A 126892-nucleotide genomic window follows, 5' to 3' on the forward strand; every position below is an offset into this window, starting at 1 on the left:
CTTTAGCAACTTGAGATGCAATCCATCTGGTCCTGGCGACTTATCCACTTTCAGGGATGTCAGACCCTCAAGCACGTCCTCTCTCATTATGCTTATCGTATCTAATATTTCACACTCCTCCTCTTTAACTACAATGTCTGCATCAACCCTCTCCTTTGTGAAGAGAGAGACAAAGTACTTATTAAGAACCCTGCCCACATCTTCTGCATCCACGCATAAGTTCCCCTGTACATCTGTGATGGGCCCCACCCTTTCCTTAGTTATCCTTTTGCTCTTAATGTACTGATAAAACATCTTCGGGTTTTCCTTGATCTTACCTGCCAATAATTTTTCATGTCTTCTCTTTGCTTTTCTAATTTCCTTTTTTACTTCACCCCTGCACTTTCTATACTCCTCTAGGCTTTCTAAAGTATTAAGATATTTGTGACAGTCATAAGCTTTCTTTTTTTGCTTTAACGTACCCTATAAGCTTTTAGATAACCAGGGGGCTGTAGATTTGGCAGTACCACCCTTTATCTTTGTGTGGACATGCCTACACTGTGCCTGTAGTATCTCCCTCTTGAAGGCCTCTCACTGGTTTGCCACTGAATTTCCTTCCAGTAGCTGTATCCAGTCCACTTTTACCAGGTCACCTCTCAGTTTCGTAAAATTTGCCTTCCCCCAATTTAGAACCTTTGCTTCTGTTTTATCTTTGTCCTTTTCCATGATTATGCTAAAACTAACTGTATTATGGTCACTATCTCCAGAATGGTCACCCACTGTTACTTCATCCATTTGCCCAGCTTCATTACCGAAGACTAAATCTAGAATTGCGCCCCCTCTCATTGGGCTTATTACGTGCTGGCTAAAAAAGTTCTCTTGAACGCAGTTCAAGAATTTTGTCCCCTCTGTGCCCTTCATACTGTTTGTATCCCAGTTGATATTGGGGTAGTTGAAACCCCCAACTATTATTAGAGTCATAGAGAGATACAACACCGAAACAGGCCTTTCAGCCCACTGAGTCCACGCCGACCATCAACCACCCATTTATACTAATCCTACTAATCCAAAGCCTTTGACCTCGTCAGCAGACGTGGTCTCTTCAGACTACTAGAAAAGATCGGATGTCCACCAAAGCTACTAAGTATCATCACCTCATTCCATGACAATATGAAAGGCACAATTCAACATGGTGGCTCCTCATCAGAGCCCTTTCCTATCCTGAGTGGTGTGAAACAGGGCTGTGTTCTCGCACCCACACTTTTTGGGATTTTCTTCTCCCTGCTGCTTTCACATGCGTTCAAATCCTCTGAAGAAGGAATTTTCCTCCACACAAGATCAGGGGGCAGGTTGTTCAACCTTGCCCGTCTAAGAGCGAAGTCCAAAGTACGGAAAGTCCTCATCAGAGAACTCCTCTTTGCTGACGATGCTGCTTTAACATCTCACACTGAAGAATGCCTGCAGAGTCTCATCGACAGGTTTGCGTCTGCCTGCAATGAATTTGGCCTAACCATCAGCCTCAAGAAAACGAACATCATGGGGCAGGATGTCAGAAATGCTCCATCCATCAATATTGGCGACCACGCTCTGGAAGTGGTTCAAGAGTTCACCTACCTAGGCTCAACTATCACCAGTAACCTGTCTCTAGATGCAGAAATCAACAAGCGCATGGGTAAGGCTTCCACTGCTATGTTCAGACTGGCCAAGAGAGTGTGGGAAAATGGCGCACTGACACGGAACACAAAAGTCCGAGTGTATCAGGCCTGTGTCCTCAGTACCTTGCTCTACGGCAGCGAGGCCTGGACAACGTATGCCAGCCAAGAGCGACGTCTCAATTCATTCCATCTTCGCTGCCTTCGGAGAATACTTGGCATCAGGTGGCAGGACTATATCTCCAACACAGAAGTCCTTGAAGCGGCCAACATCCCCAGCTTATACACACTACTGAGTCAGCGGCGCTTGAGATGGCTTGGCCATGTGAGCCGCATGGAAGATGGCAGGATCCCCAAAGACACATTGTACAGCGAGCTCGCCACTGGTATCAGACCCACCGGCCGTCCATGTCTCCGTTATAAAGACGTCTGCAAACGCGACATGAAATCGTGTGACATTGATCACAAGTCGTGGGAGTCAGTTGCCAGCATTCGCCAGAGCTGGCGGGCAGCCATAAAGACAGGGCTAAATTGTGGCGAGTCGAAGAGACTTAGTAGTTGGCAGGAAAAAAGACAGAGGCGCAAGGGGAGAGCCAACTGTGCAACAGCCCCGACAAACAAATTTCTCTGCAGCACCTGTGGAAGAGCCTGTCACTCCAGAATTGGCCTTTATAGCCACTCCAGGCGCTGCTTCACAAACCACTGACCACCTCCAGGCGCGTATCCATTGTCTCTCGAGATAAGGAGGCCCAAAAGACATTAATCCCATTTTTTCCCCTCTCACATCCCCACCTTCCCTCAATTCTCCTACCACCTACCTACACTAGGGGCAATTTTTTTACAATGGCCAATTTACCTATCAACCCGCAAGTCTTTGGCATGTGGGAGGAAACCGGAGCACCCAGAGGAAACCCACATGGTCACAGGGAGAACTTGCAAACTCCGCACAGGTAGTACCCATAACCGAACCTGGGTCGCTGGAGCTGTGATGCTAACCACTGCGCCACCCACTATTGCCCTATAGATTTTGAACTCAGAAATGTGCCTACATATTTGTTTTTCAATCTCCATCTCACTATTTGGGGGTCTATAGTACACTCCCAGAAACGTAGCTGCCTCCTTTTTATTTCTGAGCTCTACCCATATGGCCTCGTTGATGATTCATTTAGCATATCATCCCTCCTCAAAGCTGTTATTGATTCCTTAACAAATAATGTTAGCTATATCCAGGGATGTTGAGCTGCCATTCTTGCCCTTCTTTAAGCCAAGTTTCCGTTATAGCAATGATATCATGTTACCATTTTTGGCCGATTGTGGATGCTGGCTCTTTAGTAGAGCTATCCAATTAGTCCCTATATCTTTCCCTATACCCTGCAAATTTCACCCCTTCGAGTATTTATGTAATTCCCTTTTGAAAGTTGGTATTGAATCTGCTTCCACCACCCTTTCAGGCATGCATTCCCGATCATTACAGCTGTGTAAAAATGTTTTCCTCATGTCATCTCTGGTTCTTTTGCTAATTAATTTAAATGTTATATTCTTTAAGGAGAACAGCCCCAGCCTCTCCACATAACTGAAGTCTCTCATTCCTGGTACCATTCTAGTAAATCTTTTCTGCACCTTCTATAAGGCTTTGGCATCCTTCCTGAAGTATGGTGCCCAGAATCGGATGTAATACTCCAGCTGGGGCATAACCAGTGTTTTATAAATGTTCAGTATTTGGCACCACCTGTTTTGTGCACAAGCCATTATTTCATTGCTCTTCTCTAAGGCTGCAGTTATATTATTCTGGTAGCTGCACAGTGCAAAGGGTAGCCATCAACTTCCAAATTGTATTGGGAGATATGAACTGCATGATCTCTGACAGCAAAGAGCTCTGCATCTTTGTTTGCATTTATACAATTCTGCTCGCTGACTGGTTTTGATTTTTTGGTTTTGCACTAAATCTGTACGAGTGTCAAAGTAGTCCTCAATACATTTCAGGTTGAGTTTCACAGTTCCCTGCAGTTATACTCCACACAATGCTAAGCCGAGCAATGAGATGACTTTCTTGGGAAAGATTTGCACTGCATTGTCGTGCATTCCAGAATCTGATCAAGATCTGACTGATATTATACTGGCACATTTGTTTTGATGTACACCCAAAATTGCTTTGTATTAGAAAATTTGATAGTATAACTGCTCCCTTAACATCTTTATTGTGGTGTCTATCCAACACATCTGTTATAAATATTATCTCTCTTCCATTGCACAGATCCAGGAATTTTGAAATTAAATGTTTTGTAATTCAAATGGGACACAGTATATCTACCTGAGATACAGTTAACATGATAGCTTATCATTTATCACATTATACAATGCTTAAAAATAAATATCACAAACAAGCAAATTCACAAAACATCACTATGGATGGGAGGATAAATGAGGGAAAAATCTAGGACTATATTCATTGGAGCAGACAAAGGTGAGAGGAGACATAACTGTGTTTTGAAATTGTGCAGAGGTAAATACAGTATAGAATACATTTAATGCAGGTAGCCATTGAAGCTGAATAAGAGGGCATTAAATGTCGAAGAAAAATAGTTGAGTAATGTAGTAAAACAGAACCAGAGTGGACAGCTCCTATGCAGAGGTAGGAGTGGCATCATAATAGAAATAGCCTCCTAACTCCAAGAACTTCCCTCCTTGCTACCATTGCTTTCCCAAATAGCAAGCTTCATCCTGCCAGGCATCTGCATGCCCTGGAAAGGGAGAGAATCATGAGGATACACTAAAAGGACAACAATTCAGGTTATGTACAGAGCAAAGACTTGTTCTGGGACGACCTTAAGAGCTGTAAGTGAAGCTCACCAGAGGAAGAAATGTCGAGTCATACATGACCAGTTAGTTGTGGGTGGAGCCCAATAGAGTGAGACATGTATAGATGTGAAAGTGCAGTAACTGTATATATATTCTAGTTAAATTATAATAAAGCCCACATTTTCTTTGGCTATTGCTTGTAGTCCTGTGAATCTTACAATAGTTCACATATCAAAGGGACAAATAATATTACATGGTGGCAACGTTTGGGATACATTTTTTCGGAAGACCACGAAATATTACATTGTGGCAATGTTTAATTTTTTTCTGAATAACACAACATGAGCGAATAAAGAACATCCTACCTGGAATGGCTGAAGATCAGGCAGGAGACCCTACAACACTGCAGCGAGCAAGGCTACAGACGGGACCTCAGGAGGTGTTAAACTCTGTGAGTACGGCAGGCAATCTGCCAGGAGATTGGAGCTTTCAACTAATCTGGCAGAGGGTTGAAAAATTTGAAAAGCAGTAGCCGAAGCCATTACTGTTTTAGTTTTTTTTGTGTTTTTTCACTTTGTGGGTGGGGCTCAGGACAAAATGAGTGGGAAGAACTCGACAGTGCCACTGGAGGTCCAGCACATAATAAAAGGCTGGTTGTGGCAGCTACCGGTACTGCAAGCTGCAGCTCTCTTTAAAAAAACAAAGTGATTATTGACAAGGCAGCCGGCAGCTGACGTCATCAGACTGCACCAATCTGCGCAGGCTCCTACTCTCTGCGAATGCGCTGCGTTCCACATTGCCAGGACTGGTTGGCGCATGTGCAGATTACGTCATCGGGTAACGCGTGCAGAGAGCAGGGGTGAGGAAAGCGGGGAGAGAGCGGCCGAAGACCTTGGTGGTGGCGGCGGGTGCGCTCTCCTCCTTCACCCTCCCCCCCCCCCGCCCGCTCACCCTCACCACCCCCCCGCTCTCTCCCCCCCGGCCTGCCCGCTCCCCCCATCACAGCCCCCTCCGGCCCACTCCCCTCCGGCCCGCCTGCTGGCTTGCTCTCTCCCTCCTGCCATTGTGTGCTGCCATGTGTTTAGGTTGCCTTCATGTGATTATTTGAGCAGCGCCATCTTTAGTCCTGGCAGCTGCTGACGTCGCAGACTGTGACGTTTTAGTGGCACAGGCTGCATTTGCACATGTGCCACTGCAACGCCACCTAGTGGTACTGTTGTCAGCAAACGCTGCCTTAAAAAAAAGCTCAATTTTAAAAAAAAGCTCACTAAGTTTAAAACAAATCAAAAAGTTGTGTAAACAAACAGCTGATCACTTGGTTTAAAAAAAATTGTGTAAACAACAAAACCTGTAGCCTCTCACTCTTAAAAGGGGCAGGCCTGAAAAAACAAGAAAGGAAAGGAAACAAAAAGAAGTGTGCCTGTGAAAAGAAAACCTGTAAAATTCCTTATTTATATTTTAAAAAGCAGGATCATTAAGACAATGGCTTTCAGATATCCATTTATAGATTGGAAGACTTCAAGCATAGTATCTGAATTTAAACTGTTTCGATAGCAAATGGAACTGTGTTTCCTGGATCAACAAGTGAGCGAACCAGAGATACGTGATCAAAATTAAGATAGCACTGGGCAACAAGGGCCTACAATGGATCAATATGTCAGGATTATCAGCTGAGGATCAAGCTATGGACATTCCTGGAGCAGCAACTGAAGATGAAGGTAAATTTCCGAGTACATAGGCTTGAGCTTATGATCTACTGGCAAAGGCAAGATGAGTCCATTGACCAGTTTGTTGCAAGGTGCCGAGACAAAGCTCAAGAACGCAACTTCGCAGATATCAAATTGTTGAAACAGGTTATAGAGCTAGTAATCGCATCTACCCCACTAAAGGCCTTTCAAATAGACCTAGAAAATAAGAAAGGGCACACCATAGATGCACTACTCAATGATGGAAGAAAATTTGAAACCATCATGGCTGGACGGCTACAACAATTGGTATGGCTTGACTCACCCAATTCGCAGTTGTCCAGCGTACCAGGACCACTGCAAAGCTTGTGGCATGCGAGGTTGTTCGGCAAGGCAGCACAGAAGCCCGAGCTCAGATACTGCACACAGGAATGGTGACAGATCACATGCAGAGAGAATGTCCACAAGACAGGATGACAAACACAACAAAAACCCAAGCAGGTATATCAGGTTAGCAGAGAAACAGATTGCCAGGAGTACATGGATGAAGAGTGCACTCGTGTGAACAGCGAGCAAGCATTTCACATAGTTAATTTGGATCAGTGTGTCAATGATTTGTTTTTATTCGTTCGTGGGATGTGAGTGTCGCTGGCTAACACGCAGTCTGAGGCATTCGCTATGATCAAGATTTCCACAGAAGAGTGGCAAGTAAAGGCCTACTACCCGACCCAAATCCGACGGGACCCGATGATATGTGTCAGGTTTGGGTCGGCTCGGGTCGCTCTTCCGGGTCCGGCTTTCGGACTTGGATTGGGCCAGGTCCGGGTCTGGTTGGGTCTGGGTCAGACAAACATAGTACTCCACAGTACTCCACAGACTCTGAGTCCGCTCAGTGAGCGAGTGAGCATCTCTGTGACATCATCACGCTTATGCTGCAGCAGTGCAGCTTCCTTCCATTCCATCCATCCATCCAAAAGTGGTAAGTACAGTGAGTGCACTATGGTCGGGTCGGGGCCGGGCTGGGTCAGGCGCGGGAGAAAATGGAAGGACTCAGGCCGGGTCGGGCTCGGGTCGATGTGGTTCTGTCAGGTGCGGGTTGGGTTTTTTTTTTACGGACCCGAGCAGGCCTTTAGTGGCAAGCATAAGATCACACTGAAGCAGGTGCAAATATTCTGTCCATCCATATACTGAAGGACATTTATCTAAAGAAATGGGAATCTATGATGCAACCTAGCACAGCTAGGCTGACTGACTAGAATGGTTCTCCAAACAAATGCATTGGAACGATAACCTTGCAGTGCAGTTATGAGAGCTCCAAATGGGTTTCACAAATGTTTTGTATTGTAGACATAACTGGACCAGCTGTCACAGGACTTCCAGTATGCTGAAATATACAAGTTGTCACAATACATGAATTCAGTAACGCACCGAAGATGGCAGGAAATACCCAGGTCAAGCATAAAGGCAACACAAAGGCTGGGAGTCTTGACATGAAGAAGCGATATGACCAGGACTCTCTTCTTGTGCTTCAATTTGTTGCAGCAAGTACCCAGAGGCCAGGGGGATTGCCGGTGATTGATGATGTTGCCGGTTATCATCTCTCGAAGTTTTCCACAGTAAAGGATATACTTCAGTCTAAACAAGAGAAGATGAAGGCGTCATATGACGTGCAAGCAGGATCAGAAATAGCTCAATTGTCAGAAGGTCAGAAGGTCAGAGTTCTTAATCATACATCGGGAACTTGGTATCCTGCAGAGGTTGCTAGGATATGTGACCAGCCCAGATCATATGAGATCCAGTCACCCAATGGTGCGATTCTCAGACGGAACCAAAGTCAACTCAGAGAGCTGTACAACAGCACCGTATGGGGCAACCGTGTGGCATTGCGGACACGTTCAAAGACAAAGTCTAAAGATGAATGTACAGATGATTTCAGATTTCCAGCATCCGCAGTATTTTGCTTTTATTTGAATATACAGAGGCTAGGAGCACTGAGGAAGAACATGCCAACCAGAGTACTGAGTCACCAAAGTCTCAGACGAGTCGTCAAGATGAGCTCAGCTCTGGGAACAGGTTTACTATAATAAGATAGGGTCGAATAACCAAACCTCCTCTATATTTTAGAGAGTGTTCAACTTACTCACTTATAAATAACGTTTTGTTTTAATCATGTATAGTTAGTCCAAACCATGACATCATTGTATATTGTGTCAAGAAAACATGCTATGGCAAATGGAGATTTTTAAGTCATCGGTTGGAAATTTGAAATAGACTTAAAAAAAGGACTTTTACAAAGACTTGGCCACAGCCAAAAAAAAGCCACCACCATTTGCATTTGGACACCTTGCACATTCCAAGGCATCAAAGTGGGGACACATGTCTGATGAGCCTGTACCCAAAACAATGGCTTGCTCTATTAATTGAACTACTGGAGATTGCTTTCATCAGCAAGACATTCAAAGCCATCCTGAGACGTTAACATTGAAAGGGCGAACCCCTCCAGGTGTAAACATTGACATCCTGAGGCCTGAGAGACTGAAATTCCTAATTTTGAATCTCATTAGAAGTACCAGAGAATACACTGAGACAGTCATGTGACTGTCTGTCCATCTCTGTGAAATCTGGGAGTTTCCCTTGGAAAATGCAGACAAGCCAGACTCAAACTGTGCCGAAGCCAGAAGGGCTGTCTGTCAGTCTCTGTCTCTCTCTCCAGAAGGCCTGGTGGGATGTGCGAAGCCTAGTTGCCGGTTGCTAGATCCAAATCAAAGACACCGAGAAGGAAGCCAAGACCCTGAGCCAGGTAGGCCAGCCACAAAGTGCACTTCTACCAACCAAAGGCTTTAGGAACACAACTTCAGCCGGAAGACAACAGAATCATCCAACCCTACAGACTGTATTGATTTTTATTTGTTCTGGACTCTACTCCAACCACAAATCTACTCCTCATCACTCTGTAATCTATTTGTGTGTGTGTGATTCTCGTGTGAATGTGTAGCGTAATTTTATTATTTTTATTTACATTGGGTTTAGATTCTTAAGTATACTAAACTCACCTCTTTCGTGTTTAAACTTAAGAAAACCTGTCCAATTGGTTCTTTTATGATCACAATGAAGGAAAAAGATAAAACACTCACTGAAGTAGTAAGCACTCCACTGTTTAAAAGGAATAAACCCTGTTGCAGTCAAATAAGAGGAAGGACAAGAGGGAAGCCTTGTGACCCCTCCTCACCTGGCAATAACAATTGTACATTATCTTTGGAAAAAGGGGGATGTTATGGGGCGACCTTAAATGCAGACCATCTTACGAGGTGTAAGTGAAGGCCAGCAAAGGAAGTGATATTGAGTCACACATGACCAGTTAGTTGTGGGTGGAACCCAACAGAGTGAGACATGTGTAGGTGTGCTTGTGCAGTAATACACACACATATATATATATATTATTATAAAACCCTTATTTTCTTTGGATAATTCTTGTAGTCCTGTGAATCTTACAATAGTTCAAATACCAAGGGGGCAAGTAATATTGCAAGACCTAATTTTCAGCTGAGAGGAATGGGATTAGATAAGTTTCTTGTACTTAATTTCAAAACAATTTTGCAGTGTGAACAGTTTCAAGAGTGTCCCAAAAACTGCGTGTCATTCTTAATTCATGCACTAAAAGATTATTCATATTTTTTAGAAGTGATCATATGTCATTTGTAAGAGCTTTATAAGCACAAGGAGAGTTTTTCTTAGCATTTTCACAAAAAACAGGAAGAATTTTGGAATTTGCTCAGCAAACGTTCTGAATAATCTAGGAAAGCTGTATCATAAAAATGGAATTTGACGTTTTTAGTTAACAAAATGAATGGAAATGCAGATGGTGACAACCTAAAACATTGCTAAAAAAAATCCTGGAATTCTATCTTAAACCCCAAAAAAATTCAATGATCCTAAATCAATAACAACAACAACTTCCTTTGATATATAGCGCCTTTAACTTCATAAAACATCCCAAGGTGCTTCACAGGAACATTATCAATCAAAATTTGACACAGAGGCACATAACATTACAACAATTTGTGTATGTGTGTATATATATAGCACCTTGGCTTGGCCATGTGAGCCGCATGGAAGATGGCAGGATCCCCGAGGACGCATTGCACAGTGAGCTCATCACTGGTATCGGACCCACCGGCCGTCCATGTCTTCGCTTTAAAGACGTCTGCAAACGCGAAATGACGTCCTGTGACATTGACCACAAGTTGTGGGAGTCAGTTGCCAGTGATTGCCATAGCTGTTGGACAGCCATAGAGGCGGGGCTAAAGAGTGGCGAGTCGAAGAGACTTAGCAGTTGGCAGGAAAAAGACAAGTGCAAGGAGAGAGCCAACTGTGTAACAGCCCCGACAACCAATTTTACCTGCAGCGCCTGTGGAAGAGTCTGTCACTCTAGAATTGGTTTTATAGCCACTCCAGGCGCTGCTTCACAAACCACTGACCACCTCTAGGCGCTTACCCATTGTCTCTCGAGACAAGGAGGCCAAAGAATATAGCACCTTTAACATAATAAAATGTCGCAAACTGCTTCACAGGAATGTTATCAAACAAAATTTGACACCAAGTCACAGGACAGACCAAAAGCTTGGTCAGAGTTAAGTTTTAAACAGCATCTTAAAGGAGAAGAGAGATACGGAGCAGCTTAGGGAGGAAATTCGACAGTTTAGGCTCTAGGCAACTGAAGGCGCGGCCACCAATGGGGGTGTGATTAAAATCAAGGATGTGCAGGAAACCAGAATTTAAGAAGCTCAGATAGCTTGGAGGGTTATAGGGCCGGAGGAGATTATGGAGATAGAGGGTGGGGCCGGGGATTGAGAAACAATGGAAGAATCTGAAAATAAAAGTGAATTTTAAAACTGAGGCATTGCTGGGACAGAAGCCATTGTATGTCAGCAAGCACGAGTGCGATGGGTGCATGGGACTTGATGCGAGTTAGGATACGGGCAGCAGAGTTTAGTTGGTATCAATTATTTGCCAACTTTGGGCATATCATTTATCTCCGAGGTTGGAAATCACAGCTCACATGTGAAACCTTTGCCATGTCCAGTGGTGTATACTAAAGCAACAATTATATTTTGGGTAGTGGGGGCAGTATCTTATTACCAATGTGCAACTGAACTGCAAGCTTCCTTGTTGCTGCACATCTGCAGCTGTGGCCCCGCCCCTGATCTGTCAATCAGACGCTGTTCCCTGGAGGGGTGACGCAGGAGGAAGGAGACGCCATTAGACAAGAGGGCGGCTTGTTTACTGTAGCTGGCTGACTTATTTCCCACTTCATCAGCTCTCTGCCGTCGCTTCCCGCGGTCTCATGCGATTGTGTCTGAGGTTTGCTGGGCTGAATTTCTCTGCTGATAATGGCGAGTGCCGGCGCTGGAGGCGGTAAAACCTATTCGTTTAAAGTTGTTCTGCTTGGGGAAGGCTGTGTGGGAAAGACATCTCTGGTGCTGAGATACTGTGAGAACAAATTCAACGATAAGCATATCACCACGCTCCAGGTTCGTCATATAGTATTTTTCCTCTACTTAGTTTCCATCACCCCCCTCCCCCCGATTTGGATCATTTCCTTGTTAAAGGGGAACTGACGATTAATCCTCCTGGTAAAGAGAAGGCCTGCTGCCAAATGTCGACTTGTGAAAATCATCTTTCATTTCCTATTACACAAATATATTTTAATGCCGACCGATTTGGCTGTAAATTGTGTGCCTTTAGAGACTTAGATATTTGTCTTCCCTTTGCCAGTGTATTTTTGCAGGAGAACGGTCGTTGAAAATGATCAGTGATTTTGGGGAGCTGGAAGGAGAGAAACATTTTAGTCCCTCGTGGTTACGCTGTAAGAAAGGGGCCCTTTATAGTTCTTTCAACAACAACGCACATCTCAAATGATCTGTTATCACACTAAAATCTGGGGCACACTATATAATTAGTAATTTCGGTCATTGAAGGTTGCCAAGTTTTGCTTCAGAGCTGTTCTCAATCTCAGAATATCCCAATTGTCTTGGAGTTTGTGGATCATTGTAACTTTTTGTGTACAAGACAATCTTTTAAAGGTGTATTACATTAAGAGAATCATTCAAACCAGAAATTCCACATCTAATTCTTTTTTGGGGGCGTGGGGGGGTGGGTGAAGAGTTGCTGTTAATTTCACTAAAAAAATGAAATTAGTATGGTGGCACTAAGCTCTGAGAAGTTACGCAGGTTTCCTTGCATCATTTTTGGTAATGAAGTAATATTTCACATGACGGTAGGATTTGGTCAGGGGATTTTGTAATCATTCAGTTTTTCTTGTACGTTACAGTTGCAACTTCAAAGGACTTAAAATGTTTGAGTATTCAAGGAATAAAGTGAAAATACTGTGCTGTACAAATGATACGGCTGTATTTCTGAAATAATGATTATTGTTTTAAATAAATAGTCTGTTCACTGTTCACACCGTCATTAAGCAACAAATTTAACTCTGAAAATGGTTGTTTCAGAATTAATGCGGTCTGGAAAGACAGCTAGTGGCATGCAAAATGAAAGGCCAAAGTTGGTAACTACATAATTTCTGTAGTATTCTTGAATCTATTAGCATAAATCTTAATTTTAGATACTTTGAATGTTGCTGTTAACTTTGCTATATTTTATATTGGAAGACACAAACTGTTAGAGCAATCTCTTCTGTGCATTCAAATTTGATACCAAAAATAAAAAATCCTGTTTTCTATTGGTAATGAATTATAATCTACTTTGGCCAATGCCTTTGTCATTTATGCAGTTAAAGATTAAAACCCTGAATTTAAATTGATGTATTTAATAGTTTTGTGCAGAAGAAATAAATGTACAGAAGTTCCTGCACTTATTGGTTGATCTCATCACACTGATTTGAAATTTGCACGTTTAGTGAAACTAAGCTAATGGTTGTCAATTCATGTTTTCTTGCAATTAGAGAAATTGAAGTTTAGTTTAATTGCCATTATACCATTTTCACACTGATGCAAAGGAGTTTTGAATATGTAATGACTTAAGTCCAAAGTTATATCAGCAACCCACTCCCAAAGTGCTCTGAAACCAAAGGTTTGAGGCCACCTCCAGGTTGCATGCATATAGCTCAGTTTTCATGAGCCAGGGTACAATCAACAACTAAAATAAAAGCAAAATACTGCAGATGCTGGAAATCTGAAATAACAATTAGAACTTGTGTTTATATCGTGTTTTTGACATAGTAAAACATCCCAAGGTGCTTTATAGGAACACTGAACAGACTTAATACTGAGCCGCATAAGGAATATTAGGACAGGTGACCAAAAGTTTGGTCAAAGATGTAGGTTTTAAGAAGTGTCTTAGAGGAGGGGAGTGAGAAGCAGAAAGTTTAGGGAGGGAATTCCAGAGTTTGGGGCCTAGACAACTGAAGGCAAGGCCATCAGTGGTGGAGCGATGAAAATCAGGAATGCGCAAAAGGTCAGAATTGAAGGAATGCAGAAATCTCTGAAGATTGATAGGCTGGTTGAAGTTGGAAGGGTGAGGCCACGGAGGGATTTGAAAACAAGAATGAGAATTTTAAAGTTGAGGCTCTGCTGGATCAAGAGCCAATGTAGATCAACAAGCACAGCTAATAATATAACTGATCTGTCTGTTGCACATCATATACTGTAGGTCAGAGACCAGAACTTAGTTTACAGGATCACAATATTAGAATTAGCCAGATTGTAGTACCTATTGGCCATGACCAGAAGATGCTAAATCCAATGCTACAGTCCACGTATAGCAAATTTAGCAGTTGCTAACTCTTTGGGACTAGACAGCTGCTGCACTCTGTACTTGACCAAACAGTTCTGCGGTTGGCGTTCTAACTTGCATTTTATGAGTGATGCTCTTTGGTTGATTCTTGGGGACATCCTTGAAAAGAGCCTGTCAACATCTTTTTCTGAGCTGTTTTGCTGTCAGTAAATTCGGAAGCTTTCAATTCAGCTCAGTTCATTGTTAAAGATTGCACATCCTGGAACATCAAATGTGCCCCACTTTGTTTTAGTTAAACATTGTTCTGTTGTTTGTTCTTTCAGTTTTGTTTTTTGGCTCCCTTTGTGTAATAATTTGTGGTGCAAAGATCTTCAATTTATAGTTTCACGAGCTGTCTTTGTTCATTTTTAGGCATCATTCTTAACCAAAAAACTGAATATTGGAGGCAGAAGAGTAAATATTGCAATTTGGGTAAGTACTGAAATTTGTTAGAAATTGTTTGTGACCAAGTCAAATAAGGTACATTGACACTACAGATTTAGTGTTGGTGTGAAATAATTTCTGCTTTGTACCAATGCTAAGATTGTATAATGTATAATAGGTGCGATCAATGAATTAATCCCAGTTAAGAGGAGTGAGACATCCTCCTCTAGGAAATCTCACTGCACCTCACTGTGGTGTCATATTGGGTTTTTGCTCAAGATTCATATTGAATTTATACTATAACTGCAGAAGTGCTTCTCTAGTGATGCTACAGTTATAGCACAAATGAAAGGAAAGAAACATTTATTTAAGTAAATTTATATTTTCTAAGAGTTGAACGTTGTGTAAGTTAATTTCCACTGCCTTCATCTAAAACTTTTTTTTGATGTCAGCATCTGATGGTTTTGTTTTAGTTGTGATTGCCATACCACGTTTTCCCTTTTTGTTGCAAGTTATTTGAAAGGAATTAGTTCATATTTATTTCTAGAATATAGATCTAATTGAGTCCTTAATATGCTTCCATTCCTACTTATTGGCGCACAGCCAGTATATCTCCAGCAATGTCTTCTGTCTCTTTTTCCAAGGATCACGTTCAGGGTCCCCAAGGGATCTGTCTTCAGCATCCTCTTCCTTATGTATAGGCTGTCCCTTGGCAATATTATCTGTAAGCACCAGAGCAGCTTTAACACATAAGCTGATGCTGCGCAGCTGCTGCACTCCATCGCTTCTCTCGAACCCCTATGGCTGCCACTACGCGATTGAGGCCTAGTGTGTCTCCGCTTCTGCCAACTCAACGTCACGAAGACGAAAGCCATCATCTTTAGCTTTCCTTTTCTAGTGAGTCTGCCCTCACCTCACCCAGGCTACTCTCTAGTTGACCAGACAGTCTAGAATCTTGGTAATTTGGAACTGTAAATTTCAACAACATTGCGTGCCTTTCCTCTACCTCAGCTCAAATGCTTATACATGTCGTTGTCATCTCCGGCCTTAACAACTATAATGTTTTCCCTGCTGACCTCCCATCTTCCACCATCCATAAAGTCCAACCAGTCTAAAATTCTGCTCTAATTGCCCTTTCTTGTACTGAGCTACACTGGCTCCCATACTCCCAAAATATTTCAGGTTCCACCCATCCTGCTATCATCAGCCCATCATTGGTGGCAGTGCCTTCAGTTGTCTTTGTCCTACTAATTGGAATTCTGTGCCTCTGCATCTCTCTCCACCTGTAAGCTTCCTCAAAACTCACTACTTTGACCTAGCCTGCTGTTACTACTCCTGACTTCTTAACTCAGCATGCATTTTATTTGCCGTTCTGTGAAGCATTGGAACTTTTTATGTTAATGACGTCATATAAATAGAAATTGTTGCAAGTTATACTGATTTGGAACTAAAACTGATTGAGAACAAACCTATGTTCTAAACCAGGATACAGCAGGTCAAGAGAGGTTCCATGCTTTGGGTCCGATTTATTACAGAGATTCCAATGGAGCCATATTAGTGTACGATATCACAGATGAAGACTCGTTTCAGAAGGTGAGAATTTGAAGAATTCATACACAAAGATACATTTGATCTTTAAGCTACATGTCCTCAATTTTCCATAATGTTACAAATATAATTATCACCAAATCAAGAGTATTGTGAAAGAGAAATGTAATGTTTTCCTTTGTATTTATTAAGTTTTATGAAATTCTGCAGTCCTTGTTAGTTTGGACTTGAAGTACACAAATCAGTTCATGTCTTGGCAGACAGAGTGAAAAACAATGACGCCAGCCCCAAACATTTGGCCCATATAACACTTTGCTTGCACAATTCTTTGGCATCCCTTCATATTTGCTACCAAAAGATGGCTGATGTGTCACGACTCGCTGATTTATATAGGGCTGAGTTTTTCCTGTGAGCTTCAAAAAAAAAAGTGTGGCGCAAGCGCGAGATGTGCGCCGTGGAGCCACCATGATACTTTGCACGACTGTACGTTTACATGGAGGGGCCAGACCGCCCGCCCCCGATGACGTAGAGGGGGCGGGTGCTTCATCCCAGCAATGCGTCCGCGCCACCATGCAGGTGCCGACGCCATTTTTAAAGGGCTTCAATGAGATTTAACTTTTTAAAGGTCCCACTGTCCAAAAAATAAAATTAAACTTTTAATTGCACCTTGAATCCTCTTTCTCCCCCCCCCCCTCCCCCCGTGAGTAATCCGTGTGTAAATTGCCCTCGCGCCTCAAAAAATACTTTTTCTCAGATCTCCAACTCCACCAACCCCCCTCCCGCCCCGACTGAACTTTTCTGACTTTGACCCTCAACCCCTTCCCATCATCCCCGCAAGCAATAGCAGTTTTTCCCACTCCCCGCACTTCACCCCCACCCCCACCCCACCAACCGCCCTGAGAACTTCACTCCTCTTTCTCTCCCCCCCGCCACCCCTGCCAACCAGTGTTCCATCTCAGATTTCCGAACAAAGGTGCGGAAGCTCTGGCAACCAGTCAGAATATCAGCATGGGATGGCTGTCTCAACAAGGTAAGACATTAATCATTAATTAACAATTATTTTATTATTTAAATTACGTCTCCGTCATGTGGCGGGGGGGCCACCACAAGGCCTTGCGACCACTGGTAAAATGGAGCGGGGCCTTCTCGGTGTCGAGGCCTGTGGCGGGCCTCTCCTGGAGGTATTTTCCAGGGCCCCCTGCCACGATCCCGATGTCAGGGGGCTGGTAAAATCCAGCCCATAGTGTCTGTTAAGTGGTCACAACTATGTCTATAGAAACAATTGTTTGAACAACATGTGGCATAACCAAATTACCAATAAAATGGAACAAATAGCTGGGTAAATGCTATTACAGAAGCTATGCGAAATAGGTTTGATTTTAAAAGCTACAGTGAATCTGCTAATCTTTAATCGCTGGAGCTTGGAACGGTTTTCGTAACCTTTTTCCCATGGTTGTATTCATTCTGAAAGTAGACACAAAATATACAGAAATTGTTTGACTGAATTTTTCTATATCGCATTTTGAAGATCTGGAATTGTTAAGTTCTCTTTCCCCAGCCGCTCCCCATCCCCTTGCCAGGATCTGCAAAGGTTTTTGTGATAGACTTGATGGGGTGATTGCTTTGCATACTAATTAAAAGCTCAGCAAAGGGAACTACAAACTTCAAAACTGAAAGTCTCTTAATCATACTAAGATTGTCCTGAAACTACCTATAATTTTCTGTAAGAAAGCATGGAAAAGAAAACCGGCCCTGCATTTATATAGTGCCTTTCACAACCACCGGATGTCCCAAAGTGCTTTTCTTTTGAAGTGTAGTCACTGTTGTAATGTAAGAAACTTGTCAGCCAATTTGCAGAGCAAGCATCCACAAACAGCAAAATGATAATGAGAGAAATTTTTTTTGTGACATTGATTGAGGGATAACTATTGACCAGGACACTGGGGATAATCCCCCTGCTCTTCTTCAAAATAGTGCCGTGGGATCTTTTGTGTCCACCGAAGAGTGCAGTTGGGGCTTCGGTTTAATGCCTCATCCAAAAGACGACCCCTTTAACGGTGCAGCACTCGCTTAGTACTGCACTGAGTTTCAGCCTGGATTTTTGCGCTCAAGTTCTGGAGTGGGACTTGAACCCACAACCTTCTGATTTGGAGGAGTGAGTGCCATGGCTGGCACTTGGATGAACATGTCTTTTTTTAAAAATGCATGCTGAAAGCGTGAATGAATACCAAAACTGTATACTTATATTTACAAAATATGATGCTCTGTTCTTAGGTGAAAAATTGGGTGAAAGAATTACGGAAAATGTTAGGAAATGATATTTCTTTATGTATAGTAGGTAAGTGTCCATTTTCTTTGTCAGCAAATAAATTACATTTATTGTTTCTAGATAATTTGTTGTTGGGCTGAATAATGTTGTTGCAGAGTTTGATACCACTCTGAAATAATAGCCGGGATTTTAGCTTGGAGGCATGCTCCATGCAGTGGTGGATGGTGTACACTGTTCAAGGTCGGGAAACCTTGAAGTATGAGTTTCCCGGGTCTCGGAATCTTTTCCTACAGGTTTCCTATCCACAGGCTGGCAGTCTGTTGGGTGGGAAAACCTGCATCAGAGGGCTGCAGCTGAGCTGCTTTGAGAGCTGATTGGTCTTGTGGGGTGGGGGTGTGTGTGGGAGTGATCACTTGATGGGGGCGGGGTGGGGTGGGGAGGTGTATAGGGAGAGAAAGATTGCTGAAGGGGCAGGGGGTGAAAAATCCCTGGGGTTGGAGGGAGGGGGTGGAAATGTGGGGGTTTACTGGGTATCTTGTAGGGCCTGGAGGAAACAGTGCTGTAAAGGCACTTAGCTTATGGATTCAGCCCTTATCATCTCCTTTCCCTGGCCGAGCTTCCTGAGGTCTGGGGAAACCCAGCCACCTGTGATTAAAAATAAATAGAATTGCTGTTAAAATGAAGGCACATGGTTTCATTAAAATATTTAAATGACCAGCTAGTCTATTTTGTGTATTTTTAACTTGAAAATGTTTCACTTTTTAAAACCATACTGGTCATACTGTTAATGGAGTAATGAGATCACTAGATGCCCCCAAAAATGATATATCTCATTTTCCAAACTTGGAAATGATGTGAAGTTGCTGACACTAATTAGAAGGCTGATCATTGAGCTATATGCTTTGTTTTTTAGGAATAAATGAGGATGAGATTATCCTGGGGTATTTAAGCTAAGAAAAGGGTTCTAAAAAATTCTATCAGTTTTATTTTAAAGAGATATGTTTTCCTGAATGTGGGAAGTCGTGGACATGCCATGTGACCTTGGTGAACATGTCTGCACAAAGTGTCTCCGGTTGCAGAAGCTTGAGCTTCGGGTTTCGGAGCTCGAGCGACAGCTGGAGTCACTGTGGCGCATCTGCGAGGTGGAGGACTACGTGATGGCACGTTTCAGGAGACAGTCAAGCCGGTGTCTAGGCGAGCACAGTCAGGGAGAGACTGGGTGGCTGCCCGACGGACAAAGAAGTCAGGGCAGATAGTGCAGGAGTCCCCAGAGGACATCCCATTTTCCAACCGATATTCAGTTCTGAGTACCGATGAGAGAGAGGGTTCTTCTGGAGAATGCACCGAGAGTCATGACCGGAATGGCATGACTGACTGACTCAGCTGTGCTGGGATGGAGAACAAGGGTCATGAGGGCAATAGTGGTAGGTGATTCTGTGGTTAGAGAAACAGATAGGCGTTTCTGTGGTCGCAGACGTGATTCCAGGATGGTATGTTGCCTCCCTGGTGCAAGGGTCTTGGATATCACTGAGCGGCTACAAAGTATTCTGGAGGTTGAGGGTGCACAGCCAGAGGTCCTGGTCCATGTTGATACCAATGACATAGGTAGAAAGAGGGATGAGGTCCTGCAAAAAGAATTTAGGGAGCTAGGTAGCAGATTAAAAAGTAGGACCTCAAGGTTGTAATCTCTGGGTTTCTTCCGGTGCCATGAGCTAGTGAGTATATGATTAGGAGGTTAGAGCAGATGAATGCATGGTTGAGGAGATGGTGCAGGAGGGAGGGCTTTAGTTTCCTGGATCACTGGGCCTGTTTCTGGCGAAGGTGGGATCTGTATAAGATGGACAGGTTGCACCTGAACCGGATTAGGACAGCATCCTTGCTGGGAGGTTTGCTAGTGCTGTTGGGGGGGCGGGTTTAAACTAATTTGGCAGGGGGATAGGATACAGAGTGGAAGCACAGTAGGGGGTGTTGTACAATCAAATATAAATGAGAAGTTAAGTCAGTCTGGAGGGCAGAGTAAATGTAGACGAGTTAAGGCTCAAGCAAATAATGCAAGGCTGGATTGAATCTATTTTAATGCAAAGAGCCTTGCTAGTAAAGCAGATGAATTGAGGGCGTTGATTAACACATGGGAATATGATATTATTGCTATCACTGAGACATGGTTGAGGGAATGGCAGGACGGGCAGCTTAATATCCCAGGATATAGAATCTTCAGACATGATGGGGGAGGGGGTAAAAGAGGAGGTGGCATTGTGCTGTTGATTAAAGAGTCAATTACTGCATTAAGGAGGGATGATATCTTAGAAGGTACCTCTAATGAGGCCATGTGGGTAGAATTTAAAAACAAAAAGGGGGCTATTACTTGGCTGAGAGTGTACTACAGGCCTTCAGTCAGGCAGTGATAGAGGAGCAGATATGTAGGAAAATCTCAGAGAGGTGCAAAAATAATAGAGTAATAATAGTAGGGGATTTCAACTTCCCCAATATTAGAGGGGATTGTATTAGTGCAAAAAGCTTAAAGGGGGCGGAATTCTTCAAGTGCATTCAGCAGAGCTTTCTGAGCCAGTACGTAGAGAATCCTACAAGAGGAGGAGCAGTAATGGACTTAATCCTAGTGAATGAAGCCGGACAAGTGGTAGAAGTGGCAGTGGGGGAGCATTTCGGGGATAGTGACCATAACGCTGTAAGATTTAAGGTAGTTATGGAAAAGGACATAGAGTGATCGGAAATAAAAGTACTGAATTGGGGGAAGGCAGATTTCAATATGATAAAACAGGATCTGGCCAAAGTGAACTGGGAGCAGCTTCTTATAGGAAAGTCTACATCAGACCAGTGGGAGTCATTTAGAAATGAAATTGCGAGGGTTCAGGTCCAGCATGTTCCCGTAAAGGTGAAGAGTAGGACCAATAAGTCCAGGGAACCCTGGATGTTGAGGGATTTAGAGGATTGGGTAAGGGAAAAAAAAAGGCGTATGGCAGATTGAGTGCTGAAAACAGAGGAGGCCCGAGAGGAGTATAGAAAGTGTAGGGAAGTACCTAAAGTAGGGGAGGTGGTGGCATACAGGTATTGTCACTGGACTAGTAACCCAGAAACCCTGGTATTGCTCTGGGGACATGGGTTCAAATCCCACCACAGCAGAAGGTGGAATTTGAATTCAATTAATAAATCTGGAATTTAAAGCTAGTCTAATGATGGCTATGAAACCATTGTCGATTGTTGTAAAAACCCATCTGGTTCACTAATGTCCTTTAGGGAAGGAAATCTGCTGTCCTTACCTGGTCTGGCCGACATGTGACTCCAGATCCACAGCAATGTGGTTGGCTCTTACATGCCCTCGAAATGGCCTAGAAAGCCACTCAGTTCAAGGGCAATTAGGGATGGGCAATAAATGCTGGCCTAGCCTGCGACGCCCACATCCCATGAATGAATAAAAAAAAAATGAGAGCAAAGAGGGGGCATGAAAACAAAAACTGGCAGACAAGATGAAGGAAAATCCCAAGGCGTTCTATAAGTACGTTATGGGCAAGAGGATAACCAGGGAAAAAGTGGGGCCCATTAGGGATCTAAGAGGCATTGTGTGTGTGGAGCCGGAGGACTTGGATGAGGTTTTGAACGATTACTTTTCATCTGTGTTCACTATGGAGAGGGATGATGTAGGTGTAGTGATCAGGGAAGGGGATTGTGATATACTTGATCAAATTAGCATTGAAAAGGAGGAAGTATTAGCTGTATTAGCAGGCTTAAAGGTGGATAAATCCCAGGCCCAGATGAGATGTATCCCAGGCTGCTATGTGAGGCAAGGGAGGAGATAGCGGGGGCTCTGACACAAATTTTTAGATTCCCTCTGGCCACAGGAGAGGTGCCAGAGGACTGGAGGACAGCGAATGTGGTACCATTATTCAAGAAGGGTAACGGGTAAACCAGGTAATTATAGGCCTGTGTGTCTAACGTCAGTGGTAGGGAAATTATTGGAAAAAATTCTGAGAGACAGGATTAATCTCCACTTGGAGAGGCAGGGATTGATCAAGGATAGTCAGCATGCCTTTGTTAGGGGGTGATCATGTCTAACAAATTTGATTGAATTTTTCAAGGAGGTGACTAGATGTGTAGATGAGGGTAAAGCAGTTGATGTCATCTACATGGACTTTAGTAAGGCTTTTAATAAGGTCCCACATGGGAGATTGGTTAAGAAAGTAAGAACCCACGGGATCCAGGGTAATTTGGCAAATTGGATTCAAAATTGACTTTGTGGCAGGAGGCAGAGGGTGATGGTAGAGGGTTGTTTTTGTGAATCGACGCTTGTGACCAGTGGGATACAGCAGGAATTGGTGCTGGGACCCTTACTGTTTGTAGTGTACATTAATGATTTAGACGTGAATATAGGAGGTATGATCAGTAAGTTCGCAGACGACACGAAAATTGGTGGTGTAAATAGTGAGGAGGAATGTCTTAGATTGAAGGACGATATAGATGGGCTGGTAAAATGGGCGGAGCTGTGGCAAATGGAGTTTAATCCTGAGAAGTGTGAGGTGATGCACTTTGGGAGGACTAATAAGGCAAGAGAATATACAACGGATGGTAGGACCCTAGGGAATACAGAGGGTCAGAGGGACCTTGGGGTGCTTGTCCATAGATCACTGAAGGCAGCAGCACAGGTAGATAAGGTGGTTAGGTAGGCATATGGGATACTTGCCTTTATTAATCGAGGCATAGAATGTAAGAGCAGGGAGGTTATGATAAAACGCTAGTTAGGCAGCTGCTGGAATACTATGTACATTTTTGGTCACCACACTATAGGAAGGATGTGATTGTAATGGAGAGGATGCAGAGGAGATTCACCAGGATGTTGCCTGGGATGGAGCATTTCAGCTATGTAGAGAGACTGGCTAGGCTAGGGTTGTTTTCCTTGGAGCGGAGACGGCTGAGGGGGGGACCTGATTGAGCTATACAAAATTATGAGGGGCATTGATAGGATAGATAGGAAGAAACTTTTTCCCTTAGTGGAGAGGTCAATAACTAGGGGGCACAGATTTAAGGTAAGGGGCAGAAGGTATAGAGGGGAGTTGAGGAAAAACGTTTTCACCCAGAAGGTGGTTGGAATCTGGAACACACTGCCTGAAGGGGTGCTAGAGGCAGGAACCGCCACGACATTTAAGAAGTATTTAGATGAGCACTTGAAACGCCATAACATATAAGGCTACGGGCCAAGTGCGGGAAGTGGGATTAGTTTTGGACAGGTGCTTGATGGATGCCACAGGCGCATTGGGCCGAAGGGCCTGTTTCTGTGCTGTAAAACTCTATGGCTCTAAGGCGTTAACTTTGAAAAACATCTTGTATTTTAAAATACTACAGAAGATTTCCTTTGTGTGCTATTGTAGTGAAATTGAAAATACACTTTCATGCATGCGTTTATGATCTTGCCACAGTACTGAACAGAAGAAATCTTTCCCCTCTATCACATCCCTTTTTCACTTTATTAACACATCAAAAGTTTGAGAAAAACATATATCCACACAACAGTGCAATCTTGTACACCATACACCTAGCGTGATAGAAGTTTCAAATTGCTTATGAGTCATAAAGGTAAAAGTTTTTAAAGGACGATCTTCATTAGTTTAATCATCTTTTCAAAAAAAAACACCCAAAGGAGTCAGAAAAATGAACCAACTTTGATATCATGCCACACAAGATTGAAAATATTTGCCAATGTAGCATTTCCAGCACTACTAGTATTTCACACAAAATACTATCAAGTGGAACAAAACACCTCTTTCAACTGAAAACTATTATTCTTTATTATTGATATGCCTGAAACTTGGTTGGATAATGGTGATGAATCTGAAATGGAGTTCAAAGGTTAAAAGGAATTTGATATCATGGTTGGGTCATTTTTCTGTGACCAAAGTGATTCCTGACAACGCAGCCGGTCACTGAGGTCATTGGGCTGCGCACATGCGCAGACGGGCTCCTGCTCTCTGTGCGTGCGCTGCGTTCTGACTTGCCAGGACTGGTTAGCGCAGGCGCCGATGACATCATCACTTGACGTGCATCTTCGGGCAACACGCCTAGTTGGCCTCTGTGCATGCGCTTTCTGGCCGCTCCGCTCCCCTCCTCGCCGCTCTCTCCAGCCGCTCCGCTCCCCTCCTCGCTGCTCTCTGCGGCCGCTCCGCTCTGCTCCCCACCCCCCCCCCCCCCCCAGTCACCTGCCCGCTCGCTCAATCGATCTCTCTCCGGCCATTGTATGCTGCCGTTTGTTTAGGTTAGGTTGCCTTCATGTGATTATTTGAGCAGCGCCATCTTTAGTCCTGGCAGCTGCCTGAAGTCGCAGACTGTGACGTTTTAGTGGCACACGCTGCATTTGTACATGTGCCACTGCAGCGCCACCTAGTGGTAGCATTGTCAGCAAACGCAGCCTTTTGCGACTCCTTTTGCTTGTTTTTGAAAAAGGTGATTAAACTAATGAAGCTGCTCTTTTCAACTTTCTAACTTAAAATGTTAATCTCGAGGATTAACATATTGAGTTGCAATTTCCATTGTTATGCATGTAAAAGTAAGTCTAATTTGAAGAAGGCTGCTTTTGCTGACAACGCAGCCACTAGATGGCGCAGTACTGGCGCGTGCGCAAATGCAGCCTCATCCACTGAAATGTCACGAGCTGCGACAACTCAGGCAGCTGCCAGTAATAAAGATGGCACTGTTCAATTTGTCACAAAAAGCAAATGTAGCCTTAAATCCAAATCCCCACAGTGGCAATTTGCTGTCTCCACCGCAACAGTAGCCTGGTCTCTCCTGCCATCGGGCTTGTCTTCGCCACTCGCTCCCGTGCCCGTCTGCTCACTGTTTCGTCCCACTTGGTCACTCGCTCCCCACCTTGCCGCTGCCTTCCCTCAGCGACTCGCTCGTCCTCCCTGCTTCCCCACCTCGACTGCTCACTCCCCGCTTCTCTTTCCCCTCTCCCCCCCCCCCCCCCCCCCCCCCCCCGGGCCCACCATGGCCATTCGTTCCAGGCCTCACCACATCCCTGTTCTTGGCCACTAGCTCCCATGTCACCCTGTCATCCCTTGGCTGCTCGTTTCCCTTTGGTGGCTGATTCCTCGCTGCTTCTTCGGGTAGCGTGGAGGGGAGTGAGCGGCCATTGGGGGAAGCGACAAGGCCAGGATCGAGAAGCTGAAATGGGGGGGGGGGGGGGGTGGGGAAGGGCCAGGACCGGAGCAAATGGCTGAGGGGGAAGCGACAAGGCTTGTGTGGGGTGGGAGGAAGTGGCAAGGGCGAGTGGTTGAGGGAAGATAGCAGTGAGGAAAGAGGTGGCGAGGGTGGGAGTGGGTGGCTGAAGGAAGGTAGTGGCGGGATGGGGAGCAAGCAGCCAAGTGGGGAAGCAGTGAAAGCGAGTGGCTGAGGGAAGGCAGTGGCGAGGCGGGATGGAGTGGGAAATTGAAACGGAGGTGGCGAGAAGGAGTGGGATACTGTTCGGGGGAATGGAGCCGGCAGCCGCAGCTATTGAGGGGAGAGGAGGTCAGTGTGGTGACGTCATCGTGCACATTGATACTGGTGAGTTGGCAAATGTTCACGCACGGATGTCATCCGCAATCGCTCTGCGCTGTCAGGAGTCACTTTGTTTGAAGAATGGCAAGGTTAGAATCCAGTTTTTTTTTTTAACTTTAGATTGGAGATGTGGGTTACTTTTTAATGCTATAGTAATTCATTTTTCTATTTTATTGAAGTGAAACATTTCTGGCCTTATTTTTCCAGTAATTTGTCACAGTTATTCTAATTTAGAACTCTAAAACAGTGATAACTGTCATGAGTTCAAAGTTAGTCTTATGCGTTGATAATGTTCAAATGCTGGAATTCTCACATGATCATGGGATTTGGATTTTGAAAAGTACAGAAACAAAGTTCAATTTAAGACTTCATCTAAATCACAAGGTTGTGATCAGTCCTCCAACAATATGTCCTCAGTGAGTCTGTTTTGTGCAAGCAAATTCAGTTAAAACTTGTTTGAAACTGTAGTATACTATGGAATGATTTAAGGTAATTGTATCAGACATTAAGCATAATAAAATAATATTCTGTGCCTTAAAGACAGCCGTAAATGGACTACAGTGGTTCCACTTGTGTTCTTGTAGAGTTCACTCAAACCTGAGCCCAAATATCAAATAATTATTTACATTTCCAGTTGGTTTATAAATTATACGGTAAACATATCCAATTTGGAAACTGATACTGTGGAATAACTGCCATAGTCCAATGAGTCTAGCATTTCTACGCAATTTAAAATGAAAGTAGCAGGCCAGTGCACTGGCACAGCTTGCTGGGTGTGCCACGGAGCAGTAATCTAGGGACATGCTGCCATGCAACCCAAGTTTATAGTTTTTCCTGTAACGGAGAGTGCATTGGACAGGAAGTTTCCCCTACTCCTCTTGTGTATTTGATCTTGGTGAGATCAACAATACTAAATAGATGTTGCTAAGAGAAAATTTAATATTTTAAAAATTGAGTTTTGATGCAATGAGTAGGGAAAGAGTATTTCCTCTGGTTGGGAGGTGATGAGGGGTTATCTGTTTAAAATTGTCACAAAAAGAGTAAGGAGAGAGGTTATCAGAAATCTCTTCACACAGAGGATTGTTAGAACTTCAAATGCCTTGCCACAGGTAATGGTTGAAGCAATAGTACACCTAAGGAAAAATATTGAGCTCTGGGGTAGGGAGCAAGGCAGTGGGATTAGTTTTGAGCTTTTAGAATTAGAATTAGAACATTACAGCGCAGTACAGGCCCTTCGGCCCTCGATGTTGCGCCGACCTGTGAAACCATCTGACCTACACTATTCCATTTTCATCCATATGTCTATCCAATGACCACTTAAATGCCCTTAAAGTTGGTGAGTCTACTACTGTTGCAGGCAGGGCGTTCCACGCCCTTACTACTCTCTGAGTAAAGAAACTACCTCTCACATCTGTCCTATATCTATCACCCCTCAACTTGAAGCTATGTCCCCTCGTGTTTGCCATCACCATCCGAGGAAGAAGACGCTCACTATCCACCCTATCTAACCCTCTGATTATCTTTATATGTCTCTATTAAGTCACCTCTCCTCCTCCTTCTCTCCACCAAAAACAACCTCAAGTCCCTCAGCCTTTCCTCGTAAGACCTTCCCTCCATACCAGGCAACATCCTAGTAAATCTCCTCTGCACCCTTTCCATAGCTTCCACATCCTTCCTATAATGTGGTGACCAGAACTGCACACAATACTCCAGGTGCGGTCTCACCAGAGTTTTGTACAGCTGCAGCATGACCTCGTGGCTCCGAAACTCGATCCCCCTACTAATAAAAGCTAACACACCATATGCCTTCTTAACAGCCCTATTAACCTGGGTAGCAACCTTCAGGGATTTAAGCATCTGGACACCAAGATCTCTCTGTTCATCTACACTACCAAGAATCTTCCCATTAGTCCAGTACTCTGCATTCCTGTTACTCCTTCCAAAGTGAATCACCTTGCACTTATCCGCATTAAACTCCATTTGCCATCTCTCAGCCCAGCTCTGCAGCCTATCTATGTCCCTCTGTACCCTACAACATCCTTCGGCACTATCCACAACTCCACCGACCTTAGTGTCATCTGCAAATTTACTAACCCACCCTTCTACACCCTCTTGCAGGTCATTTATAAAAATGACAAACAGCAGTGGCCCCAAAACAGATCCTTGCGGTACACCACTAGTAACTAAACTCCAGGATGAACATTTGCCATCAACCACCACCCTCTGTCTTCTTTCAGCTAGCCAATTTCTGATCCAAAGCTCTAAATCACCTTCAACCCCATACTTCCGTACTTTCTGCAATAGCCTACCGTGGGGAACCTTATCAAACGCCTTACTGAAATCCATATACACCACATCCACTGCTTTACCCTCATCCACCTGTTTGGTCACCTTCTCGAAAAACTCAATAAGGTTTGTGAGGCACGACCTACCCGTCACAAAACCGTGCTGACTATCTCTAATGAACATATTCTTTTCAAGATGATTATAAATCCTGTCTCTTATAACCTTTTCCAACATTTTACCCACAACCGAAGTAAGGCTCACAGGTCTATAATTACCAGGGCTGTCTCTACTCCCCTTCTTGAACAAGGGGACAACATTTGCTATCCTCCAGTCTTCCGGCACTATTCCTGTCGACAATGACGACATAAAGATCAAGGACAAAGGCTCTGCAATCTCCTCCCTAGCTTCCCAGAGAATCCTAGGATAAATCCCATCTGGCCCAGGGGACTTATCTATTTTCACACTTTCCAAAATTGATAACACCTCCTCCTTGTGAACCTCAATCCCATCTAGCCTAGTAGCCTGAATCTCAGTATTCTCCTCGACAACATTTTCTTTCTCTACTGTAAATACTGACACAAAATATTCATTTAACACTTCCCCTATCTCCTCTGATTCCACACACAACTTCCCACTACTATCCTTGATTGGCCCTAATCTAACTCTAGTCATTCTTTTATTCCTGATATAGCTATAGAAAGCCTTAGGGTTTTCCCTGATCCTATCCGCCAATGACTTCTCGTGTCCTCTCCTTGCTCTTCTTAGCTCTCCCTTTAGATCCTTCCTGGCTAGCTTGTAGCTCTCAAGCGCCCTAACTGAGCCTTCACGTCTCATCCTAACATAAGCCTTCTTCTTCCTCTTGACAAGCGCTTCAACTTCTTTAGTAAACCACGGCTCCCTCGCTCGACAACTTCCTCCCTGCCTCACAGGTACATACTTATCAAGGACACGCAGTAGCTTCTCCTTGAATAAGCTCCACATTTCGATTGTTCCCATCCCCTGCAGTTTCCTTCCCCATCCTACGCATCCTAAATCTTGCCTAATCGCATCATAATTTCCTTTCCCCCAGCTATAATTTTTGCCCTGGTATATACCTGTCCCTGCCCATCGCTAAGGTAAACCTAACCGAATTGTGATCTCTATCACCAAAGTGCTCACCTACATATAAATCTAACACCTGGCCGGGTTCATTTCCCAGTACCAAATCCAATGTGGCATCGCCCCTGGTTGGCCTGTCTACATACTGTGTCAGAAAACCATCCTGCACACACTGGACAAAAACTGACCCATCTAAAGTACTCGAACTATAGTATTTCCAGTCAATATTTGGAAAGTTAAAGTCCCCCATAACAACTACCCTGTTACTCTTGCCCCTGTCGAGAGATGGCACAGACTTGATGGGCCAAATGTAAACATCTGTTGTCTCCTCTGGGAACGAAACGTAAGAAATAGGAGCTGGTTTAGGCCATTCTGCCCTTCCTGGCTGCTCTGCCATTCAGTACGATCGTGGCTGATCTACCTCAACTTCACCTTCCTGCACCATCTCTTAATACCCAAAAATCTGTCAATCTCTGTCTTGAATATACTTGATGAATGAGCATCCACAGCTCTCTGGGGTCAAGAATTCCAAAGGTTCACAATCCTTTGAGTGATAATTTCTCATCTCAGTCCTAAATGACCGACCCAAATTCTGAGACTGTCATCCCCTAGTTCTAGAGCGGCACAGTGGCGCAGTGGTTAGCACCGCAGCCTCACAGCTCCAGGGACCCGGGTTCGATTCCGGGTACTGCCTGTGTGGAGTTTGCAAGTTCTCCCTGTGTCTGCGTGGGTTTTCTCCGGGAGCTCCGGTTTCCTCCCACAAGCCAAAAGACTTGCAGGTTGATAGGTAAATTGGCCATTATAAATTGTCACTAGTATAGGTAGGTGGGAGGGAAATATAGGGACAGGTGGGGATGTTTGTTGGGAATATAGGATTAGTATAAAATGGGTGGTTGATGTTCGGCACAGACTCGGTGGGCCGAAGGGCCTGTTTCAGTGCTGTATCTCTAATCTAATCTAATCTAGACTCCCCCCACCAGTAGAAACATCCTCCTAGCATTTACCCTGTCGTGCCCCTTAAAATCTATGTTTCAGTTAAATGCTGTAAAAGATTGGTATTTATATAACACCTTTCACAACCACCAGATGTCCAAAAGTGCTTTACAGCCAGTGAAGTACTTTTGAAGTGTGGTCATTGTAATGTAGGAAACATGGCAGCCAACTTGCGCACAGCAAGCTTCCACATGCAGCAATGGGATAATGACCAGAAAATCTGTTTTTTGTGATATTGATTAAGGGATATTGGTACAAATAACCTTGTCTGCCATATTGCATCTGTTAATCATTGTTTTCAGTGATGAAAGTTTGAATTCCCGTGCAACTAGTTTTAAGCGCAAACCAAAATTGTTGGAAATTTCAAATAGATTTATGATTGTTGAAGTTCCTAAACACCTATATTGTCTCAATTATTTTTCTAGAACCTACATTTGTAAGAATGTGGAACTTGTATAATTTGCATGGGTACTGTACTACAGACATTTGATGAATAAGTAAGGTTTTTGGTTTTCAGTAAAAAAAAACTGTTGGAATCCTGGAATAGTAAAAATTCCAGAACCCTGCATTAGACAGAATTCGATCTTGATTTAAAAATCATTGGCCATGATTATGGAGAATAGTGGGCATTTTTGTACTATAGCCAATTAGAAAGTAATGCATCTATGATACCACTATTCCTTTCTGATTTATTTTTAAACAGGTAATAAATTAGACCTCGAAAAGGATCGGCATGTATCAGTTGAAGAAGCAGAGGTGTAAGTGCACAATAAATTCTACACTGGTCATACACAATCACCCTTTAATATTGTAAATATTTTGACCTTAACTGACTTATTTTGTACAGGTATGCTGAATCAGTAGGAGCAAAACACTTTCATACATCAGCCAAGCTGAACAAGGGAATTGAAGAACTATTTCTTGATCTTTGTAAAAGTGGGTGAAATTTTGCTTCTTATTTACTTGATGTAGTGGATGATAAAAGTTTGGTTAAAAATATTAAAATTCTATTAAACTATTGAGTAATAAAAGACTGTTCAACATTTCACATGTTATCGCCAATAATTCAAATATCTGTTACAAAGTGGAAACACTTTTCTTGGTAGAAATGTAATTGTTGTTTGATGCAGAAGTGTTACCAGAGTCCTTTTTTTTTAAAAGAGAGATGTAGCTTTAATTTCAGATGATCTTTAACTTTTTTTTTAGCCATGTAGAAATTTTGAATGGTTGCAATCCTTTTCAAACATAGCAACAAATTTCTGACATATCCCCTTAGCCATTTTGGCGGGTTGTTTCCATTAAATGTTTTCAGTCTGTGATCTTCATTATTCAATCTACTTAGCCCCTTCCCTTGTCCTTTGAGATTTTTCTTTCATGTATTTGTCCACTTCCCTTTTAATATGAATTCTGCCTCCACCACTATTTCTGTTAGGGCTTTCCATATCATAACTGTGCAAAAAAAAAATCTCCTAACCCCTCTCCATTCTTTTGGGGGTGATAAATTTATGCCCCCTAGTTATAGAAGCATTGTTCTCCTAATTTGTCTGAGCCAAATCTCCAATCATTTTGAATACCTGTATGTGATATTCTCTTGTACTATTGAAAAAGCCCCATTTCCTCTAGTTTCTCCTCATAAGTAAAGTCTTGTATGCTTCATATCATCTTGGTGAATCTCTTCTGCATCTTCTCCATAGCTTTCACATGTTTTCTAAAGGTGCTAAAACTGTATACCAGACCAGTGTTTTTTTTTTAAATATAGGTTTGATATTGCCTTTTCACTTTTGTACTGAATGAGTTTTATTTTTGTTCCATTTTTAGGAATGATAGAAACAGCTCAAGCAGAAGAAAGGGCAAAAGGCAATGGCAACGGCCAATCTGCAAACACACGGCGAGGTGTACAGATAGTTGATGATGAACCCCAACAACAGAGTAGTGGTGGATGTTGTTAAATGACCAAAACTGTTGAGCTTTGTTTTTGAAATGAAGACTGCCATGCATCATATCACATTTCTTATCAGCAGAATGTTGTGTTTTAAAGTAAAACTCACCTTTAAAGGACTTAAAAGTGCTAAACAAAGTGGAATGTGTGACCGGAAGGTTCTGTTTTGCCTCTTTTACACTTGTCTGGACAGAAATGATCAATGGCCTTTGTCATGAATCTTAATAGAATTGTCTTTTTTAATTGAAAAGCTGTATAATTTGCATGAAGCATCTTAGTATGTAGAAACTCCAGTTGTATTGTCCTTTTAAAATCAGATCTCTATTATTTAATAACTTATGGACATGTGTTGAATAGTACACATTTGACTATTTTTGAACATAACTACTAAATGTGCAAATTCAGTCAGATTATTTTATAGTTTGAGCAGGGTTTTGCACAAGGCTCTCCCTATTATTTCCCTATTCTATTCTGTTCCTTAATATGGTGAAAATATGCATAGAAATTTCATATTAAATATTTTATCTACTTTCAGTATTTCCAAGAGCCTGTGTGAATGGGGATTGAAAGCATTTACATAATGGCCCAGCATTTGCTGTAGCAAGGGATCTAATGGCATCTGCCATCAGATAGACTTGCACACTTAGGTTTTTAAATGTTTTTGTGTGACAAGTTGTTGAAAGTGTGAGCTGGGAAACATGGCATCTGGGGCCTGAGTGAACAGGGCAAGCAACTGTGTATCTCCTTTGCCAAACGGGTTGAAGGATTGAGAAAGAAATAGAGGAATGATGGAGAAGTGTAAATTAGTGGGATAATTCAGTGTCAAATCAGAGAGCAGGAGAAAGAGACCAAGGAAAAGTACATTTTTGAAAAAAGATAAACTTTGCATTTTCAAAATCTTCCAACAATTAACACCTGAAGGAAAGCGATTCCACACTTTTAAAAGTTAATTTTTGATGCCGGAGAGCTTGGATGGCAATAACTGACAGTTATTACATTATTAGAAATGTACTTGCATTTGTAATGACAAGAATTAACTTTATGATAAGTTTAGTTTGCATCTACTAGGCAAATACATGCCGTTCATTGCATTTTAATGATGAGGCAGAAATTCCATTTTCATGAAGCTAAAGGCAGAGTGCTGCAATTTGGACAGCAACTTTAGGATATTGGCATTAACTACGCATCTCCTCGCCTGAAGTTGCTGTAACACTTTTATGCTTAAATAATAACACAAACCTTTTACTGACTGTTACATTGACAGTAAAATCTGGGCCATTGTTTCTGTACACTCATCTTAAGTAAATTTGAAATAAAGGGGGAGAATTTGATCTTTGGCAGTGTGCAAACAAGTGATAACAAATTGGCAGCCTGTTTTGCACATCACCCGAAGACCAATTTCATCCCCCAAACGTTTTTAGAGGTGAGGTTAGGCTTTGAGAATTTACCCACAAAGGTTTGAAGAAATGTACAAATTGTTAAATGTTCATGTGCTGTGTCCGTGGGGAGAAACTTAATGTTTTATTTGATTATGGTTCAAAAGTGCAATGCAAAATTTCTTACTTGTAAATCTAAATCAATGTAATAAATGCACTAAAGAGTCATCTGTGTTATAAACACTGCTGGGTGTTTCTTTAACTGGGTTTTTTGCATAGTGTATCATGTTAAAGGAATTGTAATGTATCTTAACCCATTTTGAGCAAGTGGATGTTGAATGTAACATGATAACTGCAATGGTTATAAGGTAGGGTTTGATTGGTCTGAACTGATCTTAAATCAATTATAGTGAAATTAAGCATTTTACTATCAAATGATCTCTGTAGTGAACATGTTTTTATCCTAGTGCATTAAATCTTTGGGCAGATATGTCTAAGAACTGTGAAACCATCTATTTGTCTCAAGCTGACCATAGAATGATCCAGTTTAATAAGAAGTGGGACTCCTTTTAAACCCAAGATCATGAGCAAGGTTTATAAACTTTAAAGGGCTAAATTCAAAGAGATGAGGGGAGATTTAAAATAAATGGATTGGAGAGGGATATTTTAACGACAATTTATTTTGGAAAGCAAATGGAACATTTTTGAGAGAGAGATAGTGCTGGACATGTAAGACCAGAACATGCTTAAGATTAGCAAGCTCGGACAAACTTGATCCTAAATACATTATCAAACAAATTAAAAGGAAAATAAAGAAGAAAAAATACATCTACAAATTCGCTACCAAGGAGAAAGGTTCACTGAAATGAATAAAATATCATGCAAAAACAAGTTAAAAGGGTGATCAGAGGGGCCAAAAGAAACTTAGAAAAAAGCTTGTCTGTATCAACAAATCAAAGCAGTAAAATATTTCAACGTAATAGGGGTGGAAGAGAATACTGTTTTTTTTATTTGTTCATGGGATGTGGGTGTCGCTGGCTAGGCCAGTATTTATTGCCCATTCCTAATTGCCCTGAACTGAGTGGCTTGCTAGGCCATTTTAGAGGGCATTAAGAGTCAACCACATTGCTGTAGGTCGGGAGTCACATGTAGGCCAGACCAGGTAAGGACAGCAGATTTCCTTCCCTAAAGTGAACCAGATGGGTTTTTACAACAATCGACAATGGTTTCATGGTCACTATTAGACTAGTTTTTTAAATTCCAGATTTATTAATTGAATTCAAATTTCACCATCTGCCATGGTGGGATTCGAATCCATGTGCCCAGAGCACTACCCTGGGCCTCTGCATTGCTAGTCTCATTATTTTACCACTACGCCACCACCTCCCATGTAGACATTAAAAGCTGCACTGGGCTTGAAACTCAGGATGGGCACGTAATAGTAAATATTGCATCATCGAAGAGAAGATATGAGAAATATTTTTTTTAATTCATTCATGGGATGTGGGCGTCGCTGGCCAGGCTAGCATTTATTGCCCATCCCTAATTGCCCTTGAGAAGGTAGTGGTGAGCTGCCTTCTTGAACCACTGCAGTCCATTTGGGGTAGGTAGACCAACAGTGCTGTTCAGAAGGGAGTTCCAGGATTTTGACCCAGCGACAGTGAAGGAACGGCGATGTAGTTCCAAGTCAGGATGATGTGCAACTTGGAGGGAACTTGCAGATGGTGGTGGTCCCATGCATTTGCTGCCCTTGTCCTTCTTGGTGGTAGAGGTTGCGAGTTTGGAAGGTACTGTCCAAGGAGCCTTGGTGCATTGCTGCAGTGCATCTTGCAGATGGTACACACTGCTGCCACTGTGCGTCAGTGGTGGAGGGAGTGAATGTTTGTAGATAGGGTGCCAATCAAGCGGGCTGCTTTGTCCTGGATGGTGTCGAGCTTCTTGAGTGTTGTTGGAGCTGCACCCATCCAGGCAAGTGGAGTGTATTCCATCACACTCCTGACTTGTGCCTTGTAGATGGTGGACAGGCTTTGGGGAGTCAGGTGGTGAGTTACTCGCCTCAGGATTCCTATCCTCTGACCTGCTCTTGTAGCCACACTATTTATATGGCTACTCCAGTTCAGTTTCTGGTCAATGGTAACCCCTAGGATGTTGATAGTGGGGGATTCAGCGATGGTAATGCCGTTGAATGTCAAGGGGAGATGGTTAGATTCTCTCTTGATGGTCATTGCCTGGCACTTGTGTGGCGCAAATGTTTCTTGCCACTTATCAGCCCAAGCCTGGATATTGTCCAGGTCTTGCTGCATTTCTACACAGACTGCTTCAGTATCTGAGGAGTCACGAATGGTGCTGAACGTTGTGCAATCATCAGTGAACATCCCCACTTCTGACCTTATGATTGAAGGAAGGTCATTGATGAAGCAGCTGAAGATGGTTGGGCCTAGGACAGTACCCTGAGGAACTCCTGCAGTGATGTCCTGGAGCTCAGATGATTGACCTCCAACAACCACAACCATCTTCCTTTGCGCTAGGTATGACTCCAGCCAGCGGAGGGTTTTCCCCGATTCCCATTGATCTCAGTTTTGCTAGGGATCCTTGATGCCATACTTGGTCAAATGCTGCCTTGATGTCAAGGGCAGTTGCTCTCCCCTCACCTCCTGAGTTCAGCTCTTTTGTTCATGTTTGAACCAAGGCTGTAATGAGGTCAGGAGCAGAGTGGTCCTGGCGGAACCCAAACTGAGCGTCACTGAGCAGGTTGTTGCTAAGCAAGTGCCACTTGATGGCACTATTGATGACACCTTCCATCACTTTACTGATGATTGAGAGTAGACTGATGGGGCGGTAATTGGCCGGGTTGGACTTGTCCTGCTTTTTGTGTACAGGACATACCTGGGCAATTTTCCACATTGCAGGGTAGATGCCAGTGTTGTAGCTGTACTGGAACAGCTTGGCTAGGGGTGCGGCAAGTTCTGGAGCACAGGTCTTCGGTACTATTGCCGGGATATTGTCAGGGCCCATAGCTTTTGCAGTATCTAGTGCCTTCAGTCGTTACTTTTTTCTTGGAGACATATTAATATCAAGTATCGACAAAATTCAGAACTTTGATATAAATGAGATGGAAGACCTAGACAAGCAGAAAGGTGTTGAAACAAATAACTCCTATAGGAAGGTGGCTCACCACCACCTTCTCGGGAAATTAGGAATGGGCAACAAATACTGGTCTTGCCATTGATGTTCACATCTCATGAAAGAATTTTAAAAATCCCTGAGCATTGAGGCTTGCAAGGGACGAACGATAATTGAGAAATCAAAGCTGGAGATTCCACTTGAGTGCAAAATGGCTAATGTATGGGTACCCACATTCAGAAAAGGTGACTTAAACATAATGTCAACTACAAATCTGTTGGTCTTACTCCAGTTCAGTGTAACAATGATATTGATTATCAGTCCAATAACAACCTAGTAAACAGCAATACTGCTATAACAACAATAACTTCTATAATGGCTCCCCAAGGCCTTCCGCAGGAGAATGTTAAAATATGACATTGAGCCACATAAGTAGATATTAGGGCAAATGACCAAAAGCTTGGTCAAAGAGATAGGTTTTAATGCGTATCTTAAACGAGTAAAGCGAGGTGGAAGGTGTGGGAAGGGAATTCCAGAGTTTAGGTCCTCGGCAACTGAAGGCTTGGCCAGTGATGGTGGAGCGATTAAATCAGGGATGCTCAAGATTCAATGAATGCGGATATCTCGGAGGGTGGTGGGATTGGCTGAGATTCTATAGATAGGGAGGGGCAAGACCATGGAGGAATTTGAAAACAAGGATGACAATTTTAAAATCAAGATATTGCTTGACTAGGAGACAATGTAACTCAGCAAGTACATGGGTGATAGGTGAACAGGACTTGGTGTGAGTTGAGACACAGGCAGCAGAGTTTTGGATGACCTAATGTTTACAGAGGGTAGAATGTGGGAGACCAGCCAGGTGTGTGTTGGAATAGTCAAGTCTAGAGGTAACAAAGGCATGAATGAAGGTTTCAGCAATAGATGAGCCGGGACAGACAAAGGCAATGTTACGGAGATGGAAGTAGGCGGTCTTAGTGATGGCACACGTATGTCTCAGAACCTCATCTTGGGTCAAATATACCAAGATTGTGAACAGACTGGTTTAGTCTCAGACTTTGTAAAGTTCTTGCACACATAGATTGACCATCATTCAGCATCCTGAAGAGGAGTTGGCCCAAGGAGGGTGCTTCATTATCAAAGTCCTTCAAAGATGGAGCAGCTAGTGAAGATTTGGCCTAGTCAAATCTAGCTTGGACTTAAATGTCTAGAATATCAATGTGGCCAGTAAGGAAAAATGTGCTTTTTGTAGGTTACAGTCATAGAGTCATAGAATTATACAGCACAGAAACAGGCCCTTCAGCCCATCGTGTCTGTGCCGACCATCAAGCACCTATCTAATCTAATCCCATTTTCCTGCACTTGGCCTGTAGCCTTGTATGCTATGGTGTTTCAAGTGCTCAACTAAATACTACTTAAATGTTGTGAGGGTTCCTGCCTCTACCACCCCTTCAGGCAGTGTGTTCCAGATTCCAACCACCCTCTGGGTGAATTTTTTTCCCCCTCAAATCCCCTCTAAACCTGCTGCCCCTTATCTTAAATCTATGCCCCCTGGTTACTGACCCCTCCACTAAAGGAAAAAGTTTATTCCTATCTATCCTATCAATGCCCCTCATAATTTTGTATAACTCAATCAGGTCCCCCCTCAGCCTTCTCTGCTCCAAGGAAAACAACCCTAGCCTATCCAGTCTCTCTTCATAGCTGAAATGCTCCAGCCCAGGCAACATCCTAGTGAATCGCCTCTGCACCCTCTCCAGTGCAATCACATCCTTCCTATAAAGTGGTGACCAGAACTGTACACAGTATTCCAGCTGTGGCCTAACTAGCATTTTATACAGCTCCATCATAATCTCCCTGCTCTTATATTCTATGCCTCGGCTAATAAACGCAAGTATCCCATAGGCCTTCCTAACCACCTTATCTACCTGTGCTGCTGCCTTCAGTGATCTATGGACAAGTACACCAAAGTCCTTCTGAGCTTCTATACTTCCTAGGGGCCTACCATCCATTGTATATTCCCTTGCCTTTTAGTCCTCCCAAAATGCTTCACCTCACACTTCTCAGAATTAAATTCCATTTGCCACTGCTCCGCCCATCTTACCAGCCCAACTATATCACCCTGTAATCTAAGGCTTTCCTCCTCACTATTTACAACACCACCAATTTTCATGTTGTCTGCAAACTTACTGATCATACCTCCTATATTCACGTCTAAATCATTAATGTACACTACAAACAGTAGGGGTCCCAGCGCCGATCCCTGCTGTACACCACTGGTCACAGGCTTCCACTCGCAAAAACAACCCTCGACCATCACCCTCTGCCTCCTTCCACTGAGCCAATTTTGAATCCAATTTGCCAAATTGCCCTGGATCCCAATGGTCCCTTACCTTCTGAACCAATCTCCCTTGCGGGACCTTATCAAAAGCCTTACTGAAGTCCATGTAGAATAGATCAACTGCTTTACCCTCATCTACACATCTAGTCACCTCGAAAAATTCAAACAAGTTAGTTAGCACGATCTCCCCCTGACAAAGCCATGCTGACTATCTCTGATTAATCCCTGCCTCTCCAAGTGGAGATTAATCCTGTCTCTCAGAATTTTTTCCACTAGTTTCCCTACCACTGATGTTAGACTCACAGGCCTACCTGGTTTATCCCTGCTACGCTTCTTGAATAATGGTACCACATTCACTGTTCTCCAGTCCTCTGGTACCTCTTCTGTGGCCAGAGAGAATTTGAAAATTTGTGTTAGAGCCCCTGCTATCTCCTCCCTTGCCTCACATAGCAGCCTGGGATACATCTCATCTGGGCCTGGGGATTTATCCACCTTTCAGCTAACATTTCTTCTCTTTCAATGCTAATTTGTTCAAGTATATCACAATTCCCCTCCCTGATCTCTAAACCTACATCAGCCTTCTCCAAAGTGAACACAGATGAAAAGTAATCATTTAAAACCTCACCTATGTCCTTAATAGGGTCTACTCTTCCCTTGGTTATCCTCTTGCCCTTAATACACTTACAAAATGCCTTGGGATTTTCCTTTATCTTGTCTGCCAGTTTTTATTTTCATGCCCCCTCTTCGCTCTCCTAATTACTTTTTTAAGTACGCCCCTACACTTCCTATACTCCTCTAGGGCCTCCGCTGTTTTCAGCGCTGAGTCTGCCATAAGCCTCCTTTTGTTTCCTTATTCAATCCTCTATATCCCTTGACATCCAGGGTTCCTTGGACTTGTTGGTCCTACTCTTCACCTTTATGGGAACACGTTGGACTTGAACTCTCATTATTTCCTTTCTGAATAACTCCCACTGGTTTGATGTAGACTTTCCTACAAGAAACTGCTCCCAGTCCACTTTGGCCAGCTCCTGTTTTATCATATTGAAATCTGCCTTCCCCCAATTCAGTACTTATATTTCCGGTCCCTCTTTGTCCTTTTCCACAACTACCACTTGACCGGCTTCATTCCCTAGGATTAGGTCCAGTACCACCCCTCCTCTTGTAGGACTTTCTACGTGCTGGCTCAAAAAGCTCTCCTGAATGCACTTTAAGAATTTCGACCCCTTTAAGCCTTTTGCACTAATACTATCCCCTCTAATATTGGGGAAGTTGAAATCCCCTACTATTATTACCCTATTATTTTTACACCTGTCTGAGATTTGCCTCCATATCTGCTCTTCTATCTCTCCCTGACTGTTTGGAAGCTTGTAGTACACTCCCAGCCAAGTGATTGCCCCCTTTTTGTTTTTAAGTTCGACCCAAATGGCCTCATTTGAGGAACCTTCTAAGATAGCATCCCTTCTTACTGCAGTAATTGACTCCTTGATCAACAGTGCAGTGCCACCTCCTTTTACCCCCTCCCCTATCACGCCTGAAGATTCTATACCCTGGGATATTAAGCTGCCTGTCCTGCCCTTCCCTCAACCATGTCTCTAGAAATAATATCATATTCCCATGTGTTAATTAATGCCCTCAATTCATCTGCCTTACTAGTAAAACGCCTTGCATTAAAATAAATACAGTCCAGCCTTGCATTATTCACTTGTGCCTTAACAGGTCTATATTTGCTCTGCCCTCCAGACTGACTTAGTTTCTCTTCGAGATTTGATTGTGCATCACCCCATACTGTACCTCCATTCTGTATCCCATCCCCCTGCCAAATTATTTTAAACCCCCACCCCCCCCCCCAACAGCTCTAGCAAACCTCCCAGCAAGGATGTTGGTCCCGTTCCGGTTCAGGTGCAACCTGTCCAACTTGTATAGATCCCACCTTCGCCAGAAACAGACCCAGTGATCCAAGAAACTAAAGCCCTCCCTCCTGCACCATCTCTTCAGCCACGCATTCATCTGCTCTATCCTCCTAATCCTATACTCACTAGCACGTGGCACTGGGAGTAATCCAGAGATTACAGCCTTTGAGGTCCTGCTTTTTAATCTGCTACCTAGCTCCATAAATCTCTTTTTGCAGGACCTCATCCCTCTTTCTACCTATGTCATTGGTACCAATGTGGACCACGACCTCCGGCTGTGCATCCTCACCCTCCAGAATACTTTGTAGCCGCTCGGTGATATCCATGACCCTTGCACCAGGGAGGCAACTTACCATCCTGGAATCATCTCTGCGACCACAAAAACGCCTATCTGTTCTTCTAACCATAGAATCCCCTACCACTATTGCTCTCTTGTTCCCTTGTCTCCATCCCAGCACAGCAGATTCACCCATGATGTTCTGGTCATGACTCTCGGTGCACTCGCCAGAAAAACCCTCTTTCCCATCGGTACTCAGAACTGAATACCGGTTAGAAAGTGGGATGTCCTCTGGAAACTCCTGGACTGCCTTCCCTGACCTCTTTGTCCGCCTGACAGCCACCCAGTCCCCTCCGCCCCTGACTGTGCTCGCCCAAGCACCCGGTTGACCACCTCCTGAAACGTGCCATCCATGTAGTCCTCCACCTCGCAGATGCGCCACAGTGACTCCAGCCGCCACTCGAGCTCCGCACCCCGAAGCTCAAGCTTCTGCAGCCGGAGACACTTTCTGCAGACATGTTCGCCAAGATCACATGGCATGTCCACGACTTCCCACATTGCACAGGAGGCACATCCCACCTGGCCGAGCTGCCCTGCCATTACTTAACTTTACAATGAAATTTTGCTAGTATAATAACTTACCAGCTATTTAAATCAGCTTTATCCCCTGTACCTTTGAGGCTGAGAAGGCAGAAAAGAAAAAGAGCAAAGGGCACCTTCCACTGCACTCCCTCCCCCCACTGCTGCCAACCAGCGAAAAAACCCACACTCAACTTACAGTCTGACTCTGTGCAAACAGCACTGGTACAGCTAGTAATCACTAATAAATTACAGGTAGCTATCCTGGGGCTTTATTTTAAAAGGAACCTTTTTTTTCACTCTGGTCTATCTCAGTAATCCATGGGCAATGCTGCCCACCGACCAATCAGCCCACAAAATTTCAGTGATGTCGCTATTAGTTTTTTATCCGCTTATCAAAACCGAGCACGAGCTGACAGTCAGAGAGCCTGCCGCTGCCCTGGACGCAGGTAAGTGAAAGGCCTCGAGCCCCACTCTTTTATCTAACAACACCACTCCAGTCACGGTTCCTTCCAGATCCGCCGCTGCCCCGGACGTCTGTTAAGTGAAGGGCCTCGAGCCCCGCTCTTTTATTTAACAGCACCGCTCCAGTCCCGATTCCTTCCAGGTCCTTCCATGATGCTAAATCAAATAGTTGATGAACAGACTCTGAGACTTGGATGATGGTTTCCAGACAGTACCACTTAACCTAAGATGAGACTTTCATATCCAGAGTGTGGTGCCATCACAATTGGGTAACAGAAAGATATGCAGCTACTGATGAAGCTTTGCATCTCTAACTGGTGAAATCAGCAATCAATAAAGTATGGTGTGCACCAATGCAATAATGAGAAAGATGCACTTACACATATTATATTGAGTTGTCCTGCTCACTATAATGTTATATCTCCTGTATGATTCTTAATTGTCTAAAGATGAACCAATGACTATCATCTGGGTGTGATAGTTTGTGTAGATAAGTAAGGCCTCTTTGAGATTGGGATGGCTCCGAGAGGATGTATCACAATGGATGATCAGCACCAAGTTAATGTACTATGGCAGACTTGGTAATTCAATTCTTGAAGCAGGCAAGGCCACAGTACTCCATGATAATATTGATGATTTAACAGGCTGCCGACACTGATAGACATGTCACCGGAGCCTGACATTCTTCCTAAAAGCCTGCAAGCCAATGTGCTAACTGGTAGGCTCTTAACTTAACAAACATACTAGCTGTAGAGTTAAATTTCAATAGTATCCCTGTGCACATTTCGGGGGCTCTTAAACAACTTGTATCTAAGTTTCCTGGACTTCCCCCTACAAGCAAAGAATGTGCAAATTGTACTGGGAAACCAGAATTTGCACTTTGAAATATCTTAGGCGCTTAGTTTAGATACTCTGGAACATGACTGTGGGTTTCATCACATATCAGACACTGGGATGACGAGACAATTAAAAACACAAAAGAAATTGGATAGATGAGGAGAAACATCAGTTGCCATCAGACACCATGTTCTGAGGTTCTTCCAATTATACAGCTATTGGGGGATGGTAGCATACAGGTAATGTTACTGGGACAGTAATTCAGAAGCCTGGACTAGTCCTCTGGAGATGAGTTCAAAACCCACTATGACAGCCGGAGGAATTTAAATTCAATTAATTAATAAAGCTGAAATGAAATGCTTGTCTTTTGAATACTGATCATGAAATTACCAGATTGTTATAAAAACCCATCTGCTTCACTAATATCCTTCAGGAGAAGAAATCTGCCATCATTAACTGATCAGGCCTACAAGTGACTCCAGATACACAACAATGTGGCTGAGTCCTAACTGCCTCTGAAATGGCCTAGCAAAGCACTGAGTTGAGGGTGGCTCACCAGCACCTGCTAATGGGCAATAAATGCTGACCTTGCCAGTGACACTCGCTGATAAATGACCTGCTGCATAGTTTCTGCACTTTCTGTTTTTCTTTCAGATTTCCAGCATCCGCACTTTGTACTTCCATAAAAAAAGTTCATGGCCGTGGAAATGGTGGCGCTGTGGCTGGTGCTCCCCGGTGCTACAGAACTGGAGCTCCCATCTTGTCTACCTCCTGTGGTTTGACAGTCTTTGGTTAAACCGATAAAGAAGGCGATGCGCGCGCAGCTCCACTGTTTTCCTTCCTGAAGCACGTGAATGGTCTACGTCATCACAAGTAGCATCATGGCGGCGGCGAAGGTAGAGTATTATTGTTTCCGATCTTTCCATAGAGCTTCGATCCTTACTATTAAATGGCTTGTTTTCTTAGTAACTGAAGGTTCTCCGTTACTATCCTTTTTTTTTGGGGGGGGGGGGGGAGTATCTGCGCTGTTTTGATTAGTGAGTCAGGAGCTTATTTTAATATTTTAACTTAAAACCCCTGAAGGAGACTGCTGTGGGAAGCTGGGCTGAGTTGACAACTTGTCATTGGGGATATGCCACGAGTGCAGCAGCACCTGCTGGCGCTGTCGCCGGTTCCAGCTTCAGGCTGGCACGAAGTTGTGCCAGTCATTTACGTCCCTAGTTCTCAGTGCTTCCCCTGTAAGCAGATTGTGTGCTGTTTGCCAGACTGCTGGAGGATTTCCTTCCAGTGAACTTTTCATCTCAGGGGAACTTACAACTGTAAACACTTTTTCTCTCGTCACCATTCATTAATTTAGATTCACTTTGTAGAATGCTTTATTGCCAACTCTGGTCGCATAGTATCAAGGATGTAATGTTCATTTGTGAGGGAGAAAGGATCTGTTGATAGGGTGAACTGAAGTAGGGTGGGAGGAGGTTCATATGGAGCATAAACATTGGCATCGACCATTTGGGCCGAATGATCTGTCTTTCTGCTGTAACAGCTATGTAATATATTATTGTTAATTTATGTACGTAACATTCAACATCATTTTGTGAGAAGAACATTTTAATTAGTGTTAACTAAAAATAAGTCTGCATATTAGATCATGGAATGGTAGGAAATTAATGTCAGGACTTTTTTCCCATTTTCAATGTGAGTGGCCTCAATTTTAAAATTCTCATGCTTGACTCCAAATCCTGGCATGACCTCAACCCTCTTCCAGCCTTACAATCCTTTTGAGATCTTTGTGTCCCTCCAATTCTGGGCTCTTGCGCATCATTACACTGCCACAGATGACCATGCCTTTAGCTATCTTGGTCTTAAGCTCTCGAATTTCATCCCCAAATCTCTCTGCCTCTCATTCTTTTTTTTCCCTTTATTCAAATTGCTTCTTAAAATCTACCTCTGACCAAATTTTGACCATCTGACCTAATATCTCCTTATGTGCGTTATTTGCTAACACTCCTGTGAAGCGCCTTAGGACATTTTACATGTTGAAGAGTCAACATTACCGTAGGCCTTGTAGAAATTTAGGTATACAATAAGCTGTTTCCATTTGTTAATATTAAAAAAATTCCTGCATTCACTGTATATGTACTTTAGAAATGTAGAATTGAAAGGAACTAAAGCACATGAGATTGTTTAGTCCAAAACTCTGAGCTGGAATAGAGCTTTGTTTTATTAATATATGCATTGCAGTTTGACTGAAAGTTGTATGACCTTTAGATGAAATGTCAACTACTATTGGAAACTAATAACATAATAAATGTATAGATAATGTACAACCTGAAAATCTGAATACAGGAGACAATTCTGGGATTGGATGAGGCAATGTGGAATTATTAGATGGATTATAACCTGACCAAAAAAAATCTATATTCTGAATAACTTGCAATGAATGAGATCGAACTAGAAAGTTCTAGACAGGGAAAAACAGGCCTATTTTACCATGAATAGTTTTAAACCAAAGGACAAAAGATTTAAATAGCAAACATTTCAGAAAGGATAAGTTAGTAAAATAAGGGTTTGAAAATCCCAAGGCTTTTTATACGTATATAAAGAGCAAGAGGGTAACTAGAGAAAGGGTTCGCCCACTCAAGGACAGAGAAGGGAATCTATGTGTGGAGGCAGAGGAAATGGGTGAGGTACTAAGTGAGTACTTTGCATCAGTATTCACCAAAGAGAAGGACTTGGTAGATGATGAGCCTAGGGAAGGGAGTGTAGATAGTCTCAGTCATCTCATTATCAAAAAGGAGGAGGTGTTGGGTGTCTTGCAAAGCATTAAGGTAGATAAGTCCCCAGGGCCTGATGGGATCTACCCCAGAATACTGAGGGAGGCAAGGGAAGAAATTGCTGGGGCCTTGACAGAAATCTTTGCATCCTCATTGGCTACAGGTGAGGTCCCAGAGGACTGGAGAATAGCCAATGTTGTTCCTTTGTTTAAGAAGGGTAGCAAGGATAATCCAGGAAATTATAGGCCGGCGAGCCTTACATCAGTGGTAGGGAAATTATTAGAGAGGATTCTTCGGGACAGGATTTACTCCCATTTGAAAACAAACGAACTTATTAGCGAGAGGCAGCATGGTTTTGTGAAGGGGAGGTTGTGTCTCACTAACTTGATTGAGTTTTTGGAGGAAGTGACAAAGATGATTGATGAAGGAAGGGCAGTGGATGTTATCTTTCTGGACTTCAGTAAAGCCTTTGACAAGGTCCCTCATGGCAGACTGGTACAAAAGGTGAAGTCACACGGGATCAGAGGTGCGCTGGCAAGATGGATACAGAACTGGCTCTGTCATAGAAGACAGAGGGTAGCAGTGGAAGGGTGCTTTTCTGAATGGAGGGATGTGACTAGTGGTGTTCCGCAGGGATCAGTGCTGGGACCTTTGCTCTTTGTAGTATATATAAATGATTTGGAGGAAAATGTAGCTGGTCTGATTGGTAAGTTTGCGGACGACACAAAGGTTGGTGGAGTTGCGGATAGTGATGAGGATTGTCAGAGGATACAGCAGGATATAGATCGGTTGGAAACTTGGGCGGAGAAATGGCAGATGGAGTTTAATCCAGACAAATGTGAGGTAATGTATTTTGGAAGGTCTAATGCAGATGGGAGGTATACAGTGAATGGCAGAACCCTTAGGAGTATTGACAGGCAGAGAGATCTGGGCGTACAGGTCCACAGGTCACTGAAAGTGGCAACTCAGGATGATAAGGTAGTCAAGAAGGCATACGGCATGCTTGCCTTCATCGGTTGGGGCATAGAATATAAAAATTGGCAAGTCATGCTGCAGCTGTACAGAACTTTAGTTAGGCCACACTTAGAATATTGCATGCAATTCTGGTCGCCTCACTACCAGAAGGACATGGAGGCTTTGGAGAGGGTACAGAAGAGGTTTCCCAGGATGTTGCCTGGTCTGGAGGGCATTAGCTATGCGGAGAGGTTGGATCAAGTCGGATTGTTTTCACTGGAACGACGGAGGTGGAGGGGCGACATGATAGAGGTTTACAAAGTTATGAGTGGCATGGACAGAGTGGATAGTCAGAAGCTTTTTCCCAGGGTGGAGGAGTCGGTTACTAGGGGACATAGGTTTAAGGTGAGAGGGGCAAAGTTTAGAGGGGATGTGCGAGGCAAGTTCTTTACACAGAAGGGTGGTGAGTGCCTGGAGCTTGCTGCTGGGGGAGGTGGTGGAAGCAGGTACGTTTAAGAGGCATCTTGACAAATACATGAATAGGATGGAAATAGAGGGATACGGTCCCTGGAAGTGCAGAAGGTGTTAGTTTAGGCAGGCATCAAGATTGGCGCAGGCTTGGAGGGCCAAATGGCCTGTTCCTGTGCTGTACTGTTCTTTGTTTGAAAATCGTTAAAACCTCTTACGAGATCACAATCAGGAAGGGAGAATTACTACAAATGATTTTATGGTTACGGGAAATTGTTCAGAAAATTTTGAGAAGTGTGTAGATTTGTATATGATTACATAAGCAAATGTGAGAGTGACTTGAACATTGTGAAACAGGAAACAGTGTTTTCTTTTTCATAAAGTTCCCTGAATCATGGAACTATACCAGACTGTTTTTAATACCATCTAAATTATACAGTTAGATCTGAAGGGTACAAACTCTGACTCATAGCCCGCAAGCAGCCCTGGGCTCTAACAATCTAGTCTATGAAAACCACTTTAATTTGCACTTACTGAGCTCGATTTTTCTACTCATTGACAATGGATGGATGAAATATTTTGTGTATCTTTGACGTTAGCTAGTTTGTAATGTCAACATTTTGTGGACCTGGAGGTTTATAAGTGACTGCTTTTGTACTGTTACCTAATTGGTGGATAAATCCTAAGTGAAAACACTAAAATATGTTAACAAGATATATGCATATTATTGGGAGTTCTATGTGTGCTGTTCTATGTCAATGGTATGCACCTCTGCAAGCTGAAAAGAGAACAGGCTTGATCTCCTTTGAGTTCAGCTGCCTCTGCTGCTTCCCCTAGCTCACCAGGCCAGACTTCCTCTAAGGTTCCCCCCATCGTAGCCTTGAACTTGCATTGTTCTCAAGTTTCTCTCCTATCTCCCTTTGTGCCCTCTCCGAGCTGACTTAACAAACCTCCAGGTATACAGAATGTTGACATTACAAACTAGCTAACGTCAAAGCTACACAAAATTTTCCATCCATCCATAATCTTATCCATGAGACCAATGTTCCCTTTAAAATTTAGTTATTCACAGACAGTTTTGTCATTGCACTGTCCCTTTAAATTTTTTTGCGCAACCCGGTACGCATGGTACTTATCATGGAATAAGGCCTGCCTGGTAACTGCTAGGCTGCTGCGCGGCCAAGCACCTGCACAGCTTAGTTGGAACGTTGCATGAGATCCAGCTCTTGTTGCCCGATCCTATTCCCACTAATCTGCTGACCACCCAACTTCCCGTCCTAGCTCCTGTCGAACCTGATATTGTTACTGGTTCTCTCTCTTCAGGTACTGCTTCCTGTCTTTCATCCCTCTCACCCAACATCACCCCTCTCAAAAATCAATCTTTTCCCCCTCTGTCTTTGCAAATTACAGCCCCATCTCCAACCTCCCTTTTCTCTCCAAAGTTTTCAACATGTTGTTGCCTCCCAAATCCATGCCCAACTTACCTGGAGCTACACATTTGAATCCCTGCAATCAGGTTTCTGCCGCTGTCACAGTACTATGGCAGCCTTTATCCAAGTCACAAATGACACCCTGTGTGACTGTGACAAAGGTAAACTTTCCCTCCTTATCCTTCTAAATCTGTCTGCAGCCTTTGATATGGTTGACTACGCCATCCTCCTCCAATGTCTCTCCACTGCCATCTTACTGGGTGGGACTGCATTTGCCTTATTCCATTCATATATCTAATCATTGCCAGAGAATCACTTACAATGGCTTCTCTTCCTGCTCCTGCACATATACCTCTGGTGCCACCCAAAGATTTATCCTCAATTTCATCCTATTCATCCTCTGATTTTAGCAAGGCTTTTGGCAAGGTCCCACATGGCAGAATGGTTAAAAAAATAAAATCCCATGGGATCCAGGGAAATGCAGCAAGGTGGGGACAAAAGTGGCTCCGTGGCCGGAAACAAAGGGTAATTGTTGACGGGTGTTTTAGCGACTGGCCGGCTGTTTTCCGTGGCGTTCCACAGGGCTCAGTACTGGATCCCCTGCTTTTTATGGTATATTTTAACGATTTGGACATAAATGCAGGGGGCATGATCAAGAAGTTTGCAGATGACACAAAGATTGGCTGTGTGGTAGATAGCGAGGAGGATAGCTGTCGGCTGCAGCAAGATATTGATGATCTGGTCAGATGGGCAGAAAAGTGGCAAATGGAATTCAACCTGGAGAACCGTGAGGTGAAGCATTTAGGGAGGTCACACAAGGCAATGGAATACATGATTAATGGGAGAATACTGAGAAGTGTAGAGAAAATGAGGGAGTGAATATCCACAGATTCCTGAAGGTAGCAGGACAGGTCAATAAGGTGGTTAAGAATGCATAGGGAATCCTTTCCTTTATTAGCTGAATAAAGCAAATATATAATAGAATATAAGAGTAGGGAGGTTATGCTGGAACTGTATAACTCATTCATTCGACCACAACTTGAGTACTGTGTGCAGTTCTGGTCACCTCATTATAGAAAGGATGTAATTGCACTAGAGAGGGTACAGAGGAGATTTACGAGGATGTTGCCAGGACTGGAAAAATGCAGCTATGAGGAAAGATTGGATAGGCTGGGGTTGTTCTCCTTGGAACAGAGAAGACTGAGGGGAGATCTGATTGAAATGTACAAAATTTTGAGGGGCCTGAATAGGGTGGAGATGAAGGGCCTATTCACCTTAGCAGAGAGGTCAGTGACTAGGGGGCATAGATTTAAAGTGATTGGTTGAAACATTAGAGGGGAGATGAGGAAAAACCTTTTCACCCAGACTGTGGTGGGGATCTGGATCTCACTGCATGAAAGGGTAGTTGAGGCAGAAACCCTCAACTCATTCAAAAGGAGTCTGGATATGCAACTCAAGAGCTGTAATCTGCAGGGCTACGGACCAAATGCTGGAAGGTGGCATTAGAAAATGTATCGTTTTTCGGCCAGCACAGACACAATGGGCCAAGTGGCCTCTTTGCCTTAAAATTTCTATGATTCTACAGTGTCAGGTTCTACATAAACGCTGACAACACTTAGCTCTATCTCACCATCGCCCCTCTCAACTCCTCCGCTGTCTCTGAATTGTCAGACTGCTTATTTGACATCCAGTATTGAACGCGCAGAAATTTTCTCCAATTAAATTTTGGAAGACCAAAGCCATTGTCTTCGGTCCCCAACACAAGCTCAGTTCCCTCAACACCAACTCCTTCGCTCTCCCTGGCAACTGTCTGGGGCTCAACTAGACTGTTTGTAGCTTTGGTGTCATATTTGACTCTGAGATGTGCTTCCAACTACATATCAATGCCATCGCAAATATGAACTAGTTCCATCTTTGTATCATCATCCGACTCTGCCCCTTCCTCAGTTCTTCTGCTGAAACCCTCATTCATGCCTTTGTTACCTCTAGACTTGACTATTGCAATGCACTCCTGTCATAAATTTCAGGTCATCCAAAACCCTTCTGTTCATGCCCTAACTTTTACCAAGTCCTGTTCACGCTCCAGGTTAAGCAACACCTGCATTTTAAAATTCTCATGCTTGTTTTCAAAACCCACCATGGCATCACACCTCCCTATGTCTATAATCTCCACCAGCCCCATAGATATCTGCGCGCCTCTAATTCTGGCTTCTTGAGCATCCCGATTTTAATTGCTCCACCATTGGTGGATGTTGTCATGCCCACACAAGCCAAACTTACGAACTATAAAATGAACTTTTGAAGTAAACCTGAAATGGACACTTTTCTTGTAAACAAAATGGAGTAAGAGGTCAGGTGACCCTTGCCTGCCAATACGCACAAAACAACAAGAACCCTGAGCTAATTTACATGTCTGAACAAGTCTTGGAGATGTTATTAAAATACAAATGACTTTTCTGGATACATCTCTGAGAAATCATTAAAATGCAAATGACCTTTTCTGTGGAAATGGCTGCTTCTCTCCAACTGATTGGTTTAACGATACTGAAGCAGACTTCTTGACTTCAAACTCAAAATCCAAAGAATGGGTGTGTAAAGCCCTACTTTAACAAGGTGAGATGAGGATAAATGACACCCAGACTCTATTATCTAACAATAGCCTCACCATCAGAAATCATTTATGGGAACAATGGAAGCAGAAACTAGGTCACATGACAGAAACTAGGTTTCTGATAAGGAACTTTAATAAAGGTATATTCTGGGCAGACATAGGCAATCCATGCATGCCTAAGATTACCAGCTTTGAAATAAATATAGGCAGTGACTAAAGTTTGGCCTTCTACTCCCTACCTGAGAAATCATACTGGGACTTCACCTTTGGGCTGGAATATAACAAAAACAGTCTGCAGCAGCACATCCATATTTCAAAACCTCCTAAATCTTCATTGAACAAAGGAAAAGAATACAGCCCTGCATGTTTCAAGTCTTCACCCTGGAGAAAAGCAAGTTTAACAGAGGGCACTTTAAAATCATCAGACCTAATGCATTTATCTTTAGAATCTGTATTTTTTTCTTGTATGTGTGTGTATCTATATGAGTGAGAGAATGGGTGTTGTGGCTTATATTTCGGGTGTTGTATAATATTTATCTTTCTTTTAAACTTATGAGTAAACCTGTCATTTGTCTGTTCTTGACAATTAAAGCACTGGGGTCAAAAAAAAACTTTTTTTTAAAACGTTGTCTTCGGTCAGTCGAGAAATGAAAAAGGGGGCACCAGTCCTGTCATCTTTCACCTGTCCATAACAACGTGCCTTCAACTGCCAAGTTCTAAGCTCTGGAATTCCCCCCCTAAACCTCTCCACCCCTCCACGTCTCTTTTCTGCCTTAAGACACCCCTTAAAACCTGCCTCTTTGACCTCATCTGGACTAATATCTCCTTAGGTAGCTGGGTGTCAAATTTTACTATAGCTCTCCTGTGAAATGCAGTGGGAAAGTTTATTGTGTTAAAGGTGCTATATAAATATAAGGTGTTGTTGAATTACACTAATCTTTGTGGTTTTTTTTAGTGGAGAAAGGCATTTTTTTACTGACTTTTGCTAGAAATTGGAAATCTCTTTTTGGTGATTCAGTTTGTGATGAAAAGGAACATTTTTTGCTGGGTTTCTTACAATTTAAAAATGTAGTACTGTTTGAACAGAGAAGGAGCAAACATTTAGGCGCTGGAGAACTGTTACTATATACGCAGGATGTCAGGGGAAAACATAATGCAGATTTCAACTTTGCTTACAGGAATTATGAGTGGAGGTGTAACATAATTGAAGTAATATTTTGAAATTCTTGTGAAATTGGTATGTTTGCTATTTCGCAAGTGAACTGAATAGCAGTGTGCCAAATGTACATTGGATTAACTTTTCTTAGTTACTGATAGTGCTGTGTTGGAAAGATTCAATATTTTGTTTTCAATACTATTTTGATCCAGTTGTATAATTATGTTACATTAGTCAAACAATTTATTGATGTAATATTGTGGTTACAGTTTGTGTGAAAAACATGCTAGTTATTTGTAATGTGGAGCTATCAACATGCGGAGTAAGTTTCACATGAAAGAAATAAGTCAGTATTCACAGCTTCCATATATGTAATATCTGACCTGTCCTTGGATGTACTAACATACTTCAAAGCCAATTAATTACTTTGATGTGTACTTGTTATGTAGGCAAACTCAGTAGACAGTTTGCACATAGCAACAGCCAACAAGTAGCAATGAGAACAATAACCAGTTCATTTGTTATACTGGTGTTGGTTGAGGGATAAATGTTGGCCAGGTTGTCTTGTGCCCCTCTTTGGATAGTGCCATGGGATCTTTTATGTCCCTCTGAACAGGCAGACACAGCATTGGTTTGATGTCTCCTCTGGTAAGCCAGTGATCCCTTCAAACCCAGTTGACAGTGCTACCATTGAGCCAAGCAGCCACTCAATATGGTTTAACTCAATTTTGCTATTGAAAATTTGGCTTATTTCTGGGCATTTGTGAAGTTGCTGAGTTGAAGGGCAACCTTTCATTTATATGCTGTGCTTTCAACCAAATGCAATCTTAAAAAAAAAAAAGTTGTGTTCCACCTTTGTTTTTCCAGGTTGTATATGAACAAGATGGAGTATTCATTCATTCATGCTCTGAAAGAACTGGTGAACAAGATACACTTCCGGGAATACTGAGGTTGATTGATAAGGTACTTCAGTCGATGAATTTGTTTTTCTAGTTACATCTTTACAACAAAAAAGAATTATACTAAATGGACTGGATTGTGCAACTTTATAAAGTGCTGTCTAAATGTGAATAGTAATGGGTAAAGACATCCAAATTTAAGATTCTATTTAATTCTGGGAATAGAGCACAGGAGTTTTTGATTTGTATTTTAGAGTAGCTAAAGTAGCTGTCTCTCTGACAGGTTCTGTTTTCTTGGAACATTGTGAAATAAAACTTGATATCCCTGCAGTGTGACTCACATAAAGTCAGTGCCACATATAAAGGCCATTGTTGCTTAGGATGAAAGCATGAAGTTTCTTTGTTTTCATCAATAGCAAATCCAATAGTGCTGGTCATAACAATTTCAAGATTTTGCATTCCATCTTTTTCTTTTTTCCAACTTTAACTTTGTCATTGAAGACTGCATGAAAACTGAACCATCAAAAACTAGGTCAGCATTTTTGCTGTATAAGATGCACACTGATAAGAAAACTGCTGCAATCTGAGCTCATGTTGGGTGTCATTATATCTCAACATATCTTGTTGCCATCCTGCTACCCTAAGACTGCCGCTAACCGTTAATCCTCTTGAGTATCCATGTCATTGGAAGTGATTGTGGTTCCTGTGTGTCCAGATTAGTTGACATCAGTCCATCTATTTAACCAGTGTTGCCTATACCAACTTGGACATGAGTGTTCATAGTTGGAAGGTCACATGCTGATGGACCAAATGGCCTCTTTCTGTGCTGTTATGACTCTATGACATGCATTTAAAGCTTTCCCTGGAACTAAATCACATTTCCCATGCAATCATTTGTTTAGTGTATTTTCTGGAAGGGAATGCAGCCTTTGTCTGAACATGTTGTGATCACTTTGAAAGCTTACAATGCTATATGGACACATTAACCTGTGTTCATGTTTCATCAGTTGGAGACACTATGCACCTCAATATTTAATGCATCTTTGTGACAATATCCAAGCAATCCAAGGATAATATTCAGTGAAGGTTGAGTATCAAACTCAATTTGTTTCCCTTCGCCATCCTTGTCAAGCAACAGCTGTTAATTGTACCTAAGTGGTAGGCAGACTTGAAAACTGGGCAAAGTATTTTTCCTGAAATGAAGCTGAGAAGCTCCCTTGCTTTGCAGTAGGAATGGCTATTACTGTCTTGAGCCTTGGTGCTGTGGAAATGTGCGTACCTGGGATTGAACATAGGAACAAGAGTAGGCAATTTATCCCCTCAAGCCTGTTCCGCATTTCAATAAGATCATGGCTACTTTGTGACTTAACTCCATATACTTGTCTTTGCTCCACATTCCTTGATACCTTTGGTTAACAGAAATCTATCATCAGCTCCTCTAGCACCTTGTTGGTATTACACTAAAGTTTCAAATCTTCAGGGCTGTTTCTCACTTTCCGCCTTAACAAATTCTATTTTGTATTTAAAAACAGGATGCTCTGTACTTATTACCAATGTGTACTACAGGCTCCAATCCAATGCCATCTGTCAGTATGTGCTGTCAGTATGTTGCCAGTGTTCCTTTGAATAGAATATGCAACTAAATCACTGGAAGCAATCTCAGGGGTGGGTCTTCAGTGGGTAGAAGGCACAGTGCATGATGTGGTGGGGGAGGGCAGGATGGGAATCGGGGGAGTGGTCTGTGGGGGCATAGTAGCTTTGTCAGAGGGAGTGGTAGTGGGAAATTTCAAACAAAGATATCCTGAAGTGTGACTTCAGGAAATCTGTGTCGTTAAAAGATACAGCTGAGTATTTAAATATGGTATAAGTTACCCCAGATCACTGCTGGGTGAACCCTTTTAAGGAAAGTCAGTTCAGGATTGTAATGGGTGTGAGATAGCAATAGTTTAATTTCAGTGGTGGGGAAACTTGCAGAAAAAATAATTTGGGACAAAATCAATAGCCACATGGACAAATGTGAGTTAATTAAGGAAAGCCAGCATGGCTTTCTTAAGGGAAAATCATGTTTAACTAACTTGCTGGAGTGTTTTGAGGAGGTAACAGAGAGGCTTAATGAGGGCAATGCTGTTGATGCGGTCAGTGCTGTTGATGTAGTGTACATTGACTTTCAAAAGGCATTTGATACAGTGGCACAAAACAGACTTGTGAGCAAACTTGTAGCTCATGGAATAAAAGGGACGGTAGCAACATGGATATGAAATTGGCTGAGTGACCGGCAACAAAGGGTAGTGGTTAATGGATGTTTTCTGGACAAAAGGTTTGGAGTTTGCCAGGGATCAGTGTTGGGAGCCTTGCTTTTTCTGATGTATATTAATGATCTAGAACTTGGTGTACAGGGCACAATTTCAAAGTTTGCAGATGATACCAAACTTGGAAGCATTGTGAACTGTGAGGAGAGTAGTTGGTGGAATGGGCAGACAAGTGGCAGATGAAGTTCAATGCAGAGAAATGTGAAGTGATTCATTTTGGTAGGAAGAACATGAAGAGACAATATAAAATAAAGGGTACAATTTTAAAGGGGGTGCAGGAGCAGAGGGACCTAGGTGTATATGTGCATAATTCATTGAAGGTGGCAGGACAGGTTGAGAGAGTGGTTAATAAAGCATACAGTATCCTGGGCTTTATTAATAGGGGAATAGAGTACAAGAGCAAGGAAGTTATGTTGAACTTGTATAAGATACTAGTTCGGCCTCAGCTGGAGTATTGTGTCCAGTTCTGAGGAAAGACATGAGGGCATTGGAGAGAGTACAGAAAAGATTAAAAGATTCACAAGAATGGTTCCAGGGATGAGGAATTTCAGTTATGTAGATAGTTTGGAGAAGTAAGGACTGTTTTTCTTGGACAAGAGAAGGCTAAGGGTTTTTTGATAGATGTATTCAAAATCATGAGTCTGGACAGAGCAGATTGAGAGAAACTGTGCCCACTCGTGAAAGGATTGAGAACGAGAGGGCATTGATTTAAAGTATTTGGTAAGAGAAGCAAAAGTGACATGAGGAAAAACTTTTTCACGCAGCGAGTGGTTAAGGTCTGGAATGCACTGCCTGCGAATGTGGTGGAGGCACGTTCAATTGAAGCATTCAAAAGGGAATTGGACAGGTATATGAAAAGGAGGAATGTGCAGGGTTATGGGGAGAAGGCAGGGGAATGGAACTGAGGGAGTTGCTCTTTCAGAGAGCCGGTGATGGGCCGAATGGCTGCCTTCTGCGCAGTAACGATTTGATTTTAGTACCTTTGGAAAATAGCCACCAATTTGAAAACCCAACTAAGAAGTCTCCTGAGGTAAGTAAGTCACATTTTATCCTCGAGAATTCAATTGGGAAGTAAATAAAAGGAATAGGTAAATTTAATGGTGACAGAAATGAGGCATAAGAGAAACTTATAGAACTGAAGTGGTGTACAAGAGTAAGTACATGCAGGCGTTTAATATTTGCACTATTTACATTTCAACATTTAAAATGGAAACTTCATGTGTAGTCATTATAATATTTTGTATTTAAACAATTACATAAGCCATTTTATGGTGGAAAACAGTGTAAACATTTCAATGTCACAATCAGTTAATGAACCAAAGGTATTTTGTCTGCCAATTTTTACAGTGACTGAAATTTCGAATACTTAAGGTTCGAAACAAAATTATGTATTTCACAATTTACATTCTTGCATTTATCCATTGAGTTTGTTGTACTTTCCAAAACCTTTACATTAAAACCTCAGCCTTTTCCAAAAGCCTGGACTTGGACTTGATATTTTTACCAAGAGTATGTGCTGAATACTCAATGTCCCAAGATGCATCAGTCGCATTGAAGGCGAATGGTAGAATGCTCATCTCGAACAAAATTGGTAGATTTTTAAAACCATAAAATTGGTCAACAAATTTCAAAAACTCTATTCAGGTAAAATTTATAGTTGATTTTTAAATGTGGAGGCTGTGTGTAAGAGAACTGTAATTATTTACATGCCTCTTTTAACTTTTCTGTTTGAATTATAAATATTCTATAAGCTTCAGCAAACATTGTGATCTTAGGGAGAGAAATGTGTCATTCCTTATGTTAATTTGGAAAGCACAGTCTCCAGTTCTCACCTACTCTGGTGTTTTGCTGTTTCGAAAATATAAACGTTTTGAATCCTGACCATGCACACACCTGCACAAACACCTCTGCTGACATATGTCAGCTGCTAGTAGCCCACCAGTGAACTAAACCACACATTTTATTCCTCATTCCCATTCCAGTCCTGTCACACTCAAAGTTCCTGCTGCACGGTGATGCCAGACAAAGAATTTCTCAACATGTCACCAAACCCTCGCAAGTCTAGGATCCTATCACAGTGCTGCCAAGCTCAACGACTTGTATTTATATAACACCTTTAATGTAGTAAAATGTCCAAAGATGCTTCACAGGAGCGTTACCAAACAACATAAAGTGCTTTTAACACAGGTGGTCAAAAGCTTGGTCAAAGAGGTAGGTTTTAAGGAGTATCTTAAAAGGAGAAGAGAGAAGTGGAGAGGTTCAGAGATGGAATTCCAGAATGTAGGGTTTAGACAACTAAAGGCATAGCTGCCAATCGTGGAGCAATGAAAATCGGGTATGTGCAAGTAGCCAGAATTGGAGGAGTGCAGAGATCTGAGGGTTTTAGGAGGTTACAGAGATAAGGAGGGACAAGGCCACAGAGGGATTTGAAAATGAGAGTATGAATTTTAAAATTGAGGCATTGTCAGACTTTGGGTTACTGTAGGTCAGCGAGCACAGGTGTTGGATGAATTGGACCCAGTGCACAGCTAAATCTGTTCTTCCTGCCCACAATTGACAGATACCAGATATTTAACTCTATCTCTAGAGGGGTGGCGCAGTGGTTAGCACCGCAGCCTCACACTCCAGTGACCCGGGTTCAGTTCTGGGTCCTGCCTGTGCGGAGTTTGCAAGTTCTCCCTGTGACTGCCTGGGTTTCCGCCGGGTGCTCCGGTTTCCTCCCACAGCCAAAGACTTGCAGGTTGATGGGTAAATTGGCCATTGTAAATTGCCCCTAGTGTAGGTAGGTGGTAGGGGAATTGAGGGAAGGTAGGGATGTGGTAGGGAATATGGGATTAATGTAGGATTAGTATAAAGTGGGTGGTTGATGGTCGGCACAGACTCGGTGGGCTGAAGGACCTGTTTCAGTGCTGTATCTCATCTTGCATGCCAGCTTCCTGTATATTCTCTGCTTTAAAACTGGCAAGGTGTAATTTTTTTTATCATAATAAATGCCACTTATTTACAGTTGTCATAAACTAATGGAGAGTTGTGGAAGTCAATTCCTAAAACATCAACTTTAAAAAAAATCCCAGAATACTATTTAATAAAAATGAATTTGATGCATTCAGTTACTGTAAATCAGTGGCCCTGATGTTACTTCCTACATGGCATAAACACTCCTATTGATTTTCTGTGATCAATGCCACAAGAGATCCGCTTGTGCAAGTTCTAATAACTATGTGTAACACTTCTCATAACTCGATGGCTTTATTTAATGCGTGTTTAAATTGCATGATTGAGTTGCTTTACTGTGGTCTAAACTGCATGCATTTACCAGAGTGAATTCACAATATAATCAACTACTAAATGAATTACCAAACATTTCAGGCACAAAACACATCCATAAAACTTTGTGCACAGATGTTCTTCCTTGCATCATTATTCAAATTTAAAGTGCAGTTTGTTGCCTGAAACATTTGCATCAGTGAGTTAGTTGATGGTGGCTGTTGTCTTATATTCTATTTCTTCCAGGGTTCAGTGGCTGTAGTGGATTGGTCACCAGTGGATGACTCTCTAGATTCTTCAAATATTTTTTGTGCGGGCAAGGTAATTTATAACATAATTAAATGAAATAATTAGATTTCAATTCTGTTTTTGGTGAAGTGAGCAGTTTGACAAAAGCTGTAACTGCACGGTGTCACTCTGATATGTCTAATGTCCCCCAGTTACAGTATTTTCTATGTAGTATACATTTATACAATATGATGATTAAGCCAGCTAATGCTCACCTGTGTATCTTTGTTATTCAGATTTTTTTTGTCTGCAGTGGTTAAAAAATGATCAGTGCCTTAATTATGTGATCTTTCTACATGTGTGTTTAGTGATCTAATTTATTAATACATCTCGTTTTGCCAAATCCTGGCATACCAAAATTCCAGCTTTACCAAAGGCCTTATTGTAATGAATTACAAATTAAATATATTAGTACCAAAATGCTTAGAGTTCATCTTCTGGTTTACCAAATGGATCCCAGTTCAATATACTTTGGTAGAACAGAGTTCTATAAGCGATTCCTTAAAAAAAAAGTCTTAATTAGACATCTCACCATTTTGGATGTTCATTCTCCTCTTTTTGAAATAATTGAGTTGCTTTACTATGGTTTAAGCTGCAAGCATGTGCTAGAGTAAATCCATAATATAATCAACCAATGAATTCAGCCTTGAAATACATTCATGAAAGTTTGTTCATAGATGTTCTTGCATCATTATTCAAATTTAAACTGCGTGTAAGTTTTGTTGTCTGAAACAGTGGCATGGGTATGGAATTTGTGCTGGGGGTGAAGACAGTAGTCACAGAAGATAAACACTTTTTCAGCACTAGCAAGGGTAGAAATTTGTTTAGAGCGATTTAAATGTAGGAAAGATGGATGCAGTTTTGGAAGGTGATAGCATGTTGTAGGAATTTGGAGAGGAAAATGTGGGTAGAGATGCGGTAGCAGTTTGCAAGGACAGAGGGTTTGAGGGTGCATTTTTGGAGGGAGGGTTTGATGGTGGTTATTAAAGGCGGGAACAGTACATTTGGAGGGGTCACCATTTACAATGTCTGCTAGCATGAGGGCTAACTAAATAGCACATTTAAGAAGTTTGTAAGAGAATAGTAATGTAGCTGCTGAAATAATCATGACAAAATGTATTGTACAATTCCCATTATTTCCATTAAATATATTTGCTTTGAGAATCCAAAGCATTGCAAGTGTAGTTTATTAACATAATGTTTGGTTGGCTCAAGTGTCGCAAATTAAAAGTCTGCGAATTTTCTGTTATTTAATGCTAAAAGTGAAGTTTCAAAATGAAAATTCATAACCTTTAATTTTTTTTTAATCCTTTAAAAGACGACTATTGCGTACTCCCTAATTTCACTGATTTCTGTCTTTATGGACAGAAGAAATAAGTATAGAAAGTATTTTTATATAAATTTCAATATGAAACAATTGAAAGGAAGAAAAATTGGTGTACTTCATTTTTATTGAACCTTTTTCTCTTAGGATTCCAGTTCAGTTGTTGAATGGACTCAATGTCCTAAAGAAAAATCTTCCAGGAGTACAATGCACCAAAACAGTTGTGAAGCTGAATGGGACATGGTTAATACAGTTTCTTTCAAAAAGAAACCCTTTATAAATGGTGATGGTATGTAAAATACTGCTGAATGGAATGTTTACACTGTAATCATTGCATTAAAGAGTACACATTTTGGGCACAGTACTATCATTGGTGCAATTAAATCATTAGATGCAGCTTGCAGTACTAAACACAAAATGAAAGGGAAATATCTGAAGTGGGTTTTACAAAACTGTTCCACCATAAATTTAAAATATAGCGGAATATTTCTTACAGTAATTGATTAGTATTTTTAACAATGTATTAAACAGGAAAATCAATATTCTTAGTCTGTTTTAGATGATGCTAGTTTGATCCAATTGGAATAAACTCCTTTTAAGGTTGTATCATAAACCACAGCACTAGCCAAATACAACATGTTAAATAATGAATCAAATTAAGTGAAATTTAAAAAAAAAATTCTGGTGACCAAGCATTTCAGTGCTTAAGCGGCGTGGAGATTTAAGATTGGTTTATGCCTATTCTTTAAACAGTACGATCGTGATCTTTGCTCTGCTTTGAAAGGTCAACGTTGACTGGAGGCCAGGCACTTGTACAATAATGACGGCAAAACCACTTGTCCAATTTTTGGCAGTAAGTCCAGTAGTGAATTTGGCATGGGTGTGGGAACTAAGCTGAGGAATGTACTTATTGCAGAGAGATTTTTCTTTTAACTGTGGAAGGTATGAAGAGAAAAAGTAGGTATTTACTATAAGGAGTGAAGTAAAATAGGTATTTACTATAAGGAGTGAAGTAATGACACTATAGAAATGCTGTCTGGAAGGGAGCTATTTGAGGCCTTTTATGTGGATCTCATACAAGGTCTAAGTTAGGATCATATTACAAAGCATTTCAATAACCATGAGTAGCCGAAGTGTTTTTGGAAAAGATGGAACCTTCACATGGACTCCTAAGAAATATTGAGATAAATAATAAAGAAATGAACAAGAGCTTGCTTGGTTTTTGAAGCCTTACAATAGGGTTATAATATAATGGAAAGTTAGTTTCACTGGGTTAGTTTCTCTTTTTAGACTGAACATGAAATGTGTTTCTTTGCTTGTTGTCAAGCCTGACAACCTTGGTAAATAAGAGCTCCATGTCCCAAGGAAAATGATCTGAATGTCTAGAAGAATCACTAGTTTGTAGAGTATGGCCTGGATTTTGTGGTCAGTGGCAAAGTGACGATACTCACAGCTGACCTCGAAGAAAGCTGCCCATAAAGATCTAGTGATCTCTTTGGTGTGGATTTCACCTTTCCTGATGTTAGTTTGATTCTGGTGCCAACTATCGGGGATCTCTGGCATCCAGCAACAGTCATGTCATCAAGCAGGCTAAGCAGCCAGTCGCATTGAAGAGTTCTCACAAACACCAAACCAGGAAGTAAATTAGAATTAGTACATTACAGCGCAGTGCAGGCCCTTCGGCCCTCGATGTTGCGCCGACCTGTGAAACCATCTGACCTACACTATTCCATTTTCATCCATATGTCTATCCAATGACCACTTAAATGCCCTTAAAGTTGGCGAGTCTACTACTGTTGCAGGCAGGGCGTTCCACGCCCCTACTACTCTCTGAGTAAAGAAACTACCTCTAACATCTGTCCTATATCTATCACCCCTCAACTTAAAGCTATGTCCCCTCATGTTTGCCATCACCATCCGAGGAAAAAGACTCTCACTATCCACCCTATCTAACCCTCTGATTATCTTATATGTCTCTATTAAGTCACCTCTCCTCCTCCTTCTCTCTAACGAAAACAACCTCAAGTCCCTCAGCCTTTCCTCGTAAGACCTTCCCTCCATACCAGGCAACATCCTAGTAAATCTCCTCTGCACCCTTTCTAAAGCTTCCACATCCTTCCTATAATGCGGTGACCAGAACTGCACGCAATACTCCAGGTGCGGCCTCACCAGAGTTTTGTACAGCTGCAGCATGACCTTGTGGCTCCGAAACTCGATCCCCCTACTAATAAAAGCTAACACACCATATGCCTTCTTAACAGCCCTATTAACCTGGGTAGCAACTTTCAGGGATTTATGTACCTGGACACCAAGATCTCTCTGTTCATCTACACTACCAAGCATCTTCCTATTAGCCCAGTACTCTGCATTCCTGTTACTCCTTCCAAAGTGAATCACCTCACACTTTTCCGCATTAAACTCCATTTGCCATCTCTCAGCCCAGCTCTGCAGCCTATCTATGTCCCTCTGTACCCTACAACATCCTTCGGCACTATCCACAACTCCACCGACCTTCGTGTCATCCGCAAATTTACTAACCCACCCTTCTACACCCTCTTCCAGGTCATTTATAAAAATGACAAACAGCAGTGGCCTCAAAACAGATCCTTGCGGTACACCACTAGTAACTAAACTCCAGGATGAACATTTGCCATCAACCACCACCCTCTGTCTTCTTTCAGCTAGCCAATTTCTGATCCAAAGCACTAATTCACCTTCAATCCCATACTTCTGTATTTTCTGCAATAGCCTACCGTGGGGAACTTTATCAAACGCCTTACTGAAATCCATATAGACCACATCCACGGCTTTACCCTCATCCACCTGTTTGGTCACCTTCTCGAAAAACTCAATAAGGTTTGTGAGGCACGACCTACCCGTCACAAAACCGTGCTGACTATCTCTAATGAACTTATTCTTTTCAAGATGATTATAAATCCTGTCTCTTATAACCTTTTCCAACATTTTACCCACAACCGAAGTAAGGCTCACAGGTCTATAATTACCAGGGCTGTCTCTACTCCCCTTCTTGAACAAAGGGACAACGTTTGCTATCCTCCAGTCTTCCGGCACTATTCCTGTCGACAATGACGACATAAAAATCAAGGACAAAGGCTCTGCAATCTCCTCCCTGGCTTCCCAGAGAATCCTAGGATAAATCCCATCTGGCCCAGGGGACTTATCTATTTTCACTCTTTCCAAAATTGCTAACACCTCCTCCTTGTGAACCTCAATCCCATCTAGCCTAGTAGTCTGAATCTCAGTATTCTCCTCGACAACATTTTCTTTCTCTACTGTAAATACTGACAAAAAATATTCATTTAACGCTTCCCCTATCTCCTCTGATTCCACACACAACTTCCCACTACTATCCTTGATTGGCCCTAATCTAACTCTAGTCATTCTTTTATTCCTGATATACCTATAGAAAGCCTTAGGGTTTTCCCTGATCCTATCCGCCAATGACTTCTCGTGTCCTCTCCTTGCTCTTAGCTCTCCCTTTCGATCCTTCCTGGGTAGCTTGTAACTCTCAAGCGCCCTAACTGAGCCTTCACGTCTCATCCTAACATAAGCCGCCTTCTTCCTGTTGACAAGCGCTTCAACTTCTTTAGTAAACTAAAATGCACTGATTAACCTTCACCTTCTAATCATTTTACAGAAAGAAAAATCAAGATTGGGACATTCACATGGGATAAAGGTGGAAGCTGAAATACCATAAACAAACTTTAAAAAAATCATTATATTAAAAAATTTATGGAATTTTTATCATAATGGAAAAATCTGACATTTCGCAAATATATAAAATTACTTTTCCAGGACCAGAGAGGTTTCACAGCAATAATTATGACTTGGTACTCTGTTAGAAACCCAGTTATACCTCATTGACCAAGGCATATCTTTTTAGGGGGAGGGGTGTTAACAGTGGCAGTTAAGGTTAATTGAAGTGATGTCTAAAGATTTCCAATTGTGGGGACTTCACACCCTTTGGAGCTGCAGGGAATCACTGATGGCAGCTTCTGGATTTCTGCATTTTACAGCATCTGAGTGGATGCCAGAAGTTGCTGTCAGTTTCACAGTCGCAATCACAGCAAACGCGAACAGTTTTGCCATCAATACAACTGCAAAATCTGGGCCAGTGTTTTTTCTTAACTGGCTCTGTGCCAAAATGATGGGAGCAAATAACTCTAGAATTACTTCAAAGATACTGCTCAAAGTTTCAGTGATCTCTGTAGAGGATAAGCATCTTTCATTTTATAGTTTATTTTGCTTTAGGCTAATAAATAGCTGTTGATAACACAAAACAACGTAAAAATATTCTTCTTTCAAAGTTGGGTAAAGTTAGATTTATATATAAATATATGATGAAAATATAATGCCATCTGAATTTGGAATAAAATAGTTAGAGAGAATGAATACTGGCCGTCACATTGACCTTTCTGTTATTGTTTTTCAAGCGTTAATAAAATCAGTTTTTTCACATTGAACACACTTGTCGAATGACTCAGAGCTATTTTAAGTTAGGAGTTACATTTATATGTTCTATTTAACTTTTTCAGATGATTCTGCATATAGTATGAGTAAGAGAAGTAAATGGGCGTTCTCCTTCAGCCTGATTGACCTGAAATCTATCAAAAAAAATACAGAAGGCATGGGCTGGTCATACATGGTGTTTTGTCTTTGGGATGATACCTTTCTGCCAGCTCTTCATTTCCATCATGGAGGCAGCTCGATTCTACTGCAGTGCCTTAAGAGATATATTCTTCTTAGAAAGTGAGTACTTGAAAAAGGCTTAAACTAAAATATCCAAACTTAAGATGCATATTTGTTAACCAGATTAGTGAATTTAATATATGTGGTAGCAGTCTAATTACTTTTTGTAATTTATTTTTAATTCTTCTCCCATGTCGCCAACTGAATTATTTCTTGCTCTTCCCCGCTGAAGTAAAACACTTTTTCAAGAGAAGGAGGGATTGTTTTGAAATTTTCTAACTATGGTGCTTTTTTATGCTAATCATTCAGCAGACATTAATCCTTCACTATCACTGTTTGTGGCACAAACTTTGTACAGCATGCAATCAGTTTTCTGCAGTTTAGTTATTCTGTTACTCTATCTAGCTTTACTGAACATGTCAGTTCTGTTTGCAAGTGCGCCAGCCTCCCCCCGCCCCCCACGAGCTCACTTGTCATTGCAATTCTCCGTTCTCCTACCACTCTCTGCTTTCTGTCTTGAGCCTTCTATGCTGTTCCAGTAAAGCTTGATGCAAACTTGAGGAACAGCACCTTATCCTTTTACTAGGCACTTTGGAACCCTCTTGCCTTAATATTGACTTCAGTAACGTCAGACCATAATTACATCTCTCATTTTTTTCTCTGCCAGGAAATGGGCACTGTAGGATTGGTGTGTCTCTGTTTCCAGCGCCGAAGGGGGAGGTAGGGAGTGGAAGGTGCGGGTTGGTGCCTGGGGTGGGCCTCACCTAGTTGGTGCACTGTGCTGGTGAGGTAATCTGCACCCTTAGTTTGACTTTTATTTTCATCTGACCGAGCTCTGGACCATTGGAGTGTGCTCTGATTTGCCCATTTTCCAAGCTTCCATTTCAACCTGCCTATCCCCTCTATTCCTTTAACTGTTCACACGCTCTGTGTCTCATATTTTTTTATTTCTTTGATTTTCACTGATCTATTCTTGCATACTGATACCATTTCCCCTGATTCCCACTTAAACACTTTACAGGTCGTTCTGTTTGTTTCTCTGAGTATGCAGTTGTGTATTTTATCCCTTCCCCTTGTTTCTGTTCCTTTTAAATGCTGCTCATCTCTAATTTGAAGTTCTAATGAAGGGACCGTCCGTGAAACATTAAATTGTATGTTCTCGCCATCGATGCAGCCTTACCTGCTAAGTGTCTCCAACATTTTCTGGTTTTTTGATTCAACACTTAATCTATCTTTGTACTTTTTAAGTGAAACAGTTGAACGCATATTGGGAATTTAATTTTTTTTGGGGGGCTATGGGGACTATGCCTCCAAAAATGTGCACTGTAAGATTGCATTGTATATAGACTGGGTAACAGTGGAATGTTGGTTATGTGTCAAATTGGAAACCCTCGTGATGGATAATGGAAATTGATGAATAAACATGGGTCCAATTAAATCAGACTGCAATGAAGTAAAGTAGCATGGATGTGAATTCTGCAACCTGACTGGCAAATACTGTTATCCTCTATTACTTAAAACAATCTTTCTGCTGTTGTTGATGTTCCATACTAAGATTAATCACACTCACATTGAATGTCTATTCCTCTGTAACCTCTGTGTGGTATTAGTTTTGAATTATTATTTGCACCACATTGCTCAAGTGGGTGGAAGTTCCGCCTCGGAACAGTTAAAGCCTGGAAACCCGTAAAATGCAGGTCGGGTCCCCAGGCGAGCCGGAAGCAGGATCGCCACCAATTTTTCAGTCGGTGGCCGGCTCCCATCCGCCCAACATGAAATCCCGGCCATGCAGTCTGAACCAGGAAGTGTAAAATAGAATAACTAATTCAATGCCAAATTATGTACAGAAAGCAAATTGGAGAGGGAAAGAAAGATGGGATTAAGAGAAATAAAAGTAAGAAAGTAAAAGTAAAAACGTTTTTATTTAAATATTTGAATATTTTAATTAAAATCTGAAGTAATGAAACTCCACACCTGTAAAGATAATTTTCTGTGCCAGACAGATTGTTTGGTAATAAGACTTATCATGTCACTAATAATTCGCATTCACATGAATGGAAAAGCCCTAACTATTTCTGGCATGTTTAGGAGGTATATATCACATAGGTACCCCAACTTCACACCCTTTAATGTGTTTGAATACCAGTTCTTTCGACACGATACTGGCACAACAAAGCTTTGGGAGGAACAGGGCAACTCAGACAGCGACTTCCTGATTTTCACATTTAACTGTGCTTGTGCAGTTGCTGGAGTTTGCTCTCTGATTTACTACTTTACAACATTTAAGAAGTAATTAGATGAGCACTTGAAATGCCATAGCATACAAGGCATATGGGCCAACTGCTGGAAAATGGGATTGGAATAGATGGGTGCTTGATGGCCGGCACGGACATGATGGGCCGAAGGGTCTGTTTCTGTGCTGTCTAACTCTATGACTCTATAATGGTGAGTGCTGATTGCCTCATGGTAAATTTTAATCACAAAATCCAGGCCTAACCTTTAGCAAAGGTGGAGTCTGACTTGAAAGGTAACTTACCATGATTTTTCCTTCTCTTTTCACTTAAAAGATTTTTGAGTACCTCTGTCTCTGTACTATGCTGTTACTTCTAATATGCATAACCACCGATTCCTTGTACTATAAGCTCCTTGTATTAGTTCATCCATCTTGTAATAAACCTTTATCCTGACAGACAAATCGCCCCCTACTAACAGTAAAAACAAGGCTGACCTATTGGCACACAGATCAAAACAGACACCATTATAACCAACATGGTGGTCAGAAATTATAAATGTAAATATTAGCAGTTGGCAGGAAAAAAGACAGAAGCGCAAGGGGAGAGCCAACTGTGTAACAGCCCCGACAAACAAATTTTTCTGCAGCACCTGTGGAAGAGCCTGTCACTCTAGAATTGGCCTTTATAGCCACTCCAGGCGCTGCTCCACAAACCACTGACCACTTCCAGGCGCTTACCCATTGTCTCTCGAGATAAGGAGGCCAAAGAAGAAATATGGCACTTAACATTGTCGGCACAGTGATGTCAATTAAATATGTAATTAAAACCAAGGTTAATTGAGATTAAAATTTTTAATTGCAAGATTAATTGACACACAAAACAAGCATGATTTTTTTTCGCAGTCTATACAATTGTTACTTTTATAGTTTTTAGACAATGCATGACAATTCTGAAAATTCTGCATCTGAGTATTTTAAGTTCTGACTCCAAGATGTTTGTGACCTGAATCTGACCTGGACTAAAGGAGGTGTGAAAATCGTTAAGAGTGTCCCTAAAACCTATTATTAGTCTTAATACACTGCAGCCATGAGCTCATTGTAATCGTTCTTTAAAGTATTTATTTATTGCAGTACAAAAAGGAAAAACAACCTGCAAATGCTGGAAATCAAAAGAAACAGAAAATACTGGAAATACACAGGTCTACTGGCAGTTGTGCATGTATTGCCACTAGATGGCATTTCATTCTGAGTTAATCTTTGATAACTGATAAAATCATACTTTTTAGTACCGAAATTTTTTAAAAATTCGTTCGTGGGATGTGGGTATCGCTGGCTAGGACAAATTATGTTATATCAGAAGTTCAGTCTTATTTCTTCCCAAGCAACAAGCCCAAAGTTGATAAGATTCTGTATTTTATTGCTTTGTTTTAAATGGCTACTACAAATGGATGGTATTTAACTTGTTTGAGTCCTTTTATCTTTCACACTTCTAAGTTCTTTTCCTCCAGTAACAGTTTTTATTTTGTATATGAAATGCCTCAGTGTGTTATAAAATGCATTTAGATGTTGTATGATTTGATAAACCACTTGAACTTCACTCTCATATCAATTGAACCTTTCTAAGTTAATATTTTGTATCACAATGATGATTCTACAAACATAAAAACTGGTTATGGGATAATTATAATTGTGCTATCGCTAAATTAATTGTAAAATGTCACAAAGTGTTTGGTATGTTATGTTGTAGATTATATTTAAGTCCTAGATGAATTCTTAAAAAAAAAGTTCAGTTGCACTGTTAAGCTAATAAATTTATAGTGTGCATTTTGGTAGTTTTCTGATTAATAAAATAAATGGAAATCATTGGAGCAGGATTAGATGAATCTGAAGGGATAGATTCAAATGACTAGAATCTCACTTGTATATAAAAAATATTACAGCTGCTTTTTATTGTTTCCTGCAGGGTAGTGAATACTTAGAAGTGGCATGTAAGAACAGGAGTGGGCCATTTAACCCTTGACCATGTTCCGCCATTCATTTGTGTCATGGCTAATCTGCGACCTAACTTTAATGTTGGTTGGAGGGTTGGAGAATCAATTAAACTGCAAGACCGATATTATTGTATTTTATTGTGTTGAGATTGTCATTGATAAATGCCAGGGACCGTTGCACGCTATGAAGTTGATGCATATACCCACAGAAGGATTAATGTTTGTGATCTGTAGTCAAGCAAGATGCAGATAATACTGTTCTGGAGGGTTGGGAGGGGATGCGAATTGCAGTTCTGATCGAAGCATGAGCTAGATAGTCCAAATGGCCTCTTCATCTGTAGTTCGATGTAATGATTGCCAGTTTCATAAGTGAGAAATCATGATTAATTATTTACTTCAGACTAATTGCACAAATTTGTACCCAGGAATGCTGGTAAATAGATTAATATTTGAAGCAAGATACACAGCAGGAACAAAATCCCTCCTCTTCATCCGTCAGTCCATCCAGTTATGAGATATGTTCGAGTAAATCGTTCAGCAAGCAGTTAACATGTCAGGGGGAGGCGGTGGTAATGTCACTAGACTAGTAATCCAGAGGCCAGGCTCATGTTCTGGGGACATGGGTTTGAAACCTGCGTCCTGTACCACCTAGCAGGACAAGTGCAGCAGATGCATGGAAACATCACCACCTGTAAGTTCCCCTCCAAGCCACACACCATCCTGGTTTGGAACTATATCACCCTTCCTTCACTGTTACTGGGTCAAAATCTTGGAACTCCCTTCCTAACAGCACTGTGGATGTACCTACCACACATGGACTGCAGCGGTTCAAGAAGGCAGCCCACCACCACCAAGGACAATTAGGGATGGGCAATAAATGCTGGCCTAGCCAGTGACGCCTACATCCCATGAACGAATAAAATAAATCCCATCATGGCAGATGGTGAAATTTGAATTCAATTAATAAAATCTGCAATTAAAAGCTAGTCTAATGGTGACCATGAAACCATTGTCGATTGTCGTATAAACCCATCTGGTTCACTAATGTCCTTTAAGGAAGGAAATCTGCCGTGCTTACCTGATGTGGCCTACATGTGACTCCAGACCCATAACAATGTGGTTGACTCTTAAAAATGCCCTCTGAAATGTCTCAGAAAGCCACCCAGTTCACGAATAATTAGGGATGGGCAATAAATGCTGGCATTGCCAGCGACACTCATATTCCACAAACGAATAAAAAAAACTACACATACAAATGCATTACAGACAAGTGGTAATGAGTGTGGGTGGTTCACCTCCCAAATAACCAAAATCCTGTTTTGTTTAAAATGATGAGTTAGCCTGAGTGTTTTACTTGCCAAATAGGCAGTGGCAGGTTTTCTTGTAGGTTTAAAACAGAAGATTAACTATTTATTGAACAATATTCCCCGAAATGTTCGCAACAACATTTGCGCATGCATTCACTCTGACATGCACTCTCGAGAAGATAGAAGGCAAAGGGTAAGAGTTCATGGTGTTGCAGGTGTTCGTGGTTTACTGTAAACCTGTTGATTCTTCTAAGTAGGACAGTCTCTTTTAAAGATGTATGCCTGGGTGTTTGTAGTCTTGAACTTGTTGAGGTGTTGTAGATTTCTGGTGGTTAAAATTTCAGGCTGGAGCTGGTGGTCTCTTTTAGTTCTATGCTGCACCAAGCTGAAGTGTAGAATTAGCAACAGGGCTTCTTGTTTAGGCTGGACTCCTCCTGTGATGTTGGTGTGATCTCTCCCTCTCTCAGGGTTGCCTTTTAAGGTCAAAATCCATCAAATTGGACTTTTTGTTAGTTGGCATACCACCTTCTCCCCTGGTGTGACCACATAATGGACCAGAATGTGGAATCCATGGCTGTCCATTAATGTCTGAATGGATACTATTCAGTTATGATGTGTCTACTTCACAGCTTCTTTGTCTCAGAAGAAAACCATGCAATTCGGGAATGTCTCTTGTTGGTTCCAGGATTGGTATAGTCGGCACCTTTTAGTCTGGAATGTATCCTTTTGTCCTTTCGAGACAGTCTAAATACACAGGCCAGACCATTTGTCCTTTGGTGGCATCTTGCAGCACATTGAATGAAGTGCATAACTTAAAAGTAGGAATGTGAGATGTCTTTATTGGGCATGACACGCCCTGCAGCTCAAAGAAAAAGAATCTTGATTACATTTTAATTATATTGTTTTCAGGATAATGTAAGAGAAACATGAACGCAAATTCTGCACTCATTTTGACATCCACACCTCAATCTTACAACTGCTACAGGTGGCATTGTCAGCAACAGCCATTTCTATTTTCAGATTTGAGTTTCTCATCACCAGTTTTTTTTGTTTGTGGCACAATTATAATTGAATTTTTTTTTCCGCATTGAATTTTGGCCCTAGGAAGGCTTCTGTTTAGAAAACCTGGTGCCTTCTCTCTGTTACCCACTTGTAAATCCCAGTTATATGGCATCGGACAAGGTTGGATTTCTCCAGCATCTGTTTGCAGTATTTTGAAAATTTTAATGCCAGCAGACATGTGGTTTTTGGTGAGTTTTGGGCTAAGTGGAAATTGGAGTTGGACCCTTGAGTCATTGAAGAGGTCAAATTTCACAGGCTGCTGTAGAGATATCTTTTCTGTTCCAAGATTTGTAATATGCAAATTTATGTTACTACATTGTTCCTGGCTTTTTGCAAATCTCACTGCCTGTACAGGCCTTTACCCTTTAACTGCTGCTTCCACAACAGATGGATTTAATCATTCAAGTTTTGCCACATTGATAATTCTTATCTCTAGGGTGACAACAAGTGGTAAATTTTTTTTTACTCCCTGTGAGGTGTCTGGATCCTCCTCCTGCACTTTGTCCTTCGTGGGTTCTGAATCTAATTTGCTGGGTTCGGTTAGCTTTGGATTTAGAACCTGACTGTTTGATTCTTCAGTGGGCAAATCCACATTGACCTTTTATTTTTCTTGTGGATTTCACCTGAGATAAACAGCACTCTCTTTTCCCTTTACTTCAGGGATGGGTTTTTCCCCCCAATCTCCTCCATGTTCTCTGGGACACCACTGCACGCAGGTGGCTGTGCAGCTTCCGCTGCACTCCCCTGTGACAATTCAGCTAGGTGAGACGTCGCCCTCACTCATGGCTTGCCTATTGGGGAACTTTCCTTGTCCCTATTTAAATCTGTAAGGAAGATTTCTGCTAACTATACCTCTGGTGCATTCCCTTCAACCTCTGCTGCTTTAATCTCACTCTTTTATTTTCATCTGGCTCTGTCTCGGCTTCTTTAAATTCTACTGGCTCCATCTTAGCCTCTTTGAATTCTACTGGCTTTTCTTTAGCCTCTTTGATCTTTACTGGCCCTATTGCCCCTGTGGGATTTTTGGAACTTTCTCAGCCCTCTGCAGCTGTGCAGAATTTTGCTTGTTCCCCTCAGTTTCCCCAGTCTCTGGACTGCTGTGGACCCACTGGAAACAACACCATGCTTCCTGCCAAGTCATTGCCCTGCAATAGGTTGGCCCCCTGCATTGGTAAGCTCGGAATGCCCACGACCATCACTACATCGTTGACCAACTTACTTTGTAGGTAAACTTCAACTAAGGGAATCTTCAAGCATTTGCCAGTAAGCCCTTTTACCAATACTGTGGTATTCGTTCTACTTTCAGGTGGCATCTCTCTAATCTTTGCTGCAAGTAGTGCTGGAAAATAACCGGTTACCCTGAGGATGGTTATCTCTTTGCCTGGTGCCTGGAATACAAAAGGAGTCATTTTCCCTTTTTGCAAAAGGTTCTTTCAGATATTTTGGTTTTCAGCTACATTTGAGGACATGCTTATCACCTTCATGGCTAAATACACTGTCTTGACTGTAGCGCCCCTGCTGATCTTTTGGAATACCAACAATCTGCGATGAAATGCCCAAATGTTCCACACTGAAAACATACCAGGCATGCTCCTACTAGGTTTACCATCTTGGTTTTAAGAGTTGGAGACTGATCTGTTTTTCCTTCCATATTCTCCTTTTTCTCAAGCCCATTTCTGCTTCATCTACATCCATCCTATCTCTCCCTAGCCTGTAAGAGTTACGAGACCCAAGATTTTGAGTTCATGGTCTGTGTATTAATTCATAGTCATCAGCCATCACTGCGGCTTCTCTCGCCCATGTAATTCTTTGCTGCTCAAAATGCGTTCTTATGTTAACTGGGATGCTATTTTTAAATTCTTCTAATAGAATCATCTGTCTCAGATTTTCATAGGAGGGTTCTAGCTTGAGAGATTGGATCTAGCGATCGAAAGCCATATTTTTAATTCTTTCCAATTCTGTGTTGATTTGGGCAGGTCTCTTCCTAGTGTATCTGAATTTATGTCAATAGACTTCGGGTAATAACTCGTACACATTTAGAATTTCTGTTTTAGTCTGTTCCTAATCGAGGGAGCTTTCTTGTAATAGTGAATAAACCTCACGGGCTTTTCCTGTTAACTGACACTGCGTTAGGGGGGTCCAAGTTTCTTCAGGACACTTAAACTGTTTGCAAGCTTCGCAAATGACACAAAGAATGCTTCAGTATCCGCATTAAACTTTGGTACCAGTTGTGAGTACTTTAAGGGATCAAAGCTCCATCCTGAGTTAGGGTCATTTGCCTCATTAGTGGTGTTTCCACTGGATACAGCCAACCTTCCCAGCCCAACCCTCTGCAATTGTACTTCCTGTCTTCTCAACTGAAACTCCCTTTCTTTTCTTTCCTTGTGAAGCTGAAGTTCTCTTTCCTCTTGTTCTTTTGAAGCTGAAATACTCTCTCTTCCTTTGCCTTCTAAAGCTGAAACTCTTCCTCCTTTTGTTTTTGATGCTGAAACTCTCCTTTTCCTTTTTTGATTGAATTTCCACTCTTTTTATTTGCATCTCTTCCCTTTGCAACTGAATTCTAGCTAGTGTAATTTTATCTGCTTCAGGTTCATGCCTGTTTCTTTTGGTTCAGGGACAAGATTAAAATGGCTAGCTGAATTCCTCACTTTTTCAGGTTTCTTTATTTTATTTGTTTGAAAGTGACTCCCATCTGGACAGCTAAGCTTTTTAAATTTGCAATACTTAACATATTAACTTATAGAATAGGTTTCCCTGCTGTACAAACTCTTCAGCATTAAATGTGACCATATCTGTTGTTTCTAGCACTGTAGAGAAGAAAGTAATGATACGAGAAAACCTGTTTTTCAATTCTCCACGGTTTTAGAGGTCAATTTTCCTCCCTTTCCCAAATCTCTCGTTTAATCTGTGTCATGCTAGGCCCCCACCTGCTAAGAATGAGGCACATTAGTTTTGTCATGAACTTTGTTTTTAAACAAAGTGGCGCAGTGGTTAGCACCGCAGCCTCACAGCTCCAGCGACCCGGGTTCAATTCTGGGTACTGCCTGTGTGGAGTTTGCAAGTTCTCCCTGTGTCTGCGTGGGTTTCCTCCGGGTGCTCCGGTTTCCTCCCACGTGCCAAAGACTTGCAGGTTGATAGGTTAATTGGCCATTATAAATTGCCCCTAGTATAGGTAGGTGGTAGGGAAATATAGGGACAGGTGGGGATGTGGTAGGAATATGGAATTAGTGTAGGATTAGTATAAATGGGTGGTTGATGGTCGGCACAGACTCGGTGGGCCAAAGGGCCTGTTTCAGTGCTGTATCTCTAAACTAAACTGTTACTGGAGTGAAGGAAGGACTTGCTAAACAGATGAGCCGTGGCTGGAAAGGCCATTTGCATATTAACAGATAGTGTTTGGAAGGACAAAGCAGCCATTCCCTGACACATTCAATCCACGATGGACTTTTGATCACCAGAAGTTAAAGGTGGGGGAGCTCACATTCCAGGTTGACTGCTATGATGACCGAATACACAAACGGACATGGTCAAACCAGCTAGTCACATGACTAACCTGCTCGGCAACCTGAGTGTTTGAATTTGTACAAACAGTTTGGGCAGAAAGTCTGTTTGCTCTTGGACTGAGAAGATCTTTCTCCTGTCTGCTCCCATCTCTTTCTCACAAGCCTCTGAAGACACAGGAACCCCAAGAGAGAAAAGTCTCCTGCAGTGAACAAGGTTTAAGAAAAATACTGGGCCCCAACAAAAAGCAAGATCTACCTATAATCAAAGACTCTACAGTGAGCTCCAAGAACCATAACAACAACTCTTCAGATGTTGCCTCAAACCTTTCCACTTTATTTTTCTTCTCTTTTCTGTCTCTATTTGTATATATGTATCGCGTATGTATGCTAGCGTGGGCGCGTTGTGTATCCATAGGCGTTAACCAAATTAGAGTTTAGGTTTAAGTTTAATTAATTTCAACTTTTATTCTTTAAACCTAAGAAAGCCTGTTCATGCTGGTTTCTTTGCATTATAATTGGAAAGCGGTGAACAAGGACTCACCAAGGGGGAGCTAAAAAACACTGTGTTTTAAAAATTAAACCCTATTACGGTAAGACCAGGTGAAGACATCTTTCTCACCTGGTCATAACAGTCTGATTGTTCAGAATGTTGGCTTCGAGCCTTCAATTTGTTACGGACAGGTGGTAGGGAGTGTAAGTGGTTCCCACTATTCACCTCCCAAGTGACCGCAGTTGTGTTTTGTTTAAAATGAAGAGTTAGCCCCTGAGTATTTTACTTGCCAAATAAACAGACAGTGACCGGTTTTCTTGTAGGTTTAAAACAACTGATTAACAATTTATTGAGCAATATTCATTCCCCAAAATGTTCACCACACTACTCTCACACACATTCACTCTCATGCATTCTCTAGAGTAGACAGATGGTAAAGGGTAAGAGTTCAAGTTGTGATAGGTGTTTGTGGTTTACAGTAAACCTGTTGAATCTTTTAAGTAGGACTGTCTCTTTTAAAGGATCAGGCCTGGGTGTTTGTAGTCTTTGAACTTGGTGAGTTGTAGATTTCTGGTAGTTAAAATTTCAGGCTGGAGGTGGCAGTCACTTTCAGTTCCCTGCTGCACCAAGTTGAAGTGTAGAATTAACAGCAGGGCTTCTTGTTTAGGCTAGATCTTTCCACAGCCCCTGACTGGACTCCTGTGATGTTGGTGTGATCACTCCCTCTCTCCAGAGGGTTACCTTTTAAAGTCAAAATCCATCAAATTAGACTTTTTGTTAGTTGAAACACCATCTTCTCCCTGGTGTGACCACACAATGGATCAGAATGTGGAATCCATGGCTATCTATTAATGTTTAAATGGTTACTATTCTGTTATGATGTGTCTACTTCACAGCTTCTTTGTCTCAGAAGTAAACTATTCAATTCGGGAGTGTCTCTTGATGGTTCCAGGATTGGTGTTGTCAACACCTTTTAGTCTGGAATGTATCCTTTTGTCCTTTCAAGACAGTGAGATAGTCTGAATACACAGACCAGGTCACCTAACCTTTGGTGGCCATCTTGCAGCACACTGAATGCAGTTGATATCTTAAAAGTAGAAAAATGATATGTCTTTACTGGGCATGACAAACGGTTAACACTTATCATTGAGTAATAGAGACCAAGTTTCAGAAGTCCTACTGATACCCAGTTTAATTGAGGCTTTTATGTTCATATTGGTGATGACATGTAAGTGCTGTAAGTATTTCAGGCAGTTTTAAGAACTGTTACACATTGTTTTTTAAATGGAACATGGTGCCCAATTAGAGTCATGGATTTTGGAAATCTGTTTTAAAATTGGCTGCGTTTGCTGACAACGCAACCACTAGGTGGTGCAGTACTTGTACATGTGCACATGCAGGCTCTTCAACTGGAACGTTCGTGTCTGCGGCATTCAGGCAGCTGCCAGGATTAAAGATGGTGCTGCTCAATTTATCACAGGAAATGCTTATGGCTAGATCTTTCCAGCAAACTAACATATTAAGTTGGATGGAAACTCAGTAATATGCTACTATGTTGTTATAGGATATATATTGTAATCCTCAGATCCATTTAATATTCCAGTAACCCTATTAAATACAAAATAAATTTTAGGCTTGAATTTCCATTGGAAGATAGTGAATTGACACCCGGATCGATGAAAAAGAAAATCGGGCAGAGTTTTAAATGTGCTGCCAATTTGTTATTGCGATTCATTATTGTAATTCGTTTATATGACTGATCAGGACTGATTTCACCCGAACGCAGCTACTAGCTCTTGCCCCACTGGCCTCTTTCTCCCCCCCTCCTCGGCAACTCACTTTCTCCCCCTCCTCCCTACCCGCCGCTTCCCCACCTCAGCTGCTTGCTCCAGACATCACTGCTCCCCCTCACTCCCGGGGCCGATTGTTCCCCGCTCATGCCACCCTGCTCTCCGGCTGCTCACTTCCCTCACCCTCCCACCCCAGGCCCTCCAGCCGCTAACTCTAGGCCGCGCTGCTTCCCTCCTCTCGGCCTCTCGCTTCCACATTTGATCAGTCTCCACACGCCGTCCGAAGAAGCAACGCGGGCCGCAAGGGGTGACGTAGGAGCGAGTGGCCAAGAGGAGGGAAGCGGCATGGCCTAGAGCTAACAACTGGGGCGGGGAAGCGGGGAGCGAGCGGCTGGAGAGCAGGGTGCTGCAAAGTGAGGAACAATCGACCAGGGGAGTGGGGGGAGCAGTGAGGTCTGGAGCTAGCGTCGGGAGGAAGCGTCAAGGCCTGGAGCGAGTTGCCGAGGGGGGAGAGCAGCCAGTGGGGCGGGAGCGAATGACTGAGATTGAGCTCCAGTCTCCCGTTCAGTTGCTTCCTCCAGCTGGGGCTCTGGATACCCGATGACGGTTTATCGCGCATGCGCGAAGATGGACCAGGTGCAAATACGCGATGACGTTGGCGTTGCATGATGACGTCATCCCGCGCATGCGCCACTTAGTCCTGGCCAGATGTAACTGCACATGTGCACAGCTTGGCGCACTCTGATGACGTCAGCAGGCAGCTGCGTTGTCAGGAATCACTTTGTTTAACATTTTGAAAAATGGGTTTCAGTTTGACGGGGAACCTACCTTAACTTTCAGGTATGTAAAGCAGCACATGTACTTTGTTTTTCACTTTTTTTAAAAAGTGTGTAATGAAAGGTAGACAATTTTGAGAAATTGAATAGTGTTCATTGATCTAATATGCACTCATTCACCTTGTACTCTTCCATTTTAATGAAATTACAAGTTTACAACAGCAAAAGTACAATGGTGATGTCAGACAACTGGCACTTTATACGCTGTAGGCTATTGTGTACCATATTTGATGCAGAGAAATAAAGATTTATGTGCATACTGTAGCCAAGTTCATTTGGGAGGGATGCATGATTCTGCTGTGGGGTTGTTAGAAACAGGAGACTTGCTTGTGGCCGAGTTCTATTCAGTGCTGATGTCTATGCATCTGAGTTATCCATTTAATTATGGTTCATGCTAAAAGGTCGGAGCTGGTATTGTGCTCCTTTATTAGGTACCTTCTGTACATTTTGTGAAAAGTAATATTTATGTCATCTGTGGAATGTAACTGCCCTGTGAACTAGTTGCTCCCATTCCCAGGTTTGAGATTACTAGTTGCAGCCTTTGGGAAAGATGTATGCTGTGTTAAGTGTTCTGGATGTTTAATTGGTTTTCAGTGTTATTATTTCTTTAGCAGAACTGCAGCATATCTGCTGATGGTTGTACAGAGCATTTGCTGCATACTGATTCTGTTAAGCCTTGTTACCTTCTAGGAATTTCTCTTTTTCTTTTGCTGCCCCCTGACAATCCTATGCCCTATAAGTCTGTGTGTCTACTTTGGGAGTGGTTATTTTCATTATCTGGATGATGGTTGTTTGTACTGAGGATCTTCATTTTGGAAAGCCGGCATCATTGCTGAACATGGTCAGATGCATAATAAAATTGCTTCTGTGTCTATTACATGACTATTTAATGATATAATATGGACTTTGCATCTAATGGTAGCTCTTCAGAATAGAAGTTGTCGTGGTTAATGATTAGAGCTAGTAGAATATTGTTTATCCTTTTGGGAAAGCTTTTAATTTTTTTAAGGAATCCAGATTTGGACATGTTAACTTCCATAGTAAACATCTTCGATGAGTTAAAAGAATTTAGGATAGTATTTTCATTAATTCTATTTTTCCCCCTCCTTAACTGAAGGCCCTCAAGAAGTCAACTCATTCTTGAAAGGAAAAATGTTCTTCCATCAATTACCCCATCCCTCAATTTAATGTTGAAAGTAACATTTTCAAATGAATCGTAATTACAAAATCTTACTCCAAAATCTCCACCTGGAGAGTAGTGGTGGGAATCTAACAGGTCCTTTTTTAATGTTAACATAAATGATTTCTGACAGAAAATTGTGTTGTGCCTCCAAGGTCATGTTTGTATCGATATAATTCTGGAGTCACTTTCCAATCTGACTCTAGAGAGCAAGGGTGTGACACCCTCTCGTGGAAGCAGTCTTATACTGCTTGGGCTTGACACCACATGGAGTATAACTTAAGCATGATGTCAAGTCAGATTTAAGGAATGTTCCAAGAGATGTGCTGGACCTCCAGGCCACTTTATAAATGTAAACAGAGTTTTATTTAATTTGTGTATATGTATGTGAGTGTGTACTTTCAAGATATTTGAAAAATGACTGGTTGGAACAGAACTCTGCACCTATGTGGTGAATTGCCTGTGCAGAGTTTGATCTTGGTGGGAATGCAGATCTGCAACTGGGGCCGCTCAGTACAGTTTTGGTATCGCCACTCTTGAAAACTACCAATTTTAGCATGGTAGGGTATGATAATTATAGCCTAGGACAAATGTCTTGGGTACTCTGAATCTATATGTCATTATCCAGTATTTAAAATTGCCCTGAGCATCTCCAGTAAAGAATTGCTGGTGTTAATTTTTAAGTGTTCACAAATCCCCAAGCTACACATTGTAGTTAGATGTCTGATTTATAAGAAACTACAATTTGTATGAAAATGTTAATTTATATCAGTGAAAATTAAGTTCTCCCATGGACAGGGAGAATGATTATCTTCCATAGAAAGAATTGAAAGACAAAATGTGCAACTACTGATATTTCAAAGGAAATATTTTGTAATTTTCTTATATTGTGCAAGTTTTAATAAGTGCTTGCAGATGCTGCTTTTGCGTGCATTTCATTGCCTATCTCTCCAATATCAGTCATACTTAATGCATTTTGGTCTGCAAGGCACTTTTTCATAAAATATAATCACAAAATGTGATCAGCAATCTAACTAGCAGTCAGAGATGTTTTCCAGCTTAAAATTGATATTGCACAACTTGTTTTGTCATTGATAATGTTATGGTTGGTGGGAGAGGGAGATGAGGGGAAATGTCTGTCTCTGCTCCAAAGCTGGAAGGTCCTCTGTTCTCCTACCATCACCTCCTCTTCAGATCCTTATATTGATTGTTCCTCTACATGCCACATCTAGATTTTTTGCCATTTGTTGAGAAATTTAAACTAATTCTTATCCTGATCTACTTTTAAATTTTAATCTCTGTAATTTTCACAAACTCCCTATATGCTAAGAATACTAATTCTGTGCCTTCAGCTTTAGTGCCAAAATATTGATGGTATCCTGCTTCTCATAAATTGTTTGACAATGTTTATATGAAGGATATGAATGAGTGGCAGGCAGTGATGATACATTGAGACAAACTTAAATTTGACAGTGTTTTAGGCTGTAATTATATTAAAAGATCCATCACTTGTTAAAATATTTGCCATTAGTAATTAACATAAGTTTACAAATATACTGAATGATCTCCCATGTCACCATTTAAGAATAAAAAGATAAATTGAATTTGTGTCTTCCGTGCTCTCCTTGTCATTATTTTTGCTTGTGTCTCACTCTTTAATCCTTTGTCTCTGTTTTTCTTTTTTGTGTGCTTTCTTGCACTTTGTCATTGAGGCTTTGTTCTGTAAGCCTCTTTCTGAGCCTTTCTCACACTTCTTGTAAGTCTGTCCTTTCCTTTGTACACTATTTTCTGTAAGCAATGCAGTTTGCGTCATTCTCTTATCAATCTTTATATGTCTTTTGCTCTGTTCTTCTATCTGTTAATCAGTTTCATACTTTCATCATTCGTGTCTCTCTGTTTAACTGTTCGAATTTATCTTTCTGTCTTTACCTTGTGTTCTGTATTTTCTTTAAATCTACTACTAATTTATCATTCAAAGTCATTCTTCCTTTCATTTCCTAGCATATCTCCATGACTACTCGGAGATGAGGACAGATTTGGTTTGATTATGGTTGAGCAACAAGCTGTGCAGGCCAAGGTTTCGAATTGAGGTACCACTAGAAAGGAGAGGAAATTCATGTTGGGCAGAGGATGGGGCCTGAATGAATGAGGAACTGGGTGTGTGGCAGTGCTTTGAGGCAAAGGGAGTTATGCCAGTGATCTAGTAATAAAATGTGAAGTAAATAGCCAGGGGAGTTTTTAGCAAAGAAAAGAATGACTGAGTTTATAAAAATAAGAGTGCCTTTTTTTGTGGAATTGATCATGTAGAAAAAATCTTAACAGATCTTTCTACACTCTAATTTGTTTCTTGGGAGGAATGACTTAAAATTTGCATATAGAGAATTACATAGATAACATAGGATATATGGCACAGAAACAGACCTTTCAGCCCAATCAGTCCATACTGGTTTATGCTCCACTCGAGCCTCCTCCCAACTTTCCTCATCGAAATCTATCATCGTAACCCTCTATTCCCTTCTCCCTCATATGCTTGTCTAGCTTCCCCTTAAATGCATCTATGCTATTTGCATCAACCACTCCATGTGGTAGCAAATTCCACATTCTCACCAATCTGGTCAAGAAGTTTCTTCTGAATTCCCTATTGCATTAATTTCAATTGATGTTTTGTTTTGTGTGATGTTTGTCATATTAAACCTGTGAATAGATCTTTTATATCAATTGGAAAGAACTTGATATACATTTAACTGTATCAATAATGAACTTTAGAGACTGTGCACATGGGTATCCAACCCCAGTGACACAAGAATCTACTGCAAAAATTCTATCCCTGGCTTAAATAAAATCTTAAATAAAAACAGAAAATGCTGGACATAGGTCTGGCAGCATCTTTGGAGAGAGAAACAGCATTAACTTTTCAGGTCGATTACCCTTCTTCAGTATTTTGCTTTTGCTAAACATAATCTTGTTCTGCTAGGTACCATTGCTAAATCAACACAAAGCTGAGCTCATCAAGCAGTTTAAAAATCCCTGTAGGTTAGGAATATTTATGTTGCATTTAACTGATTTTTTTCAAACTACTTTTGATGACGTATGATATTCTCTGGATGCCTGACTTTTCATCGTGGTGTTTGGCAGTCATTTGTTTGAACGTTATAATCATCTGAGGCTAGAGGTTTAGACAGCTGAAACATGCTAATGTGGACAATCTGGAGACATATCTATTGTAATATATTAAAAAATCTTGTGCCTGTCTTTGCTTTCTGTTGGTAAAAACTTATTTTCTGCTGTCATGCTTTTGCCACACTTTCATGTGTTCAGATTGTTACAACCGAAGCGTGAGGAGTGCACTGTCTTTTATGGTCCCACATCTCCACAGTCACAGCATATATTTTTAAATGTTTACCCAGTTACTGTTGCGGTCAATCATATACTCTACTCTTTATCCCAGAATAAAATACACCAACCAGGTTTCTTTATTAAACAACAGAATTATCAGTTTATTATAAAATAAGACTTATCCAGTAAAGAAGCAATGCTTTAACACACAGATTGAAATATGAAAGTTCCCTTTTTAAATACCCCACACACAAACACACTCACACTGAAAAAAATACAGAAATTCTCTCTGCAGAGATCTGATACAAAAAAAAGACAAAAAAAATACTTGGCCAAATACTTGCTAATTCTTGAAGATATGGAAGGATGTCAGTTGTCCCTCTTGGTCTGGCAGTCCATATGTACAGTGATGGGTCACTGGGATCTTTTCAGAAGCAATTCATTCTGGACACGACGAGAATTAGTCTGGTAGGCTTTCCAGGAGAAATGTGGCATCAGGGGTTTCCGTTATCACACTCTGGTTTTGCAGGGTTTTTTCAAAGACAGGAGGAAAGAGGAGCTGACATACTGGACCTCTCAGGGTCTCTTAGAAGTGCAGGAAAGATGAGCTGAGGTTTCTTTCTTGGCAGGTTGATCTTAAAAAACAGTCTACACTCCAACTGAACAAAAGCACTATCTCAGAAGTGAAAACACAAACAGCCTCCTGATTCTCATAAATCTTGACATGTCACTCCTCTGTAAACATCTTCCCCAGATCACCAAGGTTTCTGTTGTTTATTGAACTTAAGGCATGTGACTTCCAGTTAAAGGTTGTTTTCAAACAAGACCTCTCAGTGAATCTTGTTAAAAAAAAAAGTCCATGGAATGTTTTCAGCAAAAACAAAGTCCAGCATCCCATGAAATCTTCGACCTTCCAAAAAATGAATCCATTTCCACAATTTAAATATGAATCCTCAAAAAATATTTAACAAAAAACAGAAGCACTTTCATAACACATATAATGGAAACCAGCTATGTAAACTTATCATGCTGTATTTACATCCTGGTGACACTGTAGTGTCTGTTTATGTCTCACAAATACTCAGTCTATATTGCAGAGAAACTCCAGCTTTGGTCACTACTTTACAAATTGCACACATTTTGTTGTTCAATTCCAAATAATATAACGTAAAAAAAAAGATGAATATGTGATCTTAAAATAGGGACTGAATTACCTCTGCAAGCCCTGGTTCATCTAACACCTATCTTCCAACCTTGACCTGAAGATTGTAGTTGGCCTTGACTCCTGTGTGACTGAGCGATTGCCTTCAAAGCAATAATATGCACTTTAGCTTACTGCAATGATTAATCAGTCTTTATGACAGGTTTCAATGCATGTATGCAAACACAAAGTGTGGTGAATAAGGTTGGTGAACTACAAGCATAAATAGCAGTATGGGAATATGATGTAGTGGCAGTAACGGAAATAGTGAGGACCGGGCGCTTAATATACAAGGATATAAATTGTTCAGAAAAGAGGGAGGAGGTGAAATGGAATTTGGAGTGGCAGTACTGATTAGGGAAGACAGTGCAGTGTTGGAAAGGGAGGATGTCCTTGAGGGAACAAGTACAGAATCAATTTGGTTAGAGTTGAGAAGCAAAAAGGGTATGATCAAGCTACCTGAGGTATTTTATAGGCCTCCAAATAGTGTGAGAGAGATAGAGGAGAAAATCAGTAGGAAATCAGAGATGTGCAAGAACTATAGAGTGGTGATTTTGGGGGACTTTAATTACCCAGTTATCAATTTGGATAATTTTATAGTAATTGGTAAGGAGGGGGAAGAATTTCTGAAATGTGTTTAGAAGAACTTCCTTGATCAGTATGTTCTCAGCCCAACTAGAAAGGAGGCATTGCTGGATCTGGTGCTGGGAAATGAGGTGCGCCAAATGGACCAATTATCTGATGGGAGCACTTGGGTAAGAGTGATCATCGTATCATAAGGTTTAGACTAGTAATACAGAAAAACAAGGAACAAAATAAGATAGAACATCTAGATTGGAAGAGGGCTAATTTCAAGGCAATGAGAAGGGAGGGACGAGGGAGATAGAGGTTATGATGAAACAAAAAAAGAGGATGTATGATGCATGTCAGGTAAATTCTTCAAGTGAGAACCAGGCCTTACACAATAAGTTAAGAGGGGAGGTGAAGAGGAAAATAAGACTGGCAAAGAGAGAACATGAGATAATGACGGTCAACATAAAAGGGAACCCAAAAATCTTCTCTGGCATGTAAATAGTAGTGGCTAGTAAGAGGTGGAGTGGGGCCTTTTAAGGACAAAGAGGGTAATATATGCTTAGAGACGCAAGGCAAGGATAATATGCTTAATGGGTACTTTGTATCAGTGTTCACTAAGGAAGTGGAATCTGACAAAATATTGGTAGAAGCAGAGAGAGTAGAGGCAATGGATAGGGGTAAAAATTGAGGGGGGAGGTACTAAGAATGCTTCGGGTAGATAAGTCACCTGGTTTGGATGACTTGTATCCCAGGTTGCTGAAGGAAGTGGGAATGGAGATAGCGGATGGGCTTGCCATAATCTTCCAATCTTCCCTGGATATGGGGGAGGTGCCAGATGATTGGAGATTGGCAAATGTAACATCCTTATTCAAGAAAGGGTATAAGGAGTGTCCTAGCAACTACATGGCAGTTAATTTAACATCAGTGGTGGGTAAGGTTTTAGAAACAATAATCAGGGGAAAAAAATTAATACACACTTGGAGATGTTTGACGAATTAAGGATAGCCTGCACGGATTTGAAAAAAGCGATCATGCTTGACTAATTGAATTTTTTGATGAAGTAACAGAGAAGGTTGATGAGGTGAATGTGGTGGATGTTGTTTATATGGATTTTAAGAAAGCATTTGATAAGGTACTGCATAAAAGGCTAGTTAACAAAATTGAGGCTCATGGAATAGGAGTCCAGTGTCCAGTTGGATAAAAAAATGGGCTTAAAGACAGAAAACAATGAGTCGTAGTAAATGGTTGTTTTTCACACTGGAGAATGGTAGGCAAGGATCAGTGCGAGGACCACTGCTTTTTTTGCTATATATAAATGGCTTGGGTCTTGAATTGCAGAGTAGAATCTGAAAATTTGCTGATACCACCAAATATGTGGCAAACAGTGAGGATATGAACCACCTGCAACAGGACATAGATAGGCTAGCAGAAAGGGGAGAAAGGTGGCAGATGGAATTTAATATTGACACATGTGAGGTAATCCATTTTAGCAGAAGGAATAAGGAGAGGCAATATATACTTAATGGCACAGTTCTAAAGAGTGTGCAGGAACAGAGGGACCTGGAAGTGCATGGGCATCAATCTTTGAAGGTGACAGGACATATTGAGAGAGTGGTTAGTAAAGCATATGGGATCTTGGACTTCCTAAATAGAGGCATTGCATACAAAAGGCTTATGCTGAACCTTAATAAAGCTCTGGTTAGGCCCCAACTGGAATACTGTGTCCAGTTCTGGGCACCATAGTTTAAGAAGAATGTGAGGCTACTTGAGAGGGTGCAGAGGAGATTTACCAGAATGATTCCAGAGATGGGGGATTTTAGTTACAAGGTTAGATTGGAAAAGCTGGTGGTCTCCAAAGAACAAAGGGGATTGAGGGGAGATTTAACAGAAGTGTACAAGATTATGACAGGCTTAGATAAGTTAGACAAGGAAAAACTGTTCCCATTAACTAACGGTACAAGGACGAGGGAACACAGATTGAAGGTTTTGGGCAAGAGATGCTGGGGGAATATGAGGAAGAACATTTTTACACAGCGGGTAATAATGACCTGCAACTCACTGCCCATTAGGGTGGTGGAAGTGGAGACAATTGATGATTTCAAAATGAAATTGGATGACTGCTTTAAGGAAACAAACTTGCAGGGCGACGGAGATCGAGCGGGGGAGTGGGGCTGACTGGATAGTTCTGTGGAGAGCCAGCGTGAACTCGATGGGTTGAATGCCCTCCTGTGCCGTAAATTACTTTGACTCTTTTCGTTCACTCCTGTCTTACCAAAAAATGTAGTCAGTAGTTTATATAAATAAAAGCAAAATACTGCGGATGCTGGAAATCTGAAACAAAAACAAGAAATGCTGGATTCACTCAGCAGGTCTGGCAGCATCTGTGGAAAGAGAAGCAGAGTTAACGTTTCGGGTCAGTGACTCTGCTTCTCTTTCCACAGATGCTGCCAGACCTGCTGAGTGAATCCAGTTTATATAAATAGTTGAGTGTGTGCTTTGGGATGGGCAAGGATATTGTTACCATTTTGTGATTATAGAGATTGCCAAAGTTTCTAAATATTTGAGCCTTAAATAACATCGGCTATGTTGATTGCGTAAGTATTCTTAGGTTTTTAATACATGAATTACAGCTACTTATGAAGCCCACTGCTATGTTTACTGTAGTTTGTAAGCTTTCTTGCGGATTGTGAGCACCTGTTTAACAGAAGCATGGTAATTAAATGGTAACGATTGACAAAGCTTTTTCGTTTTCCCAGTTTTTGTTAAATCTTTCTGGTTAGCTCTTTATGACCCTAGCTGCAGCAAAATGAGTTGGTGATTGTTTAACTACTGCCAGCTCAAACATGTGCAGTATCAGCTTGCCTCTTACAAATGGAAATGCTGTGCCGTTTCTCATTTCAAATAAGCACATCCTGTTATCTTAGGTTTGCCAACAGCTTTCAGTTATTAAAGTTCTTATCACTCAACTTCAGTAATAGAAATGCATAGATTAGGTCTCGCTGCGATGAGATAACCTAATGTATAACTGCTCAGCTACACTCAATAAGAAATTAAATTGCTGCCCCGTGTGGATTAGCATAGTTACTCTGAAAGACAAAAATAGCAAAAAACAAATTGATCAGTTCAGAGTCTTCCTGATTACTTTAATTATGAGAGCCTGCTGCAGAAATAAGCTTTTACTAACACTTGTATAATAAGGGTATAACTAAAGCCTGTAAATGCCTGGTCTCTGTTCAAAGCAGATTTTGCTCAAAGGAGTATGTTAGACTTTTACCTCTGGGACCTGAGGCGGCGCTGTGGTTAGCACCGCAGCCTCACAGCTTCAGCGACCCGGGTTCGGTTCTGGGTCCCGCCTGTGTGGAGTTTGCAAGTTATCCCTGTGACCGCGTGGGTTTCCGCCGGGTGCTCCAGTTTCCTCCCACAGCCAAAGACTTGCAGGTTGATAGGTAAATTGGCCATTGTAAATTGCCCCTAGTGTAGGTAGGTGGTAGGGGAATTGAGGGATGGTGGGGATGTGGTAGGAAATATGGAATTAATGTAGGATTAGTATAAATGGGAGGTTGATGGTCGGCACAGACTCGGTGGGCTGAAGGGCCTGTTTCAGTGCTGTATCTCTCTATGACTCTATGACCTCAGCTCAGTTTCAGCCCAAACTGATGGGATGAGTCACTTCTGTAAGGGCGCTATGCTAAATGAGTTTGGCCAGTCCTAATCTTTATTTTATTTTTTATTTCGAGATACAGCACTGAAACAGGCCTTTCGGCCCACCGAGTCTGTGCCGACCAACAACCACCCATTTATACTAATCCTACATTAATTCCATATTTCCTACCACATTGCATATATGATATTTCAGTACATGGATTTTTTTGCATCTATATAGTTTGTATTTTGGTCATCAGAACAAACATTTGTAAAACCACATAATATAATTTAAGACAGAAGGCCTCTTGTTACAAATAATTCCCTTCATATGTGCAGTTGTTCTTCAGCAATTGTGAGGCTAGGCATGGAAACATGTGGCTAGATATTAAGCGGAAGGGGTTATGTAGGTAGGGGAGTTTGAATTCCACAATATGCATCTTTTGGTCCTGACAGGTTTCCTGCCTAGAAGTCATCCTGATTGACAGGCTCGACCTCCAGTCGGGTGGGAACTGCAGGAACGTCTGATTCATGACTGGGGGGTTGTCTGATAGCTGACCCCAGGGGCCTTTGTATGGCAGGGTGGGGGTGCAGGGTGTGAGGTGGAAGCACTCTTGCCCCTCCTGGCCAACAAGCAGTGTTGTAAAGACACTTATCTTCTTCCTGAAGTTGTCCTCACCTCACTTCAGCTGCCAGGTTTCCCAATGCTTGGGAAACCCAGCTACACACTATAAAACCTGGAAAGCATGTTAAATCAGAGGCTGCCAGCTTCATTACGATATTTTGTTATGGACAGATTGTAGGTGGTATAGGTAGCTTCCACCTTTTGCCTCCCAACTGACCGCAGATAGTGTTTTGTTAAAAATTATGTGTTAGTCCCCGAGTGTTTTTACGGTCAAATAAACAGACCAGCGACTGGTTTTCTCATAGGTTTTAAAAAAAAAAGAAAGATAATTATTTTTAAACAATTCCCGAAATGGTCACAACTTCACGCACGCATGCATTCACACACACATTCATACACAAGAATTGCTAGATAGAGAGAAAAGGGTAGGATGCGATTAAGGTCCAAATTACCGTATAAGAGTCCGTTGTTTAAAGAACCTTCAGAGTTTCTTTCGGGAGAATATTCAGGCCTGAATATTCCTTGTCTTGGAGTTGGTGAAATATTGTAGTCTCTGTGGTTAAAATTCAGCCCAAAGTTGATGGTGTGTATCTGGTTTACTTGAACAGATGGAAAGTCTCAAAGGCACCTTGCAATTTCTCTGCTGCAGTTGTTGTTCACGTTGTTATTCAGGGTTCTTCTGCTTAGTCAGACATATATCTCAGCCTCTGACTGGAACTGGCTTTCTGTGGTCTTTTGTTGATCTCCGCTCTCTCTCCAGAGGGCTACCTTTTAAGGTAAAAATCCATCACATTTGAGTCTCTATCAGGTGACAAAGGGCCATCTCTGCTGATGTGATCACACCATAGTCCAGGATATGGAAACCATTGCTATCTGTTGGCATCTGGATGGGGACCATTCTGTTACAATGGTGCTATTTCGCACCTATTCATTCATGTTGGTTTGGGCTGTGGACTCAGTCTGTCTACAGAACCTTTGTTAGTTCATTCCTGTTGATAGGAGTCATCAATATGTAATGGGCTCCTTTCAATTTCAGTGGGTCCTCCCCAGTGCTAATTCAGCTGAGGTTAACTAGTTTCATCCTCAACTGATGGATGTGTTTATTGACAGTACAGGAGGGGGCCACCTGACCTTTACTCCATTTTGTCTGGTACAAATGTGCCCATTTTCTTGTGGTTCAGTTCAACAGTTGACTTTTATTTCATAATTCCTCCAGTTTATTGTTTATTTCATCATGGCTCCTTCCGAGCACGACAATTTAAATTGCCAGCCCATCTCCTGGGAGCGGTCTGGCTGCCTGTAAGGAGGTGGGTTGGGGTCGGGGTTCAGATTTAAAAGATTTTCATATCTGACCTGAACCCAACCCACCCATTTTTATGTGCTAAAATTCCTCCCAGCATCATTTTAAGTGTTGGGGAAGAATACCATTGTGGGATCTTATCCTGGAGAATTAGAGAACATTATGAAGGTGCAGTTACATCCTAGGCACAAGAATGTGTTCCAGTATTCAAGACTTAATTTCAATTTGAGGATGTTGAATTGGTTCATTATCTATACTCTAAAGTTAACAACCTCATGTATGAATATCATTGTAAAGCTCTTTCTTTTCTGATTCTTCTCCATAACAGGTTGAGAACTGTGTTCTAAATTGTATTTCTTCCAATTGTGCACAAAATAACTTATTTGTCATCTTATTTATAATCTTTGATTTGAAAACTGAAAATGAATGTTGATGAAGGATTTCTTTTTGTACAGCTAGATTTGGCAGCATGCATCATTGAACTAAATGAACACAGCCATCCCAACTAAACGTATAAGAACTCTGAATGATGTGATCTGTTGTTGTTTTCCTATAGATCATCACATGATGACCGAGTACTCCTCGTTGCATACAATAATAAGGCACTTTCTCAGTCTTTTGAGAACTTATTTGAAGAAAATGCAGTTGGCTTAGTGCAAGTAAGTGCATGGTATATTTAAGATGTATACTTTTAATTATTTTTTTTTCTCAGTGTCTTAGATGTAAGAGTCTGCTCATGCTTTCCAATATTTAATTGTGCAATAGCATACTCCAGGGGTGTAACAATAGAACCCCCTTGATCTGAACTAGATATTATATCCTTCTTGTACCCTGGTGTGCAGTTGTTAAATATTTCCAAAGACAGACAGAGAAATACCTATTGAGATGATATCAGTTTTGTTTACTTCATTCAGTTTCACTTTCCCATTTCTGTAAGGAGAGAAAACAGATGCCCAGTCATCCTAAATGGCTAACTTACTTTTTGCATTACCTTTTTAAACAACTTCTAACTGTAAAAACTGACCACCTGCAATTTAATTTCCAACTCTGGGTCCCATGCCAACTCCTTGCAGTGTCTTATCCAAAAACTTTACTGACTCCTCAACACCTCATGCTTTGTCCACATGAATAGAATCAGCTTACCACAATGGATGTGAATATTTGCTGACCATCTGAGATGAAATAATGAATTGCTCTTCAGTGGGCTTGCACTGAAAAAATGATTGAGAGCACATCTTGATCTTTGACAGATCCAGTAGGCTCAGTACTGTTCTTCAGGGAAGGGAAACCTCAACTTGGTCTGGCCTATGTTACATGACTGACTCTGAATGGCCTCAGAAGCCACAGTGGTAAAGGCAATCTGCTTAGGGCGATTAGAGATGGACAATAAGTGCATAATATCATTTTTGTAAAAGTTGTCAGACCAACCTTAATCCCATCTATAGAGCCACTGCAGGCATCCTACAGAGCATAAATTGACAAACATCAGGGAGGTATCATTGACCTGTGTGGTCACCCTTGCTCTGACATCTGACATGGTTGTCCAGTGGCTTGCTTGTTGATTGAGAGATATAATTCAAAACACAGAGGTATTGCTTTAATACACTGCTGTTTAATGCTCAGCAAGACTGTATGTAGGGCTGGCAGCCTTTCAAAGATGGTGCCAGCACCTGCTCCAACACTAGGTGTTTCCGTGAACGGCGTCTCCATTGCTAGCCCCGCCACGTGATTGGGCTGTCTCCATTGTACAAAATGCTACTTGTTGCATAATCACAGCGGCGTAGATGCTGACATCATATGCTGAGTGGCGGCAGGATCATAAAATCCAGCCCATGCTGTGCTATGTTAGAACATGACAAAGTGAGAACTTTTAAGCCTAAGAGGAGGACCTAAACTTAATTAAGACAGTGTTTTTCAGTATCTGATTTCTCACAGGCTTGCAGACATTGCAACACATGAGCCCTTCTTCCACATGTGTCATCAAATTGATTACCTTGGATTCTTTTAATTATCCTCTGTCCTCTGATGATGTGCAGCCATATTTCATTTAAGGTGTCTAATGAAAAATGCTGGGCAGAAAGGTGGAAAAATTTAAGGGCAGGCCTGCAGAAAACTGCCGGAGAACTCCACGCCACCACTGCTCTCTGGCAGCAGAAGGGAAAGGTCAGGGTTGGAACATTGAGCAGGCTTCAGCGGGAGGGAGTAGAACTGAAACACTTAGAATGAGCCTGGCAGGGAATAAGTGCCACAGACTGGGAATAATTGAGGGAGGAGGAGCTTTGCATGCTATCAGTGCCAGGACAGAGTGGGTAAATTAATTGAACGGAGGAGACATTAGGGAACTATCATAACGATTGAAATGAGTTGAAAATTATTTTCCAATAATCTGATAAATGGTGCTGTGCAGTTAGGATGGATGAGCACTGGCATATGATTGATACAGTTTGATATTACATAGAATTACGTAGTATTTTACAGCACAGAAATAGGCCATTCAGCCCAACAAGTGTATGCCACTTTTTATGCTCCACACAAGACCTCCTGTCTTCCTTCACCCTATCAACATGTCCTTCTATTCCTTTCTCCCTTATGTATTTATCTAGCTTCCCCTTAAATGCCTCTATGATTTTTGCCTCAATCACTCGATGTGGTAGTGAGTTCCACATTCTCATTAATCTAAATAAAGAAGTTTCTCCTGAATTCCTTATAGGATTTATTAGTGACTATCTTGTATTTATGGCTTCCAGTTATGGACTTTCCCCAAGTGGATAAAGACCTCTATCAGGCCACCTCTCAGTCTTCTCTTTTCTAAAGAAAAGAGCCCCAGCCTGTTCAGAAATGAACCAATCACCAAGTGGAGGCTCTCCAGAATCTTAGCATTGTACAATATTAGGCATTTACAAAGCATAACTATTAAAATATGTACCTATTTTAGAGAATATTTGTATTGCTGATCCCATTTTTTTAATTAGTACTTTTTCATATTTCTGTACAGTTAAAGCAACACTTTGGCCAGAATTTTACGCCGCCCCAGCAGGTCGGATGATGGCGTGGGGGCGGCGTAAAATTGAGCGGCAGGCTCCGGGAGGCCTAACCGCCCCAATTCTGCCTCCGACCAAGTTTACGGAGGTCCAGCGGGGGGTGGGGGGGGTGAGAAGCGGCCCGCCCGCCCGAGGCCAATCAAGACCCTTAAGCGGCCACTTAAGGGCCCTTGCCCACCTCCAAACGGGTGTGCCGGGGACGTGAAAGGCCGCCCAGCTATAGCTGCCGGCCTATCCACACCCCGGGGGTGGGGGAGGGGGGCCTGGCAGTCGGGCACAGGGTGCCTGATTGAGGGCCGTCCCCACCTCCCAACCCAACCCCGGGATCCAAGGCGCCCCTCTCCCCCCAAACAGCCACCCTAGCCTCATGAGGGCATGACCGATTCCGCTGGTGCGGTAACCCAAACTTACCTTCAGTCCCTGCTCCTTGGTATCCTCCTCGGTCGGCTGGGCTGCAGTCTCAGCAGTGGCCACCATTCCCAGTGGCGCTGCTGAGACTAGGAGCTGTCGGCCCGCTGATTGGCCGGCAGCTCACTGAGGCGGGTCCTCCTCCCTCAAGTGGGTGGAAGTCCCACCTCGGGCCAATTAAAGCCTGGGGATCCGTAAAATACGGGACGGGTCCCCAGGCTGGGCGGAAGCGGGCTCGGCACGACATTTACGTCGGAGTCCGGCTCCCGTCCACCCAGCTTAAAATTCCAGCCTTTGTTTCTGTTGCCCAGCGTTCAACAGAAATGGAATTATGTTTTAGAGATTGTGAAACAATGCATCTTTTCTGGTATATTTATGCATCAGTATAGCATACTTTAGTACCATGAGATTTATTTTACAGAAGTTCAAGAAGGATCCATATACAACAACATTAGGAGGCTTTTCAAAAGTTACAAACTACATTCTTGATGCTTTTCGTGGTTATGACATAACATCTCAACAAAGACCTGTATCTGAAATGGATCTCAGTGAATCTATTTCAGGTCTGGAAATTAATCATCAGGAAGAGCCAGGTTTTGAAGTCATCACACGAGTAAGTTCTCTTGATGCCTTTAAACCTGCACTAATTATTAATTATTAAATAAAGACTATTGTGCTGAAGAAGCATATCTTAAGAATTTTTTAATGTGTGTTTTAGCTATTCTGCTTGCTTGTAAAGGAGGTCTGGAGTGGAATTAAATGAAAATCATACATTTTAATAACTCTTTCAGATTGATCTTGGAACAAGACCGGAAATTCAAAGAGGAGAGCCAGTTTCTACTGAGAGGTGGTCACAGAGCATGGATGCAGAAGAAAAAGTCCTAGACCCAGACAACCTGAAAAAAATGATATTCAAGGGGGTAACTGGTTTCTTTTAACACTTTCCGTTAGTACAGCAAGTTTGTTGGCCAGTATTTTTAGTTTTGCCGTGTAACACAAAATAAACTAGTATAGTGGATACGAAGAAATGATCATGCTTAATTGCCGCAATATTTGTATTTCTAAACTTTGAACAAGAGTGTATAATTATCTAATCATTTGCACTGATGCCTCATCCAAATTTCAAAGCTGTTAACTATCATATTTCTCATGACCAGCCTGCATATTTGAGTGTTAGGTAATGAAGTATTTTGCTCGAGAAGGATAATTTCATTTTAAAAAACTCAGACATTTATAAATTGCCTCCTTTTTTGGCCAAACATGAAGAATTAACAGTGTTTGCTGCTAACATGCAGTTTTAACCTTTAGTCAGTGATATAGTATTAAATGCAACATAATCTCCCACATTAATGCTGAATGGTGTCATCTCACACACAGGATTTTATGTGAATGATGAGATAATTCTTTCACTGCTACTGGATTGGTTTTGTGGCCAGATTAGTTCTTTCACAGGTGTAGGTTTTTTTTGGTAAACTGTTGCATCTTGAGGATGCAATGCCACTTGTGAGTTGGTATTCTGCAAAATCTACATTTCACAAGCAAAGTTGTGCACGTGTAGCTTAAATAAGCAATATTTAGTTCTTGTCAATTCAATCGCACATGATTAAAGTGAAGGCTTTTTGTGGATGGATAAATAAATTATAGTATCTATTGAGGTAGAGAGGGAAAGGGTGATTTAACTGGTCAGACGTAGCAGTACTGCTCATGTTAGGTCAGACGGTGTGCTATTTTATAAGGACAGGAAAACGATTGTGTATTTCTGCTAAAATGAAGGTGTTTTCCCTGAAAGCCTAAGAGATCTAATTGTTCAGCATTCTTGAAATCAATTAAATGTTGATTGTTCTTAGCCAATCACTGGGTGAAATGAAAGTCTGACTAGTTTTTATACTTCTGTGATGCAGAAATATGCACATGGAATTTTGTTCTCTTGGTGGAGGGGGGTGGTGGTGGAGAGTCGCAGCGGAGCAGTCTGCTATGAAACTCGGCGCCGTACCGCTGTGTGCCAATTTTGTCGTAGGTGGGGAAGTACCCCATGGCGGTACTGACGCCCCAGAGCGACAGCATCACCATTTGAATGCTGTAAATGCTGCTTTAAATAAATTTGAATCTACTTCACTGCAATCCAACAAAGGTTTCTCAATTTGCCTACTTTGAAAATCTGGCGCCACCAAGGCAAGACTTCTCAGTGCTGCGAAAGGGAAGGTAACTTAACCAGAGTAGCATAGAGGACATGGGGTTTACAGCGACCTTTGCCGCAATGTTGAGCGTCCAACGGGCTTGTGAGTGTATGGGGGGGGGGGGGAATCTCTGCAAGGGGCTTGTGTGTGAACTGGGGGATCTCTGCAAAGGGCTTGTGTGTGAATGGGGGGATCTCTGCAAAGGGCTTGTGTGTGAATGGGGGGGAACTCTGCAAGGGGCTTGTGTGTGAACTGGGGGAACTCTGCAAGGGGCCTGTGTGTGAACAGGTGGAACTCTGCAAGGCGCTTGTGTATGAACGCGGGGAGCTCTGCAAGGGGCTTGTGTGCATGGAGAGAGTAAATGCAGGGCTGGCACGCTTTTAAAGATGGCACCAGCACCTGCTCCAACATCAGATAACGCCATGAATTGCATCTCCATTGTCACCACCGCGACGTGATTGGTGGGGACAGCTGCCGCTATTATGCAAAATGGCCACCAGCCCCATAATCGTGGCGGCGTGACTGCTGACATCACGCTGACATCTCGTGTGTGATGGACACAAGTGCAAAAAAATTCAACTTCATACAGAAGTCTTGTGTCAATATGCACCTAACTCTGTCACACATCAGGCTCACACTTAATGTGCGAATCATATAGGTGATTCGCTCAAATCTAATGTAATTTATTGCTGTTTTAGGATCAACTGAACAGATCGGAAGTACAATGAGTAAAAGCAGTTTTTCTGATTTAAAAAGTAGTAGACATATGATAATCAACAATGAGTAGTCATCAAAACCTACGAATAAAAAAGTAGACAAACAATTGAAATCCCTCAACGTTTTTTGACCACCATCTTGGTCTGACTCTAACTTGAGTATCTTAGTGCTATAAATAGGGTTTGTAACATTCTTACAAGAAAACGATTAAACTTACCGATACAATACTATTTTCTATGTTTAAAATAGATTTAACAATGTTTTTAATTATAGTCTGAACCCCCGAGAAGGATTGAGTTCATGGGCTTCCTGAGCCATGGCTAGTATTTGAAGAGCCTTAACAATTGCAAGCTGCAATTCCATATATATATATATATTATCAATGTCTGCAGCTTCCGAACATTTTTCACAATTGACAGAAATGTTGCCATTCACACAGCCTCTCAGCATTTGCTGTTTGTAACTCATGCCCTTCCCTGTACTTCTCTATAGATGAGAAATTACTGAAGAAGAAAATCACTAGGAAACAGTACAAAATATCTTTTTTGGTATAAAACATCAAAAAGTGAAGCAGGATCTCTAACTTTTGCTGATGTAACTTGGCAAAAATATTGGTTTCTGTATTCAAGAGCTTGTTAATTTAACGCATATTTTAATGCATTCAAAATGGTCAAAACAGTTGCGTTTCTTAAGAAAGCAAAATAACCAAATAATGGAGGTTTTGACAAGCTTGGGGAGAGGTTCTGGATAAAAATCCTAACGTTAAATGAGGGTCAGAACCGTTTAGCAAATCTAAGAGATATATGGTGAAGAAGGACAGTGCAAATTATTTTATCTTTAAGTTGTGTTGATTGCTTGTCCCTCACGACAGAATGCAAACAGAAGGATTTCAATGTCACACTAAATATTTTTTATATATAGAAAAAGATACCAATGTTAGATTGCCAAAAGAATTGGTTTCTTTACAAAACTGGAAATTTATTCCTGATTTTCTCTCACAGGGACTTTGCCATGCAGTAAGAAAAGTGACTTGGAAATTTCTTCTAAATTACTTCCCATGGGATAGTACAAAAGAAGATAGAAGGTTACTAACCAAAAGAAAAACGTGAGTTCTTTTTGTTCTTCTGCAAGTAACATAGTTTAGAGAAAACTGCACAGTGGCGCAGTGGTTAGCACCGCAGCCTCACAGCTCCAGGGACCTGGGTTCAATTCTGGGTACTGCCTGTGCGGAGTTTGCAAGTTCTCCCTGTGTCTGTGTGGGTTTTCTCCGGGTGCTCCGGTTTCCTCCCACATGCCAAAGACTTGCTGGTTGATAGGTAAATTGGCCATTGTAAATTTCCCCTAGTATAGGTAGGTGGTAGGGAAATATAGGGACAGGTGGGGATGTGATAGGAATATGGGATTAATGTAGGATTAGTATAAATGGGTGGTTGATGGTCGGCACAGACTCGGTGGGCCGAAGGGCCTGTTTCAGTGCTGTATCTCTAAATAAATAAAAAATAAAACAATTGCTCCTGGTCTGTTCTGAAGTTAGTGCAGAGAAATTGTAGTTTCTGTTTATATCCAGTATGGTTTTTTTGTTTTGTTGTGGCAGGAAGGAGGGAAACAGGTTCCTGGCCACAATACCCAGAATTTGGCAGCCCTGTAGGAATTAGGGAAGACTTGCATACATTTTTGTGTTTATTCTGTTTTAGTGGACATGACCAAATATTTAAAACTAAATTTTTAATCAAGCATTTATGAACTTCATGATTTTAGAATTGACCTTTTGCAATATTAAATGAACAGTAAATCTGGTTGGTAAAACTAAGGCAACAATCAGCCATTTTAGGTTTTGCTTGTATTTCACATGTATAGAGATGAGTACTTCAGGATGAAGCTTCAGTGGAAGTCAGTCAGCGAAGAACAAGAGACAAGAAATACAAGATTGAAAGAGTACAGGAGTCTTATAGGTAAACGGACCTATTTTTCATTAATTTTGAGAGAATAAAAAACAAGTATTCAATTGGTAATTGTCCTGGGACTGAAAATTTTCATCCAGACTAAGTTAACAGTTATGGAATTTTTTATTACTTTTGCTACCCATTGTCTGCATCCAAATAAGTTCTGACTAGGCCAGATGCAAAATAAAACTTGTGTTCTGCTCCAACAGTACATCTTGACTTCAACCTTGGAAACACATCTAGCTTATGCAGAATTCTGAGTAGCTTTGTTCTGATTAGCTGTGTCCAGGAACTGTGTTAAGACCTCCAAAACTGTTTAATTTCAGAACTCTCCAACCAATGGAAAGAGAAAACTTTCATCTCATCAGATGGGGTTGGATTCTAACCCAGGAAACATTAACAAACTATGGAACTGTTCACTATCTCAATTGCATAAATTGCATGTCATCAATTTTTCATTGCTCATTTGTATTATATAACACAGTTTACTAATTCAGGGTAAACAATTGTACAGTACTCTTTACAGGACTTTTGTTCTCTGAGCTGAGCTTTAAACTTCACATGTAGTCTTACCACCAAACCTAACTTCCTAAACTTATACAACATGACCTACCACTTTTCCGACCACACCTTCACCCCTATTGAACTGATCTTCCATTCCTTTCTCATAATTTTGGATGCTTGTTTTATCAGAGTTCTGTGCTTGGTCCCACTCTTCTTCACTGACCTTGTCAATGTCATCAAAAGAAACATTCTTTTGTTGATACTTTGTATCATAAAGTGTTTAATTTTGTTGAGCGACTGATTATCATGCCGTTTAACTACCTCTTCACTTACAAACTTCTTGACTTGGTAATTGTATCTGACTTATATGGGGTCAAACAATTAAGGATATTCAGAGAAGCTATTGACGGCCTAGAAGTCCAGGCTGTGCAAAATCTCTGATTTGGCTGCTGTTTCCTTTATGCAATTCTTCCAAATCTTGCTGCTTCCCAACAATAACAGATGCCAAATCAATGAGACATATGTTCTTATTTTCTTAGCTGTCACTGGAGACAATGGGCTGGATTTTACATCGGACGGACAGGAGCTGACCACCAACATAAAAGTCAGTGGCGAACCTGCTTCCGCCTAGCCCGGGCATCTGTCCTGCATTTTACGGGTCCCCGGGCTTTAATTGTTCCAAGGCAGGACTTACACCCACTTGAGGGAGGAAGTCCCGCCTCATTGAGCTGTCGGCCAATCATCGGGCCAGCAGCTGTTAGTCCCAGCAGCGCCACCGGGAGCAGTGGCCACTGCTGGGACTGCAGCCCAGCTGAGGACATGGAGCCAGGACTGCAGGTAAGTTTGGGTTGCCTCGCCGGGGGAATTGGTTGGGCCCCAACGAGGCAAGGGTGGTTGTTTGGGGATAAAGTGGGGGGGTCGTCTTAGGTCCCGGGGGTGGTTGGGGACCCTGTGCCCAATTGTCAGGGCACCGCCCGGTGCGATGCGAGGCAGCCAGGTTTCACTGGGTGGCCTTTCATGTCTCCAGGACGCCCACTTGCCACGAGTAAAATGCCCGTGGAGGTGGGCAAGGGCCGTTAAGTGGCCACTTAAAGGCCCTGATTGGCCTGGGGCGGGCGGCCTGTTTTTGCCCCCCCACCTCCCCCAGCTCCACTTAAAGTGGGGCGGAGGGAGGAGCGGGTCGGGAAGGCCTCCCGGAGCCTCCTGCTCTATTTTAAGCCCACCCACCCCCCACCACCATCCGGCTCGCCGGGGTGGCGTAAAATTCCGGCAAATATGTTACACAAAAATATGTTGTATCTGCAACCTTGTGAGAAAAACATTGCTTCACCCTAAAGTACTGATTTTGCTATTTTGGCCATGTTGCGACTGAGGTGGGAGGAGTGCACTGTCTTTCTCTAGTTCCACTTCTCTGCAGGTCACAACATATATTTAAATGTTTACCCAGTTACCGATATGGTTAATCATATACTCTACTCTTTATCCCAGAATAAAATACACCAACCAGGTTTCTTTAACAACAACAAAATTATCAGTTTATTATAAAACAAGATTTAACCAGCAAAGAAGCAAAGCATTAACACACAGTTTGAAATACGAATGTAAATAAATATTCCCTTCTAGATACCCAACACACGCACACACACTGGTGAGATAAAGAAAATAACGACGTTTTCTCTGCAGAGATTCACTTTACAAAAAGACAAAAAAATTACTTTGGCCAAATACTTGTTAACTGTTGAATGAAAAAGAGAAGATAAGGAAGGATACCAGCAGTCCCATTTTTCTGGTATCCGAATATATGGAGACGGGTCACAGGGATCTTTTAAGAAGCAGTTTGTTCTGGAGGTGTCAAGAATTAGTCTGGTAGGCTTTCCAGGAGAAATGTGGCATCAGGGGTTTCAGTTATCACACTTGATACGCAGGGTTTCTCAGTGACAGGAGGAAAGAGGTGAGCTAGGTGTTTCCCTCTTGGCAGGTTGGCCTCTAACTGCCTTCAAAGCAGTCCACACCCCAACTGAATCAAAACAATATCCCAAAAGCAAAACCAACTCCTGACCATGATAAATCTTGACGTGTCACTTCTCTGTAAACAACTCCCCCAAGTCACCAAGGCTTCTGTTATTTATTTAGCTTAAGGCATGTGACATCCAGTAAAGGTTTGTTTTCAAGCAAAGCCTCAAGTGTCTTCCCAGTGACCCTTGTAAAAAAAAAACACATCCATGGAATTTTTTCAGTTTTCCAAACGACCCAATGTCCATAATCTTTAACACAAGTCCTCAAAACATTTTAAGAATGGAGCACCTTCATAACAGCCATTCCTGACACTTTTTCCACTGAGGCTTTTTTTTAACAAGGTTATCTATGCTGTTGTTTATTGCTTTGTTGGAGTGAGATATTATTTTAAAGTGTGGTTCAATGATAGAAAGCAGTAATGCAACCAATAATTAGCACATTCTGCATTTGTCATGTTCTTATCAATTCTCTTTTTATATAGATTCAGATTTAACAATCTTGGCTTTTTTATGTAGAACTAAAGAATGGTTAAATTTTCTTTAATTTTTTTGATGAGCAATGTTGCCATCCTTTTTAAACGTAAACCATGGGTTTTTCGAAAGCTGCCGTATTATTACAGATTCTGGTCTCGGGCCAGTATCTGTATCATATATGCACAGCAGGCCAATCTTGGGTCATGTTACCAGCTTCAGGTTGTATTGACCACAAGAACAATGGAGTTCACTCATGTATTCTTAGATATGAGCACAGCCACGCCAACTAACTATAACTTTTCGAGAGGGTGGGTGGTTCTTCTCTCAACTTCCCTTATGCTTTTTTAATATTTACAAATTCTGAGGAGGGCCAGTGAACTACCTGGATAGTTTTAAAATTCAGTTTTGCAATGGGCTGATGTTATGCTACTCCTTTGGTGGGAGATGTAGTCTCCCAGCTCTTGCTGTGATGTATGTGGAAGTCAGACTGTTGATTTGAATCCCAAATTGCCACTTCCGCCTTGAAGTTTTCACACTAATATGTGAGTTGTAGTACAAAGCAGCCAACATCTTTAGCACGAGTCCATTTTTCTTTAAATAATTCAGTCTTTTGACTGTTAAGATGAATGTGTTTGCGTTTGTTTCTTAAACTGTAAACGTTTTGAAATTATTTAACATTTGTATTCTTTGATGTTGCTTTATTTGATCCTCACTGAAATGTCAGTGCATAAATTCCTGATTCTGATGAGAGCTTTTGGTGCAGTGCCTTGATGGTTTAAAGAGCATGTGGCATTTCATTGTTGATTTATTGTGTTTCATCTTGGGAAGGGAAAGAAGTAATCCACTAAAAACCAGGAGCCGTAAAAGAAAATGATACCTGACGGTATTGGTTAAAACCTGTCTCAAGTACAACAATGTATTATTTGAAAAGAACAAATGCTTTCATTCTACTTTCATGTCAGAAAGTAGTTTTAAAAATGTCATTCCTTTTGAAAATAAAAATTTCTTTCAGAGAAAGACGTCAACAGAACAGATAGAACAAATCCTTTTTATGAAGGGCAAGAAAATCCTGGATTGATTCTATTGCATGACATATTAATGACCTACTGCATGTATGATTTTGATCTTGGTAAGTATTTTCTATAAAAACTATGTTCAGTTTTGTTTACACAAATATTTACATGTTTTTGAAATCGTTACAGATAAAGTATGCACTATAACATTTTCCATGAAAAATAGTTAATGTTTGTAATATTTAAGTTGAGTATTAATAATGTTGCAAAGTTATGCTATAGAGACACAGTGACTACATGTTTACCTGAAATATCCAACTATGTCGATAATAAACACATACTATTAAGTTAATGATTTCAAGTGAGTTCAGTAGTTGTTGAAATTGCTAGTCAAATAAGTTCATTTTAATATTGCTAAATTATGAACTTTTTAATGTTTAGGGTATGTCCAAGGAATGAGTGATTTGCTTTCTCCTATTTTGTATGTTATGGAAAATGAAGTGGATGCCTTTTGGTGCTTTGTTGCCTTTATAGAACAAATGGTAAGAATTAAAATTAGCTAGCATTAAATTCTGATTTTTGCAAGCACCTCAGAGATGTAGTTCTCAGTCTTTTCTAAATGGAAAGCACTCAACCAGTGAGTACTGAGTACAGAATTTAACTCTCAAGGGAAAGGAACTGAGCAATCCAAACTACAAGTAAAATGTATAAGTTCTTCTGACATTTAGCATAGATGCTCTATTTATACTACATAAATGGGATATGTTGTCTCTTTATATTACCTGTATAATTACTCAATTTCAGAATTTTTAAAAGTATTGCATGCAATTGTAATGGGTATCATTTTAAGGCGAGTTGTGACCTTAAGACAAACTATTGGCGAGGAGTGTGCCCAAAATGCCAAAGGCCTGTTGATTTAACAATGCATTACTGTTGATGGTAAGGCAGAAGTTCTATTTTCATTCTTCAATTAGTCATAAAACGAGAGATGTAAACTAATCAGCTTTGACAACTAATGTATGCCTTCATGCCACTACTTCAAAACTTACAGCACCTAAGGGACTATTTATTGGGAATGCTATCCTAATACTTGGGTTCTGTAGCCTGCTACACTTTACGATATTAGTGGCAATTCACCAAATAGTATTGGTGTAGGAATATAACTTTATATTGTTAAATAATCTAACTTATCCCAATTTTACAAATTGATGTAAATTTGCATTAGTTGCATATTTCCTGAATGTATATTTTTGAGGGTCAATAGAAAAATTAGACTGTATCTGATTTAACCAAAAATATTTCTCCACTGCATAAAAGATTCTTTATCATGTAGTTGCAATTCTGATTTTGCGCTCTGAAATACATCTATCCATCTACCTGCCAGTCCTTTTTTTTGTTTGCATCTGATATGTTGTGACATTACCATTTCCCTGTGCATTAATTGCATCCTTCCACTTGCCATCTCTTTTCTATATTTATGTTCTTCCTTTCCTGTTACTTTATTTCATTTCTTCCATCTTTTTGGTAATTTTCCTTCTCTCTCGCCTTTTCTATTCTGTTTCTCAGCTTGCATTTAATCTTTTTATTTTGCCTTTTTCTTATTTCATTACTTCATCCCACAACTCTGAAGAGACTAGAAGTGAAAATGGGAATTCAGAACTTTTAAATTGTCTAAAATTTATCATTAGAAGGCAAAAATGGGCAATATTGATTAGTGTATGTGGTTAGCTATAAGGATTGGTTGATTTGAGAGTCAGATGCAATTTTTCTTTCACAATCTGGTGAAAATGATCAAAATGATTAGTTTTTTTAACTGTTCATAAATTTGTAATATAATGGAAGTATGAGTAATATCTTCATTTTTATTGTAGCATTGTAACTTTGAGGAGCAAATGCAAGGCATGAAAACAGAATTATCCCAGCTGAGTACATTGCTTAAATTACTAGACCTTGGGTTTTGGAATTATCTTGGTAAGTGTCTTTATTTTAAAGTGTGTATATAAAAGATCCAGATTTAATAATATTCAATTTAAAAAATTGCAATGCTCATCTGCCTGTGAGATAACTGGCTTTATTATTGGGACCACCATTAATAATTGTTGCCTGCAGACTGAAAGCTGGATTGCAGAGACTCCTGGAAAGCAAGATGTAATAGTGGGATGCTGTGTTTCCACATTCCAAAACACACCCCCACCACTAATCCCACCACCAACCTTGGTAAAAGCCAGTTGTCATGGGAGGCCAGCCACTTTGCAATGAGCTGATTTTTATTTTTTGAGGGCGGGAAGCATTCTTTTGTGTAGAGAACTGCATTTAAAAAAAAAAACTAATGCATTCACTGTAGGACCTTATTGAAAGTTCAGTCGACTCCTGTTTGTTAATAGTCATTCCTTGTAATTAAAAAAAAAAATGAATATACAGATTTTATTTGCTTTTAACGTGAAAGGCTACAAGGAGCTCATGTGATGCTATTCTGATAGAGTTTAATCTAGTTGACCCCACTTGAAAACTTAATTTAAAGAGTTTGATTTCTAATTGTTCACCTAATGCTCTTTCCTCATCCGTCTTTCGGATGGGATGTTAAACTGAAGCCTCAGCTACCTACTCAGGTGGATGTAAAAGGTCTCATCGCAACTTCAGTGGGGTGAGAACAGATCTGGCCCAGGTAAATTGGAATCAAAGATTGGCAGCAAAACCATAATGGAACAATGGGCAGCCTTCAAAGAGGACATAGTTCGGGTACAGTTTAGAAGAATGAGAGGAGATCTAATTGAGGTATATAAGATGACTAAGGGGATTGACAAAGTAGACATAAAGAGGATGTTTCCTCTTGTGGGGCAATCTAAAACGAGAGGTCATAGTTTTAGGATAAGGGTAGCAGATTTAAAACAGAGATGAGGAGAAATTAATTCTCTCAAAGGGTGGTGAATCTGTGGAATTCACTACCCCAGAGTGCGGTGGATGTCGGGACATTGGGTAAATTTAAGGAGGAGATCGACAGATTTTTAATTAGAAATGGGTTGAAGGGTTATGGAGAATGGGCAGGAAAGTGGAGTTGAGGCTAAGATGAGATCAGCCATGATCGTATTGAATGGCGGAGCAGGCTCGAGGGGCTGAATTGCCTATTCCTGCTCCCTAGTTCTTATAATGACTCTATGGGCTGAATTTTACGGCGCCCCAGCGGGTCGGATAGTGCCGTGGGGGCGGAGTAAAATTGAGTGGGAGGCTCCAGGAGGCCTACCTGCCCCGCTCCCACCTCCGGTCAACTTTACGGCGGTCGGGTGGGGGAGGGGAAATGGCCCGCTCGCCTGAGGCCGATCAAAGCGGCCACTTAAGGGCCCTCGCCCGCCTCCATGAATACTTTACCCATGCAAGCGGGCATGCTGGGGATGTGAAAGGCTGCCCAGCGATAGCTGCCAGCCTATCTGCCTCGATCGGGGGTGGGGGGGGGTGGCGGTGGACCATGGCAGTCGAGCACAGGGTGTCTGATTGACGGCCACCCCAACTCCCAATCCACCCCCAGGACCCAAGACATCCCCCTCCCCCCAAACGACCACTCCAGCCTCACCAGGAAAGGATCGATCCCCCTGGTGAGGCAAGCCCAACTTATCTCATCTCCTCGCTTCATGGTGTTGGCTGGGCTGCAGCCCCAGGAGTGTGCTGCTGGGAGTAAGACCTGCCAGCCTGCTGATTGGCCGGCAGCTCACTGAGGCGGGATCTCCTCCCTCAAGTGGGTGGAAGCCCGGGGACCAGTAAAATACGGGACGGATCCCCGGGCTCAGCGGAAGCAGGTTCACCACCAACTTTTATGTTGGTGGCGAATTCCCGTCCACCTAAGGTAAAATACAGCCCAATGACTCTAAAACCACAAAACACACACATTCTCAAGTCTAATACTGTAAATACTGCAGTGGGAGGGGGAGCTCTTAGACAAATTGGATGTTCCCGATGGTGGGGGAGTCCAGAACCAGAGGTCATAGTCCAAGGATACGGGGTAAACCTTTCAGGACTGAGATGAGGAGAAATTTCTTCACCCAAAGAGTGGTAAGCCTGTGGAATTCGCTACCACAGAAAGCAGTAGAGGCCAAAACATTGTATGTTTTCAAGGGGTTAGATATAGCTCTTGGGGCGAAAGGGATCAAAGGATATGGGAGGAAAGTGGGAACAGGTTACTGAGTTGGATGATTAACCATGATCATAATGAATGCGGAGCAGGCTCGAAGGGCCGAATGGCCTACTCTGGCTCCTATTTTCTATGATTCTATGTACAGTTGAGGTACATTCCCTCAAGGGGGAAAAGATTGGACAAACAAATCCAGAGCTCTCTGGATGACGATAATGATAGCAAATAAGATAAGTAGAAAAAGGGTGCATGTGACAGATGTCTGATGGTTAATATAATTTAAAACCGGGCTAAATATAGAGTTCAGAGCAGAAGTGAAAAAGATATGAGGCATAAAGAGAGAGTATGAAAAGAGACTGGCAACTAATTTGAAAGTGAATCCAAAAGTCTTCTATAGGCATATAAGTGGTAAAAGGAGTGGGGCTGATTAGGGGCCAAAAAGGGGATTTATATACAAAGGCAGGGGGCATGGCTTAGATACTAAATGAGTATTTTGTATCTGTCATTACCAAGGAAGAAGATGCTGCCCAAATCATAGTGCAAGAGGAGGTAGTTGAGACACTGGGTGGGCTAAAAAATGATAACGAGGAGGTATTGGAAAGGCTAGCTATGCTTAAAGTTGATCAGTCACCAGGGCCAGATGAGGTGCATCCAAGGATACTGAGGGGAGTAAAGATAGAAATTGCAGAGGCACTGACCATAATTTCCCAGTCCTCCTTAGATACAGAGGTGGTGCCACAGGACTGGGGAATTGCAAATGTTGTACCTTTGTTCAAAAAAATAGCATAAGGTTAAGCCCAGCAACTACCGGCCACTCAGTTTAACCTTGGTGTTGGGAAAGCTTTAGAAATGATAATTTGGGACAAAATTAACAGTCACTTGAACAAATGTGGATTAATTAAGGAAAACCAGCAAGGATTTAAGGGCAAATTGTGTTTAATTAACTTAATTGAGTTTTTTGATGACGTAACAGAGAGGGTTGATGAGGTTTATATGGACTTCCAAAAGGCATTTGATAAAGTGCCACATAACAGGCTTGTCAGCAAGGTTAAAGCCCATGGAATAAAAGGGACAGTGGCACCTTAGATACAAAGTTCGCTGAGTGACAGGAAACAGAGTAGTGGTGAATGGTTGTTTTATGGACTGGAGGAAGATACATAATGGAACTCCCCAGAAGTTGGTTAGAACCCCTCCTTTTGTTGATCTCTATTAATAATCTAGATTTTGGTGTACAGGGCACAATTTCACCCTTTGCAGATGACACAAAACTTGCAAGTATTGTGAACTGTGAAAAGGATAGTGATGAACTTCAAGAGGAATTGGTGGACAAATGACAGATGAAACTTAATGCAGAGAAGTGTGGTGATTTATTTTAGTAGAAAGAACGAGGAGAGGCAATATAAAATAAATGGTACAATTCTAAAGGGGGTGCAGGAGCAGAGAGACCTGAGGGTATATGTGGACAAATCATTGAGGATGGTAGGGCAGTTTGAGAAAGTGGTTTATAAAGCATTTGGGAATATGGGCTTTATAAATAGGGGTATAGAGTACAAAAACAAGGAAGTTATGCTGAACCTGTATAAAACCTGGTTTGGTCTCTTACATGGATAGATTGGAGAAGGTGGGGCTGTTTTCCTTGGAGAAGAGAAGATTAATAGGAGATTTGATAAAGGTGTTAAAAATCATGAGTCTGGACAGCGCTGATAGGCGAAATTGTTCCTGCTGCTGGAGGGGTCGCGAACCAGAGGACACCAATTTAAGGTGAATGGCAAAAGAAGCAATAGCAACATGAGGAAAAACTTCATGCAGCACATGGTTATTATCTGGAATGCACTGCCTGAGAGTGTGGTGGAGGCAGATTCGGTCGTGGCTTTCAAGACGGAATTGGATAATTACCTTTTCCCTGTAGCCCTGTAAATCTTTTTGTTTCAGATAATTATCCAATTCTCTTTTGAAAGCCACAACCGAATCTGCCTCCACCACACTCTCAGGCAGTGCATTCCAGATAATAACCATGTGCTGCATGAAGTTTTCCCTCATGTTGCCATTGCTTCTTTTGCCATTCACCTTAAATTGGTGTCCTCTGGTTCATGACCCCTCCAGCAGCAGGAACAATTTCGCCTATCTGCGCTGGGACTAGGTGAGTTATCCATCCAGAAAGATGGCACAGACATGACAGGCCAAATGGTGACCTCCAGTGTTGTAACCATTCTGTGATTCGAAGAGGAACACCAGAGTTCTTCAGATGTCCTCACCAAAATTTCTTCCTCAACCAATGCCACCCAAACAAACTGATCATTTATCTCATTGTTGTTAGTGGGTCTTTGCTATGCACACATTGGCTGCCCTATTTCGCTACATAACAGTACTGTCTACATTTTAAAAATACTTTATGGACTGTAAAGCGCTTTGCAGTACTCTGAGGATGTTAAGGTGTCATATAAAAACGAATTCTTATGATCGTATTGAATGGCGGAGCAGGCTTGATGGGCCATATGGTCTACTTCTCCTATTTCTTGTGTTCTTGTGTTCTTGTTTTTACTGAGTTCAGATTATTTGAGCTTTGGTACTTGAATAAAGAAATGGACAAAATAACTATACTACAGAGTGAAGTATTTTAGATAGCCTTATTCAACTGGATAAGAGGATTTTAACAAGATAAGTTGTTTTCCTAGAATCTCAAGAATCTGGATATCTCTACTTCTGCTTCAGGTGGCTTCTGATTCGGTTCAAAAGGGAGTTCAGCTTTCAAGATACTCTTAGACTTTGGGAGGTTAGAATCATTTCATTCATATTGTGCATATGAATGTGCTTTTGAATTGCAATTGATCTTTGAAGAAAAGTTGGGGAGTTACTTTGCCATAAATCCACTTTCATGGAAGGAACAAATCAACAGTGGTCTGTTGATTTTCTCAGCTTCTGCACATTGCAGTCTAGTAAAGAGTATTGGGTGCTACAACATGAAGCTCATTCTAATGCATATTTTGTGGTGAATTTTCCAGATCAGAAAGTAACTCATTAATTTTAGACCACCAGTGTTGTTTTAAAATCTGAGCCTAAATGATCTATTGTATTTAGGTATTTTCTTCTTTATTTATGAATACAAATATATATTGTTTCAATTCAATCAAGCTACTACTTTAGCACATACTTGGTTTCTCTATAAGTTCACTGTTCCAAAAAGTGAATATATATATATATTATATATATATATTTACACCCCCCCCCACAGTCTGAAATTTCATTGAGAACTTACATTGAGAATTTTATTTTTTCTGTCCCTAACCAAAAAAAATTTCAATTTTCATAATTTCTTGAAGCAGTGGAGAGGAACTGTTCCCATTGATGGAAGGGTCGAGAACCAGAGGACACAGATTTAAAATGATTGGCAAAAGAACCAAAAGCGACATAAGGAAAAACTTTTTTAAGCAGCGAGCGTTTAGAATCGGGTGTTTTTTAAAATTCATTTGTGGGATGTGGCCGTCGCTGGCTAGGCCAGCATTTATTGCCCATCCCTAATTGCCCGTGAGCTGAATGGCTTGCTAGGCCATTTCGGAGGGCAATTAAAAGTCAGCCACATTTTTGTGGGTCTGGAGTCACATGTAGGCCAGACCAGGTAAGGGCAGCAGATTTCCTTCCCTAAAGGACATTAGTGAACCAGATAGGTTTTTACAACAATCGACAATGGTTTCGTGGTCACCATTAGACTAGTTTTAATTCCAGATTTATTAATTGAATTCAAACTTCACCATCTGCCGTGGTGGGATTCAAACCCATGTCCCCAGAGCATTAGCCTGAGCTCTGGATTACTAGTGACATTACCACTATGGCACTGCCTCCCCTGAAAGGGCACTGCCTGAAAGGATGGTGGAGGCAGATTAAATCATGGCTTTCAAAAAGGAATTGGATAAGTACCTGATTGGAAAAAAATTGCAGGACTAGAAAGAAAGCTCGGGGGAGTCGGAGTAGCTAAATTGTTTTTGCAGAGAGTCAGCACGGACACGATGGCTGAATGGCCTCCTTCTATGCTGTAACCATTCTATGATTTTGTTCTCAACCCAGCCAGCTAATTTGCTATTAATTCATTGACCTTTAATCTATGTCCCATATGTAGAGTTCTATCAAAAGCCTTCTGAGAATCCACGTATATTTATTGTATTAGTAGGCACTGTATTAGAACCTTGCTTCCATAGACAAAAGGTCAGTGTGCTAACATTAATATACTCTTAACACAGATCCTGTGAAAATACTTACACCTGTTTTGTGGGCCCCAGAATTACTGAGGGTTCTACCTCGTGTTTGCTAGGTAGAAATGTTGTTCTCTCCCGACCAATAGTTTTTTTATTACAATGGGTTCAATAATTTAGGGAAGATATATTTCTAGTTTGTGTTTCCTCTAAGAATGTTGTGAATATTGTTTCTTTTTTAAAAATGTGCCTTCAGCCAGATCTTCAGCTAAATTTACTGCTATAAAGAATGGATAAAACAATTCTTAACATCAACCAGGTGAAAAAAAATGATAGAATTGCAAAGATAGTTGAAGATTTTTTTTTTTTAAAGTACTGACACCAGAACTGTGATCAAGAATATTCATTATCTTCCTTATGTGTTTCTGGAACAGAATCACAGTCATAATTTTAAAAAATCACAAGAATGGAGGAAATTAAACTCTGAGTAACATTGGAAAAAATCTCTTCATTTTGTAGGTTATGTGGACTGGATTGCCTTGCCAGAATTTTCATCTTCTGATATGCTGTGCTGTACTAGACTCTGAAAAACAGAAAATAATGGAAAACAATTATGGCTTTAATGAAATTCTAAAGGTACTGAATTACTTGTACACTAAAAGTTCAGATGCAGAGCTGTGTGTTTTGCCTATGTTTCAGATCAGTATATAAAAAGGGCAGACAGTCTCTTTTGGCTCAATATTCCTTTAAACTTTATATAGTGCAGGATTGGACTTTTGTTTCTCTGAATCCATGTTGAGGACTTTTTATTTTTGTATTCTTTAGCACATCAATGAACTTTCCTTGAAGTTGGATGTAGAAGCAATGCTTTGTAAAGCAGAGGCAATTTACTGCCAAATGATGAAGTGTAAGGTGAGTGGTATACTATGAAGTATTTAACGACACTGTTACAATGAATTGTGCTTGAGGAAATGTCAAAGCTCTTGGATTACTCAGGAGTACAGTTACCTACGGGCTGTTTATTAAAGTACACATACTTCTATTGCATAGAACAATGCTGTCAACTGCTGAGTTTGAGTATGAAGTTTGAAAATAAATGTAGTAATCTGCTCGAGTTATTCATAAGTGATGCACTTGTACTTTTGAGTATTGAAATTTTTTTTAATTCTGAATATAAAGGCATAGCTATAAAATGCTACAATAAATTATTCAAAATATCAATATATAGTTTCATTGTGTGAAAATAACCACTTACAATTACACACTATTTGTGTGTCTAACACATTTGTGTTAAAGGAAAACATAATTAAAAGCCCTTGGTTTAATATTACTTTTTTTGGACTATATTGTGTCTACACAGGCTATTTGAATTTGAATGTACAGATTCACCTGTAAATACCTGTTAGCTCAGTTCCAAAAACCCGAATCAGTTGTGCACACGTACTTTAAAACTTTCTTGGCTATCTCTGCTGTCACATGAACTGATCAGTTAATATAGGGAAACTGCAGAGGATTCAGTGACAAAAGGTTTGCTATAGCAACCTTTGACTACCATATTTCAATTTCCTGCATGCTATCATTGTTGGCAAGGTCACAGTTTTGAATAATATTATGTGTCTATTTTATGTAAAATAGAAATAACTTGAAATTAAAATTTCCTTTGTTTTATTAAACCATTCTTTATATTGTGTAGGATTTGCCACAGGCTGTTGGTGAGATTCTCGGCATAAAGGATAGCACTATTGTGACCCCGGATTTGGAAAACATTGCATCTAAGATGGGTGTTACCAAAAGTCCCTGGAAGGCAAACCATTCAGATGAGGCAGGGACGTCCGTTACACAGACAAATGAAGACTTAGCCGGACTTAGAGACGCTCCTCAAAATGGGAACAAGATTACAGTTGTAGAATGAAACTAAAAGCTGTAAATTTGTGACCCCAGAAAAAAGAGATGCCACAATTTGTTTACTTTTTGCAGAAGTCCTCGTAGATGACACATCAGTATTTGGAATAATCAACGGGTTTAGATATGTTTAAGACAAGAGAGGGCGGGATGGGACAGGAAATGCACCTGTTGCAATTCTAAATGTTTAAAAAAATGAATGCAGAGGAAATGTACATTTTTCTAATTACTTCAACCATAATGGCCTTCATTTGGAAATGCATTTTTCAGACTTCCTCATGTCAAACATTTGCATGGATGTTGGATAGCAATGAAATTTTGTTTTGTATTGATATAAAAGCCAAATATTTTGTTAATTCCTGAGAGCTTGTCCAATTAGTATATATAATTTTATTTTAAAAAGGTGTTTCTCAGAAATGCCTCCTGAAATCAGACATAATGTTTTTTGTAGTTTTTAAAGCTAAAAGGTATAAGATTAAAATAGATCATTTAACTGGCTTGTCCAATCCACAGATGATCAATACCTAACTAAAAGAGGACATCCTGGGTGATACCTCATACTTGACCAGTTTTTGTGGGACATCAAGATTTTGGAAAAGAAATATAATTGGTGGATGATTTTAGATAACATTCGGCTATTGCTTAATTCTTTAAAACAAAACTCTACTGGCTGTAATTGTTCTAAGAAAAGAACTAATACTTTGAGCTACCCTGCAGATTTTGGACTAGCTGTACTGATGGTTCTAACAAATTTGATCACAGGCATTTATAAAATGACCTGTGAATACTGCAAATGAGACTTTAGCAATTTAATTAATGTTGTAATCTTCTAAAGATTTTGCTGCTGTGATGCATTGTTACATGCAGTGTTCAAGAGTATTCACCATATTATTACATTAAGTATGAGGCTGGAAGATCATTTGGTTTACCACTCTGAGGTTATTTTACAAGAACTGAAGTTAGTTGACAGCATTGCCCAGTGTTCTTGTCATGGTCTTGGTAAAGTTCCTTATGTGTGAATGGCAGAACTACCAACAAAGCTGTTTAAATTGCAATTAATAGAATGCTTCATAAACTAATACCCCATCTCAAAATGCAAAAAAACTTGTATACTCTTTTTAATCAGCTGAGAAATATTTGTTGAAAAGCTTAATTTTTAAGCTGTTGCATTGCCAGTCCATACTTTAATGTATGGTTAATAATAAAGCATGTTGATAAATGTATAACTTGATTTACCTTATGATTTTTATGATATTAAGAAATGTACAGTGGCAAAATTTCTAACTGTTGTATAAAGCCTGAAATTTTGTATTCTGATTGTGTACAAAAGTAAATGTAATATAACTCTCCTCTCTTAAATATGTACTTTGTTTTCAGAAGGAAAGTATCTTTTAGAGCAAATATGGTTTGAAGAAAAGAAAATCCCTATTTGCACTTTTTATTATGGAAAACTCGATCATTTTACTTTACAGAGGCACTAGAGTCCATGTATGTGGAAGGAAGATGTAGAATTACACTGAAGTTTATATGTTACCCATTAATAGAATTGCAACAAAGAGAAACTTTTTGTACATAAATACACATTGATGAAATTATTAGCTTTAGCTAACAACCTTAGTGTAGAGACACCTTCAGTTTTCAGCTCAGCCTGACTTAGTTCACTCTGAATTCCTGGAGGATGTTAATAAATCCTCACAAGAACTGGACTGAGCAAACCATTAACCACAGTGCCATTGACCAAACAGAATTAACTTGGTGCCTCAGTTCTGATTGGCTCAAAATATAGAGCTTTCAAGTTACCCATTACATTCTGATGTCATTTCTCCTGTGTTGCATTTCTATAGAGGTTCTACAATTTATGGTATTTTTCTTCCCATCTTATTTCAAGACACTATATGTTAGAAACATATTTCAAATTAAAACAGGGACACTGGCAAACATTTAAGGTCTACATCTAAACAATTCTTTAATTTTAAAAACTTAGTTTTTTAAAAGATATATATATATATAGTGTATATTCTCAACATGCCATTTGCAGCAGAGCACATTGGCCTAATTGCGTACAATTATTTAGCACTGAAGGGCCAAGGCAGATATGGGATGGGACAATACAAGAAGAAGACAGGTTGAAGAGACCAAACCCACCTCCTCCAGGGATATTCTTCATTTGGGGTACTTTGCCTACATTCGAGGAGCACTGCTTGTGGTGTGTTCTTATTGACAGCCTACCATTTCCTCTTCAGGGACATATGGTGTTGTGCAAGGAGATCTGTTGTGCATGCATCCAAAATGAGTTCATACATGATATTTTCTAGGCCATACATTATACACTCCAACTGGTTTATATTTCACGGGCACCGATAAGAAACATTCCGCTCAATTATTTCACAGCAGTTCCTGTAAGAGGACATTGTCCTCCCCAAATTCTGGAAGCTTTTATCCCTGTAATGTCTGTGCACAGAATTGCATGATCTGTAGGATGAACAAAGACCTGATTGCTATTACCAATCTCTTGATTAGTCAAAATATTAAATCTGGCCAGAGTTTGTACTGGCTCAAGCAACTAACATATATTTCTTTCGAATGACATGGAAATATGAAGCACAAAAGAGAAAGAATAAATACTTTAAAAATGAAAAATTGATAGGATATATGGGAAAGTGAATGGATCTTAATGGATAGCTCTGTCAGATTGCAGGTATAGGCACCATAGGCCGAATGGATCTTTTCTGTGCTGCAAAATTAGTGTTTATTATTGATCTGCAAATCTTCAAATTAAACTTATTCAAGATGATTCCCTCAACAACCTGGTGTTGAAATTACAATATACAATGTTATTACATTGAAAGTTATCAGAGCTGTTTCCATTAACATACACAGTTTAAAGCCTTTTTGTTTTGTAATGATGATTTGCCTTGAACTTACGGGAAAGCATTTACAAATTTGCAGGAACTTTTATTTAGTTTCCACAGACAATTATAAGGAGGCAAAGAAGAGCGCTAGTATCCTCTAAGGTTTTAATTTCCTGTTGCCCAGGAAATTATCACAGATTGACATAATCTTTCTTTCAATTTATGCCTCACATCTGTTCTGCTGTTTGTGAAATTTGCCCCGTCTCCAAATTTCTTATTAGTTTAAAAAGATTTATTGTGCAGTGTTTCAGTAGCTATGACATATGTTCTCTGCCATTTATAAGGAAATTAGTTTTGTTAAAAATTGTGCCATAAGAACATTTTGTCTTTGTAGGATGCTGCGTTTGGACACATCTATTAATATTTGTGATATGTACATAAAGTTACATTGATCTCAAATCAAATTATTGTTTCGTACGTTGTAAAACTTGGATCCACAATATTGTAGACTAAAATAAATGATCAATTACGTTTATATATGCCATTGCACAAAACATTATTTAGAGTTTTCATTATAATCTCATACTGTTAAGTTGAAAAATCTAGCTTTTACTTTGGGGGTATTTAAGATACAGTATTAGTGAATTAATATTTTTACTTCCTGATTTATGATTGCATATGTGGTAACTCTTACTCCCCAGGAGATACCTCTTTATTCCATGACACAGAAAAATAACATTTTACAATGAAAAGGCAACCACTACTAATATTTATATATATATATATATCATGATCTTCATTACATTGCTTTCTTTTGTGAGTGAAAGAAATGTGTGCTTTCAAGAGAGAGTGCTGTATCTATTTATTTGTGGGATAAGAATGATTTGACTAGATTTGCACGTTTGACTCTATCCTTAGTTTCACATCTAGTTCATGTTAAATTCTGGGCAAGACATCTGTATTATTTCCTTCTGTTTGGTTACTACTACTGGAAACTGACTGCGAGCTTCGTCACCGTCAAATGTTAAGTGACAAAAAGATCTAGAATGGCTATAATAATTTTTTCCATTGTAGCAAAGCACAAAATACATGCCAAATTTCCCCACAACGCTGCTTATCCATAGGCAAGATAAACTGGAAAGTATTAGAAAGTTAGGACATGATGAAGTTTGATACATTGGCAAAAATGTATCTTCCACTGGGTCCAGGATGACATAGATACTGAAGGGTTGTATGGCTTGGAGAAACTTTACACAGCCTTTCCTCATGAGATTAAATGTGCTATGTGGAATACCTGTTGTCTGAGAATGAGCTTGATGGACAATGATTTTATTTTCTCTCATGTTTTCTTCTAATCTTGAGATTCTAAGCCTTTCATTGAAAGGGAGTGTTTACTTTGAAGGGAAGGACTCTGCATTAGATTTAATAGTAAAGCAGGAATTTGCTACAGAGGCTCATATATTTTGTGAAACTGGTGGCCCTGATGCTGCGTTCATTGCACTTGTTGATATTGCTGCTTTTCCCTCTTGCTGCTCCCATGGTGGCAGGTTTCAAGACTATCATTGCAGAAGCAGAGACAATGTTACACAGGGAAAATGTTGCTCCTTAACAGATTCTACTATAATGAATGATTCCCAAGGAAAAGGTATAGCTATGAACATAGCTTTGGTGGAAGATCATATGATAGTAACTTGTTTCAAATGGCACAGTGCTAGACCCTGTCAAAGAAGATGAAGGAAATGCTCCAAAGTTATCCTTTGGAATTGATTGCAAGGAACAAAATGCATCATGTCTGGCAAAACTATTCTGGGCTCCAAAATAAGCTATTTTCTAAATTGATGCTACTTTAAAACAATTACTTGGATGAGAATGAATGAAGAATGAAGGTAATTAAGGAATAATGAATAAAATATTATCTGAAATCAAGCTGGTGATAACTTCAGATTGGATGTTGTGTTTTTCCTTTAATTTCTGTAGAATTGCCATAGAAGAATTTGGTACTCAATGCACCTTTTCCAAATTTTGCAATCTGATATTTAGAATCAAATCTGGTTATCACTTTTGTACATATATTTTCAGATATGGGTTTTAATGTGAATGAGAAAGTAAATATACATTTACTCACCAAGAATCAGATTAACCAGCAATGTAGTGATTGAGAAGGGTTATATTTCTCCTAATTTATTTTCCTAACATTCACACATTCTTTTTTCTTAGACTATAATTTTAAGTATCTGCTTTGTACATCAGTTATCAGTGGAATGAGTCATGCTTTCTCTTTCATTGCGCTACCAGTCGAGTTAATACTGATATCAATGATCTGTATTCTATAATATCCTCTGCAAAATATTAAAATAAACCCTGATGCTAAGATATTATCAATTGTTATGTGGTATCAAACTATTTACATATCTAACAAGTAAATTTGTTAAATATTTTTCTGTCGCATTGGAATATGAGTTTCTAAAATGTACAATACATGATTTTGCATATGAATGTTTTTCTGTCTAAAATAATCTAAATAGTAGTGATTGGTGACCAATACTCAGTAGATCTTTTGTCAGACCCAGTGAAATCAAGGGATTATTCCTTCAAATCTGCCATACCCCAGAATATCCTATGCTTTTCAATCTCAGGACACCCCTTCTCAGTTCAGAAATCCCCAGGACCATTCACCACCAGCATATTACCATTTACATTGCAGTTGGAGTCCATTTAATCCCTTGCACAGCATTTCTAATATCTGGTATTTACCTTCAACATGTTATATGTCCCTATTAACTTGCTGCAATTCCTGGGCTTTGAAAAAATAGTATGAGATTAAAAAAAATAGTATGCATGCAAAGAAAGAAATAATCAAGACCAATGAATAAAATTTTCACAGAAGAGTTGATAGTTGTGTAACTTGGTCCCAAAAACACTGGTAAAAGTCACACACTACTCTGTAGTAAAAATGCAGTTTGACTTATTGAATGTAATTTAAATTGTGCATTACATCATGTGGTGCAACACATCTGTTAAAAAGCAGCATTTCTTCTATTGTAAGCAATGGTATAGGAAATCTATTAGTGATATTAAAAACACAGTGAGCATTTCTCAGCTGCCAGAAACACAATTCTTATGTCACACTTTAGTGTCACACTTTTTCATTGGTCCCCATTTCTGCAAACCAAAAGTCAGCAGGTGGGGAACTGATCAATAGCAAGCAAAGCAGTAGAATTCTATCACTTAAAATCTAACAAACATATATGAATGTAAATAATGATGGCTGACCAGTGAGTGAATTAAAACCATAATAAAGCTGAAGCAATCAAATCAGTCTGATTAAAAAATATCTTTTTCTCTAACTGACATCTAAGATTGAAAATAAGGCATAAAAAGTTAATTATTTCAACAACTACAGCTTGTATTTATATAGTACCTTTAATGTTGTAAAATGCCCCAAGCGCTTCACGGGACTGTTATCAAACAAAAGTTGCCACTGAACCACATAAGAATTTACTAAGACGTGATCAAAAACATGGTCAAAGAGGTAGGTTTTAAGGAATCTCTTTTTTAAAAAAAAGAGAAAGGCAGAGATGTGGAGAGGCTTAGGGAGGGAATTATAGCGCTTAGTGTCCAGGCAACTGAAAGCACAGCTGCCTATGGTGGAGTGATTAAAATCAGGGATGCGCAAGACTAGAGTTGCAGAAATGCAGATATCTCAGTGGGTTGTAGGGCTGGACATTGTTACAGAGATAGGGATGGGTGAGACCATGGAGGAATTTGATAACAGGATGAGAATTTTAAAACTGAGGCTTTGCTGGACTGGAAACCAATGTAGACCAGCAAACATGGGGTGATGGATGAGTGTGACTTGGTATGGGCTAGAATATGGGTAGCAGAGTTTTGGTTGAGTACAGGTTCATGAAGAGAAAGATGGGAGAATGCTCAGGAGATCATTGGAATAGTCAGGTCCAGAGGTAACAAAGGTAGAGTATGATTAAAATTACTTATAAAATTGCCCTTTATTTATTTGAATATCTTCATTAACATTTTTACTCTGATGCCTCAACCTCTTTGAAAAGTCTAAGAGCTGAATTGGTAATAAGACTTAACAACTCCAACTCCCAATAACCAGTTACGGTTACAATTCCCAGCATGACAAATCTTTTCTGAGTTAAGTTTTGAGAAAAATCAATTTTCAAGAGCTTATTCTTGCATCAAACAGACACACTGCGGGCAACTTTCATTTTATGTGTGATATTGTCTAATAATCCAGAACTCATTAGATTATAACTTTAAACATTAAGGTTATCCACAATTTTAGTTTTCATGTGAAAAATATGCATTTATGTATTAGAGGGTAAATGTCTTATATGTATTTTCTAATGCGCTCTAGGAGTGTCCATGATATGGCCTACAAGTTCTCTCAATCTGGCCCATGAGGACCCTGCTGGTTTCTTTCTGGTTCACTACAACCTTCTCAAGGGCAATTGGGGACGGGCAACAAATGTTGGCCTTGGCAACAATGCCAACATTCCATGAAAGAACAAAAATAAACTATGTATCTCTGCTAGTAGCACTGGGAGCTGACTAAGGATGGTTCATTCAGGGTTATTTATTTTATTTAGAGATACAGCACTGAAACAGGCCCTTTGGCCCACCGAGTCTGTGCCAACCGACAACCACCCATTTATACTAATCCTACATTAATCCCATATTCCTTACCACATCCCCACCATTCTCCTACCACCTACCTACACTGGGGGCAATTTACAATGGCCAATTTACCTATCAACCTGCAAGTCTTTGGCTGTGGGAGGAAACTGGAGCACCCGGTGGAAACCCATGCGGTCACAGGGAAAACTTGCAAACTCTGCACAGGCAGTACCCAGAACTGAACTCGGGTTGCTGGAACTGTGAGGCTGCGGTGCTAACCATTGCGCCACCATGCCCTTATTACCCTTTCCCTGTCATTTCCATAAATTAGATATTCTGGCATTTCTAATGTTCAATTCTGCCCAATATGTGGATTTCAGTGCCATTCAGTGCCATCCCTGTGCCAATCAATGTTGTTAAAATCTGCCATCAACAGCCAGTGCAGCATTATAAATGTACCAGGGTGAGTTCTGTTCTACTTCCTCCATCAACAGTGACAATGACAGGTTGCTCCTTGGCTTGCATATACAAGGATATATAAAGATGTTGTATCCTTAAGCCTTTCTTCTATTGTTTGGAGTCTATAGCTGATGCATAGATAGGCTAAGATAAACCCTAGGAGGGAGTATGTTGTCTTTTCCCGGCGGAGCAGCAGGAGAAGGTAGCGACTCTTCGGTGGGTGAGTGAAGGCATCAGGAGCTGTGTTTTAAAAGTAAGTACTTACTGTTTTCCTTACTGTTTTCCTTGTCTTTGAGTTTCTTTTGGCGCCGGAGGAACCGGAAGCTGGTCGGCAGCGAGGACTCCTGGGTAGGTATTTTCCTTAAAGGTGCGGAGCTGAGTAAACCCGAGCCACTACACTTGTAGTGTCTCACACCCATCCTCCCCCTCCTCTAGCCAAAAAGGACTGAGCAGGTAAGCTATTTACTGTTTTTGTTAATATCTATAGTTGTACTTAACTAAGGGGTAATTGAATAAAAGAAATGGCAACCAGTGTAGTGTATTGCTCCTCCTGCAGAATGTTCGAGGTGAGGGAAACCTCCGGTGGCCCTGCCGACATCACCTGCTGGAAGTGCATCCGTCTCCAGCTCCTATCAGACCGTGTTAGGGAATTGGAGCTGGAGCTGGATGAACTGAGGATCATTCGGGAAGCTGAGGGGTTGATAGATAGAAGCTACACGGAGGTCGTTACTCCACAAATCAAAGGCAGCTGGGTAACAGTTAGAGGTGGGAAGAGGTCAGTGCAGGGATCTCCTGTGGTCGTTCCCCTCAACAACAAGTATACAGTTTTAGATACTGTTGGGGGGGACGGCCTATCGGGGGCAGGCTGCAGTGACCGGGCCTCTGGCACGGGGTCCTGCACTGTGGCTCAGAAGGGAAGGAGGGAGAATGGGAGAGCACTAGTCATCGGGGACTCGATGGTGAGGAGTACGGACAGGCGGTTCTGTGGGCGCAGGCGAGACGCACGGATGGTTTGTTGCCTCCCTGGTGCCAGGGTCCGTGATGTTTGTGATCGCGTCTTCAGGATCCTTAAAGGGGAGGGGGAGCAGCCAGAGGTCGTGGTGCACATTGGCACCAACGACGTAGGAAGGAAGGGTGGCACAGATGTTAGAAGTGAGTTTAGGGAGTTAGGCTGGAAGCTGAAAGCTCGGACGGACAGAGTTGTTATCTCTGGTTTGTTGCCGGCGCCACGTGATAGTGAGGCTAGGAATAGGGAGAGAGCACAGCTGAACACGTGGCTGCAGGAATGGTGTAGGAGGGAGGGCTTCCAGTTCTTGGATAATTGGACTGCATTCTGGGGAAGATGGGACCTGTTCAAACAGGACGGGCTGCATCTGAACCAGAGGGGCACCAATATCCTGGGAGGGAGGTTTGCTAGTACTGTTCGGGAGGGTTTAAACTAGTTTGGGAGGGGGATGGGAACCGGACTTGTAATCCAGGGACCAGTGGGTCCACTCAGAAAGACAAAGAGTGTAGTGAGGTATTGGGGAAGGTAGCACTGTCGCAGAGGACAGATGGGCACGGAGAAGGGTTAAAGTGCGTATACTTCAACGCAAGAAGCATCAGGAATAAGGTGAGTGAATTGAAGGCGTGGATGGGCACTTGGGACTACGATGTTGTGGCCATCACTGAAACGTGGATAGGTGAGGGGGAGGAATGGTTTTTGGAGGTACCTGGTTATAGATGTTTTCATAAGATTAGGAATGGTGGTAAAAGAGGTGGGGGGGTGGCATTGTTAGTTAGAAATAGTGTAACAACTGCTGAAAGAATTTTCGAGGAGGATCTGCCGACTGAGGCACTGTGGGTTGAGGTCAGGAACAGGAAAGGAGCAGTCACCTTGATGGGAGTTTTCTATAGGCCCCCCAATAGCAGCAGGGAGGTGGAAGAGCAGATTGGGAAACAGATTTTGGAAAGGAGCAGAAGTCACAGGGTAGTAATTATGGGGGATTTCAACTTCCCAAATATTGATTGGCAACTCTTTAGATCGAATAGTTTGGATGGGCTAGTGTTTGTGCAGTATGTCCAGGAAGCTTTTCTGACTCAGTATGTAGACTGCCCGACCAGAGGGGAGGCAATATTGGATTTGGTACTAGGTAATGAACCAGGGCAAGTGATAGAGCTGTTGGTGGGCGAGCACTTTGGAGATAGTGATCACAATTCTGTAGCATTCACTGTGGTAATGGAGAGGGATAGGTATGTGCAACAGGGCAAGGTTTACAATTGGGGGAAGGGTAGATATGATGCTGTCAGGCAGGAACTGAGGAGCATAAGTTGGGAGCATATGCTGGCAGGGAAGGGCACGGTCGAAATGTGGAACTTTTTCAAGGAGCAGATAGTAGGGGCCATTGATAAGCATGTCCCTGTCAGACAGGGAAGGGATGGTCATGTGAGGGAACCGTGGTTGACAAGAGAGGTTGAGAGTCTTGTTAGGAAGAAGAAGGATGCGTATATAAAGTTGAGGAAAAAGGGCACAGGCATAGCTCTGGAGGGATACAAGATGGCCAGGAAGGATCTGAAGAAAGGGATTAGGAGAGCTAAGAGAGGGCATGAAAAATGCTTGGCGGGTAGGATAAAAGAAAACCCCAAGGCCTTTTACGCGTATGTCAGAAATATGAGGATGACTAGGGGGACCGTAGGTCCGGTCAAGGACAATAGCGGGAGACTGTGTGTTGAGCTGGAAGAGATAAGTGAGGTTTTGAATGAGTACTTCTCTTCGGTATTTACGAATGAGAAGGGGTGTATTACTGAAGAGGACGGTGTGAAACAGACTGGTAAGCTCGAGGAAGTGCTCGTTAGGAGGGAAGATGTGTTGGGGTTTTTGAATAACTTGAAGATAGACAAGTCTCCCGGGCCTGACGGGGTATATCCAAGGATGTTATGGGAAGCAAGGGATGAAATTGCAGAGCCGCTGGCAATGATCTTTTCATCTTCTCTGCTGACGGGGGTGGTACCAGGTGATTGGAGGGAGGCAAATGTTGTGCCCCTGTTCAAGAAAGGGAATAGGAACAACCCTGGGAATTACAGGCCAGTTAGTCTTACTTCGGTGGTAGGCAAGTTGATGGAAAAGGTGCTGAGGGATAGGATTTCTGAGCATCTGGAAAGACACTGCTTGATTCGGGACAGTCAGCACGGTTTTGTGAGGGGTAGGTCTTGCCTCACAAGCCTGATTGAATTCTTTGAGCAGGTGACCAAGCAAGTGGATGAGGGTAAACCAGTGGATGTGGTGTACATGGATTTTAGTAAGGCATTTGATAAGGTCCCCCATGGTAGACTTATGGAGAAAGTCAGGAGGCATGGGATAGTGGGGAATGTGGCCAGTTGGATTAAGAATTGGCTAACTGATAGAAGGCAGAGAGTGGTCTTAGATGGTAAATACTCAGCCTGGAGCCCAGTTACCAGTGGCGTGCCGCAGGGATCAGTTCTGGGTCCTCTCCTGTTTGTGATTTTTATTAACGACTTGGATGAGGAAGTCGAAGGGTGGGTCAGTAAATTTGCAGATGATACAAAGGTTGGTGGAGTTGTGGATACCGAGGAGGGCTATTGTCGTCTGCAAAGGGACTTGGATAGGTTGCAGTGCTGGGCTGAAAAGTGGCAGATGGAGTTTAACCCTGAAAAGTGTGAGGTCGTCCATTTTGGAAGGACAAACATGAATGCAAAATACTGGGTTAACGGTAGGGTTCTTGGGCATGTGGAGGAGCAGAGAGACCTTGGGGTCTATGTGCATAGATCATTGAAAGTTGCAACTCAAGTGGATAGGGCTGTGAAGAAGGCATATGGGGTGTTAGCGTTCATTAGCAGAGGGATTGAATTTAAGAGCCGTGAGGTGATGATGCAGCTGTACAGGACCTTGGTAAGGCCTCATTTGGAGTACTGTGTGCAGTTCTGGTCGCCTCATTTTAGGAAGGATGTGGAAGCCTTGGAGAGGGTGCAGAGGAGATTTACCAGGATGTTGCCTGGAATGGAGAATAAGTCTTACGAGGAAAGGCTGAACATTCTAGGCCTCTTCTCATTAGAAAGGAGAAGGATGAGGGGTGACATGATAGAGGTTTATAAGATGATCAGGGGAATAGATAGGGTAGACAGTCAGAAACTTTTTCCCCGGGTGGAGCAAAGCGTTACAAGGGGTCATAAATTTAAGGTGAAGGGTGGGAGATATAAGGGGGATGTCAGGGGAAGGTTCTTTACCCAGAGAGTGGTCGAGGCATGGAATGCCTTGCCCGGGGAAGTTGTTGAGTCAGAAACTTTAGGGACTTTCAAAAGGCTTTTGGATAGGTATATGGATAAAGGAGAATGATGGGGTATAGATTAAATTGTCCTTGACAGAGGACAAAGGATCGGCACAACATTGTGGGCCGAAGGGCCTGTTCTGTGCTGTATGTTCTATGTTCTATGTTCTATGTTCTATTATGGACATTTAAGAACATAAGAAATAAGAGCAGGAGAGACTATATAGCTCCTCAAGGCTGCTCCTCCATTCAACATAATCGTGGCTGATCCTTGGCCTCAACTCCACTTTTCCATGGCTCCCCAAATCCCTTGATTCCCTGAGAGATCAAAAATCTGTCTAACTCAGCCTTATATTCAACATGAAGCATCCGCAACCCAAAGATTCACCATGCTTTGAGTGAAGAAATGTCTCCTCATCTCAGTCCGGAATGAGCAATCCCTTATCCTGAGACTGTATCCCGTGTTCTACATACCCCAGCCAGGGGAAAGAACCTCACAATGTATGTCTACACTATCAAGCCCTTCAAAATCTTTTATGTTTCAATGAGATCACCGCTCATTCTTCTAAACTCCAGAGAGTATAGGCCCAATTTACTCAGCCTTTCATCATAAGACAATCCTTTCATCCCAGGGACCAATCTAGTGAACCTTCACAGTCTCCAATGCAAGTATATCTTTCCTTAAACATGGAGACTAAAACTGCAACCAGTACTTCAAGTGTAGTCTCACAAAACCCCTGTACAATTGTAGCAAGGCTTCTTTATTCTTGTACTCCAATCCCATTGCAATGAAGGCCACCATGCCATATGCTTTCCTAATTGCTTGCTGTACCTGCATGCTAGCTTGCTATGCTCCTTGTAGAAGTATATCCAGTCTCTCTGAACATCAACAGTTACGAGTTTCAAACCTTTTAAAAATATTCTGCTTTTCTATTCTTTCTACCAAAGTGAGTCTTTCTTACAGGGATCAAGGGATATGGGGAGAAAGCGGGAACAGGGTACTGAATTAGACGATCAACCATGATCTTTTCTGAATGGCAGAGCAGGCCCGAAGGGCCAAATGGTCTACTCCTGCTCCTATTTTTCTATGTTTCTATATTTCTATTTGCTTTGTGTGTCTGTTTGGGTCATTAACCATGTAATGCAAACAACAATCAAAAATAACTTTGACCTCTGGTTCAGAAAAGGTCTTGAAACAAAAGCCTAAAGAGATTTTCCTGCTCCTCTGATTTCCCACATATTCTGTTTTCAGTAGCAGGTTAAAAATAAAAACAACCTCAACAGAACAGTAACAGCAACATATGTCTGCTTAAAATGAGAAAAGTCATTGTGGAAAAACCCACAAACCAGATAAAAATATTTGAAATTAACTTATTTACAAGGGGCTCTTCACAAATAGACTGAACTGATTTCTCCAAATGCCAACTGATACTTAAGATGAAAGTGTAATTCGATTCAGTTTCATTTAACCAGTTAGAATGGTACTCATATTAACACATTTCCATTATTTTTGATCACATCTGTCACAGTCTCAACTATCACATTAGTCATTTCAATAATGATTTAACCTTTGAAGAGTCCAAGCTTTAAACAAATATAGTTCTTAAATCTTACAGAGAGTACATAAGAACTAGTTGATTTATATTTTGGGTTTTTACAAGTCATTTGTGAGAACTTCCTTATGCACTTTTTGAATAGTATTGCTACCAATTGTATTCATTAATGACGGAACAGCCTCAAAAATGAAAAAGGAAACAAAACTAATATTACTGTTAATCAAACATTTCCCATCTTAGAGAATGCTAACTACTTGAAGCTCCCGATGACACATTCTGGCCTGGTTCAGAATGCACTCACAACGAACAGTAAGTACTGAACCAACTCGACTGACTCCTCTCCCACACGTGAGTCCAATTCTATCCATTTTAGTTCAGAGTCATTACAATCATGATCAATAATTAAATTTTTCTGAGTTTCCTACTGCCCCAAACGATCTTACATCGTCCTGATCTCTTGCCCATGATGGTTTACACAAATCCCGT

At 41.3% G+C, this 126892-nt stretch overlaps 2 protein-coding genes across 3 annotated transcripts; both read left to right on the plus strand.

Moving 5' to 3' along the window:
• The first annotated feature begins 11340 nt into the window (after positions 1-11340).
• Positions 11341-33855, plus strand: rab21 (RAB21, member RAS oncogene family). Its single transcript, XM_068050430.1, has 7 exons — positions 11341-11646; positions 14279-14338; positions 15776-15883; positions 18113-18176; positions 30733-30787; positions 30877-30965; positions 31848-33855. Exons 1-7 carry the CDS (start codon positions 11506-11508, stop codon positions 31976-31978), a joined length of 648 nt encoding a protein of 215 aa, XP_067906531.1. The 5' UTR covers positions 11341-11505; the 3' UTR covers positions 31979-33855.
• Positions 33856-43713: 9858 nt separating this feature from the next.
• Positions 43714-116004, plus strand: tbc1d15 (TBC1 domain family, member 15). 2 transcript variants are annotated; one of them, XM_068050431.1, is made up of 17 exons: positions 43714-43766; positions 53131-53226; positions 58985-59059; positions 60498-60639; positions 64907-65120; positions 90686-90788; positions 94000-94191; positions 94370-94498; positions 97474-97577; positions 98330-98424; positions 102421-102537; positions 102863-102963; positions 104293-104392; positions 109220-109317; positions 111251-111367; positions 111557-111643; positions 112425-116004. In XM_068050431.1, the coding sequence occupies exons 1-17, from the start codon at positions 43725-43727 to the stop codon at positions 112641-112643; spliced, it is 2031 nt and encodes a 676-aa protein (XP_067906532.1). In that variant the 5' UTR covers positions 43714-43724; the 3' UTR covers positions 112644-116004. The 2 variants fall into 2 exon arrangements, with proteins under 2 accessions (XP_067906532.1, XP_067906533.1); XM_068050432.1 differs by lacking the exons at positions 43714-43766; positions 53131-53226; positions 60498-60639 and having other exon boundaries at positions 58987-59059.
• The last annotated feature ends 10888 nt before the right edge of the window (positions 116005-126892 follow it).

The sequence above is a fragment of the Heterodontus francisci genome, chromosome 18, assembly GCF_036365525.1.
Source record: "Heterodontus francisci isolate sHetFra1 chromosome 18, sHetFra1.hap1, whole genome shotgun sequence".
NCBI lineage: Eukaryota > Metazoa > Chordata > Chondrichthyes > Heterodontiformes > Heterodontidae > Heterodontus > Heterodontus francisci.

Coding starts and splice junctions, on each gene's coding strand:
- rab21 (XM_068050430.1), top strand. CDS start 11,506: ATGGCGAGTGCCGGCGCTGGAGGCGGTAAAACCTATTCGTTTAAAGTT. Junction 14,339..15,775: donor GAGTAAATATTGCAATTTGG/GTAAGTACTGAA, acceptor GTTCTAAACCAG/GATACAGCAGGTCAAGAGAG. Junction 18,177..30,732: donor TATTTCTTTATGTATAGTAG/GTAAGTGTCCAT, acceptor ATTTTTAAACAG/GTAATAAATTAGACCTCGAA.
- tbc1d15 (XM_068050431.1), top strand. CDS start 43,725: ATGGTCTACGTCATCACAAGTAGCATCATGGCGGCGGCGAAG. Junction 98,425..102,420: donor AGAGTACAGGAGTCTTATAG/GTAAACGGACCT, acceptor AATTTCTTTCAG/AGAAAGACGTCAACAGAACA. Junction 109,318..111,250: donor ATACTCTTAGACTTTGGGAG/GTTAGAATCATT, acceptor TTCATTTTGTAG/GTTATGTGGACTGGATTGCC.